Genomic DNA, 103,923 nt, shown 5'->3' with positions numbered 1-103,923 from the left:
AGCCACAGGGGTGCAGCGCAGCAGTGGGACTGCAGCAGTGACCAACAGTTGGGGGAGGGTGGGAGGTGCGAATAGCGCAAAGGCAGGCCCTTTAGTTCCTGGCAGGTGGGCGCACCAGGGCTCTCCTGCTCACCAAGTGGTGCTCAGCATCGGGAAGGATCCAGACCCTTCCTGTGCTCGGGACACCAGAGGCCAGACTTGAGCCAAGAGGGCAAAATGTGGCCTCTGAGACGGCATCTTTCCTTCCGCTGTCCAGGTCAGGAGGCAGCTCCATGATAGGCTCTGTTCGCCCCCCTCCCCACTGTGGTTCCCGGCAACAGTGGCCTGGGAGCTCCGAGTCGCCACCCGCGTCCTGGCCCCATCTTACAAATCGGACAAAAACCGCGGGAGATGAACCACCTCACGGATTGAGTCAACCACCTCTATGGGACATGGGTCCGCGTGGCCAGTTCCGCCGACCCCAGGTGTGTGAGGTCCATCCAGGCGGAGCGGGCGCCCCAGCCGCCACCACCGACGGCCGCGTGTCCCGGGAAGCCGGACCTCAGCGCCTGCCCACCCGGCCCGCACTCCGCGGGCGGGGCGGAAGCCCTCTGGCTGGGAGGGCCCGAGGGTCTCCCATTTCACCACCAGACAGCGCTCTGCACCCGCGCCTGGTGGCGACTTTCGGAGACCCCGACGGACCACGCTCGCCCTGCTGGGCTCCCGGCGGCCCAGCCCGGGTCTGGGGAGTGAGCGGCGCGCCCACCCGGAGGATGCAAGGGGCCGCCGGTGCAGGGAGCGACCCGGCCTTTACCTGCCTCTGGCCCTCGGCTACAGCTGCGTTCCGGTCTCAGCAGGCAGGTCCCGCAAACTCCACCTCAGCCGCGCCGCACTGGGCGGTCGCAGCCTCGGGCTCTTATCTGGTCGCGGGGGTCTGCCTCGCCCCGCCCGCCGTCGGGGCCCCCGCCCTGGCTCCGCCTCCTCACCCGCCCGCCCCGGGTGGGCGGGGGACAAGCCAGGGCCGCGCCCCCGCCCCTCCAGGGCACTGATAGCCGCGAGGAGCCGGCAGCCACCGCTCTTGGGCTGCGGATCGAACCGCCTGTATCCTGCGTGTCCTGAAGCCTCGGACGCGTGGGCGAGGGGTGCACCTTTGGGTCCGATGAGTCTCTGGGAGACCAGCGGCTGCCAGGCAGGAGTTGCCTGACTCTACCTTCCCCCGGCCCCTGCTCCCGCAGCGCTGCCCCACACACCGGTGCCTGCCCCGGGGGCTTCCTGGGCTAACTTGTCCTGCCAGGTCCGGGAGAAGCAGGAGACCCAAGGGAGGGAGCCGCGGGTGCCCAAGGAAATCCACCGAGCGGCTTAGGGTCAGCCCCACCACGCCGACCCCGAGCGGACCTTCCGCTTCTCCGGATCCCCACCCTGATTCTGCGCGACTCCCACCCCAACCTTCTGCCTGCCCCTCCTGTCCTCCCGCGCTGACATCTCCAACTCCCTCTCTGGGAGGTGGTACCGCCTGCGGTCGGGTTGCTGGGTCTGGCGATGGTATTCTGCCTGCCCGTCCTGTCCTCCCGCGCTGACATCTCCAACTCCGTCTCTGGGAGGTGGTGCCGCCTGCGGTCGAGTTGCTGGGTCTGGCGGTGGTATTCTGCCCGCTTCTCCAGCCTCAGGGGCGACCCCTGGGCCCTGCCTGTCGGGGTCAGGACCCTGCCGCAGGGCTCTTTTGGGGCCACGTGCCCTGGCCTAGGTCGCGAGGTCCGGATCCTCCACCCACAGACTGCGGTTCATCCTCTGTGGCCCCAGCCAGGCCCCAGTGTAAGGCCAGGTTTTCAGACCAGGCAGGAGCTCAGCCTCCTTGCCCTTGGCCCGAAGCAGGGGCGCAGGGATGGGCACCAGGGGCCTCCAACCAGTCTCCTGCTAAACATTTCCCAGGACAGGTTGCGAGAGCCTGGATCTGGAGGTCCAGCTCCCGGCTCCAGGAACCAAAGGACTCTGAGAGAGTGCCACCAAGCAAGACCCAGGACCACCAGGCATGGAGAAGGTGCCAGGGTGAGTGGCTGGGCCCCACTTCTGCACCTGCACCCTGTAGGTGGCCAAAGCTCAGGCCTTCCTCCCAGGTGCACCTTTATTTTCCCCAATCTGAGTCACTGAAAGAGGGTTGCCCAGGGCTCCCCCCACCTCAGCCTGCACACTCCCGCTGAGCTGCTGAGCTGCAGAGAGCAGTGTCCCTTTGTGCCTGGACTCCAGAGTGCTCTTGCTCCTCACCTCCCCTTTGTGCCCCAAATCCTGAGGCCCCACTGTCTCCCCACAGCCTTCTAACGACAGGGCAGGGGCCAGGCGAGAAGATCCCCCAAGCAGCTCCTCCAGGCTGCGTTAAAACCAGGAGGAAGGGGCTCTGTCTCAGTTCCTCCAGGGCTGCTGGAACAGGCAGGGGGCGGGGGGGGGGGCGGGACAACCTCTGTTCCTCACAGCACTAGAGCAGGGGGTCCTGAGCCACGGGCTGCACTGCAGATCTGCCACCTGCCAAGGGCTGCCTGGGGCTCCAGGGTGTTCTCTGGAGTCTCCTCAGGCAAGCGGGGACCAAGCTTCCCAGGTCCTGTTTTATTGGGGCACAAATCCTGTCCCTGAGGGTGGAGCCCAGGAGACCCTCACCCTGAAGATCCCCCCTCCTAGTACCATCACAAAGGGGATAGGATTTCCACCCCTGCATTTGGGAGGGCACATTTCAGTCCCTGAAACGTGGAGAAGTGATGTGCCACCGTCACCAGGGGAGGGGCCCCTCTGCTTGTGCATGGTCAATAACAGCATGGGCTTCCAGAGGAGGGGCGAGCCCAGGATGGGCCCAACCATCAGGCTCAGAAGACAAATGCTCACCAGGGAGGAGGTTCTGCATATAATCAAGGGAGGTCATTTAAGTAAGGAACATGGGGTAGATGTCATGTGCAGCTGCCACACAGCCAAGCCACACGTGGGAAGGGATCATAGCCCTGCAGAAGGGCAAGACCATGACCCAGACCTCCCAGGGCATTTGGAGGAGGGAGCATATGGGAAGGGGGCAGCCTCTTCTACTGATGCGTCACATGCAGACAGAATATGCCAGTCACGCTGGTGCAGCTCAGGGTGGCAAGAAGGGGGCCCGTGTCACCTGCACCCAGATTGAGAGAGAGCACCCACCCCCAGAGCCCTCCACTCGCGCTGCACCTGGCTTCCAATCGCTTGAAGCAAGACACAGGAGCTTCGGATGTTCTTGGAGCACAGTAACCCTGGGGGCTGGGCCCTCAGCCAGGCCACAGAAGACAAAGAGCAAGAGCCTGCGCGTCTCCATCCTCTGCAACAGGAGGGCTCCCTGGGCTTGCACAGGTAGACCAGTGGGGTTGGTTATGAGTTGATTAAACCTGATTAAGTGGCCGACCTTTGCATGTCTGGAACTTTGCCCTAAATGTCAAGCTGGCTTTGTTATGGCTGCCGTGGCTGCTGTCAGCTCAGGGCACTGGACGGGAGCAGGCAGAGCTGCAGAGCAGAGTTGCTTCCTGCTGGCTCTAAGAGCAACCTCCCCTTGCTGGGGACCAGCCACCATCCCCAGGGGAGCCCATGTTACTGAATGGAACTTCCAACACAGCCTTGCCCATGGCTGCCCCCAGCCTTGGGTACTGTCCACTCTGGGGAGCTTCATGCTGTTGCCCTGCAACCTGACCCAAAGCTGACTCCACGCCTGACCCAGAAGGCTGCCTGGGCATAGGCTGGTGCTGATGTCAGGGTGACAGCCTCGGGATTCCCGGGAGGCTGAAACGATAGACTCGGCTCTGTCAGAGCTTCAGGAAAGGATCAGGGTTCTGCTGAGCAAGTGGAGGGGTGAGCCTCTCCTGGCTTTACTGCAGTTCAAGTGGAGACAGATGAACAGAAAGAGCCAGGTGCAGGATCAGCCAATCACAAGAGCCAGGCTGTCGGGAGCCCCCAGGAGGGCTCTCCTTCACCTCCAGAGAACCGGGGGCCCACCTGTCACAAACCATGTTGGTGACGAGTTGGTCTCTGGAGAGACTCTACCAGTGTGTAAGTGAGGCAGGTCACTAGGACAAAGGACCACCCCTGGGGGGGGGGGCTTGGACAGCACTCATCCTCTCAGTCCTGGAGGCCAGCAGGTGTGGGCAGGACTGGGTCCTGGGAGGATGATTGAGGAAGGACTTGCTCCAGGTGTGTCCCCAGAGCTGCCATCTTTGGGTCCTTGGAGGGCAGACGCACCACCGGATCTTCGGATCTCTGCTCCACCTTCACAGGGTGCTGCCCCTGCACGTGTTCGCCTCCCATTTCCCCCATGGCATGGGGACACCTGAATGTCGGGGGAAGGACTCCTAGTGACCTTATTGTAGCCTGGTTTCTTCTGTAAAATCTCCATCTCCAACAAGGCCCTGCTCTGAGGGACAGGATCAGGGCTTCAAATGTGAACTGGGGGAAGGCATGTCCATCCAAGGAGGAGTGAGCCTAACGAGCTGGTGTGGGGAAGGGCGGTTTTGAGGGTGGCAGTGCCTTGAACCAGGCATCCGACACAGGAGCAGAGCCATCTGAGGCATTTAACCTGGACCTACAAGACGTGGAGGGGACAGAGTGGGACAAAGGGGCTGGCTCCAGGCGTCCGGAAAGGTTCAAGGGAAGAGGACACTCTCAGCAGCGACACTGCAGGGACAGAGAGGACCTCACATGAGCCCAGGATGGGGCCCCATCACAACCCCCTGTGACTCACCAGCCAAGGACCCACCTTTTCCTTAGAAATAAGGGGACAGTGCCCATGGCCCCAACCCTCCCAGCCTGGCTCCCCCGGGTCTGGGATCAACAGTGTGGCTGGAAGGTCGATGGTGGCGCTGGACTGCTGAAAACCAGGCTCTGCTTGCCCTGGAGCACCCCGTGTCCTCAGGAGGCCTCCAGGAGTCCAGCTCAGGTGCTGGACACTGATGTCTCACCGGAGCCCGGAAGGCTCTGGAAAGCTGGGGGGCTGGCAGGGCTGTGAAAGGGACGTGGCTTGGCCATATGAGGGGATACTAGAGCTGCCCAGTCCAGGCTTACGTGGGAGTGGCTTTCTGTCCAGGTTGTAGGGACTGCCAAGGTGGGAGGGGGCACAGATCCAGGGTCCCTGAGGTAGAGCAGGCCCTGTGTGCCAGGGCCCTGAGATGGAGCTGGCCTGGAGGCCACGTGGGTCCAAGAGCTCACTGCTGCCCTTGTGTCTCCCCATGCCCACCCAGGAGGCCTTAGCCCTCCCTGTGGACTCCAGCAAAGGCAGGAGCCTCCTACGCTCTTCCCCAGGAGTCCTCGTGTGCCAGATGACCAGCAGACCGAGGCTTTGAGAGGTGTCCTTCCTGCCGAGAGGGCCTCTGCCCCTTGCCGCAGGGTGCAGAGAGGCTGAGGGCAAACCAAGAACACTGTGGCCCTGGTCCCGCACTGTAAGCAGTGGGTCCTCTGTCACCTAACTGCTCTTCTCTGTTCTATTTTATGTCACTGAGGCTGTCCCAGAAGGCTGCTGGCCTGGCTGCACTTCTCAACTGCCCTTGTCCACATGAAACAGCATGTCCAGGGAAGCCCCACCTGGCCCAAAGAGTGCAGCAGGTGGGAGATTCTTTGTGGTCACTCAGCTGTGGGTCTCCCTGCTCAGGGGCTTTGGCCTCCCAGGCAGCAGGAGCAGGCTCCTGTGTGCAGTTGGGTGGTGCCTGTGCTCCTCAGCTCTGGGCAAAGCCGCCCTCCCACCTTAAACCCCCTCAGAGCCCGACTGAGTCCTCTGCCTCCAGGCCCTCCTGGGTGTCCGTGTGCTGGCCGAGCTCTGGATGAGGTGCGTGTTTTATTTAAACTGAGCTACACTGTCTCGGACTTCATTTCCCTTCTTGGGAGTTTTTGTTTTCCCTTGAGATAATAATTGCATATTTTTCATGGATTAATTTTCCTTTTTTCATTAATTCATTTCCAAAATCACCACCAGATACCTTAAAACACAGGAACTACTAGGTCAGTTTGTATCGTTGTAATCATTTCATTGCTCTTTGCTGCTTATTTAATCATGGTGTCTACTTAATCTGTAGGAATGAGAATCCCTGATGGATATCTAACTTGTCACTGCAGCAGAGACACCGCCCTCGTGCAGCCCATGGGTCTGACCCAGTTCACAAACCCAGACCCTGAAAAGGAGGGCTGGGTGCACCCGGGAAAGACCCCGCTGCACACAGACATCGCAAATGCCAAGTCTGTCTCCATCGGCCACCAGAGAGCTGCAGCTGTCTACTGGGTGTCTGAACTTCAGAAAGCAACCTGGGGACCTACGAGGACGGACTCCAGCTCTGAAATGGCACTAATCCCGGGGCTCCGATGTGCCATGTGACCCCTTCGGAGCTGGGCCGTGTTCAGTCTGCAGATAAACGGGGTTTGGCGGGTTGGTTGCTCATTGTTTTCCCAGTCTGGAATTCATGGTCTAGTGACATGTGCTGGGGGCTGCAGGACCCACAGTGGTAGGTGGGGTGGAGGCAAGCCCTTAGGGTGGAAGCTGCGACTGGACACCTGTGGGGACTGCCAGGATGGGAGCTGGGCCGGGAGGCTCATCTTGGAGGCTGGTAGGTGAGCACAAGCCTCGTCGGGAGAGTCCAACTCCCGGCTCCCTCCTGAGCTGGAGAGCACCGTTCCCCTTCCTGACTCTGGGGACAACCCTAAGGTGCAGGCCCCTGCTGGAGCCAGGACAGTGGTGGCTGCGTCTACTCAGGCGATGGCACGTCCGAGGGGTTGTGTCTCCCAGAGACCTTGGCGGGCAGCCTCCCCATGGCATTGGTGCGGAGGCCACCCTGACTGACGTGCTGAGTCAAGCTGTGAGCAATGAGTGAACGGAAAGCTCCAAATGCCTTGAGCTTGCTAGAGTGGGAAGACAGAGAGGGGCAGCGCTGGGGAAGTCTCCCTGGGTCCTCTGGCCTGGGGCTGGCCGAGATGACCAGGAGGGAGAGGCAGCCTGCAGCATGTGGCCACTGCATGTGCAGGAGGGAGTGCCATGCCCCCTGGGCCACTCAGGCCATGTGCATCACACCTGGGAGTGCCGCTGGGCCATGTCCTGTGGCTTCCTGAGGGCATCCTGGGGAGTCACCCAGCATGGCAGGTCCAGGACACACGCTGCTGCCCAGGAGGCTTCAGGCCCAGGTGACTCTCAGACTTCAGCATGGCCGGGCCCTCATGGATAAGCGGTCACTTGCACATCAACACGGATTGCTGGGCCTCCCCAGAGACCCAGACTTGGCAGGTCTGGGTGGGTCCAAGCGTTTCGAGTCTGTCATGTGCCCAGGTGACCAGATGCCACCAGCTCAGGAGCCTCCCTAGCAGAACCCCTGGGCTTGCTGCTCTCTGGCGGCACAATGTCATCGGCAGCGCAGGGCACACTCAGACTTGGCTAAGAGTGAAGGTTCTTCTGAAGCTGCATTCTCCCTCCCACAGAAACTGTCTCCAAGGCCCCGTGTTCCCGGGCAGCCCGCGGCTGGCCGTTCTTCAGCCTGCAAACCCGTTAGTTCTGGTGCAGATGTGGACTCCCTAGGGTGGGGGAGCATGGGCAGCGTGGGCTCAGCAGGTCCCAAAGACCCTGGAAGTGGCAAGTCCCCTACAGCAAGGGAACTCCCCTGAGCACCCTGGTCTTGACTGGAAAACGGGGCTCGGTGGAGCCCGTATCTCGTGTGTTTGTGCAAAATATGCTGACCCACTGCGAAGTGGGCCCCACTGTGATGACCATGCTCAAAACACACGCAGGAAGTCCCCTAGCATAGCTGCTCAGCCAGGAAGCCACTCTCCACCGCCCGGGAAAGGAGGACGGAGGCGCAGGTCCCACTGCGTTGGCTGGTGGTCCTGCTACAGAGAGACACCAAAGAAAGCCGGAGGGTAACAAGATGCTCCTGGCAGGATTTCACGGTCGCTTCTGTAGAAAATCTTAAGGAATCTTCAAAATAACTATAGAACTAATGAACAGGTTTAGGTAGGTCAGGTGGTAAGAAAAGAACCAGTGCATTTCTAGATACTAGCAGCTATCAATTGTAAATAAAATGGGAAGTGATTTCATTTACAACGGCGTTCAAAATAAAGTTAGGCATGAAGTATGTGTGAGGCTGTGCACTAGAAAACTAGAATCTATTCCTGAACTTTAAAAAGTCCCGAATAAAGAGATGCACATCATGTTCATGATTAAAAGCTTGATCCTATTAAGGTGTCAATTCTACCTCAAATAATATAGATGCAACTCAATCCCAACCAAAATTCTAACTTGCTTTTGTGAAGAAACTGACTGGTGGTTTGGTAAAATGTATCTGGGAAGGTGAGGGACCTAGAGTGGCCAAAGGATCTTAGAAAAGAACGACATCAGTGGGGGTGGAAGGTGCCACTCTCGATCCCACCATCCTGACCAACCAAGCCGCTGTCCCCTGGGCTTGGGTGGCCTTCTGTGTCCTCTTTATGGGAAACAGCGTCCGTGGGTGTAAGCGACATACAATACTCTGAGTACACTTTGTTAAGTTGCTCATGTCCGGCGGCGGAAACCCAACGCAGTGGAGATGACCAAATGGCTGCTCTGATGACCCAGAGCCTTCGTGGTCTCTTGACCAGGTCCACCCCGGGTCCCCGTGGACTTGCAACCAATGAGTGACTTGTTCCCTGGCTTTCCACAGACGTGGAGGTCAGGCCTGCTTTTGCCTGTTTCCTCACATTGAGTCCTTGCTGCATGCTTCAGTCTCCCTGCTGAGTAGTGTCCACTGTACGGACACTGTCCACCTGTGGACGGACACTGGCTATTGCCATAGACCTCCTGTGAGCACTTGGTTTGTGAGGGTGCAGGCTTGAGGCGAGGCTGATCACTTGGCCGGTGTGTGTGTCACTGTTGTTTAAGGGCACAGGGGATTGTGCATGAGAAGCGCAGCTGTTCCGCAGCCTCGCTGACACGGGGCACGGCCAGCTGTTTATCCCGGAGCATTCCGACTCACTGGTCTTCACAGTGCTCTTCTCTGAGGTTCGGCTGCCGTCAGTGAGACTCGTCAGGTACCTGCCGGTGTGATTGCTGTCAAGGGTTCGGAGAGTCCTTGCACACTCTGGGTACCAGCTCTTTTTCAGAGGGACGCTTTGCAAATGTCTTCCCCACTCTTAGATGGTCCTTTTAGTCTCTTACTGGAATCTTTCAAAAAGCAGAAGTCATTAATTTTGATGAAGTTCGATTTATCAACTTTTTTCTTGTATGGATCCTGTTTTTAGTGTTATATTTAAGAAATATTCACCAAACTGAAGATCACAAAGCTTTTCTCCTAAGTTTTCCTCTGAAATTTTAAAATCATGGATCTTACATTTATGCTGTGATTTACTCTCGATCAATGGGCTGTCCCAGAAGGCCTGAGCTCCTTGTCTCATTGTCTGGCACCCCGCTGAAAAGTCCTTTCTCCACTGGGTTGCTTTTGCATTTTCGTTAAAAAGTCAACGAAGCGTACAAAGGGGTTTATTTCTGGACTAGATTTCACCTCTTCTGAGGCCAGTTCCCACAACAGTGTCCCTCCTGGATCCACAAGGAAGCCTGCCCAGTGCACCCTGCCTGCCTTCCTTTTGGTCCCAAAGTATGCTTCTCACACCGCCACCCGGGGCTGCCTGCAATTCCAACCTGACAGTTGCTACCTTGTAGCTGGGGTGCGCAGGCCATGACATTTACTGTGGCGTCGTCACGGCTGGGCCTGCGTGGATCCTCCACTTTGAGTCTTCTCCTCTCCCTCCGTACTCTCCTTTGTCTCTTCCTACCTTCTTTGACTGGGTGTTCTGTTTTATTCCCCCTTGGTTGGGTTCCATTGTTCCTGTGCTGTGCTCTTCTGCTGGCTTTGGGCTCACAGTGTGTGCTAACTTGCTGTGTCCACCTTCCAGGGACACCATGCTCTTCCCACAGGGGAGAGTCGTGCACAGGGTCCTTGCTGCACGGCCTGCTCTGTGAGCCCCTGCTGCGTAGTTCCCCTCTACGCATGCCACGAATCCCGGGTGTACGTCGATTTTGCTTTAGGTAGCCAACCATCTATCTCTCCCTTCCCTTCCTTCACCCGACAACCATCTTTTAAAGGGATTTCAATAATGAGAAAAATGTGCTTCTATTACCCACAGAACTTCTGGTTTCTGGGTTCCTGTTTCCACCAGGCAGGCCGGATTTTGACACGCATCGCTTTCCTCCTCCTTGAAGGCCTCGGGTCGACATGGCTGGCATGGAGAGCGTGATGCTGCTGAATTCCCTCAGCTGTTCTATGTTGGAAGAGGCTTTATTTCTCTGGAGACACTTTTGCTGGGTATAGAATTCCAAGTGACTATCGTCTCCTCTTTCCTGCTTATTATTGCTTCTACTGAAATCTGTTCTTAGGCGTTTCTCTTACCTTTTGTATGAAATATGTCTTTTTTATTCCTGGCTAATTTTTGAGGATTTTTCTCTTTATCATTGGTTGGGGTAGCTCCCACCATGAAACTTGGAACACTTCTTGTCCTCCTCCTCCACGGAGGACTCAGGTGGCCTGTGTTTGGGGCTTCAGGTCCCACAGCTCCGACACTGCACCTCACTTTTGCCTCTGTTCTCCTTTGAACGTGTGCCCTGCCTGTTCTCCCGCCCATTCACCTTCTCTTTGGAGATGCTAGATCCACCTCAGTCCCAAACATACACTTTTAATCTTGGACATTGGAGTTTTTTTTTTTTTTTATATTTCTTAGTGTTGATGGACCTTTATTTTATTCGTTTATTTATATCGGTGCTGAGAATCAAACCCAGTACCTCATGTGAGGCAAGCACTCGACCACCGAGCCACAGCCCCAGCCCCGACATTGGAGTGTTTACCTCCAGATTCAGATTTGTGTATTTGAACAATCTTTCATGTCTCTTCCAAACACATTCACCTTGCTTGCTCTCTGAAGGTGTAAGAGTCATAGTGATTGTCATTTTGGGTGTGTTCCCTTTGATTACAGGTCATGTTTCCTACCTTTTTGCATCCTGGTGACTTCTGAGTGGGTACATTGTTGAGTTTTACCCTGGTGGTGGGTAATACTGTGCTCCTGTGAATATCTGGAACTTTGTTGATGGCTGCAGATGAGCTGCTTATCAACAGTTTGGACGTTCCTTCAGGTCTTGTGTGAAGCTTTGTTGGACGGAGTAGAGTCGAGTTTCTTCCAGGGCTAACACTTTCTCACTGCTGAGGCAAACATTGGAGCTACTTCAGTCTCTGCTCCTCCGTGGTGACGGGGAGCAGAACTGTCACTCCAGAGCTGCATTGGTGCCACCAGCTCTCCACAGCACTGTGGTGGGGCTGGCCCTGCTGGCCTTCCCTGTGGAAGGACACCTTGTGACTAACTGCTACCTGGCTATGCAGCTTAGTGCTGTCCATGGCCAGGCTGGACTTCACACCACTTGGTGTCATCTAGACGAGGGACACACTACAGGATGGGAGTGCTTCCGAGTCCTCAGAGATCACCTCAGGGGCCAGCACAGGGTCTCGGGTCAAAAGCTTCCCATGCACTCAGAATGGCAGGAGGTGAGTCGCGTGGTTGGTAAATAGAGTTTGAATTTTGTACGTAATTACATTTCTCCTCCAAATGGTCCATTATTTACTGAAGAATCGTGTTAAAAATCTCCGACTCTGTTTGCTATTTTTCCTCCTTTGGGCCCTGTTGACGTTGCTCCTGCAGCCTCAGCTGTGCCCCAGGAGCCCAGGCTGGTGAGGTTTCCTGTCTTGGGGCCTCAGGAAGTGTCTGTCGTGACCTTGAGCAGGACGTCCATCTCACCAGATCAGCGACTTGGGGTCACGTTTCACACGTGATAGACACTCCCTTCTTTACTTCCATCTATGTCCACGTAGCACAGTTAGGTATTTTATTTTTTGTTAGTCTAACAACTGTCACTTAGGAGTTTTTAATGTAATTTCTAACATAGTTGGATTCAAATTTACCATTTTGCTATTTGTATTTGTATCATCTATCCCTTGCTGCTTTCTTCCTACTTTTCATCTCGAGTTTGGATGAAATCATTTGAATTAATTAAGCCTCCTTGGCACTGTTCTCTCTGGAGAGCTATCTTCAAATGAGATCCACCTGTGTGCAAAGCCGAGTTCCACATGATGCTGCTTTCTCCCGGCCTGCGTCACTTTCAGTGCTGCTGCTGCTGAGGAATCATCAACAAATGTCTTCGTTTTACCTTGAATTTTAAAAAATACATGTATTTTTGCTGTCACTGGACACAATACCTTTATTTTGTTTACTTTTATGTGGTGCTGAGGATCGGACCCGGGGCCTCGCACGTGCTAGGCAAGCGCTCCACCGCTGAGCCCCAGCCCCAGCCCTTGCCTTGACTTTGGGAGATTTTCCTTAGCAGGGTTTCAGCTTGGCGGTCAGCGGTCTGGCCCGGGCCTGGAGGATGCGCAGCCTATGTGTCCAGCCTATGTCCTGCTGAGGGGTCGGCGCCAGCTCACCTGTTCCTCCACACTGCTCTTGTTCTCTGGCTGCCTTTGAGGCCTTGTCTGGGACAATGTGCCCGGCTGCATGTGTCATTTATTCTGCTTAGTGCTTGTCATTTGGGAAGATTCTGGCCATTGTTTTGTTAAGGAATCCCCGCCCCCGCCCCAGCCACTTTCTGGGCTCCAGTTACGTGTGCTAGACCCTTGAATTGTCCCCTGGGCTCGGCTTGGTTTTCTTCCATCTTCATTGGGTTGGCACTTCACGCAGTGCCAGGCTCACCACCTCCCCTGGTGTGGAAGTGGCACCCCCTTTCTCTACAGAAAAGCCCTCTCCACCAGGGCTGATTTTAGGACTGTCAGCAAGAGTCCAATGTAGATAAACTTCCTATTTTCGTGTCGCCCTGTTTACTTGGCCACTGGCCGGGAAGACACCAGCACTCCAGGTGCTGGACACCCCCTTACTAGTTTTCACCAACATGTATCTAGTATAGCACTTTGTATAAATGTGCAAACAAGGCCTCTGGCCTAGAGCTGGCCTCACAGAGATGTCTACATTTCTAAGACAAGTTACAATCGGGCTCCATGGTAACAGCTGGCAGGGGGAGGAAAGAGCGGGAGGAGAAGCTCCCCCCTTCCCAGTCGCTGTCCTTGAAGGGTTAACGTGCCCAGAACAGTGCGAGAACAAGCTGCTTTTATGTGAACTGCTGCAGACTGTGAGCTTCTGCGCCCCTCCCCTTCCACGCTGGGTCTAAAACTCTGAAGCTCCCTGAACTCGGGTGCAGGGGATTGACTGATCACAGCAAGAGCTGTGACCTCTGAGCCTGGCTGCAGCCAAATAAAACTGTTTCCTGCTGTCTTGGGTGCCCTGCCTCGATAGTCCCTACACCAGTGTCTCACCCACTGGTCTCACCTGGTATGAGGGGGTGGGTGCCTCTTGCCCAACCCTGAGTCCACTTGGCAGAATCCTGCCCCAGTGGCGTGAGAGGGACGGGGGTCCAGGGTGGCTCAGTGACACAGGGTCGACAGCCCACAGCTGGCCTGGTAGGTCACCACTGAGTTCAGCTGGTCAGGGGCAGGCGCGGGATGGGCTGGCATGGCTCTGAGAGGGACCTGTCACCCCTGGAGGCGGGCGGATCCCACGGCTCCGTCCTTGCGTGGAAGTGCGCCCTGGCTCGGCTCACACCTGCTTCCTCTTCGCCCCTCGGTCTCCCTGCCTGTGCCCTGTGCCCTGTGCCCCCTCCCCCATGGAGGCTGTGACTTGAAGCAGGGCAGCCTGGCTGCAGCCTCCTGGAGTCCCTGTGAGGTGAGGACGCAGGGCCAGGCTCAGGGTGCTGCCGGCTGAGGGGCCACCTACACCCATCGCCGTCCGAGCAGGAGGTGTCCTCTCGCGTCCAGTGAGTCGTGCTGGGAGGAGCTAGGCATGGCTCCTCCCCCTGGCACGTCCTGTGATCACTGTGGCTGGCTGCCACCATCAAGTGTCCCTTTCCCCTTCCCCGCAGGATCACACCCCGTCTGTGGCCTCAGGTGTGACCACGTGAAGCAGGAGTGGCACCAACCTGCTCCTCCACAGGGGAGAGCCAACATCTAGGCGTGCTCTGACCCCTCTTCCTTCTGCCATCTGGCTGCAGGACCTGGGAAGGGCACTCTGCTGGCCCAGGACAGACACGTGAAGGGCGGTGTTGCTGCAGCCGGCCTGCCCTGGACGGCACGAGCCAGCAGTGAAGCTACTGCTGACCCCAATCCCAGTGGCCACACTTGTTACGCAGCACACCCCCTGTGCCCCGGGGGTTATGGGCCCTCCACACAGGCTTCTCTGCTTGAAGGTCGGTTCCCAGGGTGGGACGCCTCCACTCGGACCACAGCTGATCTACTGCAGTGTAGGTGGCCATCAGCAATGGGGGCTGCCCCCTCCTGAACTAGGGGCAAGACAGGTGCTGCGCGATCAGGCGGCGGCTGGTGAGGGGGAGATGGGGCTGCTGCAGTTTGGGCCCCGAGGCCCTCGGGTCCTCCTTGGTCTCTCATGACCGAGGCTGTGACAATGGGTAGGAGGGCAAAGACCCTGGCCGCCTGCTCAGGGCTAAGAGGAAGAGAGTGGGCGTGAGGAGGGGGCTGTGCACACCAGTCAGATCTTGTGACTACCAGGATGGTGGTGGCCGCGGCTCGCCCTCGCGTGGCCAGGTGAGTGCCCAAGCTGCGGTCAGCATGTGCGTCAGTGGGCAGCACGCTGTCATTTCACACAGCAACAGGCGTGGGACGGTGACCTTGTGACTCAGTTTCCCCATGGAAGGTCCACAGATGGGTTTGTGCCTGCACAGAATCCACTTCACCCAGAAGTGGACCGGCCTTCTGGGAGAAGTCACGTGCAGGTGTGACTCAAGCTGGGGGAGAGGGCACTGGAGCCAACTTGGCGGCCAGCGGGGGCTGTGCTGGGCTCGCTCTGCCCCCTCCCCACAAGCCAAGCTCAGCTGCACGAACCTGGGGGTGGTCTGGCTTCCAGCCAGGACAGCAAATGACAAGCGCTGGGTGGGGCTCAGTGTCGCGCCCGCCTGGTTCTGTGCCCGCCACGGTCTAGCCGGAGCACCCCTTCGCTCCAAGAAAGCCTTTTCTACATCATTCAATCACGGCGCTTTCCAGACCTGCCAGCGACGGAGAGGAACTGCATCTTGGCTGGTTCTAGGAAATGTCTACTGTCACCCTTCCAAAGAACAGGGCACACGACACCACACGCCTTCAAGTCTCTACGTACGGCTTTATTCCACAGAAAACCACGTCCTTCATGTGGTGGCTCCGCGGGGTGAAGGCCGCAGACCCCAGGTCGCCACGCAAGGGAAGAGAATCGGGAGGAACAAACATCCATTCCGAGTCTGTCTCAGAGATTTTCTCCTGAAAACCCTTCATCTTCAGACGGCAGGGCAGGGCGCGGCCCTCCCTTGGAATATCTTAGTTTATCACCTCCTTCATGAGCCATTTCTAGGCTTTTCTCTTCTAAAAATGAGCCTTTGCCTGTCACTGTGAGTGGCCGGCTGGGCACCAAGGCCGCCTCCAAATCCCCTCCAAGGAGCCAGGAGCCTGGGTGGGCCTTCTGACGGCACTGCCCACTCAGCGCTGCCCGAGCCACCCCGTGACTCTGGCCTGGTGGTCACTCCCTGTGCAGTGCCCCAGATGGGAAACCCAATTCATCTCAGGAAAAAAGCACAAATTCCAAACAGACCCAGAGCCGGCTCAGAGAGACCCGTGGCCACCGTGTGCTCCGAGGAAGGGCATCTGCCTGGGCCTGACCAGGACGGAGGAGACTTTGGAGCCTACAGCCCTGCCACGGCCGGTCAGCCATACTCGGGGGCTCTGCGGTGCCCCAAGTCACCACAGAAACCAAGCAACGGGGGAGAGGCCAGGGACAGGGGGCCTCCCTGCCAGGCCTGGAGTGTCAGCTGCTGGAGGAGGAGGGGGGACCCGAGATGAACTGACCGCTCCGGCTCCCCTTCTGCCTGGTTCATTCACCAGTGAGCGTGGCCGTGACTGGAGGTTGAGCTCTGATGAAATGGATCTCACTATATTCAAACAGAAACACCAAACTGGTAACGTTTATAAAAAAAGGGGATTTTAAAAGGATTAAGGAAAGCAGAAGAGGTGTCCTGGGGCCGGACGCCGGTGGCCAAGCCTCCCCACAGGCCTGAGGGGCTTTCCTGGGAGAGGTTGCTAGAAATGTCATCGAGGTGCGAGTTGGCCTCCGTCTATCAAAAAAGGGCTGGTAAACAAATATGCTCTGACCCAACAAGAAAAATGAAGTAGAAAAACAATTTTCTCTTTTTTAAAAAAATGCTGAATGTGTTCCAAAGTACCTAAATGAAGTTTATAAAAGACCAGGAGCTCCCACACAGTGGACCGTGTGTCGGTGACAGCACTGCCAGCTGCAGCCCGCGAGGCGGGCAGAGGTCTGGGACCACGCGTGGGCCACTCCATCAGCGTGAGCAGAGCGGCTGTCCCGAATGTGCCACGTGCAGAGAAGGGGACACGCAGAGGACCTGGTGCTCTAGGTGAGGCCACCTGCCGCCCCCAGCTCGCCCCACGCAGCTCCCTCCAAGGCTGGACTCCCGACACAGGCTGCTCACAAGGGGACAGAGCAACAACCCCAAGTCCCCGGGGCCTGGGCGTGCAGCGCGAACGCTCAGGGTACGAGAGGAGAGTGCACCCAGGTGTCCCGGGCCACGGGAGGCAAGGGTGGCAGGGAGCCACGGCCTCCGGGTCCTCTGTCCTAGTCCAGTTTCTTACAACAAGGCTCCCTCCCGAAGCCCGAGCTGTCAGGGCTGAAGTCGGCACAGAAGCCGTTGGGGGTTGGCCCGGGCGGGGTCTGTGTGCAGTGCGTGTGTCGCGTCTGGTCGGGGTACAGATACTCCTCTGCGAAGTCGGGGTGCGAGTCCACAAACCCGGTGAAGTCAGCTGCAAGAAGCAGAGGCACCTCGGTTACCGGACTTTGGGCAGCAGACACCTGGCCCCTGGCTCTCCCCTGTGCTCACGTGGCATCCCCTGTCCCCTGGGGAGGGCAGCAGGGAAGCAGATGCTGGGGGAGGGGACCTGCGCCTCAGTCTCTGCTGCACGCTGAGGGACGAGGGGGGACAGCGGCTGGTCCTCTCAGCTAACCTGTCCTGGGGACCCTCTAGGGAAAACTGGTGACTTTGAGCCCAATAGAAATGCCCTGTCCTCAGCGCCTGCGAAGTGGACTCTGGGCTGAGGCTGTGTCTGGGCAGCACCTGGAGGTGGTGCCGCCAACTGCACACGCTTTGGCACTGGGACCTGGCGAGAGCGAGGGCCCTCCTCGCGGACCCTGGCATTGTGCCCCAGCGGGAGAGCACCCTGTTCCCACAGACACAGGCCGGCACACAGACACACACTGGCACCTACTTTCACGCTCACACACTTGGGGTCTGACTTTGGACATAATTTTTAAAGCATCCCCAAAGAAGACACGATCGTTGGCCGTTTGGAGATCTCCACGGCCTCCCGCAGCGAATGTCTGTCCTGCTTCTTCAGTAAAACACACGCTGACTTGGAGGTGACCAGGGTGCTCTGTGTGCCCCTGCCCTGTGGACCTGTCCGTGGGGATCCCTGCCGTCACCTAGTTCTGGGCCGCCTGAGGCCGTGGCTCCTCCTGTCCCCACCACGCTCCGTCCTGGACCCTCAGAGGTGGGTGCGGTGTCCTGGAGCATGGGATTTCTCATTTGCTTTAAGGCAATTCTTTGAGGACAGACTGCTGCACCCACTTTAGAAGTCGAGGGAGTGAAGATTCAGAAGACCATGGTGAGGACCTTGGCACCGCAGGGTCACAGGCAGGAGCCCCAAACCCACGAGTGTCCCCAAAGGATGCGATGTATGTCACTCCCTCCACAAGGGAGGAGGCACCTCGGGGTTGGTTTGCTGATTCCACACTGCGATGTAAATATCAGCCTGGCCATTTCTCAGTGTTTGGCCTGCCAGTGGAGCCGTGCTGGACCCAGGACACCGCTCAGATGTCCTAAAGGTGTCCTCTAGGGGAGAACCGCTGTGTCCAGCACACCGGCAACAGTTCTGCGCCCAACCCCAGGCTCCATCTTTCCTGACAGACTGCTCCTGGGCCAGGTGGACTGAGATCCAGGGTTGTGGCTGCTGGGGACACAGCTACAGTGTCCCCAGGAGGGGAGACCTTGCAATCTCTGTGGATTCCGAAATTTCGAAGCAGGCAGAGCTTGGCTCTGTGTTTTGTGCCTCTGAGGCGCCACGGGGCCACATGAGAGGACAGGCCAGGCTGGTGAGTGGAAGGGACAGGGGCTCTGGTCCTGTCCCCAGGTCTCCTGGGCTCACCCTCCCAGCACTCTTGGGCCAGAGCCTTTGCCATGTGATTGCTGCTGGGGCAGGTGACCCCTCCTCCACTCACCAAATGTGACTGTCCCCTTCCCCTTCTCGTCGATGGCCTGGAATAGGTCGGTGACAGGAAGCTCTGCCACACCCAGGGCAGTCTTCAGGATGCAGGACAGGTCACCCTCAGTTACACCGCCGTCCTCAGGTGACCCGTACATCTACAGGGAACAGCGGGGCGTCACTGAGGCTCCCTCTCCTGGCTAGGCCTGGTGCACCCGTCCTTAGATGTCCCAGCCCTCAGCAGCCATGGCCCCACCTTCTCAGAAATGCTGGGCCCCAGGCAGGGCTGTGCCCAGGCCCCTGACTTCTACCTTCCAGGACCTGGTGCCCCTTGGCCTGAGACAAGGAGGCTGCCAATGCCTGGCTACAACTGACCAGCAGACCGACCAGCAGAGCCGGGCCCAGAACTCCCCCCAGCACCACTGGCCCTGAGAATCTAGGCTTGGGGTGGAGCGCCATGCTGAGTCCACAGAAGGCCAGAGCAGAGGAGCGCAGGCCGGGCCCTGGCAGAGCAGCGTGCCTCTGGCCCCACCTACTGGCCAGAGTGTGAACTGCGGCACAGCGGAGGCCCATGGGCCTGGACGGGCTGTCTGGAGTGCCCAGGCTGAAACTTGGACTGAGTGCTGGTGATCTACAGGCTGGGCAGCAGGGCAGGGCGGCGGCAGGGCAGGGCGGCGGCAGGGCAGGGCGGCAGCAGGGCAGGGCGGCAGCCGGGCCGGCGGACTGCTGGGCTTCCCTCTCCTCCTCCGGAGGTTCCGGGGGCTTCCGCAGGCGTCAGGGCTCTCTCGGGTACGGAGCAGACTGGGGGCCCAGGGTGCCCGCATCGCCCGAAAGCCCCACTTCTGGGACGCTCTCGTGTGTGTGCCCTGCGTCCTCAGAGCTGCTGGCAGCCCTGAGCCATGACGTGGGGAACCAGTCAAGGTGCCACAGCTGTGTCACCCGGTCCTTCACAGAGCATCCGTGTAGGCCCGCGTCACCAGGCTGCCTGCATGTGACCAGGGCTGGGAGATGTCGGGGCCAGCAGGAGGGACGGGGCGAGCCACTAGGAGGTGGTGGCCTGTGCGGGCGCAGAGAGCAGGGACACGAGGGCCCGACTGGCGCCAGCAGCAGTCGGGGTGAGGAGGCGTGGCAGCGGGTGAGCCGGGCAGGCGTGGCAGTGGCCTCGGCACTCTGCCAGGCGGCACGTGAGAGGTGACTTCCCAGCGCCAGGCGGCCAAGGCAGGGTGCTGCCACCCAGAGGCGAGGCCCGGGGAGACTTGTGGAGACACGTCCTCTCCAGGACAGTTACCTGCCCACCCACGGTGGGGCCTCCACAGTGCCACCCGAGGATGAGCTCAGGCCCTGCAGAGTGCCACCTCCCACGAGCCCGAGATGGGCCAGGCTGTCAGAACAGAGGCCTCAGAAGTGGCCTGCCCAGGCCTGCTGGGGCCAGATGTTGACATCACCCTGTCAGTCCCCCAGTGTGACCCACATAGGCCACCCTGGCACGTGAAGGCATTTCCCAGCCTGGCTGTGGAGGGTGTGCGGTCAGAGGGACCAGGGGGGTTCTCTAGTCGGGCCAAGCTGGCCCAGCTCCACCCCAGGTACCAGGGCTGGCGAGGTAAGCCCTGAGGGGCCCAGGCCTGCGGGTGGGGGGAGGAGGTCCAGGCCCAGCAGAAACTGGCCTGGCTGGGGGACTCAGTGACTGGGCTGAGCTGGGCTGGGCAGCTCTTTACTCTTGAGCCCTGCTCTGTTGGTCAAAAGGCCGATGGGGGCTGGGTGCAGAGCTGCCACTGGCGAGGGGCGGTGAGACTGTGTCTCAGGTCTGATGTGACGGCACCTGACTGTCCCCATGAATTGTTGACGTGGGACCCCACTTGCCTTAAATGCCAGCTGGAGGGTGTCCAGAGTCTGGGATGGCCGGCACACCACTGACAGGGCGACCACGTACTCCCGCAGGTCCATCTGGCCGTCTCCGCTCTGTAAAAGAGACACGCCCTCAGGGGCTTGCTCTCCCCAGTGGGCAGCCAGTCAGCAGGCAGGTGGACCAGGCGCCCTGCAGGCCGGTGTGCTCGCAGAGGGTTTCTGGTAGGACCTGCTGGCCAGCTGGCTCTGTGTGGGAGCTGCTGTGCGTGCCTGTACGCATGGTCGACTCTCAGGGCTGCAGGCCACGGGCACAGCTTCTCCAGGAAGGAGAGCAGGTGAGAAAGGCCTGCTGCCTGCCAAGACGGGTCAGAAAACCAAGCAGCCACGCTTGCTGGGCTCTGCGCACCTGCCTGCTGTGGAGAGACCTCAGCATTTGGAACACAGGGTCCAGGTCCAACCAAGCGGAGTTGACCACCCAGACCCTCAGCCACCTGCTCCAAGTCTCGGTGGGACACATCCCTACTTGGAAGGCAGGGACGAGCAGGGACCACAGGTGAGCGGGACACAGCGGAGGACACATGCAGCAGGACGCCCATCAGCTCAGGAAGCAGAGTGCTGGGTGCACAGGACTGTCACTCTTGCTACCCCTGCCCCTTGTCCACTGCAGCCGTTAGGCCCAGGGTCAGGCAGGCGAAGGTCCTGAGCACCCTCTGAGGGAATGTGGTGGCCATCTTGCAGTGGCCTTGGTCCAGCTCTCAAGGCCTGGGGTACAGGGTGCTGGTCTCTGGAAGCAGCTCGGGCACCAGGCAGGTGTAGCCACACTAGACCCAATGGCTACATGTGTCCAGCTCTGGGACAGCTGGGCCTCTGGGTCTGAGGCCCTGCAGGTGAAATGGGGCATGCTCTGACCTCAAATGACCACCATGCATTTGAAAGAGCAGAAAATAAAAATCAACACCCCACACATCGCTGTGGGTTACTTGGGGACATGAGAGCTGACCAAGAGTCCCTGTCACAAGCTGGGAACCCACCCCGGGAGGCCTGAGCAGGAACAGCCAAGGCCCAGCGGCGCAGGCAGTAGGACTGGCCCATGCTCCGTCAGCACTGCCTCTGGCTGGGGAGGATGTGAACCCAGGGTCACGGTGACATCCATGACCCAGGGACCGAAGTGTCCCAGGCACTCACAGGCTCCCCTATCCTGCCACAGCCACACTGAGGCCGCCGGTCATGTACACGAACTCGCCAGACTAGCTCACAGGAGGTGCCGTGCCACACGGGACACAGCACAATTGGCAACCCTGTGATGATGAGCAGGCGTAGCCGGCTTCTGCCTGCCCGCCACTCTGAACCTCGCAAGGCACCTTTCAGAGCCACGGTGACGTGACCGCGGACCCTCATTTGGCCAGTGTGTGACCGAGGAGGGCACGGGACTTGGGAGGGGCTGGGCTGGCTGTGTGGTGTGGGCCTCTCAGACACCCATCGAGACCCCACAGCACCAGCACGTCTTGGGAGGGAAGGCTCGGATGCTCTGCTTCTGCACACACCGAGGAGCACAGCAGGACCGGCTGGTGCTGGCCTCGGGCAAGGGGCATGCTGGACACTGGCCCTGGGCAGCAGGGCTCCTCCTCTGCTCTCAAACTTGGGTAAGGTGTGTTCCAGCCACAGCAAAGGCCTCTCGTATTCTAAAAAGCCCGGTGTCGCACCAAGACCCCTCTCTAGCGGCCCCACCTCGTCAAAGAGCGAGAAGAGTTCCTCCAGTGTGTCCGAGACGGGGACCCCCAGGAACGTGGCGAACGCTGGCAGGCCCAGCCTCTCCCGGCTCTGCACCTGGGCACTTTCCAAATATTTATCCAGATCCTTCTCAAGCTTTTCAGGCTTCAGCCTAAAAAAAAATAAGGAGGGGTTTCTTTCAAGAAGCCCACCAGGGGCCTTGCCACCCCTCCGGAGGCTCCTCAGGACCCTCAGCTACCCATACAGCAGGACCGGCCTCGGCTGCCGGGCTGAGGCAGAGCCTGGGCCAGCAGGTGCAGGGCTGCCTGGCTTCAGGGCAACAGGGACGTGCTGGCCACTCTGCCCGTTCTCTGGACACCCATGGAATCGGGGGACAGCTGATGCCCACCACAGAGGGCTTCTAAGGCCCTTCTATGTGGACTGAGGCTGATATTTAAGTCACCTTGGAGCAGGCACAAACGTCACTTCCTGGGCCATCGGCCCTGTGCCTCAGCTGCACCGGGTCCTGACCCTCGCTTGGGGGGTCCCAGGACACTCACCCGAGGCCCCGCACCAGCCTGGCGAACTCCAACAGGCAGGTGTCAGCGGGCAGGCGGAGCTGTCCCTTGGCCAGGGCCAGCTGGCAGTCCTCGAATGTGTAGTCGGTCACGGAGATGCCCAAGGCCCTGCAAGGAGGGGACCGTCAGCCTCCCCACACTGGCCAGTCCCCCTCAGCAGCTGGGCAAGGGGGCTGGGGCGTCTGAGGGCACCAGGGTGGACGGCCGCAGGGGAGCACCTATAGGCTGCGCCTGGCCGTGTGTGTCCACAGCGCAGAAGCACAGCCCCAGCCTGTGGGAGAGTGCGGGGTTGGCCGGGCGCCTGGGGGCAGCGGGGCACCCCCTTCTCAGGGCCATGCCCTGAGGGGGCCTCTCCCAAGCCAGCTCCAATCAGACGCCCATGCAGTGGTGCCCACTGACCACACGCCCACCCCCTGGTGCCCCCAGGACGGGAGCTGCTCTGTAGAGCACGCACTCCCCGGTGAGGCCCACGGAGGCCACCACTTCTGATCTGTACTCACACAAATGTCCTTAAGCCAAAGGCTGAGTGAGAACGTGACGTTGATCACGGTGGGGGCCGAAATGAGGGTGAGCACCCCAACAGGCAGGTCCCGCACGGGTACTGACCAGCGGCCAGAGCACACGCCCTAGGTCTGGACAGACCCGCCTGTCCTTGGGGCCTTGACCCTCGGGGAGCCCAGGGGTCAGAGAACACTGACAAGAAGAACCCAAAGGAGGGCCCGAAGCACAAGGTGCCCAGGCAGGGTGCTGGCACGACCCCTTCAGCGCCAGCTTTCAGGGTTCGGTATCCGGCTGCAAACCCCATCGACTCCAGAGGCAGCGTCCAGGGCCAGAAAGCCATGGCACGGCGGGCTCCTGTCACCTGTGTCCCTTGCAGGGGCCCAGGAACTGGGAAGGGCTGGGAGCTGTGTGGCCAGCAGGGGACTAAAGGGAAAGGCACCTCCCCTGTGGGGAGCAGAGGACGGCCTTGCAGCCAGCCCTGCCAGGTCTGGGGGTGGGAACCTGCAGCAAGGTGGGCGAGACCACAGGAGGCTCTGGGCAGGAGAGGCAGCACCTGGTCCCTGCCTCCTCCCAGAGCCAGCAGGACCCTCACCAAGCCCACAAGAGGCACTGCCCCCGACCAGAAGATGTGCCTGGAGCTCCACCCAGACCTGTGGGTCAGGAACCGAGCAGGGCTGGTGCCTGAGGAAGGGAGAGGGGGTGCCACGGGCATCATCACTGGCCTGCGATGAGGGGACGAGGGGGAGGACAGGCCAGGCCCTGCTTCAAAGAGGCACAGAACCGTGTGAGAGCAGGTGGGGACAGGCCCGCCCTGCCCACCTCGTGCCCCTGGGGGACTGTGGTCTTACGAGGCTAGCGGGAAGTACCATGCTTGGCCTGTGGGGGACACAACACTGGCAGCCTATGTGGGGGTGAACTCAGAGGCCTGGGTGCAAGGCTCCGACCCTGAGCTGCCAGGGCTAGTGCTCCTGTGGGCTGGGATGGGCTGCAGCAGAAACATGGGGACAGGTGCCAATGGGAGCTTTGAACTTGCAAACGAAGCAAGGGTTAACCACCTTCTACATGGTGAACAGGCAGAAACACCTGCAGCACGAGGCAGAGGACCAGCGCTCCCCGCCAGGGCCCAGCACCTGCTCTCCTGGTGTGACAGGGTGACAGTTGCCTGCCGGGGACGGGGCGCTCACTCACTCGGCCATGACGCGCCGCACGTTGCTGGCGTACAGTGCAGGGTTCCTTTTCTCCTCCTCAGAAGGGTTGTACACGGGGAGGAACTGGGCACAGAGAAGGCAGGTCAGCTGCAGGGGCAGCGCAAGAGGCCAACAGCACAGAGCCCGATCGCATGGAGCCACCATTGACAGAACTGCAGGCCGGCAGGCGAGGTCTGCCCAGGCAGGTTAGCAGTGCCCCACTCACACCCACCTGTGTACACCGCACACCCACACCCGTGCACACTGCACATGCACACACTGCACACACCCACATGTGCACACTGCACACCCGTGCACACTGCACATGCACACACTGCACACACCCACATGTGCACACTGCACACCCACAACGTGAGCACTACACACAATGTGAGCACTGCACACACCTACGTACACCTTAATAACACACACGCCCGCCACCCAGCTCCTCTATATGCTCACCTCTGACCTCACGAGAGGTGGGTCTTGGGGCACTGCATTTCCACCTCCCAAGGTCACAGTTTTCTCTGACAAACTACACTTGTCTACACATTTGGAAGAAACTCTTGGCAGCCTTCTGTCACTTGCTATTTTGAAATTAAGATAAATCGTGCTGTGGACACATGGTGCCTGAGACCCGAGATTTAGATGACTGAGGTCATGTCGACAACCCCATCCTGCACACAGAGGCAAAGACCCTCCCTGGCGCCTTGAACCTGTTTCACGCAGGAGCACCCAGAGCCCGTCGGCGCTCCCTGTGGAACTCCACACTGCCACTCCTGCTTTATCTAAAAGTCCCGTCAACTGCCATGGTCTTAGCCCCTTACACAAGCCACGCATGTACACACAGGCATCTCCGGGGCCACTCGGGTCTCTTCTCGCGAAATGAGCCACCAGCTCTGAGAGAGCTGGGAGCACCGGGCCTTTGGACCTGGCCCGGCTCCAGGGCCACATACGCACCCACCCCAGCTGCCAGGCTGGCTCAGGGCTTTGCAGTCACAGGGGCTGACCTCCCTGGGAAGTGGGCAGCCTGGCTGGGTCAGCTGTCCAGCTAGCACTGCCCTGTGATGTCTGTGGAAGGTGCGGGGGGTGCATCCTTGACTCTGTGCACCGTGTTGCCTCAGGTCCCTTTCAAGCTATTCTTCACTCATGAAAAATCCTACAGTGCACGGACCCGGCCAGGTGGGTTAGCCAGCACACGGGCGGAGGACCTGGCAGACATGCCCTAACCAAATGCCATCAGGACGACGGCCAGACGTATTTAGCAGGATGAACTCAGCGGTATTAGTGCCAGTAAAACTGAAAGCAAAGTTATAGCATAGGTGCTAGCTTTCTACACACTTAAGCTACACTAACCACAATAAAAGATTGATAGGATTAGCTTCCTCATTGATTAAAAAAGTCCTGTCTGAATGGTCCCAGATCATTCAAGACATGAGGTTATTGGTGCAGAGTAACCAGGAAGCCCCTCTAAGGGAACCCGAGAAAGGGGTGAGATCCAGAGACACTGTTTCAGCCCAGAATGTGACACTATGGCACTGGCGCTCCACAGCGGGTCAAAGCTGGCAGACTCCTAGCCATTTTGTAACATTATATGAAGGGCCCTCAGTTTAACAGTTTCAACATTGTGTCTACACAGCTCTAAGCTGAAGGCTGTTCTGACACTCTGTGCCTCTGGACGGACCCGGGAAAGCACGGATACCACTGGGCAGACCTGAACATGACCTTGGGTAACACCGTGACCACACATACCTCAATTTCCACTTGGTTGTGAAACTGGCACAGGGTGAGCCACAGGATTTTCAACCTTTAAAACATTGAACAGATCGGTGACACTGGTTAACAAGGCTCTCGGCTCCTCCCGCGAACGACTGCAGGGCTGGAGTCTGCAGCCGTGCCTCCCGGTTCACCCCTCCAGAGGGCGCTGCTGGGCAGGGAGCAGCCTTCAGGAGGACGCAGAGCCTCGGGGCCCAGTCCAAGCTCCAGCATGCCGTGGTCTTCAGTGTCCCAGAGCTGTCCTGCCTTGGGTTTGTTCACCTGCTGTCCTCTCCAGCTGCCCTCCTGCTCAGGGAACCTCATCTATGGACACCTGACCCAGCCCCAGGCCACGTCTTCCAGAGCCCAGTGCTGCCACTGCCCCTGCAGCCTGGCTCCGAGACCTCTGTGTACAGCTGGCATCGTGGCTCTGGAAGGGGGAGCCCCAGAGTGCCAGGCCCACCCTGGAGCCTGCTTCCTAGCTCTCTGCATGGGCCTGTTTCTGCTCCATTACAGGCCCCCACAGGAGCCCTTCCTGACCCTTCATCCCGAGAAGGGCGGACACCTGACCTGTCACCTGCCTAGGCCCAGTCCTGCTTCCCCCTGAAGTCCCTGGGCTGCCCTGTTCTCTCATGGACCTCGTCACCCACCTCTCCTCTCTCCAAACACCAGCTCACACACCAGGGTCCTGGAGGCCCAGAGGAGCTGGGCGTCCTGGGCTCCCCCTGCGGCTCTTCTTACTCTGTGGGGCTACTAACCATTGTGTGGCTGTCCCAGGGGTCAGGGATGCCAACCCGAAAGCCTCCGCCATCCAGCACTGCCCAGCCCCATGTCTGAGCAGAAGCCCCCACCCTGAACACCTGGCCACCAGGTGACGGTGGTAGCTACCGAGCTGATGATAGGGATGGAACAGAAGAGCTCGGTGACCTCCTGAGGGTGTTGAAGCCGAAGAACTCTAAGTCCCCAAATCCAGAGTGCTAGGGTGGGGCCCCACAGGGCCATTGGCTTTCACGGTGGGCTGGACCTGACTACTACCAAACGGCAACTTTCACATTTGCAAAAGTGACGCAGGCACAGGGAACCCCAGAGGGCCCACGTTTCCACAGAACAACAGGACAAACAAGAGGACGTGGGGACGACTTACGCTCCGGGTCCTCGCCAGGTCCATGTGATGGTGTCCTGAGGGCAGGAGAGGAGCAGAACCATCAGGCCTTGAGCTAGGTGTCGTGGGCTGCCAGCCCCCTGACCTGCAGAGGCCCAGGGTCTCTTCCTCCCAGGTGGACTTGGGTCCCAATGTCCCAGGTCCTGCAAACACCCGTCTCTCTCTTCTTGGCAGCAAGACTGCGGTTCCAGGTCTGCCTCAGTCCCAGCCGACCCCTTCCCTGCCTCTCCACCTCCAGTGAATATAGGGACCTTCGTCCACAGAATGGAGCTGCTGTGTTGCTGCCCTCCAGCACGTTCACAGGCTCCAGGCTGCCCTTGCTCCAGCACGGGTCCTGCCCATACCTGGCCCCGCCTGAAACAGGTCCTGCCCACACCTGGTCCTGCCTACACTGGCCCTGCCTGTACCAGGTCCTGTCTATATTGGGCCTGACTGTACCTGGCTCCATCTGTACCAGGTCTTGCCTGCACTGGTCCTGTCTGTACCAGGTCCTGGTTCTGCCTACACTGGTCCTGCCTGTACCAGGTCCTGTCTACATTGGTCCTGCCTGTACCAGGTCCTGTCTACATTGGTCCTGACTGTACCAGGTCCTGTCTATATTGGCCCTGCCTGTACCAGGTCCTGTCTACATTGGTCCTGACTGTACCAGGTCCTGTCTACATTGGTCCTGCCTGTACCAGGTCCTGTATATATTAGTCCTGCCTGTACCAGGTCCTGTCTACATTGGTCCTGCCTGTACCAGGTCCTGTCTACATTGGTCCTGCCTGTACCAGTCCTGTCTACATTGGTCCTGCCTGTACCAGGTCCTGTCTACATTGGTCCTGCCTGTACTAGGTCCTGTCTACATTGGTCCTGACTGTACCAGGTCCTGTATATATTAGTCCTGCCTGTACCAGGTCCTGTCTACATTGGTCCTGACTGTACCAGGTCCTGTCTACATTGGTCCTGACTGTACCAGTTCCTGTCTACATTGGTCCTGACTGTACCAGGTCCTGTATATATTAGTCCTGCCTGTACCAGGTTCTGTCTACATTGGTCCTGCCTGTACCAGGTCCTGTCTACATTGGTCCTGACTGTACCAGGTCCTGTATATATTAGTCCTGCCTGTACCAGGTCCTGTCTACATTGGTCCTGCCTGTACCAGGTCCTGTCTACATTGGCCCTGCCTGTACCAGGTCCTGTCTACATTGGTCCTGACTGTACCAGGTCCTGTCTACATTGGTCCTGCCTGTACCAGGTCCTGTCTACATTGGTCCTGACTGTACCAGGTCCTGCCTGTACCAGGTCCTGTCTACATTGGTCCTGCCTGTACCAGGTCCTGTCTACATTGGTCCTGCCTGTACCAGGTCCTGTATATATTAGTCCTGACTGTACCAGGTCCTGTCTACATTGGCCCTGTCTGTACCAGGTCCTGTCTACATTGGCCCTGACTGTACCAGGTCCTGTCTACATTGGTCCTTCCTGTACCAGGTCCTGTCTACATTGGTCCTGACTATACCAGTTCCTGTATATATTAGTCCTGCCTGTACCAGGTCCTGTCTACATTGGTCCTGACTGTACCAGGTCCTGTCTACATTGGTCCTGACTGTACCAGGTCCTGTATATATTAGTCCTGCCTGTACCAGGTCCTGTCTATATTGGTCCTGACTGTACCAGGTCCTGTATATATTAGTCCTGCCTGTACCAGGTCCTGTCTACATTGGTCCTGACTGTACCAGGTCCTGTCTACATTGGTCCTGCCTGTACCAGGTCCTGTCTACATTGGTCCTGACTGTACCAGGTCCTGTATATATTAGTCCTGCCTGTACCAGGTCCTGTCTACATTGGCCCTGACTGTACCAGGTCCTGTCTACATTGGTCCTGCATGTACCAGGTCCTGTCTACATTGGTCCTGACTGTACCAGGTCCTGTCTACATTGGTCCTGCCTGTACCAGGTCCTGTCTACATTGGTCCTGCCTGTACCAGGTCCTGTCTACATTGGTCCTGCCTGTACCAGGTCCTGTCTACATTGGTCCTGCCTGTACCAGGTCCTGTATATATTAGTCCTGACTGTACCAGGTCCTGTCTACATTGGTCCTGACTGTACCAGGTCCTGTCTACATTGGCCCTGCCTGTACCAGGTCCTGTCTACATTGGTCCTGACTGTACCAGGTCCTGTCTACATTGGTCCTGACTGTACCAGGTCCTGTCTACATTGGTTCTGACTGTACCAGGTCCTGTCTACATTGGTCCTGCATGTACCAGGTCCTGTCTACATTGGTCCTGACTGTACCAGGTCCTGTCTACATTGGCCCTGCCTGAACCAGGTCCTGTCTACATTGGTCCTGCCTGTACCAGGTCCTGTCTACATTGGTCCTGCCTGTACCAGGTCCTGTCTACATTGGTCCTGACTGTACCAGGTCCTGTCTACATTGGTCCTGCCTGTACCAGGTCCTGTCTACATTGGCCCTGACTGTACCAGGTCCTGTCTACATTGGCCCTGACTGTACCAGGTCCTGTCTACATTGGCCCTGTCTGTACCAGGTCCTGTCTATATTGGCCCTGCCTGAACCAGGTCCTGTCTACATTGGTCCTGACTGTACCAGGTCCTGTCTACATTGGTCCTGCCTGTACCAGGTCCTGTCTATATTGGTCCTGCCTGTACCAGGTCCTGTCTACATTGGTCCTGACTGTACCAGGTCCTGTCTACATTGGTCCTGACTGTACCAGGTCCTGTCTATATTGGTCCTGACTGTACCAGGTCCTGTCTACATTGGTCCTGACTGTACCAGGTCCTGTCTACATTGGTCCTGACTGTACCAGGTCCTGTCTATATTGGTCCTGCCTGTACCAGGTCCTGTCTACATTGGCCCTGACTGTACCAGGTCCTGTCTACATTGGTCCTGACTGTACCAGGTCCTGTCTATATTGGCCCTGTCTGTACCAGGTCCTGTCTATATTGGCCCTGCCTGAACCAGGTCCTGTCTACATTGGTCCTGACTGTACCAGGTCCTGTCTACATTGGTCCTGCCTGTACCAGGTCCTGTCTATATTGGTCCTGCCTGTATCAGGTCCTGTTCGTACTGGTCCTGCCTAAACTGACCCTGCCTGCACTGGTCCTGTCTGTACCCGGTCCTGGTTCTTCCTACACTGGTCCTGCCTGTATCTGGACCTGCCTGTATCTGGTCCTGTCCGCACTGGTCCTGCCTACACTCATCCTGCCACACCTGGTCCTGCCTGTACCTGGTCTTGTCCGCACTGGTCCTGGTCCTGCCTGCACTGGTTCTGCCCGCACCTGGCTGTGGGAAGCAGTCAGTAGTCTATTCCCATGTGGCACCCACCTGCACCCTCGGGGTCCACACCATGACTCCAGCACAGACGTGCTCCCTGGGTCAGCCCCTTGCTGGGGAGGGACAGCACCAACCTCTGTTCTGACTGTGGCCAACTTGAGACCTGGCTGCCCCGTCAGCATGTGCCAGTCACCTGCCTGGGGAGCTCCAGGAATGACTCCGGCTTCTACTCACCCCTCCCCCTCCCCCAATCCTCCACGCAGGTCTGAGCATGGATGTGTCGTCACGGGGTCTTCCTGCAGCTGAGCAGCTGCGGGAACAGGGCACAGATGCGAGTGAGAGCCGTGTGCAGCCACACCAAGGCAGGCTCACCCGGGAGACCTGGGTCTGCACACTAGGGTGTATCACTAGCAGAGCTGCGGGTAGAGACACCCGTGAGGAAGGACCAGAGTCAGCTTCGTGGCTTCTGGGTCTGCACTGGCCCTGTCCGCGGCTGCACCCCTGTGCCCACAGGTGGCCTGCATTGCTGCTGCACTGGGGCCGTGGGCCACAGCCTTTTCTTTCTATGAGCACTGCTCTGCTGTCATAGAATATCTGCAGGAAGAGCCCCTGCAGGCTGCAAGCCCACCTCGAGGGAGGTTTCTCCATCCAGAGACACCAGGTGTCCCCCACTGAGCCCAGGCCTGGGGCTCCAACCATGAGGGAGGCGGAAGGACACTTGCCCTGAGGCAGAAGGTGCAGCTGGCCCCGGGGGAGCATCTGCAGGACTCAGGAGCTGGGGGAGGGTGCAGCTGGGCTGGAACTGGTCCACCTGGGCTCTCTGCCCCAGTGCCGTCCCCAAGGCACTCCAGAAGTCTGGAGTGTTTTCTTTTTTGTGTGTGGACACTGGGAATTGAACTCGGGGGCACTCAACCACTGAGCCACATCCCCAGCTCTATTTTGCATTTTATTTAGAGACAGGGTCTCACTTTTGCTGAGGCTGGCTTTGAACTCATGAGCCCCCTGCCTCAGCCTTCTGAGATACTGGGATTATAGGCGTGCGCCACCACGCCTGGCCTCTTGTGTTTTCTTAAACAAGGGATACTTCCGCAGGGAACAGAGGCACGGCAAAGCTGTGCCTCTGTAAAGCCACCCAGTCCCTTTCCCCGAGCCCCTAGCCTTCCAGAATTGAGATGTTCCTAATTTAAAAACTGCCTGAGTGTGAGACAAGCATAGAGAGCCTCTCACCAAAGTGTCAGGGTGGGCCGTGGCGGGAAGAGGCCTGCTTCATGACCTGCGAGAGCAGGACTTGATGCTCCAACACCAGGGACATTTCAGAACTCAGGTTTATCTGCCGTGCACCTGCAGACAGGCTCCTATCCAGAAATCCTATGTGAGCCTGTCCTGCCCTCTGGGCTGTGACCATGCGGTGGCGTTTGCTGAACTCCGTCCACCAGGTTGGGTGGACAGAAGGTGCAGAGAGAGGGAAAGGCAGGTACACCTGGACACTGCAGCCTTGTCCTGCACAGTGTGCAACACCAGCTCCAGGAAACACAACTTACCAGTTTGTTCGGGTATCGCAGCACCACAGGCTGAACAGGGACACCAGGGATGAATGCACCTGCCGAAGAGAGGACAACCATCTCACTGCCAGGCCGCGGGCGTGGCCTGAAAGCAGCCTTCCACCAGGTCTTCCAGTGGACTCCAGAATGGGACCACTTCCACAGGTGGGCGCTGCCCCAAAGACCCAGGGGTCTGGACACGGAGGAGCACAAGAGGCAGACCCGCGACGCATGTCTGGCCATCACTCCCAGCCCCTGGCCAGTCCCTTCCTGGAAGTGTGCAGACTGGAAGTGTCCTGGAGGCCAGCGTTCCGTCCTGCAGGGCAGGGCCTTGGCACTGCCTGGTTGTGTGGGCAGGTCAGCCCGAGGGCCTGGAGGAGGGCAGCGGGGCCTAGGAAGGCCAGTGGACATCAGTCACCTGCCCTGCTCAGTTCCCACACACACTGTGCAGTGTCTTCCAGTGGACAGCACAGCTCCACAAATGGCCTTGTGAGGCTCTATTTCTGTCTTAATTTCTGTTTAAAGTTTTATAAGAAAACAAAAAAACAATATCAACAACAAATACCCAGCTGCCAGGAAAGCCCAGATAAAAGGCACAGATGGACCTCGCAGGAGGACACTGTGGAAGTGCCTCCTGCCTCCAAGGGCCCTCCCATTCATCAGTAAAGGGATTTGGGGCTGCTCTTGGCTCAGGCTTCTGCACAGCTGTCTACAAACGGGGTTGCGGCAACACTGTCTCTAAGGCCAGTTCTCTGTCCCTAGTGGCCGACCAGAGTCAGGGCTGTGTCCGAGCTGATGGCCCAGGCTGCTAAGATTCTGCCTTGTGCAGGACATCCACCCGCAGTCGGTGTCTGGCCTTCGCCTCCGTCCCTGGCCTGACCACTGGGGCTCACCTTGGTGTCTGGCATGGCAGGCGCCTCTTCTCCTGTGGGCTCAGCAGCAGACAGAAACAGCTCCTCTGCCATTTCTGTGTGTCTGATGGAGGGGCGGCCCTGCACCAGGGGAGAGCCAGATGGACCTGGGCTCCAACCCAGCATTGGCACCTGGCAGAGGAGGCCAGATCCTCGAAAGCGCTCGCTGGTGAAAGCAGTCCTACCTCTTGGGACTGAGCATGGGGCGTGGCATTTGCTGTCCTGGCCCAGCTGACCCTCATGACCATGTGTAATGTTACCACCAATACAACTCAGTAATAATCAAAGGGAAAAAACTTTGCTTCAAATTTCACATGTCCATTTTGGAACTCAGGCAAAACATGTGCATTTGAACATGCGTGTCAGGTGAAGGTGGGAGTTGTGTGGAGAAACAGACCCCGGGGCTGGCACAGCTTGCAGAGCAACGCTGCTGCTGCCCGTCCTGAGCCCCTGAGGCGGACTCCAGCACGGGCGGCGGCTCCTCCCAGGTTTCAGGGCCTGCAGGTCACCGGGGTCCCACCAGCGCTCACACTGGCTGGAGGCCCCGTGTCTGCCTGGCTGAGCCCTGGCAGGTCAGAGAAACCACATGGCTGCTCCCACAAGGAGGACAGACCCTCCCGTGGTGACCCACCACCTGGAGAAGCTAGGACCAGTCTCCAGCCACCTTCATCCTGAGGCTCCGGGGGCCAGCAGCTGGATGCCCAGGGGCGGTGACAGCAGGTCCTGACCCGGGCTCCTCATGGAGCTGCAGTCCAGATGATGACCCGCCCTGGCTGCTCAGGCACTGTCCTGGGCTGTGAGCCCTGGGGACACACCGGAGCCTGCCTGACCCAGACTCTGCCCACCATGTTATCTTCACGGAGACCCTCACAAGTGCTCAGCTGAGGCCCACTGCACGGCTTGCGGCACCCGACCCTCCTTGATCTTCTCTGATGCTGTCCACCTGCTCAGGGGCTTGGCTCTCCCTGGGCCTACAGTCCTCCTTTTTTGGCACATGAAGGCCAGCTGCCCTTGAAGAGAAGCCGGTGGCTGCTCTGAGGAGGGAGATTCCTCTCAGACAGTGTTCCCCTGGCCATGGTGCCCCGAGGAAGGGGTGGCAGTGGGGCTGCCCCTTGCACACGCCCTGTGTGGATGCAGACCCCAAACTCACTTCCAGGTCCGTCTGTGGTGGCTTTGGGGATGCACCCCAGTCTCAGATTACCAAGGTTCCCATTAGATGGCCCTGGGGATGCCCAGCCGGGGTCACAGGCCACACCTAGGGCCAGGGGTTCTGAGTGTGGGGTCTCACAGACCCCTGCGTGGGCTGGGGCCCTCCTGTTCCTGGTCACTAGAGAGCACAGGCTTTCCACTGCCTACCCCGCCGCTGCCCAGGGAAGCTGTCCTCTGTCCTCTGCGCTCAGAGTCGGGCACGAGGCCACGTGCGTCTGCAGAGGAGCTGCAGCCAGGCGGGGACCACGGGCAGCAGCGGCAGATGGAGGACTCCAGGAGCCCAGAGGGAGCCAAGCTGCTGAGCCTCAGGCAGGGCAGCCCCCGCAAGGCCCAGAGCAGCCTGGGACCTGTCCGCCCACCAGGGTCAATGCAGGCCACAAGAACCACCCGTCTCCAAATGCACCCACTAACGAGCACACGGGGCTGTGCAGAGCTCCACACAAGTTCGCCAGCATCACCGAGGACTCTGCCCACCCTCTGCTGCCACAAGGCCACAGCCAGGGCAGCGCCACAGGAGGCCCGGGTGCCTGTGCATCTGGTGCCCCCCTCTGGTGAGAAGGGAGCAGTCCAGCTGGGCTTCGAGGGCAGCGCAGGTCTCTGCCCCTGGGTTCCCATGAAGAGCAAACGGCAGATGGGAAGGCATCACTGGTACAAGTGGAGGCTGAGCCAGCCTGGGAGGCGAGGAGGCCCACAGACCCCGGTCCCTGCTCACCTGGACCTGAGCAAAGCCAACCCCCGCACCTCAGCCAGAGTCCAGACTTCTACAGCCTCCTCACACCTGAGTTAATGGCCCGAGTTCTAGGATTCTGTGATTTTTAAAAATTCTTCTTCATTTGATTATATTTTCTTTTTTAAAAAAATATCTATTTTTTAGTTGTAGCTGGACACAATACCTTTATTTCACTTATTTATTTTTATGTGGTGCCGAGGATCGAACCCAGGGTCCCGCACACGCGAGGTGAGCGCTCTACCGCTGAGCCAACGCCAGCCCCTATATTTTCTCTTTTTTAAAAATGGTGCATTAAAATTATCTTGTGACTCAGGAATATTTCTGAGAACCCCAGCATATATGAGAATAGCAGAGATTTTTATTATCAACATATGACATTACTTAAAAATATCACTTTAATGTTTCCCCCTCCCAGAGGAGAAAAGTAAATAAATGAGGAAACAACATACCAGGTTTGAAGGTAATTAGGCAGGTTCTATTTGTACACGTTCCTTCTGGAAAAATCATTATCTTGAAATAGGAAAAAAAAAAAGTCAGCATTAGACCACACATGATCATTCAGAGAACACAGGTGCCAATTTTCCCGGCACCTTGTCTCTGCTACTGACGGTTTAGACTCTTTCACCTCATTCGGGTGGAAGCTCGGGGCACGGGGCGTGCCCAGGACTCCAGCCTCCTGGTTTTAAAGACGTAAGTAGGCAGGAGCCTGCGTCTTCTCACACACTCCTGGAGCTGGGGTCACTGAGGGGCCACCCCAGGAGCAGTTAATACAACACCCCACGGAAGGCTGCGGTGGTACCCGTGCCGATGGGAACAGAGGCAGACAGCGGGGGAGTACCGCGGCTGGAGGGCCAGTGGGAGAGGCCCACAGAACCAACAGTGACGGCGGTGGATGCTGCATGTGACTCACTCCGACTGACTCAAGGAAACTCCCCACCTGTTGGAAAGCACGGCCTTGGCTCCCTCAGGCCTGGCCCCCAGCAAGCGCAGGAGGGCAGCAGGAAGCTCGTGGGGAGGGGGAGAGGCCCATACACGGGGGGGGGGGGGGGGGTACCCTGGAAGTCTTGAGACCCCAGCGGGCCACCCTGGGCCAGCAACCAGAAGCTGGGGGCCTGTGAAGTCCCAGCCCCTAACAATGAAAAGCCAAAATCAGAGCATGGGCAGACCCAAAGCCTCTCAGTGAACAGGCCACGCTGCTGCCCACAGGGACACGCAGGAGGGACAGCTCAGGCCAGGGGTGGAAGTCAGTGGCCACACTCGGGCTGGGAAGGCAGAGGGCCTGCGCGGTTCCATCTGAGGTGCGATGCAGAACCGTTTTTGCATTTCCTCTGATTTTAAACCCCAGGCACCAAAACCAACAGCACCCCGAGCAACGCTGAGCACATTCCTGGGTTCACACACTCACCAAGACAAACGGAGCAAAGCCCCGCACCCAGGAAGAGTGCCCCTGCTCACATGCGCTGGAAGACCATCAAGGCCCAGGCGGTGGCATTACCTGTGGCCACTTGCCCGCCGACTGTGCCCGCCTCCTGATCTCTTCCACCGTCTTCCTGCGAGAGTCCTGGTCTGACCGAGACACGAACACGGGCCGGATGTACCTGATCAGAGCTGGAAGAGCCGGCCACGGCCTCAGTGAGTGGTGTGGACAGAGGGACTGGGCAGGCCTGTGGCACCCTGACACCCACAGGCTGTCCAGGGCCTGGCAGTGAGCCATCAGGAGACACCAAGCCTCCCCCAAACTTACCCAATGGCTGGAAGCCACAACCTATGGGGCTGCAAACACAAGGGTTCCTGAGACCCAGGACGGGGAGCAGGGACGAGAGCGGGAGTTCCTGGGACAGTGACCCAGGACGGGGAGCAGGGACGAGAGCAGGACGGGGAGCAGGGATGAGAGCGGGAGTTCTGGGGACAGTGACCCAGGACGGGGAGCAGGGACGAGAGCGGGAGTTCCCGGGACAGTGACCCAGGACGGGGAGCAGGGACGAGAGCGGGAGTTCCCGGGACAGTGACCCAGGACGGGGAGCAGGGACGAGAGCGGGAGTTCCCGGGACAGTGACCCAGGACAGGGAGTAGGGACGAGAGTGGGACGGGGAGCAGGGATGAGAGTGGGAGTTCCCGGGACTGTGACAGAGGAGCAGGGACGAGAGCGGGAGTTCTGGGGACAGTGACCCAGGACGGGGAGCAGGGACGAGAGCGGGAGTTCTGGGGACAGTGACCCAGGACGGGGAGCAGGGACGAGAGCGGGACGGGGAGCAGGGACGAGAGCGGGAGTTCCCGGGACAGTGACCCAGGACAGGGAGTAGGGACGAGAGTGGGACGGGGAGCAGGGATGAGAGTGGGAGTTCCCGGGACTGTGACAGAGGAGCAGGGACGAGAGCGGGAGTTCTGGGGACAGTGACCCAGGACGGGGAGCAGGGACGAGAGCGGGACGGGGAGCAGGGACGAGAGCGGGAGTTCTGGGGACAGTGACCCAGGACGGGGAGCAGGGATGAGAGGGAGTACCCGGGACGGGCAGCGAGGAACAGAAGTCTGGCCACCCTATTAGCAGAGGAGGAGGCTCCAGGGCTCCCGCACACATGGCTTGGACCCCAGCCCCCGTTGTATGCTGAACTCTGTCCCCTAGAAGACCAGCTGAACCCTAACTCAAAATACCTGTGAGAGTGACCCTGCATGACAGGGTTACCACGAGATCACCCTGGGCTATGAGGTCCTAATGCAAGGACTGGTGTCCTCATAGGAAAATAGGGACGGGGAGGAGCCACTGGAGGGGGGGCAGTGTTGGGCGATGTAGCTGCAGGCCAAGGCGTCTGGGACTGCGGCAGCCCCCAGGAGAAGAGCCGGGCAGCCCCAGCAGGTCTGCGGCTGCTAGCACCGTGGGCATCTGGCTTCCAGAGTGGTGAGGGGACGAATTCCTACTGTGGCACGCTGCCATGGCAGCCCCAGAAACGCACACAGCCCTGGTCTGACCACTGCACCACGGGGCCTGCACCACGTGTGGCAGGTCAGGGCATGAGACCTGCTGCGGGCAGAACCGTGCTCAGCTGAAGGTGGCAGGGCCACACGAGCACCACTCTCCTGCCAGAGCTGTTAGAGGGGCACAGAAATGGCCGCCCCCAGGTGGGTCTGCTGGCTGAGAAGGCGAGTGTGCCAGCCTGGCTGCTTCCTGCCCTGCAGGCTCATGGGCCACCTCGTCCCCAGGCCTGCGGGCTGCTTCCTGCCCTGCAGGCTCATGGGCCACCTCATCCCCAGGCCTGCGGGCTGCTTCACTTCCTGCTCCCGTGGGCCACCTCGTCCCCAGCCTGCGGGCTGCTTCACTTCCTGCTCCCGTGGGCCACCTCGTCCCTTGGCCCCGTGGGCACGAGTGGCCTCAGCCCAGCTGGGCCCAGGTGTGGCCTCAGGCCCCTGGCTCAGCACTCTCGGGACTTATAAGGCTCAGTATTGTGTGACTTATTCTTTCTTGGAGGTCTTCCAAGAGCAAGGAAAAAGTTTACTGAAGAAGAAATTCCACGGTGCTCACAGTTACCAGCTGGGCCCCTGGACGCTCACAAAGCCCAAGACACACGTGGCCTCAGTGGTTGTGTTTTTCCGCATCTTGAGTCACTGGCTAAGCTGACGTCCTGGAACCACTCATTCTGAGCACCCACGGGAATGAAGGGGAGTGACCCTGCCCAGGGCGATGTGAGGCTAAAGAGGGAGTCGGCTTTGTCCCCCGACTCCCAAGGAACCCTGTGATGGCCCCAAGGCAGGCCAGGGCTCTGGACACAGTATCTCCCTAGCCCTGAGGGTGCAGCTGAGGTTCTGGAATTTTCCTTTCTGTCTCCAGTGCCAAGGAAAGCCACCCCCAGGGGAATCCCCAGCTCTCAGCCCAGTGCCAGGAGGCGCAGGGAGGAGCGGCGCTCTCTATGGGAGGAAAGGGATGGTGAACCACACCTGGGGCTGTGCTCAGAGCGGTCACTGGGCGGACGTCCCCCACCACGCTCCCAAGGGCAGGAGGAATGATCACAGCTAGAGGGGCTGTGCCTGCCTGAGCAAGGCCCTCTCCTGCCCATGCCCAGACAGGGTCATGACGGCGGCTCGACTGGATGGCCCCTCGGTTGTGCAGGGGACACTGAGGAAACAGCTAGGACCCTGGTTGGTGGCTCTCCCTGGGACTGGGGGGTCCAAAGTGCCAGCTCAGAATACTCAGCTCTTTAACAGTCCAGGGCTGCCCAGGGTCCAGGAGGAACCAGAGCCACGCTGGCTCCCTGGGAGGTGCCCTGAGTTCCTGCACTGTAGGAAGAGCCCTCAGCTGCGTCTAGGGACAGTGCCCTCCTGCCACCTCTACCCTCTGAGCCAGCAGGGGGCGGAGTGTGGCTGGGCTACATTTCAATTCTAATTAACATCTCTGTTTGCTTTGGACACAGTCTGGCGGTGCTACCTAGGCTGGCCTTGAACTCCTGGCTGAGAGATCCTCCTGCCTAAGCCTCCTGAGTAGTGGGCTACCAGGCCTGGGTCCTCAACATTTTTAATAGTCATCTGTCACTATCTTTCACTCTTGGGTCTCTGCATTGTCCACGAAATGACGGATAAAGGCACAGGCTAGAGGAGGGACCTGCACACAGTGGACACAGAGAAGATGGCTCCTCCTGACTGTGGCAGGGGCGCGTGGAGCCGGGACTGACCACACAGCACCAGCAGCTCAGCTGACGTGCACTCTCCATAGCCTGCACCTGGGGTGTGGAGGGCAGGCCCCCCGCCATGTGCTCAAAGCCCAGGTGTGCGTGAACACTGGCGTGATGATGTCCCCTGGACCCATCCTCCCCTTGGAAATGCTACCTTCCAGGCCTGAAGCCTGACAGGAAGAGACAGAGCAAACCCACCCTGGCAGACCCGACAGAGCCTGCAGGTTCCCTGCCACACACCACCTGCCCACACCCTGAGGGCCCGCGGAGACCCTTCAAGTTGAGTGACCAGCACGTTAGCAAGGAGCCACACTCTCCACCTGGCCTCTGGAAACTCCAGGACCTCAGCGGACTGCCAGGTACTCGGTGTCGTCCTTTACTGCCGAGCCAGGCTCAGGGCTGGTCTAACTGCAGGGCCCACGGCCTCAGGCCTCTCGAACAGCCCTCCCGGGCTCACCGGGCAGCTGCCCCCGCTGGCTGGGTGCCCTCCTGGTTTTGCTTTGTGATCCAAGTCCTTGGGTTCGCCGGCCTTTTCTGTATGACCTGTGACTCTACGGGGGCACGGCCTTGCGCAGTCCACCTCCCTGCTGGCCCCTCTGCTAGCCCAGCTGTCTGAACAGCGAGGTGAGGCCAAGATGAGGGGCAGGTGGAAGCCTCCTGTCCTGCTCAGGACGCACTGCAGACGGACCCCACAGCAGCCGGCCCCTGGGCTCTGGAGACAGACTGAGTCGCAGCTCATGGTGGAGGGGTTTGTCCTCGGTCCCCCCAGCCTCCACACAAGCACAGAAAACGCCTTTTCCCTGGAGGAGCCGGGGTCTGGCTGGCCCTTTCAGGTGGGAGCAGGGGTGCAGGCCAAGACACCCGGAGAGCTGAGAGTCTGGAGAGCGACCAGGGCTTTGCATCTGGATGCGTGGGGCCTTGCTGTCGCCGGCCTGGACTTCCTCTGGAGGGGAAGAGCGCCTGCCTCTCAGCAAAGGCGGCTGACGGAGGCCAGCAGTGGTGGCGCCCACAAGCACTGGCGCATCCCCCTGGGGCCTGCCCAGCTGCTCAGCAGCACCTCCAGGGGCAGATGAAGAGCACCCACCCCGACAGTGACGACCAACAGAACAGCGAGGGCTGGGCTGGAGGTGACATCCAGGTCCTGCCTCCCGCCCTGTCCCACTCTGCCGGAGCAGAGTCCTTGTGGTCCAGGTCCAGGGAGGGGGCCTGGCTCCAAGCACAGCTCAGAAACATGGGTGCAGGACTCACATCTCTGCCTCCCTGCCACCAGATGCCCTGGGAACCCACCACACTGGAGTCACAGCGACTCAGGCCACCCAACTGCCCCATGAGAAGCCACTGGTGACGGTGACACAGCACTCCCAGCCCAGGAGACCAGCTGGGCTGGCTGCAGAGGAAGACGCTCCCCTGCACTGTCCTCTGCCTGGCGCTGTGCACTCAAGGGTCCATTCACCCTGACGTGGGTCCTCCCAGAGGTGAGCTACCACCCTGGCCAGCACCCTGCCCCAAACTCTTCCCCTCAAGCCTGGAAACCTCTGGCACCTGCTCTGAGGCACCCAGGGGCAGAAGGGAACCCCCACTGGGCACGAGCAGCTGCCCTGGGAGCCCAGTGCCCTCCTGCCTGCTGGGTCCTCAGTCCTCCTTCCCTCCTGCAGGGTCAGCACCCCGCCTGTGGCCTTCTGTGGTCTCTGATGGCCATTCAGGCCCATTCCACTTCAGAAGCATCATCCCCCAGTCGGTGAAGCATCAAGGAGCTTCCCAATGATGGGGCACAGATGTGGCCTCCCTGGGGCAGGAGAGAAGCCATGGGACCTCAGGCACCCAGGCTCAAGTAACGTGGCCACAAGCCCAGGAGGCTGGAAGAACAGGAGGGCCTCCCCTGGAGCCTCGGAGGGAGCACGGCCGGCCACATGGAGCAAGCAGGCCACAGGGAGCACGGCCGGCCACATGGAGCACGGCCTGCCACATGGAGCACAGCAGGCCACATGGAGCACGGCAGGCCACATGGAGCAAGCAGGCCACATGGAGCACGGCAGGCCACATGGAGCAAGCAGGCCACATGGAGCACGGCAGGCCACATGGAGCAAGCAGGCCACATGGAGCACGCAGGCCACATGGAGCACAGCAGGCCACATGGAGCAAGCAGGCCACATGGAGCACGCAGGCCACATGGAGCACGGCAGGCCACATGGAGCATGGCCTGCCACATGCAATGGGACTCCCAGTCCCCAGAAGGTGACAGAAAGGACTTTGTTGTGTCAAGCCACCTGGCTTTGGAGGTTGGCTCAGTAGCCCGAGGACACTGGAGCTCAGGGTGCCACAGGGCTCAGACGCCTATTGCTTACTTGAGACCCTGACTTCTACCTACTGAAGGATGCCGGTAGGTGTGCACTCGGGCCCTATCACATGGAACCTCACAGCCCCGGAGGGATCCACAGCAAGGGGAGAGGTGAAGGGAGGACCTGCGGGGGGATGCAGGGCAGGAGTGGGCACTCCCCAGGCCCAGGGAGGGGCTCCTGCACTCCTGAGGCCCCACACACTCTGCTGGGGACTCACACACGAGGGGACTCACTCGATAGGAGGAAGGGCCACCCCCAGGCCGGGGCTGACTCACACAGGAGGCCTCACTCCTGGGCAGGGCTCTCTCCTGCCCGCCCCCAGCAGGGGTGCACTCACTTCCCCAGATTGGGATGTCTCTGCTCTCCGCCTTCATCACGATGGAGGACATGGTCATGGTGACAGGGATGGCATCGAAGTAGGACGAATGCGGTGCCAGCGTCAGGATGGCGGCCTCGGTGGGCAGCGCGCGCTGCCCCTTCACAACCACGTGGTGGAAGCCGCCAGCAAACCACATGGTGCGCATGATGGCCTTGAGCAGCAGGTCCACGGCCCTGCAAGAGAGGCGTCGCGTCACACGAGGCTCGGGGGTCACAGGAAAGGCACTGTGCCTGGGCTGAGGCCGCCGGGCCAGCACAGCTTCCTGAGGGGGTGTGTGCCGGTCCCCAGCCTGAGGGACTTCCTCCCACCCCCTCACTCATTCACGACAACCAATGGCTCCATCCCGTCCACCACGCGCGTTGGGATGAAAGACCTTATGTCCCACGCTCAGCGACCCATCTGATGGCCTCTGTCATGCCCAGGGGGAGAACCACGAGGACACCTAGCACACGGGAACATGGCCACCTTTCTGGTCCTGCCGCTGGACCTGGTGCTGTCCATGTGAGCTGCTTCTGCTAGCAGCTAATGACGGGAAGCGGCCTGGACCAGTGAGCTCATCCCTGTTGCTGTGTGCGGAGGAGCCATCGCCCGTTCACCACCAGCCACCCTGCTGAGCCCAACAGGGAGGCACCCGGAGAGCGGCGGCCTGTGCACCGTGGGTCCCGGGCTCCCTCAGTGCCGGCCAGAGGGGGTGAGATTGCTGCACAGAAAATGAGAGCCTGAAACCTTCCTGGTGACTTCCCCGAGGGGCCAGAACCCTGCGGAGCATTCCTAGGTGAGCCCCAGCACACCTGCGCGGTGGCCAATGGCTGAAGGGCACAAGCCCCTAGGGCAGCCACCTGGAAGACCTCTGCCGACCTGCGGGTAAACAACACTGAGGCTACACACAGAGACTCTGGGGACCCAACCTGGATGCTCTACTTCTAGGGCTGGGTATATTCACACAGGTCCCTTCTCAACTTCAGCGGAGTGTCTCCAAGGACCTTTCTGTAGGCGCTAATTTCCCAATAACCACACACAATCCCTGGGGCACCCACTGATGCTCAGGAGGAGAATGCGGGCGCAGGAGGCTGCAGGGGACCAGGGGACCAGGAGCCAGTCCTGGGGGAGGAGGGGCGGGGAGCTGGGCGAGCAGTATCCAATGTGGGTCCTGCCGTTAGGGACACTGGCCACGCCTCAGGTCCTGGGGTAGGCAACAGTGCGCCCAGTGCCGGGGGTGGGGTGGGGAAGAGAGCCAAGGTTGGCAGCTCTTCCTCGGGGACCTGGCCAAAGACGCGCCTGGGAAGCCGACTTCTGGTGTGGGTGGTGGTCTCAGCAGAGCTCTGCTCCGGCTGGGGAGCTGGCCAGCACCCCACCCCACGGTGGGCAGCCATCGAGTTTCCCAGGCCGTCCACTAAGGCTCACACTCCTCACAGGGACATCTGAGAATCCGGAGCTACCATGTGCAGAAGCCCTGGAGGCAGACCCCGACCCCCAGGCCTCAGAAGAGTGCAGGGACACCCCACCCCTGGGGTCAGAGGTGTCCCAGAGGCGGGGACGGGAGCTCTGGGCCGGGGAGAGAGTGCTCAGGGAGGAGACGGTTCCCTAGCAGGGCTGGAACGGGGAAGAAAATCTCCCAGAACGTGCAGGGAGCAGGAAGAGGCTGGAATGGAGCTCCGTGACGGGAATGGCACCTCGGAGCTGCAGTCCCCTACTCTGAGGTTCCCTCGAGCCCCCAGTCACCCAGGACGGACGCTCCCTCCCAGAGAGGGAACACCTTCCGGCCACGGGCATGTGTGGGAGGGCAGGAGAACTACGCCCCACAGCGGAGTCTGTTCTGGGACAACAAGGGCAGGGGTGAGGTGGGTCCAAGTCCCTCCTGCAGGTCCCCGAGGGGACCTTCCACAAAACACAGGGGCAGAGACAAGGTGCGGCTGGGGGGAGAGCAGGATGATGGCCGTCCAGGGCCTGTGGCTCTACTCTGGGAAAGCAGCACCTGCCAGGTGGAGTGACCAGGGCTGGACTCCCCAGACTCCCGAGGCCTCAGTCCTCCTCCTGCGACAGGCAGATGAAAGGAGACTGGAGAAGACAAGGCAGGTGCCCAGCTGGGAGAGGGGCTCGCAGCGCAGCCCAGCCGCAGGACCAGGGACAGTGTGACCCTGAGGGGCCTCAGGGTGAGAGGGGGCACGCCCAGCTGGGAAAGGGTCCCTCCACTTCTCCACCCCTACACAGGATGGGAGCAGAGCAGAGCACGAGGCCTCTGGACATGCAGCCCGCTGCCCCGCTGCTGGACCAGCCAGTGCACCCCAGAGCAGACACCCTGGAAGGGACACTCAGACTCCCGGGGCACCAGGCCCGGGCAAGAGCAGGGGCCAGGACCTTCAGGGTGATGCGCAGTCCCTGCAAGGTCCTGGGGGAGATGCGCGTTTGGGTGAAGGGAGGGAATGGGAGAGGCTCCGCGGGTGCGGGGAGGCCCCTCACTCTGGGCAACAGGCCCTGGGCGGCGGCTGCAGGCTGGGAACAGAGGAGCAGTGTGCTCAGGCTCGCCCGGTTCTGGGTCCCTGGAGCGGCTGGAGGTACTGCAGGCCCAGGTGTCTCACAGGCGAGGAGTCAGGGCGTACCCTGGGGGTGGGTGCAGGAGTACGGGGAGGGTACTGTGACCCTGGCCACCCAGTGCTGGGGCCTCCACTGACTGAAATGGGAGGCGGAGGCCAGAACAGTCTGGGGGCCTGGAAGCTCCTTTCTGGACACAGGGAGAGCAAGGTCATCTACAGTAATCAACAGGCCTAGGGCCCAGGGCTGGACAGAAGCCGAGGCTGGGAGTCATCAGTCATCCGTGGTCACCAAAAGCAGAATGGCTGAGATCACCAGGAGAGCAACAAGGACACCAGAACCAGGGAAGGGTCCCCTCAGAGCACTCGGCACAGGCTGCTCTGAACTGTCAGACCGCCAGGGGTCAGCAGCGGGAGGACACAGCCGTGGGCACCACCGGTCTGCTCAGGGCTCTCCTGGGGCTGTCGGGAGTCAGTCCCCGATGGCGAGTCTCACCTAAAGGAGCCCAGCTTTTACACCACTGTGGGTTTAAAGTGACCTGAAACAGCAGCTTTTGCCACACTGTCATTCTTTTGCTGAAAAACTGACCCCTTTACTTTGGGAGGGTCTGAGTGACACAAAGCTCATTCAGCCACGTCCTCTGCCACAGCATCGGCCTGCTCAGGACTGTGTGGCGGGGAACAGCGCGAGTACTCCCCGCCCTCCTAGTGGTACTTCAGCAGTGATGCCCATCTGCCGCTGTGGTTCAGTCCGGCTCTCCCCGATCCCACCAGTGCCCCGTGAAGGCGCTTTGGCCAGGGCTGCCTCTCTGTCCCCTCCTCGTTTCCAGGAGCACCCCGCTGAGCCCAGCACACCCAGTGCTTCCACAGGTGCTGGGCACAGAGGCCCAGGGCTGCAGGGCAGGAGGTCCCTGTGGCACAGTGTGGCACATGCAGGTGCAGGACACACAAGCATGCCCCCCCGACACACTTGACACTAGCACACGACCGGAATCCACACTCACACAGAATGAGCCTCAGCCTCCAGGTGCCAAACCTCTTAGGAAACCGTCACCACAGGAGTCTCATGCGCCTGCCGTGGAGCACTCTGCACACCCGTGTCTTGTGTGGAAGAGAGCACCCTGGAGCAAGGCTGGCGGAGAGCAGAGAGCTGCACAGGGTAAGAAGCGCCAGCAGCGCACCCAGGACCAGAAGACAGCCTGGTGTCACGCAGTGGCGCCTGGTCCCGCAGAGCAGAGGGCCGGGGGGGCGCGGCCAGCGTGGGTGGAGATGGCCTCCGGCCTCCTGCCAGGAGCCCAGGACTTTCACCACCAGGCGGGGCTCTGCGGGCAGCGGGGCTTCTCCACCAAGCAAGCAGATGCCAAGCTCCCTGCACAGTCAGAGCTTGGAGGGTGGCAAGATAGAGGTGGCCCCGGAGGGGATTCAGAAACCCAGGGGGGCAGGGAGGGATGCCAAGCCGGTGCCATCAGCACCAGCTGCATGGCATCACACCCACCTGCCCACAGTGGCCCAGGGAGGACCCCCAGCACCTGGCCATCAAGTATGACTCTGCCGGCCAGTGGCAGCGTGGCAGACCTGGGCACCACAGTGGGCATCTTTCCCATATTGTGCTGTGCATTTGACCATGACCAGGGGCACCTGAGCTCTGAGGAGGACCCTGGTTCCCTGTGCCTCCCCTTGGGGCCAACGCTCCTGGTCAAAGTGCAGGCCCTGGAGAGCAGGCATGAGGGTGGGTACCCAACCTGAGAGGCAAGGGCCACAGTGCACATGAGCCGTGTGGCTGCTTCCAGACCTGAGGCCCAGGGCAGATGGTGGCCCTCCTGCCAACACCTGCATGCACCACCATGTCCCGCCTTCCAGGACCCCGACCCTGCCATGCCGGTCCCAGCAGAGGGGTTGGTGTGGGGCTGGGATGCGGAAGAGCAGCCTGGGGCCTCAGGGCAGGTCCAGTTAAGGGCAGTGGCAGGGATTCAGGTGAGACCAGGGGCATGTTCTCCACAGTCCACGCCGGGCCTCTGTGGGAGGGACCACAATCTGTGCACGAGGCTGAGCCCTGTTTCAGTGTGTAAAGGATGGGGCCAGCTTGGGTCAGCACAGCCGGGCGAGGACTCCGCCACAGAGCTGGTGCCTGATGTGCAACTCGGAACCCGGGCAAGACTGGGGTCCTGCGCCCCCGCGGGGCTGTGCTGGCTCAGCCCGCAGTCAGCCAGAGCCTCGGGCGTTTCACTGGACTCCCAGGATGTGGTGACCCGTACCTCTGCCCCTCCGGTGAGCCCAGGTCACAGGCCGTGGCTGGCCCTGTCTGCCCCCACGCCTGTGTACTCAGACCTGCAAGGGCCCTCCCAGTCCACTGCACGATGGCAAGTCCAGGCAGGAGGCCCACCTGAGCAGGAGCCTGGTCACTGTGTCACAGGGTGGTCTGTTCAGGCCGAGGGTCCAGGGACAGCTCGAGGACCCACCACAGTGGCAGAGGGTCTCTGTGCTCAGGGGTGTGGGACAGTGGCCTCGTGGCCGCAGAACCCTGAAGCAACGGCCTCAGAGCAGGACCAGGCAGGGGTGCAGGGAGCAGCTAGTCTCAGAGGAAGTAGAGGGAGCTTGGTGTGACCTGGAGGGCAGCCTCGGGGACACGGGCTCAGGGGGGAGCGACGCTTCCCCACGAGGCGGATGAGCCGCTGTGACCGTTGGCACAGATGTCCGCGGAGCCTCCCCACGCGGAGCTCTGCTCAGAGCCACTTACCTCCTCCACAAGGCCAAGGGCTGCTCGGGCTCCTTGTCAGCAGGCCCCAGGGAGGCCACCAGCGCGAAGGGCCAGGCCAGCAGCATCATGAAGGCAGCAAACAGGAGCCGGAGGGGGAAGAGTGTCAGCGTCATGAAGGCCACCTGGGAGGGGAGAGACACGTCATTCCAGAAACACCTCCACGCGGGGACACTGCCTGCCTGGAGCCCCACTGCCCCTCCTGAGCACAGCCCTGAGGGCCCAGGTGGGGACGGGCCCTCCCTGCACATGGCACCCCAGCAGGAGGCCCCACTAGTGACAGAGCTGCTCCCCAGGGCCTTGGGGGGCACAGCCTCTTGCTCCCTGGAATCCCTGGGGACCCAGCCAGCCAGCCTCGTGGGCCAACAGGAGCAGCAAGGGTGCCGGCGGGGGATCAGCGAAGCCACGCAGGAGGAAGGGCTGGCCAAAGGCTCGGGAGGTGGGAGCCAGCCTGGGGCCCGGGCAGTGGAGGCCACGGGGGTGCAGCTGAGGGCCCAGGTGGCAGGCTGGGCCCCGTGGTGGACTCTCTGTTCTCACGATGCTTGGGCACCTGGGGCGCACTGCACGCCCAGCGCCCCTCTATCCAGTCGGCATCTAGGGCTCCTGCGTGCACGTGGCCGGGGCTGCCTGTTGGGCAGTGCTGCAGCACCAGCCTCCTTCCCCCGGACGGTGGCAGCCCACCTCCCCAGAGGCAGGCATCATCCACCACCCCAGGACGCGGGTCACCGTCCTCTGCACCCTGTGGACGCTGGTGGCAGGCTGGTGATGGCCCTAACCAGAAGGAACTTTCCAGCCCCGGATCCTGAGTGGGACTGGATCTAGCAGCCCTGCCCACTGTGTCCAGGGCCTATATGCTTGAGGGCACTGACTCTGCTACTGCAACCCTGGGTCACAGTGCCCTGAGCGGACAGCCTGGGGCTGCCTGTCCACTGTTCCCAGGCGGAGCAGGCCTGTGACCTCCCGTCATCACCTCCTCTCCTGGTAAGGTCGCCCCACGAATGGCCCGTTCCCTGTCCCCCTGGGGTCTCCACCACTCCGTGGTTCCAGGATGGTGTTGGTCTGGACTTTGCTTTCCGTGGGTGGACTTTGGTGTTATGGCTGTGAGGAGACCCGTCCCCAGGCCTCTGCAGGTCTCCTGGTCCCACCGAAGTTCCCCTCCTCTGAGGGTCTGCTCTACCCTGCAGCCAACTGTGGCCCAAAAACAGATTCCAGAAGTAACAATGGTGACCTCGTGCTGTCCTGCTGTCCCCTCAGGGTGGGAGCCAGCCGCAAAAGTGCCACTGGCCTGAAGTCTGAGCACCACTGGTGATCAGACGATGAGATGGACCACCGTGGAACCTCAGAGCTGGGGCTCAGTCCTCGGTACACAGTGTACCCTCCTCCCACAGCACACCACGTGGCAGCTCACAGGGCGAGGACAGTGGGAGGCGTCCTGAGGGTCTGCATTCACACTAGCTGATCCGCTGATCTCACCCAGGAAGGCAGAGCGGAGTCACAGCCCCTGTAGGGCTCGGTCAGACCTGCGACCAGAGTGAGCCAGAGTCCACGGCACCCACAGCCAGGCGGTAGAGGGACCCAGGGTGAACCAGAGTCCACGGCACCCACAGCCAGGCGGCGGGAGGGACCCGGGGTGAACCAGAGTCCACGGCACCCACAGCCAGCAGCGGGAGGGACCCAGGGTGAACCAGAGTCCACGGCACCCACAGTCACGCAGTAGAGGGACCCAGGGTGAACCAGAGTCCACAGAACCCACAGCCAGGTGGTAGAGGGACCCAGGGTGAACCAGAGTCCACGGCACCCACAGCCAGGTGGTAGAGGGGCCCAGGGTGAACCAGAGTCCACGGCACCCACAGTCACGCAGTAGAGGGACCCAGGGTGAACCAGAGTCCACGGCACCCATAGTCACGCAGTAGAGGGACCCAGGGTGAACCAGAGTCCACAGAACCCACAGTCAGGCAGTAGAGGGACCCGGGGTGAACCAGAGTCCACAGAACACACACCCACAGTGACACACACCCATTGATGCACACACCCACTGACACACTCAGTGACAACACCCACTGACACACCCACTGACACCCACACAGTGACACACACCCATTGACACACCCACATAGTGATACACACCCACTGACACCTAGTGACACACACCCATTGACACACAGTGACATATACCCACTGACACACCCACTGACACCCACACAGTGACACACACCCACTGACACACAGTGACACACACCCATTGACACACAGTGACATACACCCACTGACACCCACACAGTGACACACACCCACTGACATAGTGATACACACCCACTGACACACCCACACAAAGACACACACCCACTGACACACAGTGACACACACCCATTGACACATAGTGACATACACCCACTGACACCCACACAGTGACACACACCCACTGACACACCCACAGTGACATCCATGCATTGACACACCCACTGACACCCACAGAGTGATACACACCCATTTACACACCCACACACTGACACACAACCACTGACACACAGTGACACACACCCACTGACACACCTACACAGTGACATCCACACACTGAAACACCCACAGTAACACACACCCATTGACATATCCACAGTGACACACACCCACTGACATACTCATTGACACACCTACACAGTGACACACCCACAGTGACATTTATACACTCACTGACGTCAATCATGGACACACTGACCTGCACTCCCAGTGTGACACAAATACACACATAGTTATACAATATACATCCACTGACACACACAGAAACATTCAAACACACCACTGAGACACACTGATACACAGGGGCACACACGACCCTGCCGTCTCTGACAGACACTAGGACACTGGCCTTGCGTGTGAAGCTGGTCCAGGCACGGGCGACAAAGCCCAAGCCCTCATGAGCCCGTCCCTCAGGGCAGCCCCCATGGACCTGGGCCTGGCCGGACAGAAGAGCAGGCGTGGGGGCCAGGTGGGGCCAGGTGGGACACGCGGCCAGCAGAGCCCTGGGTGGAGCGGGTGCCCTGCCACATAGAGTCCAGCAAGCCCCACTGCTGCCCCGGGGAGGGCACTGCCACAGGAGCACCGTGAGCCAGGAGGCTGCCCTCTGGGCTGTGGGCCACGAGAATGACGTTCAGCACAGGGGGCAAACAAGACAGGGTGGAAGAGGGGGCCTGGACATGCCCAGACCACCACGCGCTGGTGGCGGCTGAGACCATGGGCTCAGGCCTTTTCCACCTGTCCTCATCCCAGGACCTCACTAGGACACCTTCTCCCCTGTCCTCAGCCCAGGACTCACTAGGACACCTTCTCCTCCTGTCATCACCCAGGACCTCACTAGGACACCTTCTCCCCTGTCCTCACCCAGGACCTCACTAGGACACCTTCTCCCCTGTCCTCACCCAGGACCTCACTAGGACACCTTCTCCTCCTGTCCTCACCCAGGACCTCACTAGGACACCTTCTCCTCCTGTCCTCAGCCAGGACCTCACTAGGACACCTTCTCCCCTGTCCTCACCCAGGACCTCACTAGGACACCTTCTCCCCTGTCCTCACCCAGGACCTCACTAGGAGGCCTTCTCCTCCTGTCCTCACCCAGGACCTCACTAGGACACCTTCTCCCCTGTCCTCACCCAGGACCTCACTAGGACACCTTCTCCCCTGTCCTCACCCAGGACCTCACTAGGAGGCCTTCTCCTCCTGTCCTCACCCAGGACCTCACTAGGACACCTTCTCCCCTGTCCTCACCCAGGACCTCACTAGGACACCTTCTCCCCTGTCCTCACACAGGACCTCACTAGGACACCTTCTCCTCCTGTCCTCACCCAGGACCTCACTAGGACACCTTCTCCACCTGTCCTCACCCAGGACCTCACTAGGACACCTTCTCCTCCTGTCCTCAGCCCAGGACCTCACTAGGACACCTTCTCCTCTGTCCTCACCCAGGACCTCACTAGGACACCTTCTCCCCTGTCCTCACCCAGGACCTCACTAGGACACCTTCTCCCCTGTCCTCACCCAGGACCTCACTAGGACACCTTCTCCCCTGTCCTCACCCAGGACCTCACTAGGACACCTTCTCCTCTGTCCTCACCCAGGACCTCACTAGGACACCTTCTCCCCTGTCCTCACCCAGGACCTCACTAGGACACCTTCTCCCCTGTCCTCACCCAGGACCTCACTAGGAGGCCTTCTCCTCCTGTCCTCACCCAGGACCTCACTAGGACACCTTCTCCCCTGTCCTCACCCAGGACCTCACTAGGACACCTTCTCCTCTGTCCTCACCCAGGACCTCACTAGGACACCTTCTCCCCTGTCCTCACCCAGGACCTCACTAGGACACCTTCTCCCCTGTCCTCACCCAGGACCTCACTAGGAACCTTCTCCTCTGTCCTCACCCAGGACCTCACTAGGACACCTTCTCCTCCTGTCCTCACCCAGGACCTCACTAGGACACCTTCTCCTCTGTCCTCACCCAGGACCTCACTAGGACACCTTCTCCTCCTGTCCTCACCCAGGACCTCACTAGGACACCTTCTCCCCTGTCCTCACCCAGGACCTCACTAGGACACCTTCTCCCCTGTCCTCACCCAGGACCTCACTAGGACACCTTCTCCTCTGTCCTCACCCAGGACCTCACTAGAACACCTTCTCCCCTGTCCTCACCCAGGACCTCACTAGGACGCCTTGTCCCCTGTCCTCACCCAGGACCTCACTAGGACACCTTCTCCTCTGTCCTCACCCAGGACCTCACTAGGACACCTTCTCCTCCTGTCCTCACCCAGGACCTCACTAGGACACCTTCTCCTCCTGTCCTCACCCAGGACCTCACTAGGACACCTTCTCCCCTGTCCTCACCCAGGACCTCACTAGGACGCCTTCTCCCCTGTCCTCACCCAGGACCTCACTAGGACGCCTTCTCCTCCTGTCCTCACCCAGGACCTCACTAGGACACCTTCTCCTCCTGTCCTCACCCAGGACCTCACTAGGACACCTTCTCCTCCTGTCCTCACCCAGGACCTCACTAGGACACCTTCTCCCCTGTCCTCACCCAGGACCTCACTAGGACGCCTTCTCCCCTGTCCTCACCCAGGACCTCACTAGGACACCTTCTCCTCCTGTCCTCACCCAGGACCTCACTAGGACACCTTCTCCTCCTGTCCTCACCCAGGACCTCACTAGGACGCCTTCTCCTCCTGTCCTCACCCAGGACCTCACTAGGACACCTTCTCCTCCTGTCCTCACCCAGGACCTCACTAGGACACCTTCTCCTCCTGTCCTCACCCAGGACCTCACTAGGACACCTTCTCCCCTGTCCTCACCCAGGACCTCACTAGGACGCCTTCTCCCCTGTCCTCACCCAGGACCTCACTAGGACGCCTTCTCCTCCTGTCCTCACCCAGGACCTCACTAGGACACCTTCTCCTCCTGTCCTCACCCAGGACCTCACTAGGACACCTTCTCCTCCTGTCCTCACCCAGGACCTCACTAGGACACCTTCTCCTCTGTCCTCACCCAGGACCTCACTAGGACACCTTCTCCTCCTGTCCTCACACAGGACCTCACTAGGACACCTTCTCCTCTGTCCTCACCCAGGACCTCACTAGGACACCTTCTCCCCTGTCCTCACCCAGGACCTCACTAGGACACCTTCTCCCCTGTCCTCACCCAGGACCTCACTAGGACACCTTCTCCCCTGTCCTCACCCAGGACCTCACTAGGACACCTTCTCCTCTGTCCTCACCCAGGACCTCACTAGGACACCTTCTCCTCCTGTCCTCACACAGGACCTCACTAGGACACCTTCTCCTCTGTCCTCACCCAGGACCTCACTAGGACACCTTCTCCTCCTGTCCTCACCCAGGACCTCACTAGGACACCTTCTCCTCTGTCCTCACCCAGGACCTCACTAGGACACCTTCTCCCCTGTCCTCACCCAGGACCTCACTAGGACACGTTCTCCTCTGTCCTCACCCAGGACCTCACTAGGACACCTTCTCCTCCTGTCCTCACCCAGGACCTCACTAGGACACGTTCTCCTCTGTCCTCACCCAGGACCTCACTAGGACACCTTCTCCTCCTGTCCTCACCCAGGACCTCACTAGGACACCTTCTCCTCCTGTCCTCACCCAGGACCTCACTAGGACACCTTCTCCCCTGTCCTCACCCAGGACCTCACTAGGACACCTTCTCCCCTGTCCTCACCCAGGACCTCACTAGGACACGTTCTCCTCTGTCCTCACCCAGGACCTCACTAGGACACCTTCTCCCCTGTCCTCACCCAGGACCTCACTAGGACACCTTCTCCTCCTGTCCTCACCCAGGACCTCACTAGGACACCTTCTCCTCCTGTCCTCACCCAGGACCTCACTAGGACACCTTCTCCTCCTGTCCTCACCCAGGACCTCACTAGGACACCTTCTCCTCCTGTCCTCACCCAGGACCTCACTAGGACACCTTCTCCCCTGTCCTCACCCAGGACCTCACTAGGACACCTTCTCCTCCTGTCCTCACCCAGGACCTCACTAGGACACCTTCTCCCCTGTCCTCACCCAGGACCTCACTAGGACACCTTCTCCTCCTGTCCTCACACAGGACCTCACTAGGACACCTTCTCCCCTGTCCTCACCCAGGACCTCACTAGGACACCTTCTCCCCTGTCCTCACCCAGGACCTCACTAGGACACCTTCTCCCCTGTCCTCACCCAGGACCTCACTAGGACACCTTCTCCTCTGTCCTCACCCAGGACCTCACTAGGACACCTTCTCCCCTGTCCTCACACAGGACCTCACTAGGACACCTTCTCCTCCTGTCCTCACCCAGGACCTCACTAGGACACCTTCTCCTCTGTCCTCACCCAGGACCTCACTAGGACGCCTTCTCCCCTGTCCTCACCCAGGACCTCACTAGGACGCCTTCTCCCCTGTCCTCACCCAGGACCTCACTAGGACACCTTCTCCTCTGTCCTCACACAGGACCTCACTAGGACACCTTCTCCTCTGTCCTCACCCAGGACCTCACTAGGACACCTTCTCCTCTGTCCTCACCCAGGACCTCACTAGAACACCTTCTCTCCTGTCCTCACCCAGGACCTCACTAGGACACCTTCTCCTCTGTCCTCACACAGGACCTCACTAGGACACCTTCTCCTCCTGTCCTCACCTAGGACCTCTCTAGGACACCTTCTCCTCCTGTCCTCACCCAGGACCTCACTAGGACACCTTCTCCTCCTGTCCTCACCCAGGACCTCACTAGGACACCTTCTCCTCCTGTCCTCACACAGGACCTCACTAGGACACCTTCTCCTCTGTCCTCACACAGGACCTCACTAGGACGCCTTCTCCTCTGTCCTCACCCAGGACCTCACTAGGACACCTTCTCCTCTGTCCTCACACAGGACCTCACTAGGACGCCTTCTCCTCTGTCCTCATCCAGGACCTCACTAGGACACCTTCTCCTCCTGTCCTCACCCAGGACCTCACTAGGACGCCTTCTCCTCTGTCCTCATCCAGGACCTCACTAGGACACCTTCTCCTCTGTCCTCATCCAGGACCTCACTAGGACGCCTTCTCCTCCTGTCCTCACCCAGGACCTCACTAGGACACCTTCTCCCCTGTCCTCACCCAGGACCTCACTAGGACACCTTCTCCTCTGTCCTCACCCAGGACCTCACTAGGACACCTTCTCCCCTGTCCTCACCCAGGACCTCACTAGGACACCTTCTCCTCCTGTCCTCACCCAGGACCTCACTAGGACACCTTCTCCTCTGTCCTCACACAGGACCTCACTAGGACACCTTCTCCTCTGTCCTCACCCAGGACCTCACTAGGACACCTTCTCCTCTGTCCTCACCCAGGACCTCACTAGGACACCTTCTCCTCCTGTCCTCACCCAGGACCTCACTAGGACACCTTCTCCTCTGTCCTCACACAGGACCTCACTAGGACGCCTTCTCCTCTGTCCTCACCCAGGACCTCACTAGGACACCTTCTCCTCTGTCCTCACCCAGGACCTCACTAGGACACCTTCTCCTCCTGTCCTCACCCAGGACCTCACTAGGACACCTTCTCCTCTGTCCTCACACAGGACCTCACTAGGACACCTTCTCCTCTGTCCTCACCCAGGACCTCACTAGGACACCTTCTCCTCTGTCCTCACCCAGGACCTCACTAGGACACCTTCTCCTCTGTCCTCACCCAGGACCTCACTAGGACACCTTCTCCTCTGTCCTCACCCAGGACCTCACTAGGACACCTTCTCCCCTGTCCTCACCCAGGACCTCACTAGGACACCTTCTCCTCCTGTCCTCACCCAGGACCTCACTAGGACACCTTCTCCCCTGTCCTCACCCAGGACCTCACTAGGACACCTTCTCCTCTGTCCTCACCCAGGACCTCACTAGGACACCTTCTCCTCTGTCCTCACCCAGGACCTCACTAGGACACCTTCTCCTCTGTCCTCACCCAGGACCTCACTAGGACACCTTCTCCTCCTGTCCTCACCCAGGACCTCACTAGGACACCTTCTCCCCTGTCCTCACCCAGGACCTCACTAGGACACCTTCTCCTCCTGTCCTCACCCAGGACCTCACTAGGACACCTTCTCCCCTGTCCTCACCCAGGACCTCACTAGGACACCTTCTCTCCTGTCCTCACCCAGGACCTCACTAGGACACCTTCTCCACCTGTCCTCACCCAGGACCTCACTAGGACACCTTCTCCTCCTGTCCTCACCCAGGACCTCACTAGGACACCTTCTCCCCTGTCCTCACCCAGGACCTCACTAGGACACCTTCTCCTCCTGTCCTCACCCAGGACCTCACTAGGACACCTTCTCCTCCTGTCCTCACCCAGGACCTCACTAGGACACCTTCTCCTCTGTCCTCACCCAGGACCTCACTAGGACACCTTCTCCCCTGTCCTCACCCAGGACCTCACTAGGACACCTTCTCCTCTGTCCTCACCCAGGACCTCACTAGGACACCTTCTCCTCTGTCCTCACCCAGGACCTCACTAGGACACCTTCTCCCCTGTCCTCACGCAGGACCTCACTAGGACACCTTCTCCTCTGTCCTCACCCAGGACCTCACTAGGACACCTTCTCCTCCTGTCCTCAGTCCAGGACCTCACTAGGACACCTTCTCCTCCTGTCCTCACCCAGGACCTCACTAGGACACCTTCTCCCCTGTCCTCACGCAGGACCTCACTAGGACACCTTCTCCTCCTGTCCTCAGTCCAGGACCTCACTAGGACACCTTCTCCCCTGTCCTCACCCAGGACCTCACTAGGACACCTTCTCCTCCTGTCCTCACCCAGGACCTCACTAGGACACCTTCTCCCCTGTCCTCACGCAGGACCTCACTAGGACACCTTCTCCTCCTGTCCTCAGTCCAGGACCTCACTAGGACACCTTCTCCTCTGTCCTCACCCAGGACCTCACTAGGACACCTTCTCCTCCTGTCCTCAGCCCAGGACCTCACTAGGACACCTTCTCCCCTGTCCTCACCCAGGACCTCACTAGGACACCTTCTCCCCTGTCCTCACCCAGGACCTCACTAGGACACCTTCTCCTCCTGTCCTCACCCAGGACCTCACTAGGACACCTTCTCCTCCTGTCCTCACCCAGGACCTCACTAGGACACCTTCTCCTCTGTCCTCACCCAGGACCTCACTAGGACACCTTCTCCCCTGTCCTCACCCAGGACCTCACTAGGACACCTTCTCCTCCTGTCCTCACCCAGGACCTCACTAGGACACCTTCTCCCGTGTCCTCACCCAGGACCTCACTAGGACACCATCTCCTCTGTCCTCACCCAGGACCTCACTAGGACACCTTCTCCTCTGTCCTCACCCAGGACCTCACTAGGACACCTTCTCTCCTGTCCTCACCCAGGACCTCACTAGGACACCTTCTCCCCTGTCCTCACCCAGGACCTCACTAGGACACCTTCTCCTCTGTCCTCACCCAGGACCTCACTAGGACACCTTCTCCCCTGTCCTCAGCCCTGGACCTCACTAGGACACCTTCTCCCCTGTCCTCACCCAGGACCTCACTAGGACGCCTTCTCCCCTGTCCTCACCCAGGACCTCACTAGGACACCTTCTCCTCTGTCCTCACCCAGGACCTCACTAGGACACCTTCTCCTCCTGTCCTCACCCAGGACCTCACTAGGACACCTTCTCCCCTGTCCTCACCCAGGACCTCACTAGGACACCTTCTCCTCTGTCCTCACCCAGGACCTCACTAGGACACCTTCTCCCCTGTCCTCACCCAGGACCTCACTAGGACACCTTGTCCCCTGTCCTCACCCAGGACCTCACTAGGACACCTTCTCCTCTGTCCTCACCCAGGACCTCACTAGGACACCTTCTCCCCTGTCCTCACCCAGGACCTCACTAGGACACCTTCTCCTCTGTCCTCATCCAGGACCTCACTAGGACACCTTCTCCCCTGTCCTCACCCAGGACCTCACTAGGACACCTTCTCCCCTGTCCTCACCCAGGACCTCACTAGGACACCTTCTCCCCTGTCCTCACCCAGGACCTCACTAGGACACCTTCTCCCCTGTCCTCACCCAGGACCTCACTAGGACGCCTTCTCCCCTGTCCTCACCCAGGACCTCACTAGGACACCTTCTCCTCTGTCCTCACCCAGGACCTCACTAGGACACCTTCTCCTCTGTCCTCACCCAGGACCTCACTAGGACACCTTCTCCCCTGTCCTCACCCAGGACCTCACTAGGACACCTTCTCCTCTGTCCTCACCCAGGACCTCACTAGGAGGCCTTCTCCCCTGTCCTCACCCAGGACCTCACTAGGACACCTTCTCCCCTGTCCTCACCCAGGACCTCACTAGGACACCTTCTCCTCTGTCCTCAGCCCAGGACCTCACTAGGACACCTTCTCCTCCTGTCCTCACCCAGGACCTCACTAGGACACCTTCTCCCCTGTCCTCACCCAGGACCTCACTAGGACACCTTCTCCCCTGTCCTCACCCAGGACCTCACTAGGACACCTTCTCCCCTGTCCTCAGCCCTGGACCTCACTAGGACACCTTCTCCCCTGTCCTCACCCAGGACCTCACTAGGACACCTTCTCCCCTGTCCTCAGCCCAGGACCTCACTAGGACACCTTCTCCCCTGTCCTCACCCAGGACCTCACTAGGACACCTTCTCCTCCTGTCCTCACCCAGGACCTAACTAGGACACCTTCTCCTCTGTCCTCACCCAGGACCTCACTAGGACACCTTCTCCTCCTGTCCTCACCCAGGACCTCACTAGGACACCTTCTCCCCTGTCCTCAGCCCTGGACCTCACTAGGACACCTTCTCCCCTGTCCTCACCCAGGACCTCACTAGGACACCTTCTCCCCTGTCCTCAGCCCAGGACCTCACTAGGACACCTTCTCCCCTGTCCTCAGCCAGGACCTCACTAGGACACCTTCTCCCCTGTCCTCACCCAGGACCTCACTAGGACACCTTCTCCCCTGTCCTCACCCAGGACCTCACTAGGACACCTTCTCCCCTGTCCTCACCCAGGACCTCACTAGGACACCTTCTCCTCTGTCCTCACCCAGGACCTCACTAGGACACCTTCTCCTCTGTCCTCACCCAGGACCTCACTAGGACACCTTCTCCCCTGTCCTCACCCAGGACCTCACTAGAACACCTTCTCCTCTGTCCTCACCCAGGACCTCACTAGGACACCTTCTCCCCTGTCCTCACCCAGGACCTCACTAGGACACCTTCTCCCCTGTCCTCACCCAGGACCTCACTAGGACACCTTCTCCTCCTGTCCTCACCCAGGACCTAACTAGGACACCTTCTCCTCTGTCCTCACCCAGGAACTCACTAGGACACCTTCTCCCCTGTCCTCACCCAGGACCTAACTAGGACACCATCTCCTCTGTCCTCACCCAGGACCTCACTAGGACACCTTCTCCCCTGTCCTCACCCAGGACCTCACTAGGACACCTTCTCCCCTGTCCTCATCCAGGACCTCACTAGGACACCTTCTCCTCTGTCCTAACACAGGAACTCACTAGGACGCCTTCTCCCCTGTCCTCACCCAGGACCTCACTAGGACACCTTCTCCCCTGTCCTCACCCAGGACCTCACTAGGACACCTTCTCCCCTGTCCTCACCCAGGACCTCACTAGGACACCTTCTCCTCCTGTCCTCACCCAGGACCTCACTAGGACACCTTCTCCCCTGTCCTCACCCAGGATCTCACTAGGACACCTTCTCCTCTGTCCTCATCCAGGACCTCACTAGGACACCTTCTCCTCCTGTCCTCACCCAGGACCTCACTAGGACACCTTCTCCTCTGTCCTCACCCAGGACCTCACTAGGACACCTTCTCCCCTGTCCTCACACAGGACCTCACTAGGACACCTTCTCCTCCTGTCCTCACCCAGGACCTCACTAGGACACCTTCTCCACCTGTCCTCACCCAGGACCTCACTAGGACACCTTCTCCCCTGTCCTCAGCCAGGACCTCACTAGGACACCTTCTCCTCTGTCCTCACCCAGGACCTCACTAGGACGCCTTCTCCTCTGTCCTCACCCAGGACCTCACTAGGACACCTTCTCCTCTGTCCTCACCCAGGACCTCACTAGGACACCTTCTCCCCTGTCCTCACCCAGGACCTCACTAGGACGCCTTCTCCCCTGTCCTCACCCAGGACCTCACTAGGACACCTTCTCCCCTGTCCTCACCCAGGACCTCACTAGGACACCTTCTCCTCCTGTCCTCACCCAGGACCTCACTAGGACACCTTCTCCACCTGTCCTCACCCAGGACCTCACTAGGACACCTTCTCCCCTGTCCTCAGCCAGGACCTCACTAGGACACCTTCTCCTCTGTCCTCACACAGGACCTCACTAGGACGCCTTCTCCTCTGTCCTCACCCAGGACCTCACTAGGACACCTTCTCCTCTGTCCTCACCCAGGACCTCACTAGGACACCTTCTCCCCTGTCCTCACCCAGGACCTCACTAGGACGCCTTCTCCCCTGTCCTCACCCAGGACCTCACTAGGACACCTTCTCCCCTGTCCTCACCCAGGACCTCACTAGGACACCTTCTCCTCCTGTCCTCACCCAGGACCTCACTAGGACACCTTCTCCTCCTGTCCTCACCCAGGACCTCACTAGAACACCTTCTCCTCCTGTCCTCACCCAGGACCTCACTAGAACACCTTCTCCCCTGTCCTCACCCAGGACCTCACTAGGACACCTTCTCCTCTGTCCTCAGCCCAGGACCTCACTAGGACACCTTCTCCTCCTGTCCTCACCTAGGACCTCACTAGGACACCTTCTCCTCCTGTCCTCACCCAGGACCTCACTAGGACACCTTCTCCCCTGTCCTCACCCAGGACCTCACTAGGACACCTTCTCCTCCTGTCCTCACCCAGGACCTCACTAGAACACCTTCTCCCCTGTCCTCACCCAGGACCTCACTAGGACACCTTCTCCTCTGTCCTCAGCCCAGGACCTCACTAGGACACCTTCTCCTCCTGTCCTCACCTAGGACCTCACTAGGACACCTTCTCCTCCTGTCCTCACCCAGGACCTCACTAGGACACCTTCTCCCCTGTCCTCACCCAGGACCTCACTAGGACACCTTCTCCTCTGTCCTCAGCCCAGGACCTCACTAGGACACCTTCTCCTCCTGTCCTCACCTAGGACCTCACTAGGACACCTTCTCCTCCTGTCCTCAGCCCAGGACCTCACTAGGACACCTTCTCCTCCTGTCCTCACCCAGGACCTCACTAGGACACCTTCTCCTCTGTCCTCACCCAGGACCTCACTAGGACACCTTCTCCTCCTGTCCTCACCCAGGACCTCACTAGGACACCTTCTCCTCTGTCCTCACCCAGGACCTCACTAGGACACCTTCTCCTCTGTCCTCACCCAGGACCTCACTAGGACACCTTCTCCTCTGTCCTCACCCAGGACCTCACTAGGACACCTTCTCCCCTGTCCTCACCCAGGACCTCACTAGGACACCTTCTCCTCTGTCCTCAGCCCAGGACCTCACTAGGACACCTTCTCCCCTGTCCTCACCCAGGACCTCACTAGGACACCTTCTCCCCTGTCCTCACCCAGGACCTCACTAGGACACCTTCTCCTCCTGTCCTCAGCCCAGGACCTCACTAGGACACCTTCTCCTCTGTCCTCACCCAGGACCTCACTAGGACACCTTCTCCTCTGTCCTCACCCAGGACCTCACTAGGACACCTTCTCCCCTGTCCTCACCCAGGACCTCACTAGAACACCTTCTCCACCTGTCCTCACCCAGGACCTCACTAGGACACCTTCTCCCCTGTCCTCACCCAGGACCTCACTAGGACACCTTCTCCCCTGTCCTCACCCAGGACCTCACTAGGACACCTTCTCCTCTGTCCTCAGCCCAGGACCTCACTAGGACACCTTTTCCTCTGTCCTCAGCCCAGGACCTCACTAGGACACCTTCTCCCCTGTCCTCACCCAGGACCTCACTAGGACACCTTCTCCCCTGTCCTCATCCAGGACCTCACTAGGACACCTTCTCCTCTGTCCTCACACAGGACCTCACTAGGACGCCTTCTCCCCTGTCCTCACCCAGGACCTCACTAGGACACCTTCTCCTCTGTCCTCATCCAGGACCTCACTAGGACGCCTTCTCCTCTGTCCTCACCCAGGACCTCACTAGGACGCCTTCTCCTCTGTCCTCACCCAGGACCTCACTAGGACACCTTCTCCTCTGTCCTCACCCAGGACCTCACTAGGACACCTTCTCCTCCTGTCCTCACCCAGGACCTCACTAGGACACCTTCTCCTCTGTCCTCATCCAGGACCTCACTAGGACGCCTTCTCCTCTGTCCTCACCCAGGACCTCACTAGGACGCCTTCTCCCCTGTCCTCACCCAGGACCTCACTAGGACACCTTCTCCTCCTGTCCTCACCCAGGACCTCACTAGGACACCTTCTCCCCTGTCCTCACCCAGGACCTCACTAGGACACCTTCTCCTCCTGTCCTCACCCAGGACCTCACTAGGACACCTTCTCCTCCTGTCCTCAGCCCAGGACCTCACTAGGACACCTTCTCCTCTGTCCTCACCCAGGACCTCACTAGGACACCTTCTCCCCTGTCCTCACCCAGGACCTCACTAGGACACCTTCTCCTCCTGTCCTCACCCAGGACCTCACTAGGACACCTTCTCCTCCTGTCCTCACCCAGGACCTCACTAGGACACCTTCTCCTCCTGTCCTCAGCCCAGGACCTCACTAGGACACCTTCTCCCCTGTCCTCACCCAGGACCTCACTAGGACACCTTCTCCCCTGTCCTCACCCAGGACCTCACTAGGACACCTTCTCCCCTGTCCTCACCCAGGACCTCACTAGGACACCTTCTCCACCTGTCCTCACCCAGGACCTCACTAGGACACCTTCTCCACCTGTCCTCACCCAGGACCTCACTAGGACACCTTCTCCTCCTGTCCTCACCCAGGACCTCACTAGGACACCTTCTCCCCTGTCCTCACCCAGGACCTCACTAGGACACCTTCTCTCCTGTCCTCACCCAGGACCTCACTAGGACACCTTCTCCACCTGTCCTCACCCAGGACCTCACTAGGACACCTTCTCCCCTGTCCTCACCCAGGACCTCACTAGGACACCTTCTCCCCTGTCCTCACCCAGGACCTCACTAGGACACCTTCTCTCCTGTCCTCACCCAGGACCTCACTAGGACACCTTCTCCACCTGTCCTCACCCAGGACCTCACTAGGACACCTTCTCCCCTGTCCTCACCCAGGACCTCACTAGGACACCTTCTCCACCTGTCCTCACCCAGGACCTCACTAGGACACCTTCTCCACCTGTCCTCACCCAGGACCTCACTAGGACACCTTCTCCTCCTGTCCTCAGCCCAGGACCTCACTAGGACACCTTCTCCCCTGTCCTCACCCAGGACCTCACTAGGACACCTTCTCCTCCTGTCCTCACCCAGGACCTCACTAGGACACCTTCTCCCCTGTCCTCACCCAGGACCTCACTAGGACACCTTCTCCTCTGTCCTCACCCAGGACCTCACTAGGACACCTTCTCCTCCTGTCCTCACCCAGGACCTCACTAGGACACCTTCTCCCCTGTCCTCACCCAGGACCTCACTAGGACACCTTCTCCCCTGTCCTCACCCAGGACCTCACTAGGACACCTTCTCCTCTGTCCTCACCCAGGACCTCACTAGGACACCTTCTCCTCTGTCCTCACCCAGGACCTCACTAGGACACCTTCTCCTCCTGTCCTCACCCAGGACCTCACTAGGACACCTTCTCCTCTGTCCTCACCCAGGACCTCACTAGGACACCTTCTCCTCCTGTCCTCACCCAGGACCTCACTAGGACACCTTCTCCTCCTGTCCTCACCCAGGACCTCACTAGGACACCTTCTCCCCTGTCCTCACCCAGGACCTCACTAGGACACCTTCTCCCCTGTCCTCACCCAGGACCTCACTAGGACACCTTCTCCCCTGTCCTCACCCAGGACCTCACTAGGACACCTTCTCCCCTGTCCTCACCCAGGACCTCACTAGGACACCTTCTCCTCCTGTCCTCACCCAGGACCTCACTAGGACACCTTCTCCTCTGTCCTCACCCAGGACCTCACTAGGACACCTTCTCCTCCTGTCCTCACCCAGGACCTCACTAGGACACCTTCTCCTCCTGTCCTCAGCCCAGGACCTCACTAGGACACCTTCTCCCCTGTCCTCACCCAGGACCTCACTAGGACACCTTCTCCTCCTGTCCTCACCCAGGACCTCACTAGGACACCTTCTCCCCTGTCCTCACCCAGGACCTCACTAGGACACCTTCTCCTCCTGTCCTCACCCAGGACCTCACTAGGACACCTTCTCCTCTGTCCTCACCCAGGACCTCACTAGGACACCTTCTCCCCTGTCCTCACCCAGGACCTCACTAGGACACCTTCTCCTCCTGTCCTCACCCAGGACCTCACTAGGACACCTTCTCCTCCTGTCCTCACCCAGGACCTCACTAGGACACCTTCTCCTCTGTCCTCACCCAGGACCTCACTAGGACACCTTCTCCTCCTGTCCTCACCCAGGACCTCACTAGGACACCTTCTCCCCTGTCCTCACCCAGGACCTCACTAGGACACCTTCTCCCCTGTCCTCACCCAGGACCTCACTAGGACACCTTCTCCTCCTGTCCTCACCCAGGACCTCACTAGGACACCTTCTCCCCTGTCCTCACCCAGGACCTCACTAGGACACCTTCTCCTCCTGTCCTCACCCAGGACCTCACTAGGACACCTTCTCCCCTGTCCTCACCCAGGACCTCACTAGGACACCTTCTCCCCTGTCCTCACCCAGGACCTCACTAGGACACCTTCTCCTCCTGTCCTCACCCAGGACCTCACTAGGACACCTTCTCCTCCTGTCCTCACCCAGGACCTCACTAGGACACCTTCTCCCCTGTCCTCACCCAGGACCTCACTAGGACACCTTCTCCCCTGTCCTCACCCAGGACCTCACTAGGACACCTTCTCCCCTGTCCTCACCCAGGACCTCACTAGGACACCTTCTCCTCCTGTCCTCACCCAGGACCTCACTAGGACACCTTCTCCTCCTGTCCTCACCCAGGACCTCACTAGGACACCTTCTCCCCTGTCCTCACCCAGGACCTCACTAGGACACCTTCTCCCCTGTCCTCACCCAGGACCTCACTAGGACACCTTCTCCCCTGTCCTCACCCAGGACCTCACTAGGACACCTTCTCCCCTGTCCTCACCCAGGACCTCACTAGGACACCTTCTCCTCCTGTCCTCACCCAGGACCTCACTAGGACACCTTCTCCCCTGTCCTCACCCAGGACCTCACTAGGACACCTTCTCCTCCTGTCCTCACCCAGGACCTCACTAGGACACCTTCTCCCCTGTCCTCACCCAGGACCTCACTAGGACACCTTCTCCTCCTGTCCTCACCCAGGACCTCACTAGGACACCTTCTCCCCTGTCCTCACCCAGGACCTCACTAGGACACCTTCTCCCCTGTCCTCACCCAGGACCTCACTAGGACACCTTCTCCTCCTGTCCTCACCCAGGACCTCACTAGGACACCTTCTCCTCCTGTCCTCACCCAGGACCTCACTAGGACACCTTCTCCTCCTGTCCTCACCCAGGACCTCACTAGGACACCTTCTCCCCTGTCCTCACCCAGGACCTCACTAGGACACCTTCTCCTCCTGTCCTCACCCAGGACCTCACTAGGACACCTTCTCCTCCTGTCCTCACCCAGGACCTCACTAGGACACCTTCTCCCCTGTCCTCACCCAGGACCTCACTAGGACACCTTCTCCCCTGTCCTCACCCAGGACCTCACTAGGACACCTTCTCCCCTGTCCTCACCCAGGACCTCACTAGGACACCTTCTCCCCTGTCCTCACCCAGGACCTCACTAGGACACCTTCTCCCCTGTCCTCACCCAGGACCTCACTAGGACACCTTCTCCTCTGTCCTCACCCAGGACCTCACTAGGACACCTTCTCCTCCTGTCCTCACCCAGGACCTCACTAGGACACCTTCTCCCCTGTCCTCACCCAGGACCTCACTAGGACACCTTCTCCTCCTGTCCTCACCCAGGACCTCACTAGGACACCTTCTCCTCCTGTCCTCACCCAGGACCTCACTAGGACACCTTCTCCCCTGTCCTCACCCAGGACCTCACTAGGACACCTTCTCCTCTGTCCTCACCCAGGACCTCACTTAGGACACCTTCTCCTCCTGTCCTCACCCAGGACCTCACTAGGACACCTTCTCCCCTGTCCTCACCCAGGACCTCACTAGGACACCTTCTCCTCCTGTCCTCACCCAGGACCTCACTAGGACACCTTCTCCCCTGTCCTCACCCAGGACCTCACTAGGACACCTTCTCCCCTGTCCTCAGCCCAGGACCTCACTAGGACACCTTCTCCCCTGTCCTCACCCAGGACCTCACTAGGACACCTTCTCCCCTGTCCTCACCCAGGACCTCACTAGGACACCTTCTCCCCTGTCCTCACCCAGGACCTCACTAGGACACCTTCTCCCCTGTCCTCACCCAGGACCTCACTAGGACACCTTCTCCTCTGTCCTCACCCAGGACCTCACTAGGACACCTTCTCCCCTGTCCTCACCCAGGACCTCACTAGGACACCTTCTCCCCTGTCCTCACCCAGGACCTCACTAGGACACCTTCTCCTCTGTCCTCAGCCCAGGACCTCACTAGGACACCTTCTCCCCTGTCCTCACCCAGGACCTCACTAGGACACCTTCTCCCCTGTCCTCACCCAGGACCTCACTAGGACACCTTCTCCTCTGTCCTCACCCAGGACCTCATTAGGACACCTTCTCCTCCTGTCCTCACCCAGGACCTCACTAGGACACCTTCTCCCCTGTCCTCACCCAGGACCTCACTAGGACACCTTCTCCTCTGTCCTCACCCAGGACCTCACTAGGACACCTTCTCCTCTGTCCTCACCCAGGACCTCACTAGGACACCTTCTCCTCTGTCCTCACCCAGGACCTCACTAGGACACCTTCTCCTCTGTCCTCACCCAGGACCTCACTAGGACACCTTCTCCTCTGTCCTCACCCAGGACCTCACTAGGACACCTTCTCCTCCTGTCCTCACCCAGGACCTCACTAGGACACCTTCTCCTCTGTCCTCACCCAGGACCTCACTAGGACACCTTCTCCCCTGTCCTCACCCAGGACCTCACTAGGACACCTTCTCCCCTGTCCTCACCCAGGACCTCACTAGGACACCTTCTCCCCTGTCCTCACCCAGGACCTCACTAGGACACCTTCTCCCCTGTCCTCACCCAGGACCTCACTAGGACACCTTCTCCCCTGTCCTCACCCAGGACCTCACTAGGACACCTTCTCCCCTGTCCTCACCCAGGACCTCACTAGGACACCTTCTCCCCTGTCCTCACCCAGGACCTCACTAGGACACCTTCTCCCCTGTCCTCACCCAGGACCTCACTAGGACACCTTCTCCTCCTGTCCTCACCCAGGACCTCACTAGGACACCTTCTCCCCTGTCCTCACCCAGGACCTCACTAGGACACCTTCTCCTCCTGTCCTCACCCAGGACCTCACTAGGACGCCTTCTCCCCTGTCCTCACCCAGGACCTCACTAGGACACCTTCTCCCCTGTCCTCACCCAGGACCTCACTAGGACACCTTCTCCTCCTGTCCTCACCCAGGACCTCACTAGGACACCTTCTCCTCCTGTCCTCACCCAGGACCTCACTAGGACACCTTCTCCTCCTGTCCTCACCCAGGACCTCACTAGGACACCTTCTCCTCCTGTCCTCACCCAGGACCTCACTAGGACACCTTCTCCTCCTGTCCTCACCCAGGACCTCACTAGGACACCTTCTCCTCTGTCCTCACCCAGGACCTCACTAGGACACCTTCTCCTCCTGTCCTCACCCAGGACCTCACTAGGACACCTTCTCCTCTGTCCTCACCCAGGACCTCACTAGGACACCTTCTCCTCCTGTCCTCACACAGGACCTCACTAGGACACCTTCTCCCCTGTCCTCACCCAGGACCTCACTAGGACACCTTCTCCCTGTCCTCACCCAGGACCTCACTAGGACACCTTCTCCCCTGTCCTCACCCAGGACCTCACTAGGACACCTTCTCCTCTGTCCTCACCCAGGACCTCACTAGGACACCTTCTCCTCCTGTCCTCACCCAGGACCTCACTAGGACACCTTCTCCCCTGTCCTCACCCAGGACCTCACTAGGACACCTTCTCCTCCTGTCCTCACCCAGGACCTCACTAGGACACCTTCTCCCCTGTCCTCACCCAGGACCTCACTAGGACACCTTCTCCCCTGTCCTCACCCAGGACCTCACTAGGACACCTTCTCCTCCTGTCCTCACCCAGGACCTCACTAGGACACCTTCTCCTCTGTCCTCACCCAGGACCTCACTAGGACACCTTCTCCTCTGTCCTCACCCAGGACCTCACTAGGACACCTTCTCCCCTGTCCTCACCCAGGACCTCACTAGGACACCTTCTCCTCCTGTCCTCACCCAGGACCTCACTAGGACACCTTCTCCTCTGTCCTCACCCAGGACCTCACTAGGACACCTTCTCCCCTGTCCTCACCCAGGACCTCACTAGGACACCTTCTCCCCTGTCCTCACCCAGGACCTCACTAGGACACCTTCTCCTCCTGTCCTCACCCAGGACCTCACTAGGACACCTTCTCCTCTGTCCTCACCCAGGACCTCACTAGGACACCTTCTCCTCCTGTCCTCACCCAGGACCTCACTAGGACACCTTCTCCTCCTGTCCTCACCCAGGACCTCACTAGGACACCTTCTCCTCCTGTCCTCACCCAGGACCTCACTAGGACACCTTCTCCCCTGTCCTCACCCAGGACCTCACTAGGACACCTTCTCCACTGTCCTCACCCAGGACCTCACTAGGACACCTTCTCCTCCTGTCCTCACCCAGGACCTCACTAGGACACCTTCTCCTCCTGTCCTCACCCAGGACCTCACTAGGACACCTTCTCCCTGTCCTCACCCAGGACCTCACTAGGACACCTTCTCCTCTGTCCTCACCCAGGACCTCACTAGGACACCTTCTCCTCCTGTCCTCACCCAGGACCTCACTAGGACACCTTCTCCCCTGTCCTCACCCAGGACCTCACTAGGACACCTTCTCCTCTGTCCTCACCCAGGACCTCACTAGGACACCTTCTCCTCCTGTCCTCACCCAGGACCTCACTAGGACACCTTCTCCTCCTGTCCTCACCCAGGACCTCACTAGGACACCTTCTCCTCTGTCCTCTCCCAGGACCTCACTAGGACACCTTCTCCCCTGTCCTCACCCAGGACCTCACTAGGACACCTTCTCCCTGTCCTCACCCAGGACCTCACTAGGACACCTTCTCCCCTGTCCTCACACAGGACCTCACTAGGACACTTCTCTCCTGTCCTCCCCAAGATAGGACACCTTCTCCCCTGTTCCTCACCCAGGACTCACTAGGACCTTAAGGGGAATCTCTCTCCCCTGTCCTCACCCAGGACCTCACTAGGACACCTTCTCCTCCTGTCCTCACCCAGGACCTCACTAGGACACCTTCTCCCCTGTCCTCACCCAGGACCTCACTAGGACACCTTCTCCTCTGTCCTCACCCAGGACCTCACTAGGACACCTTCTCCTCTGTCCTCACCCAGGACCTCACTAGGACACCTTCTCCTCTGTCCTCACCCAGGACCTCACTAGGACACCTTCTCCACCTGTCCTCAGCCCAGGACCTCACTAGGACACCTTCTCCTCTGTCCTCACCCAGGACCTCACTAGGACACCTTCTCCTCCTGTCCTCACCCAGGACCTCACTAGGACACCTTCTCCTCCTGTCCTCACCCAGGACCTCACTAGGACACCTTCTCCCCTGTCCTCACCCAGGACCTCACTAGGACACCTTCTCCTCTGTCCTCACCCAGGACCTCACTAGGACACCTTCTCCCCTGTCCTCACCCAGGACCTCACTAGGACACCTTCTCCTCTGTCCTCACCCAGGACCTCACTAGGACACCTTCTCCTCTGTCCTCACCCAGGACCTCACTAGGACACCTTCTCCCCTGTCCTCACCCAGGACCTCACTAGGACACCTTCTCCTCCTGTCCTCACCCAGGTCCTCACTAGGACACCTTCTCCTCTGTCCTCACCCAGGACCTCACTAGGACACCTTCTCCTCTGTCCTCACCCAGGACCTCACTAGGACACCTTCTCCTCTGTCCTCACCCAGGACCTCACTAGGACACCTTCTCCCCTGTCCTCACCCAGGACCTCACTAGGACACCTTCTGCCCTGTCCTCACCCAGGACCTCACTAGGACACCTTCTCCTCCTGTCCTCACCCAGGACCTCACTAGGACACCTTCTGCCCTGTCCTCACCCAGGACCTCACTAGGACACCTTCTCCCCTGTCCTCACCCAGGACCTCACTAGGACACCTTCTGCCCTGTCCTCACCCAGGACCTCACTAGGACACCTTCTCCCCTGTCCTCACCCAGGACCTCACTAGGACACCTTCTCCTCCTGTCCTCACCCAGGACCTCACTAGGACACCTTCTCCCCTGTCCTCACCCAGGACCTCACTAGGACACCTTCTCCTCTGTCCTCACCCAGGACCTCACTAGGACACCTTCTCCTCTGTCCTCACCCAGGACCTCACTAGGACACCTTCTCCTCTGTCCTCACCCAGGACCTCACTAGGACACCTTCTCCTCTGTCCTCACCCAGGACCTCACTAGGACACCTTCTCCCCTGTCCTCACCCAGGACCTCACTAGGACACCTTCTCCCCTGTCCTCACCCAGGACCTCACTAGGACACCTTCTCCCCTGTCCTCACCCAGGACCTCACTAGGACACCTTCTCCTCTGTCCTCACCCAGGACCTCACTAGGACACCTTCTCCCCTGTCCTCACCCAGGACCTCACTAGGACACCTTCTCCTCTGTCCTCACCCAGGACCTCACTAGGACACCTTCTCCCCTGTCCTCACCCAGGACCTCACTAGGACACCTTCTCCTCTGTCCTCACCCAGGACCTCACTAGGACACCTTCTCCCCTGTCCTCACCCAGGACCTCACTAGGACACCTTCTCCTCCTGTCCTCACCCAGGACCTCACTAGGACACCTTCTCCTCCTGTCCTCACCCAGGACCTCACTAGGACACCTTCTCCTCCTGTCCTCACACAGGACCTCACTAGGACACCTTCTCCTCTGTCCTCACCCAGGACCTCACTAGGACACCTTCTCCCCTGTCCTCACCCAGGACCTCACTAGGACACCTTCTCCTCTGTCCTCACCCAGGACCTCACTAGGACACCTTCTCCTCCTGTCCTCACCCAGGACCTCACTAGGACACCTTCTCCCCTGTCCTCACCCAGGACCTCACTAGGACACCTTCTCCTCTGTCCTCACCCAGGACCTCACTAGGACACCTTCTCCTCTGTCCTCACCCAGGACCTCACTAGGACACCTTCTCCTCTGTCCTCACCCAGGACCTCACTAGGACACCTTCTCCTCTGTCCTCACCCAGGACCTCACTAGGACACCTTCTCCTCCTGTCCTCACCCAGGACCTCACTAGGACACCTTCTCCCCTGTCCTCACCCAGGACCTCACTAGGACACCTTCTCCTCTGTCCTCACCCAGGACCTCACTAGGACACCTTCTCCCCTGTCCTCACCCAGGACCTCACTAGGACACCTTCTCCTCCTGTCCTCACCCAGGACCTCACTAGGACACCTTCTCCTCCTGTCCTCACCCAGGACCTCACTAGGACACCTTCTCCTCCTGTCCTCACACAGGACCTCACTAGGACACCTTCTCCTCTGTCCTCACCCAGGACCTCACTAGGACACCTTCTCCTCTGTCCTCACCCAGGACCTCACTAGGACACCTTCTCCTCTGTCCTCACCCAGGACCTCACTAGGACACCTTCTCTCCTGTCCTCACCCAGGACCTCACTAGGACGCCTTCTCCCCTGTCCTCACCCAGGACCTCACTAGGACACCTTCTCCTCCTGTCCTCACCCAGGACCTCACTAGGACACCTTCTCCTCCTGTCCTCACCCAGGACCTCACTAGAACACCTTCTCCCCTGTCCTCACCCAGGACCTCACTAGGACGCCTTCTCCCCTGTCCTCACCCAGGACCTCACTAGGACACCTTCTCTCCTGTCCTCACCCAGGACCTCACTAGGACGCCTTCTCCCCTGTCCTCACCCAGGACCTCACTAGGACACCTTCTCCTCTGTCCTCACCCAGGACCTCACTAGGACGCCTTCTCCCCTGTCCTCACCCAGGACCTCACTAGGACACCTTCTCCTCCTGTCCTCACCCAGGACCTCACTAGGACACCTTCTCCTCTGTCCTCACCCAGGACCTCACTAGGACACCTTCTCCTCTGTCCTCACCCAGGACCTCACTAGGACACCTTCTCCTCTGTCCTCACCCAGGACCTCACTAGGACACCTTCTCCCCTGTCCTCACCCAGGACCTCACTAGGACACCTTCTCCCCTGTCCTCACCCAGGACCTCACTAGGACACCTTCTCCTCCTGTCCTCAGCCCAGGACCTCACTAGGACACCTTCTCCCCTGTCCTCACCCAGGACCTCACTAGGACACCTTCTCCCCTGTCCTCACCCAGGACCTCACTAGGACACCTTCTCCCTGTCCTCACCCAGGACCTCACTAGGACACCTTCTCCCCTGTCCTCACCCAGGACCTCACTAGGACACCTTCTCCTCCTGTCCTCACCCAGGACCTCACTAGGACACCTTCTCCCCTGTCCTCACCCAGGACCTCACTAGGACACCTTCTCCTCTGTCCTCACCCAGGACCTCACTAGGACACCTTCTCCCCTGTCCTCACCCAGGACCTCACTAGGACACCTTCTCCTCCTGTCCTCACCCAGGACCTCACTAGGACACCTTCTCCTCTGTCCTCACCCAGGACCTCACTAGGACACCTTCTCCTCTGTCCTCACCCAGGACCTCACTAGGACACCTTCTCCTCCTGTCCTCACCCAGGACCTCACTAGGACACCTTCTCCTCTGTCCTCACCCAGGACCTCACTAGGACACCTTCTCCCCTGTCCTCACCCAGGACCTCACTAGGACACCTTCTCCTCTGTCCTCACCCAGGACCTCACTAGGACACCTTCTCCTCCTGTCCTCACCCAGGACCTCACTAGGACACCTTCTCCCCTGTCCTCACCCAGGACCTCACTAGGACACCTTCTCCTCTGTCCTCACCCAGGACCTCACTAGGACACCTTCTCCTCCTGTCCTCACCCAGGACCTCACTAGGACACCTTCTCCTCTGTCCTCACCCAGGACCTCACTAGGACACCTTCTCCTCTGTCCTCACCCAGGACCTCACTAGGACACCTTCTCCCCTGTCCTCACCCAGGACCTCACTAGGACACCTTCTCCTCTGTCCTCACCCAGGACCTCACTAGGACACCTTCTCCTCCTGTCCTCACCCAGGACCTCACTAGGACACCTTCTCCCCTGTCCTCACCCAGGACCTCACTAGGACACCTTCTCCCCTGTCCTCACCCAGGACCTCACTAGGACACCTTCTCCTCTGTCCTCACCCAGGACCTCACTAGGACACCTTCTCCTCTGTCCTCAGCCAGGACCTCACTAGGACACCTTCTCCTCCTGTCCTCACCCAGGACCTCACTAGGACACCTTCTCCCCTGTCCTCACCCAGGACCTCACTAGGACACCTTCTCCATCTGTCCTCACCCAGGACCTCACTAGGACACCTTCTCCTCCTGTCCTCACCCAGGACCTCACTAGGACACCTTCTCCCCTGTCCTCACCCAGGACCTCACTAGGACACCTTCTCCATCTGTCCTCACCCAGGACCTCACTAGGACACCTTCTCCTCCTGTCCTCACCCAGGACCTCACTAGGACACCTTCTCCTCCTGTCCTCACCCAGGACCTCACTAGGACACCTTCTCCCCTGTCCTCACCCAGGACCTCACTAGGACACCTTCTCCTCTGTCCTCACCCAGGACCTCACTAGGACACCTTCTCCTCTGTCCTCACCCAGGACCTCACTAGGACACCTTCTCCTCTGTCCTCACCCAGGACCTCACTAGGACACCTTCTCCTCTGTCCTCACCCAGGACCTCACTAGGACACCTTCTCCCCTGTCCTCACCCAGGACCTCACTAGGACACCTTCTGCCCTGTCCTCACCCAGGACCTCACTAGGACACCTTCTCCTCCTGTCCTCACCCAGGACCTCACTAGGACACCTTCTGCCCTGTCCTCACCCAGGACCTCACTAGGACACCTTCTCCCCTGTCCTCACCCAGGACCTCACTAGGACACCTTCTGCCCTGTCCTCACCCAGGACCTCACTAGGACACCTTCTCCCCTGTCCTCACCCAGGACCTCACTAGGACACCTTCTCCTCCTGTCCTCACCCAGGACCTCACTAGGACACCTTCTCCCCTGTCCTCACCCAGGACCTCACTAGGACACCTTCTCCTCTGTCCTCACCCAGGACCTCACTAGGACACCTTCTCCTCTGTCCTCACCCAGGACCTCACTAGGACACCTTCTCCTCTGTCCTCACCCAGGACCTCACTAGGACACCTTCTCCTCTGTCCTCACCCAGGACCTCACTAGGACACCTTCTCCTCTGTCCTCACCCAGGACCTCACTAGGACACCTTCTCCTCTGTCCTCACCCAGGACCTCACTAGGACACCTTCTCCCCTGTCCTCACCCAGGACCTCACTAGGACACCTTCTCCCCTGTCCTCACCCAGGACCTCACTAGGACACCTTCTCCCCTGTCCTCACCCAGGACCTCACTAGGACACCTTCTCCTCTGTCCTCACCCAGGACCTCACTAGGACACCTTCTCCCCTGTCCTCACCCAGGACCTCACTAGGACACCTTCTCCTCTGTCCTCACCCAGGACCTCACTAGGACACCTTCTCCCCTGTCCTCACCCAGGACCTCACTAGGACACCTTCTCCTCTGTCCTCACCCAGGACCTCACTAGGACACCTTCTCCCCTGTCCTCACCCAGGACCTCACTAGGACACCTTCTCCTCCTGTCCTCACCCAGGACCTCACTAGGACACCTTCTCCTCCTGTCCTCACCCAGGACCTCACTAGGACACCTTCTCCTCCTGTCCTCACACAGGACCTCACTAGGACACCTTCTCCTCTGTCCTCACCCAGGACCTCACTAGGACACCTTCTCCCCTGTCCTCACCCAGGACCTCACTAGGACACCTTCTCCTCTGTCCTCACCCAGGACCTCACTAGGACACCTTCTCCTCCTGTCCTCACCCAGGACCTCACTAGGACACCTTCTCCCCTGTCCTCACCCAGGACCTCACTAGGACACCTTCTCCTCTGTCCTCACCCAGGACCTCACTAGGACACCTTCTCCTCTGTCCTCACCCAGGACCTCACTAGGACACCTTCTCCTCTGTCCTCACCCAGGACCTCACTAGGACACCTTCTCCTCTGTCCTCACCCAGGACCTCACTAGGACACCTTCTCCTCCTGTCCTCACCCAGGACCTCACTAGGACACCTTCTCCCCTGTCCTCACCCAGGACCTCACTAGGACACCTTCTCCTCTGTCCTCACCCAGGACCTCACTAGGACACCTTCTCCCCTGTCCTCACCCAGGACCTCACTAGGACACCTTCTCCTCCTGTCCTCACCCAGGACCTCACTAGGACACCTTCTCCTCCTGTCCTCACCCAGGACCTCACTAGGACACCTTCTCCTCCTGTCCTCACACAGGACCTCACTAGGACACCTTCTCCTCTGTCCTCACCCAGGACCTCACTAGGACACCTTCTCCTCTGTCCTCACCCAGGACCTCACTAGGACACCTTCTCCTCTGTCCTCACCCAGGACCTCACTAGGACACCTTCTCTCCTGTCCTCACCCAGGACCTCACTAGGACGCCTTCTCCCCTGTCCTCACCCAGGACCTCACTAGGACACCTTCTCCTCCTGTCCTCACCCAGGACCTCACTAGGACACCTTCTCCTCCTGTCCTCACCCAGGACCTCACTAGAACACCTTCTCCCCTGTCCTCACCCAGGACCTCACTAGGACGCCTTCTCCCCTGTCCTCACCCAGGACCTCACTAGGACACCTTCTCCCCTGTCCTCACCCAGGACCTCACTAGGACACCTTCTCCCCTGTCCTCACCTAGGACCTCACTAGGACACCTTCTCCTCCTGTCCTCACCCAGGACCTCACTAGGACACCTTCTCCTCTGTCCTCACCCAGGACCTCACTAGGACGCCTTCTCCCCTGTCCTCACCCAGGACCTCACTAGGACACCTTCTCCTCCTGTCCTCACCCAGGACCTCACTAGGACACCTTCTCCTCTGTCCTCACCCAGGACCTCACTAGGACACCTTCTCCTCTGTCCTCACCCAGGACCTCACTAGGACACCTTCTCCTCTGTCCTCACCCAGGACCTCACTAGGACACCTTCTCCCCTGTCCTCACCCAGGACCTCACTAGGACACCTTCTCCCCTGTCCTCACCCAGGACCTCACTAGGACACCTTCTCCTCCTGTCCTCAGCCCAGGACCTCACTAGGACACCTTCTCCCCTGTCCTCACCCAGGACCTCACTAGGACACCTTCTCCCCTGTCCTCACCCAGGACCTCACTAGGACACCTTCTCCCCTGTCCTCACCCAGGACCTCACTAGGACACCTTCTCCCCTGTCCTCACCCAGGACCTCACTAGGACACCTTCTCCTCCTGTCCTCACCCAGGACCTCACTAGGACACCTTCTCCCCTGTCCTCACCCAGGACCTCACTAGGACACCTTCTCCTCTGTCCTCACCCAGGACCTCACTAGGACACCTTCTCCCCTGTCCTCACCCAGGACCTCACTAGGACACCTTCTCCTCCTGTCCTCAGCCCAGGACCTCACTAGGACACCTTCTCCCCTGTCCTCACCCAGGACCTCACTAGGACACCTTCTCCTCCTGTCCTCACCCAGGACCTCACTAGGACACCTTCTCCCCTGTCCTCACCCAGGACCTCACTAGGACACCTTCTCCTCTGTCCTCACCCAGGACCTCACTAGGACACCTTCTCCTCCTGTCCTCACCCAGGACCTCACTAGGACACCTTCTCCCCTGTCCTCACCCAGGACCTCACTAGGACACCTTCTCCCCTGTCCTCACCCAGGACCTCACTAGAACACCTTCTCCTCCTGTCCTCACCCAGGACCTCACTAGGACACCTTCTCCTCTGTCCTCACCCAGGACCTCACTAGGACACCTTCTCCCCTGTCCTCACCCAGGACCTCACTAGGACACCTTCTCCCCTGTCCTCACCCAGGACCTCACTAGGACACCTTCTCCTCTGTCCTCAGCCCTGGACCTCACTAGGACACCTTCTCCCCTGTCCTCACCCAGGACCTCACTAGGACACCTTCTCCTCCTGTCCTCACCCAGGACCTCACTAGGACACCTTCTCCTCTGTCCTCACCCAGGACCTCACTAGGACACCTTCTCCCCTGTCCTCACCCAGGACCTCACTAGAACACCTTCTCCTCTGTCCTCAGCCCAGGACCTCACTAGGACACCTTCTCCTCCTGTCCTCACCCAGGACCTCACTAGGACACCTTCTCCCCTGTCCTCACCCAGGACCTCACTAGGACACCTTCTCCCCTGTCCTCACCCAGGACCTCACTAGGACACCTTCTCCCCTGTCCTCACCCAGGACCTCACTAGGACACCTTCTCCTCCTGTCCTCACCCAGGACCTCACTAGGACACCTTCTCCTCTGTCCTCACCCAGGACCTCACTAGGACACCTTCTCCTCTGTCCTCACCCAGGACCTCACTAGGACACCTTCTCCTCTGTCCTCACCCAGGACCTCACTAGGACACCTTCTCCCCTGTCCTCACCCAGGACCTCACTAGGACACCTTCTCCTCTGTCCTCACCCAGGACCTCACTAGGACACCTTCTCCCCTGTCCTCACCCAGGACCTCACTAGGACACCTTCTCCTCTGTCCTCAGCCCTGGACCTCACTAGGACACCTTCTCCCCTGTCCTCACCCAGGACCTCACTAGAACACCTTCTCCCCTGTCCTCACCCAGGACCTCACTAGGACACCTTCTCCTCCTGTCCTCACCCAGGACCTCACTAGGACACCTTCTCCTCTGTCCTCACCCAGGACCTCACTAGGACACCTTCTCCTCTGTCCTCACCCAGGACCTCACTAGGAAGCCTTCTCCTCCTGTCCTCACCCAGGACTCACTAGGACACCTTCTCCCCTGTTCTCAGCCCAGGACCTCACTAGGACACCTTCTCCTCCTGTCCTCACCCAGGACCTCACTAGGACACCTTCTCCTCCTGTCCTCACCCAGGACTCACTAGGACACCTTCTCCCCTGTTCTCAGCCCAGGACCTCACTAGGACACCTTCTCCTCCTGTCCTCACCCAGGACCTCACTAGGACACCTTCTCCTCCTGTCCTCACCCAGGACTCACTAGGACACCTTCTCCCCTGTTCTCAGCCCAGGACCTCACTAGGACACCTTCTCCTCCTGTCCTCACCCAGGACCTCACTAGGACACCTTCTCCCCTGTCCTCACCCAGGACCTCACTAGGACACCTTCTCCTCTGTCCTCACCCAGGACCTCACTAGGAAGCCTTCTCCTCTGTCCTCACCCAGGACCTCACTAGGACACCTTCTCCTCCTGTCCTCACCTAGGACCTCACTAGGACACCTTCTCCCCTGTCCTCACCCAGGATCTCACTAGGACACCTTCTCCCCTGTCCTCACCCAGGACCTCACTAGGACACCTTCTCCCCTGTCCTCACCCAGGACCTCACTAGGACACCTTCTCCTCTGTCCTCACCCAGGACCTCACTAGGACACCTTCTCCCCTGTCCTCACCCAGGACCTCACTAGGACACCTTCTCCCCTGTCCTCACCCAGGACCTCACTAGGACACCTTCTCCCCTGTCCTCACCCAGGACCTCACTAGGACACCTTCTCCTCTGTCCTCACCCAGGACCTCACTAGGACACCTTCTCCTCTGTCCTCACCCAGGACCTCACTAGGAGGCCTTCTCCCCTGTCCTCACCCAGGACCTCACTAGGACACCTTCTCCTCTGTCCTCACCCAGGACCTCACTAGGACACCTTCTCCCCTGTCCTCACCTAGGACCTCACTAGGACACCTTCTCCTCCTGTCCTCACCCAGGACCTCACTAGGACACCTTCTCCCCTGTCCTCACCTAGGACCTCACTAGGACACCTTCTCCCCTGTCCTCACCCAGGACCTCACTAGGACACCTTCTCCCCTGTCCTCACCCAGGACCTCACTAGGACACCTTCTCCTCTGTCCTCACCCAGGACCTCACTAGGACACCTTCTCCTCTGTCCTCACCCAGGACCTCACTAGGAGGCCTTCTCCCCTGTCCTCACCCAGGACCTCACTAGGACACCTTCTCCTCTGTCCTCACCCAGGACCTCACTAGGACACCTTCTCCCCTGTCCTCACCTAGGACCTCACTAGGACACCTTCTCCCCTGTCCTCAGCCCAGGACCTCACTAGGACACCTTCTCCCCTGTCCTCACCTAGGACCTCACTAGGACACCTTCTCCTCCTGTCCTCACCCAGGACCTCACTAGGACACCTTCTCCCCTGTCCTCACCCAGGACCTCACTAGGACACCTTCTCCCCTGTCCTCACCCAGGACCTCACTAGGACACCTTCTCCCCTGTCCTCACACAGGACCTCACTAGGACACCTTCTCCCCTGTCCTCACCCAGGACCTCACTAGGACGCCTTCTCCTCTGTCCTCACCCAGGACCTCACTAGGACGCCTTCTCCTCCTGTCCTCACCCAGGACCTCACTAGGACACCTTCTCCTCTGTCCTCACCCAGGACCTCACTAGGACACCTTCTCCTCCTGTCCTCACCCAGGACCTCACTAGGACACCTTCTCCCCTGTCCTCACCCAGGACCTCACTAGGACACCTTCTCCTCCTGTCCTCACCCAGGACCTCACTAGGACACCTTCTCCTCTGTCCTCACCCAGGACCTCACTAGGACACCTTCTCCTCCTGTCCTCACCCAGGACCTCACTAGGACACCTTCTCCCCTGTCCTCACCCAGGACCTCACTAGGACACCTTCTCCTCTGTCCTCAGCCCAGGACCTCACTAGGACACGTTCTCCTCCTGTCCTCACCCAGGACCTCACTAGGACACCTTCTCCCCTGTCCTCACCCAGGACCTCACTAGGACACCTTCTCCCCTGTCCTCAGCCCAGGACCTCACTAGGACACCTTCTCCCCTGTCCTCACCCAGGACCTCACTAGGACACCTTCTCCCCTGTCCTCACCCAGGACCTCACTAGGACGCCTTGTCCCCTGTCCTCAGCCACAGCCCAGGCCTCACGAGGAGACTGTTTGGAGATGGGTCTTTGAAGAGGCGATTAGCTAGAATGAGGTCATTAGGAGGGCCCTAATCCACTCTGAGTCCTTATGAGATCAGGACACACAGGGACAGCCATGTGAGGATATGGAGGAGACTATGTCCAGGGAGAGGCCCTGGGGGAGCCAGCCCACTGCCTGGACCTGCCAGGACTGCAGACAATGGGTGTCTGTTGTCTGGGCCCCAGGCAGTGGTCTCACCAGCGGGGTAAGGCTTATTAGCACATTCCACAGGTGTCTGAAGTATTCCCAGGACAAAAGCCGTGGGTGGGATGGCTCCTCTTCTGAGTGTAGGTGGACTGTCCAATGCAGCAGAACACAGAGGGACCCTGGACCTAGCAGACGCACCTGGCTCTCCTCCCCCTGCTGAGGCCATCAGCCCCCACGTGCAAGGCGAGCGTGTAAGCAGTACCAAGCCACCCACACACCACCAAAGGGCAAGGCCTCTGCAGAACGTGGAGCTGCATGGGGCCTGCAGGGACGCGGTGGCTGGCCACCTCCCTGGACAGAGAGCCCCAAGGTGCCGAGGAACAGAGGCCCCTCCATTTACATGCTGTGCTGCTGTGGCACAGCCAACGAGGGGACCTTCAGAGCGACTGCAAGGATGGCCAGGAGCAGGGAAGAGCAAGACAGGGCTCACAGCCAAGGGGGTGACCTGTGGCTCCCCTCTCAGGTGCAGAGGTGCGGGCCAGTGCCGGGCTGAGACTGTGAGCCAGAAGCTGCACCACTGTCCATGCTCCTCAGTCCAGAAACCAGGGCCGGGCGGCACAGGAGGTGGGAGGACGGCACAGGACACCACAAGGACAGAGGGCGGGTGAGGCCACAGAAGGGGCTCTGGAGCAGGACAGCAGGCTGGACCTGCCTGAACCACGTAGGCCATCCTGAAGGGTCGTGGAGGAAGGAGCAGAGGGGTGAGGCTGGGCTGCGACCCCCCGTGCCCACAGAGCGGGGGCAGAAGGTCCCACTGGGAGGGCGCGGCATGCCCAGGCAGAGAGAGAAACACTGTAGACTCATACGGGGCCCCCTGGCCAGAGAGGGCAGGGGTGGCCTCCAAGGGGGTAGGTGGCCAGAGCCCCGGCCAGGCCTCCAGGGGTGGCAGGCAGAGGGCCACCTGGGCTGCAGTAGCCTGCAGGGGAGCCTCAGGCCTGGAGAACCCCTCTGCACCCTTGCGTCCTGGACAGGTGCAGGACCTGAAGACAACGCCTCCCAGTGGCGCCCTGGGTGGGCTCCCGACAGCCCTCAGCAGCCTCACTGGCAGCTGACCCCCAGTGAGGCCCACCCTCCAGCACGGCCGTCCTTCAGGTCCCCTCCCCAGGGACAGTCGCTGCCACCTTTCTCCTCAGCTCCTGCTGGATGCACCTCCAAGACACATCCACACCAAGTCCAAGGCAGGCCTCTGGCTCTTCCTTCCTGGGACCACTAGGGATGGGCATGGGGGGCTGGGAGGGCCCCAAACCTCCAGGACCCCAGAGGGCAAGAAGTAACAGGGATGTACTAGGAGCGTCGGCGGGGAGGGGCCAGGGTGCTCCCGTCCATCTAGGTCTGTAAGTGGAGGGAGTGGCAGGGGAGCCCGTCCTGCACTGCCCTGGAAGGCCACCTGCAAACCCTGAGGCCCCAAGAACAGGGCGGGGCTCCCCAGGTGCATCAGAGAGACAAGAGACCCAGGGCCGACAGAGGAGACGGGGAAAACCAGCTGGGATCAACCTGTCCCCTTCCGCTGTCCCCATGAGTGAACATGGAGTGAGCGCCTTCTGAGAAGCCGGGGAGAGAGGTCCTCCGCTGGCGCGGCTCAGGCAGAGGGCTCTGGGAGTTACAGCAGTTCCCGCAGGTGCCCCTCGGCTGGAGCAAGGAAGCTGGTCCCTAGGAGACACCTGCCCTCCGGGCAGCCTTGCCCTGACCACCCCAGAGCCCAGGATGGCTGACTCTGGACCTGGCGTCAGAGCCTGTGCTGTGCCCAGCACCAGACGCCCTGCTAGACAAAGTGCGTCTGGTCCCTTCAGACACTACTCTCAAGTGGGGGTCGAGAGTTGTTTTCAGAATTAATTCTAAGAGTCGACTCACCGGAAGCAAAAGAGGAACCGAGAGCGCTGGCCCTTTCCTGGTGTTGTGTTCAACGCCATCTTTGTTTCTGAATGTGGAAGTATGAATTTCACATGATTTTCACACCGCAGGATATCCTCTTTCTGAAATCACTTAAGAACGTAATAGCTCGTGGCCACACAGAGGTGACTGGCCACACGTGGCTCCTGGGTAGGCCTTGGTGGAAGAGCCCGTGTTTCCTCAGGCTCACTCCGGAGAAGGCAGAGTCCAGCAGGGAGGGCCACCTCTGGCAAAGGTCATCCAGAGGGCGTCACATGGTAGGAGAAAGGAGCGCCCGACACTGGCACTCTAAGGTCTGTTGGCTTCATCTTCTCAGCAGCCATCTTAAACGGGCTCTGGCCCCAGCCGCTCCACAAAGACAAACCCCAGAGCACAGACTGCGGGTGCAGCCACACCAGGACAGCGGCGGGCACTGGGGCACAGGCAGGCAGAACGTTTTGTATTTTGGGAAGTTGGTGCTTCTTGTTGCGTGAGCTGCTCTTTACATAAACGCCTGGCGGACATCACATTGAGTTCACCTGTTCCACTAACTGGTGAGCGTCCACCACTCCTTGGCCTCAGATCTCAACAGCATCGCGGCTGCGCCTCCTCAGGGACTTTGCTGAGTCCGAGCTGGCTGCTCTCGAAGTCACTTCTTAGTGCTCCCACTCAGATCTAAAATTAAATATAGCTCCCTAACACCGAGCTATTTCTTCTCTCAAACCTTAGCCAGTCCCACTCCCCAGTCCCTGCCATCTACCAGAGAGCCCTTGACAATAGTCTGAGCAGCGACCCGGAGGCTTCTCTCCTGCAGATTGGGGCTTGGTGACATGCTCTGAATGTGCAACCTACCTACAGCTTGTGTAGGGAACTGCATCCGAGCACCTTCCTGGAGGGCAGCCTTTGCCACTTCAACACCCTAGAGGTGGTGTGGCTGCTGCACAGGGCTCTGTGGGGCCAAAACCACTCCGGCCTAAGGCAAGCCTAAACCAGGAACCCTGCCACCACCGAACCCAGGGAATGCTCCACGCCAGACACAGGTTCCTCCCCAACCCGCTTCCAACCAGTTTCTGGGGCGCGATGGGGAAAAGTGTGACATCCGCAGTCGGGGGGAGAAATCAAGAATGTCCACGCTCTTCTGCCCTTTTTCAGAACTTTATTCACTCAAATCACTCAATACAACTTCACTCTATAAGTTCTTAATCAAAAAAATGAGAATCCTTAGTGCTGGGCACTGCAATAGACACCATCAGTCCAAAGCAAACCAATCGAAGTTCACCCTAAGCACTGCAGACACTTAGTCATGACAGGCTCCTGACAGGCATTCCCTCTGCGTGCCAAGCTCAAGGGGCAGGGTGGTCTTGACTCTCAGGTCTTCAGTCCAGCAGATGCCCTCCCACTCGGACGGCAGTGAGCAGGTCAGGCACCGATGGAGGCTGCTCCTGGGGTGGAGCTGACCACCGGTTGAGGAGAGGGTCATAAGGAGAAGTCTCTGTTCTCCAGGGTCAAGATGTGGCTGTAGAGTTTGAGAGTGGTGAGGACGATGCAGGCATCAGGCAGGTGATGAGAAGAGGCGGGTGTCAGTCCGGGTCCTCCTCAGCTCTCCAGTATGCGGGCATCAGTGTGGGCTGGCTGAATGTTCATTTGCTCCCTCATTTTTGCTGAATCTTGGGGCTTCTGCGTGCTCCTTCAACCCCTATCAGCCGTCACAGGGTTTCTCAGTGCCGCCTTTCATTCTAGGGTCGGGACATCTGGTCGGGTGGTTTCCGCCCTCATCTCACACCTCTGACTCTTATCAGGGTGAAGGCAGATGACGGTGACTTGTGGAAAGTGACTTATTTACCAGGCTCTGCCTGATTCGTGTTGGAGGGCTCCGTAGGCTGTGCCTGGTGGAACCGCTGGTTTATTTTAAAATGGAGTTACTGAGGCTCAGGCCCTCCTTACATGGGGTGCCAGAGACCGTCTGCAACAGCTGGACCCGCAGCTCAGGTCTGGGTCCCATGCCTCAGTGCTGAGACATGACAGCCTCACTGGGACAGCACCCTCGGGGGATGCAGCACAGCCTGGGCACCGCCGTGGATCCGGGGGCGCTGGCAAGTGACCACAGAGGTAGGAGAGGGCCCTGGGCCAGGTGAGCCACAGAAGGGCACGCAGCATGTGTGGGTGGAGGGCTGGTCTCCTCCACACCGGCTCCCCACACTGCTGCTGGCATCCTCTGGACATGCGAAGATGTCTCTCTCCCAGGTGTCCCCCACCAGCTTCTGAAGGGCTGACCTGAGACTACCCAGCCCAGGGTGGCTCTGAAGCCCCAGAACAGATGTGAGCAGGGACCTGTGACAGTCACCATGGCTACACACGGGCCAGCATACACCTTTCCCTGGGTGCCCACATGCCGTGCTGTGACCACCATGCAGCTGGACACCTGCTGGGCAGCAGTTCACAGTGCTGCTTACCAGGTCCAGCAGCACTGGGAGACCACATGGCCACACCCCCCCCCCCCCCAGGAGATGATGGCTGAGCCAGCCCTGGGAAGCTGGGTGTGACTGGGCACCACTCCCTGGACAGGCCCACCGGCTGCAGGGAGGACATGCGCCTGACCCTGCGTGTTGCGCGATCCCTTGCAGGAGGAGCTACACAGTGATGCGGTCTCGGCCTTCAGTGGGGAAGTGAGGTCAACGCTGAACCCATGGAAGGTCAGTCGCAGGCCCGGGACACCTAGAACATGCTCACAAAGCCAGTGAGGTTGAACTCGGGGACTTCAGTCACCAACTCAGAGCACATTAGCTGCAAACATGCTGTCAGCACCTTGAGAGCCCCAGAGTCTGGCCATCACTCTTCAGGACCTGGGAACTCCCATCCTACCCCACGACACCGGGAACTCCCGCGGGGACGGGAAGGCAGGACAGGCCCTTGCCCTGAGGCAGGGGAGGTGGCCCGATGACCTGGGCAGACGCAGCCTCACAGTCTTCCCCTGAGGCCAGAAGGACAAGAGGACCGGAGCTAAACGAGGGCATGGGGAGCCTGGTGGGACAGGGGACGCACCCGGGCTGCAGGGGACGCACCTGTGGCAGCCACACCTCGCCCTCCGATGGCTTAACCAGGAAGATGAAGAGTGGACAGCAGCCACCTGCCTGCAGGCTGTCAGGGTCCAGTAGGGGCCCCCAGGGCTGCCCAGCACATGGCCCTGAGCGTGCAAGTCAAGGCCCTGGGAGAGACCTTGCTTACTGCCTGCCACCCGAGACCCCTGGGGCTTCACATATGGGGCAAGACATCCCCCATGAAGAGGACTGACCTACTCAGGGAGGCCTGACCTCTAACCCAGGGACACACCATGTGGCCCGAGGCTGTCCCCTGCAGTGCCAAGTGGGCCTGTGTGCTCACCTAGGGTCCCCCACAGAGGCCTGTGCTGTCTGGACGTGGCCCTCTGAAACGCTGGCAACGAGTGTGGTACCTGGCAGCCCCATGCGCACCTCCTGGTGCTGGCGAGTAACTGAATGTGAGAGGGAAAGAAGGCAGCCTGCTCAGCTGACCTTAAGGGCACCTGTGAGGTGCCCTGCTGCTCTGGATGCAGGGACATGGCCAAGGCACAGATGTCTCAGACAGCAGCCCCAGCATGGCCCTGACCACGTGCAGAGGGCACTCTTGGGTGTGCAGATGTGGGGCCTGCAGGAAGAGGGCAAGGGGGCTGGGTGGGTTGAGTTTCAGTAAAGACTGAGGGGATACAGTGTGGGGGAGGGCTGGGGAAGGACCAGGCAGGGGGAGGGTTCCAGAACCCAAGAGCATCCTGTACCCAAGTGCAAAGGCCCCGGGCTGGGCAGTCATGTGGGCACCTAAAGCTGGTGTCCAGTGTCTTCCTTGGGACAATTCAGGTGGACACAGGCTGGGACTGCCTCCTCCTGTTCTGACCCCGAACCTCTGGACACTACCAAACTCCTGCCTGGGCTCTCCTCAGTCCTCCTAAACCACTCCATTCTATACAAATCTCTCCTGGGCTTTTGGGGTCCCTGTCCAGGGACCAAAGCCCTGTACCTGTGACTCCCGCGATTCCGACCCACAGCCCCAGATGTGAAATCCCTCACTGGCCAAACTGTAGCCAGAGGCCCCACCAGGGCCCCCCTGCATCCCCTGGGACGCGGGCCTGGAGAAGGCCCCGGCAGGGCCCCTGGGGGCTCTGGACCTGGCTCACACGGGTTCCGCAGAAACAGGTTGCAGAGGAAGCAGCAGAAGTCCCTAGAAGGTGTGTTGGGGGCCAGACACACTCTGGAACCAGGCTGGGCTCCCGTGCAGACACTAGCCAGATCCCGACGCAGAGCTGCAGGGCTGAGTTACAGCTGACCTACTTCCAGGCGTCTCACCTGGGGCAGGACACCCTGTAATTACATCCTGGGAAAGCCAGAGAGCCCACATGTGGGAACACCCAGGAGGCCCGGGAGCAGGTGGAGCCTGGATGGGAGGGTGGCCAATGGTCAGCCTCCCCAGCAGCACCACAGGAGGGCCACACCCTAGGAGGCCCTGCCTCAGGGCACAGGAGACCCAAGGACACCACCAGGTGAGGGGCCTGCATGGCTTGCACTGCCAGAGTGGCCACAGGCCACCTACGCTACAGGGGTCATCTCTGAAGAAGGGCTGTCCCGGGCAACAGCTAGCAGAAGTGACCTGCTTACTAACTGCTGTTCGCTGTTCGCGCAGAGCTCCAGGCTGGTCCCAGCAGGATGCCTGCCTCAGGCCACCTTGTGATCCCAAGGAGCACTTCAGTCTCCTTTGACTCTAAAGAGTCACACCTCCAGGAGGAGGGACAAGGCAGGCAGTGGCACTCAGCTCTGCCCCAGCAAAACACGGGAGGGGACAGACAGCATGGCAGGCGAGGGGCCTCAGGGAGAAGTGGGACACTGTGGCACACACACAGACAGGAGTCAGCAGGGACCGGCCACCTCCCAGCAGTGGGGTCACCTCAGGGACCCGCTGCCTGCTCTGAGTAAAAGAATCCCGAAACTCAAGCCCGGCGGCCTTTCTGGCTGTTTTATTTGCTCAGTAAACATCTGCAGAGAGCCGCAGGCACTGAGAGGAGGACAGCCCACGCCCGCCCGCCAGGGGCACCCAGCCCCGGCCTGCCCGAGCTCCGGAGCGACTGCAGGGAGCCCACAGGGCCTGGCCCAGGCCACTCGCAGACACAGGCGCAACCAGGCATCCTGGCTCCACTCCCCAGCTGGTGAGAGGCACAGCAGGAATGGACAGTGCTGTGATCCTGGTGGAGTGGTCACTTCTCAGTGTGGGGAAGGAAGACAGCTAAAGATGGAGGGAGGGCCGGGGGGGTGGCAGGAGACTGCCGTATCAGGGAGGGGCAGGATGACAGTGACCAATCATTCTGGGCTGGGGATGGCTTCTACCCCCACCTTGCCATGGGCACTCTCAAGGCCACTGACCAGCAAAATGAAGAGACCCTGTGTGGAGGGTGGGAGGGCCCAGTTGGGGAGAGGCTGAGCCTGACCCGTGGGCTGCAAGGATGTCCCCAAAGCCATTCACAAGCCACGGTGGCTGTGACCCCTCTTGTGGGTGAGGAAGACAGATCGACCAGTATGTGGCCTGCTCTGTCCCAGGGGCCTGGGGAGCAAACTGACCTAAATAAGATACCCCAAAGGGACAGTCGATGCCTGATGCAAACCTCCCCAGCCACCAGCACTCCCCTGCTTAGGGCCGCGGGGTCACCACTGTGCTTAGGCCAGGAAAAGTCCTGGGCTCTACCATGAGGCTGGACACAACGCGGACAGCAGAGCCTTGCTTCATGGCCAATGTCTGTCCCCACTCTTGCAGGCCTCAGGGATGCTGCTGAGGCTCAGGTCAACCCTGCTCCACGGCCACCCTGAGAACTTGAAATACTTAGAACTGTGGTTTTTCTTTTTAAAGAGCTACATATATACAGCAAATAACTCTTGGGGAAAAATAAATCACCACTCCACTCTAAGGTGGACATGTGACCCTTAACAGACTCAGAAGGTGGCATCCCCACCTTCTGAGTCCACTCCAGAGGCATGGGGCTGGGTCACCGGCGCTGGTACCCCGGATGGTCCAGGCAGCATCCTGGGGGTCACCAAACACAGAGGCAGTGGCTACACCATGCCCAAGGGAGGCGAGGGTGGACTGGTGTGAGCCTGAGAGCAGCGCAGTGGCGAGCCCATGTCACCCAGGCCCAGCACAGCCACAGGGAGCCGGGACGTGCTGGTGGGCTTTAAGCCTGCAGAAGGAGCAGGGAGGGGTTGATGGCCATAGGCCACCGAAGGCCACTGTGGGCACAGTAAAACATCATGTACCGACACACACATACCCAGCACTGTGCCCTTCCCTCTGGGCTCATTTCAAAATAACCCACAGCTAGAGCAAAGGTCTCGAGGGAGGCTGGGGTGGTAGGGTCGCTCTAACACAGCACCATAGACCCGCAGGACCTGGGTGAGGAGCCGCTGCTGCCCGGCCGTGGGGTGGGGGCGCTTTATCCTGGGCTGTTTGGTGAAGGGTCCAGGAACAGAAGCTGGAGGAGCATGGATGGCAGAGAGGGTCCTCCTGGAGTCTCTGGGTCAGGTGGGCAGGGGCGTGCCTTACTCACACATGCCCAGGCAGGAAGGGCCACAGGGCTCGAGGCCACTCTGCTGCATGTGGGGACAGGTGCAGGGCCACTGGGTACCCAGCAAGCAGAGCAGGCAGGCCCTGATGGCCGGTTTGTACAGCAGGGCTCTGGGTAACCACTGTTCCAGGCCCCAAACCCTGATCCCTTGAAAGTGAGAAAGAGATCACTCAATTGTGGAAACGCGTCGTCCACCATGTGGGCAGAGGACGTCTCAATGAAAAGGAAGCCAGCTCTCCTGGGACGACAGCTCCGCGTCTGCAGACCACTGGCTGGTCGGGGCACGCGCTGCTGGGGAGAGCTGGCCAGGGTGAGCACCCTGAGGACGCAGAGTGGAGCTGAGCTTCCCGCTGAGGTGTCGGGGGCTTCTGGGCGAAGGTGGCTGGGGCGGGGCCTGAGCCTGCGGGGCGGCTCCATCGCAAAAGCAAAGGCGCAGCTTGCAAGGAACTGCTGTCCCCAGAACATAGTCCGAGTCCACACACTGACCACACGCCTCAGGGGGTAAGTACAGCACAGGCCACTGCCCCTAGGTGAAAGGCCAAGTGCTTGGGCCAGATGACTCTGGGTGCCCCGCAGAGAGTCAAGGTGACATTCCCTGTAAACCAAAGGCCCAAGCTGGGAAGGACCATGAAAAATACAGGTAAAAATGTGAGACGCCAGCTGGTGGCTCTTCTCCTGGCACATCAGTGCCATCAAGACTGACAGAACTCATCAGGCCAGCAGCAGGATGGATCCCTGGACACTGAGCGGAGCTGGGATGGTGTGGCCGAGCTCCCGTGAGGACAGCGTGTCCTAAAGAGCCAGCAGCCTGGGGGCCAGCCAGGCAGAGGCCAGAGTCAGGCTTGATCGGTAAAAATGTGACCTCGGTCAGAATTCCAGAACCCAGACCAGAGCCCAGGATGGGGCGTTCCCGGCTGGCTCCCTCCAGGAAGGCGCTGCCCGGCTCGGGTCTGCTCGGGGCCCAGGCTGTGCATGCAGAGCAGTCACGGGTGGGACAGGAGCCAGCTCCTGCTGCTAATATCAGTGGCCAGAGAGGAAAATGAGCCTGGGGCCTGGGACTGAGACCTGCAGCAATCTGCAGGGAACAGTTCAGAAATCAGCACGTGACTGTCATGGAGACACCAAGTAACCTGCCCCGCCGGACAGCGTGAGCACAGGGCATTCGGAACGTACCACAAAAGTTCTAAGATTTGATGTTAGTCTAACATGTGATGAGTGCACAAGACCGGGGTTTGCTTGCAGCTATAGAATACCTCTGTGTGCACAACGTACGCACACCCTTGAGGTCAGCTCTGAAGGCCACAAACCAACCAACAATCTTTCACAGCCTCAATCCTGATCCTGCTGTTCCACCTCAACGGCAAGCAAGCCTTTCCAGAAAGGCAGAGGGGTTACAGAGGCCTCAGGTGTGTGGGAAGGAGCCAGCTCCCCGAGGGCAGGGCTATGAGGCCAGGCCAGCGTCCACACCAAGCCAGACCACACGCTCAGAGGCAGGAACCACAGCACTGGCCCCCGCAGCCTCGTCTGCAACACTGTCACACTACCCCTGCCTCCCACCGCCTCCCAGGGCCACAGCTGACAGTGAACACAGGCAAGGATGCCGGGAAGTGGCCCTTAGCCTCTCCTGGGCCACAGGCACAAGCAGAGATGGCCCACCAGATGCCAGGCCATCCTCAGTGTCCTCTGCAGGTCAGACTGGGCAGGGGGCAGCTGGCCAGAGCCTCCAGCTCTGGGCCCAACACTGACCTGGCACACAGTTCCAAGGTTAGAGGGAGTGGCTCTGCTTTCCAGGAAGTGACCTCTCAGAGGCTGGTTATGGGCAGGGACTTCAGAAAAGGGAAAACCCATCAGAGCTGGGGACGAGGACATGCTCACAACACAGAATCTATGAGAAGTACCCCAAAACCCCGGGTGATAGAAATCACCTCATGACTCCAGAAGTAGCCAATGAGAAGGCAACTGTGAGAACGCGGCTGAGGGCTGGAGAGCAGCGCCACGCCACCCTCCCTGTCCCTGAGCTTGACCTGTGCCCTGGCTTCGGCTGCAGTACACGCAGGTTTCACAGACTCACCAGCCCTGGGCCCTCTTCAGACCCCTGTGTGTGGCTTTCTGTCCAGAGAGAGGCTTAAGCTCCTCACTAAGTCTGTAAATGCCAGATGGACCCCACGGCAGCCAAGGTGGCCGACTGGCACCAGGCCAGACACAGCAGCATCCCAGGCATGGACTTGCGGGCTGCCTACACCTTGGCTCCACTGGGGCGTCCCGAGCACCTCGGTGTGGGGTACGAGGCCTTATCCCGGGAAGCAGGCTTTCTGTGCTTGGGAGACAGGCCACTCACCTGTAGAGGGCATTTGGCCACGGCTAGCCCAGAGGTAACTTCACAGGGTAGTACCCGGTACAAGCCAGCGTTTCCACAGAGCACTCTACGGGCATTTACAAAGTGACCCTCAGCCGCACCAGAGCAGGTACAACTGCGTCCCAAGTACACCTGGTGACTCTGGGGGGCTCCATGACCCTGCCGAGAGCAGCTGGGATGGAGGTAATGAGGTGCGGGGGCAGAAAGGAGGGTGGGGGGCACTCCAACCCAATCCTGCCTTCTCCCCACCCCAGGGGGCCTCGGCTCTGCTTCCTGCGGGGCAGTGCACCTGGCCGTCTTTCCCTCCTAAAGGGAGCGACAGGAAGGACGCAGAGGGAGGGAGGCACTAGCTGCCTGGAAGAGGGACACCGTGAGGCTGAGAGGGGCAGGGCAGGAGGAAGCAGGCCACCGGGATGACCAGGGTGCGGGCAGCATGATCAGGATGGGTAGGGGAGGGTGCAGGGGGTGAGCAGGGAAGGCCCTAGAAAAGCACAAGACAGGATCAGGGCTCCATTCCAGGGTGTCTGTCCAGAGAGGGCTTCTAAGGCCAGAGTGGCAGGAGGAGGAGAGAGAAAGGACCCCCAGGAGTGGCTGGTGAGGGCTGGGGAGACGGGCAATGAGGGGAAGGGTAGAGGGGACTGTGTCTTCTTCCTGCAGGCTCAGCCACTGGCAGGCGAGGGTCTGAGATGAAGGCTGCAGAGGGAGGTTCCAGGCAGAGCCCTGACCCTGACCTGTGCAGGGACAGGGCCCGGGGCCAGCTGGGGACACCCTGGTCTCAATCACACCATTTTCTTCCACCCAGGGCTTGAAGAAAGCAGGGTCCTGGGAAAGCCCCCCCTGGGACGAAGACTCCAAGCCTCTCACTTCATGTGACATCAGATGAGCTACTTGACACACTAAAACAACTCCCCTGCCCACGGAAGAAGTTTCCTCACCACGGAAATGCACTTCCTAAGAGCCGGCAGCATGAAGCCCTAAGCTGCTAGTGCCTGCAGCTACTGTGGAGTAAGTCAGGCCTGGGAGTGTCTCAGAACTCTGAAGGACTGGCCCAGAGTAGGTCACCAGGGGTGCCAGCTTGTCAAGGGACATGCTCCCATGGGAAGGCCACAAGAACAAAAGCGGCAAACGTCCCTCCCTGCCTGGACCAGGTCCCCACTCACTATCCTCCCGGCCCTCAAAGCCAGTCTTTAGGGAAGCTGTCACACACTCTTCCCTCCCACGTGGGAACCAGGTCGCACAAGCTGACTGGGGTCAGATGCCCTGGGGAGCCTCGCTTACTGCGAAGCCCAGGAAACTATCCTCGCAAACACCGAGGTGGACATCCTCCTGCCACTTGTCCCGCCTGCCCCACGCGCCCACTCTCTCAGGCACTGACTCAAACGACCAGGCAAAGCCCCGCACGTGAGGCCACGGAGACACAAAGTCAGCCTCCCGCGCTGAGCTCGGACGCGTGGCGGGGATGCCCGCTCTGCATCCAGGCGCGGGGCCTGCATCCGGCGGGAACAGCGCCTGGGCCTGGGAGGAGCGGCGGGGACAGGGATGCGGAGCGGAGATCAGGCTGCAGGAACCAGGCAAAAGGGGTGCGGAGCAGCATCAGGGTGCGGGATGCGGGAGACCGGCGCCAGGGACCTGGGGATCTGATCTGGGTAAGGGCGGCGGGAAGCCGGATGCCGGGGATCCAGCGTCGGGGATCGAGCGTCGCGTCGCGAAGTGTAGGGACCACGGGACGGGGGTCGGCGAGGGAGGGCCCGAGTCCCAGGACCCTCCCCAGCCCCATCGGAGGCCGCGCCTCCCGGGGCCGCATCCCGCCAGGTCCGTGGCGGAGCGTTCGGGGACACCCACCTGGGCCTTCTGCAGGGCGCTCAGCCGCAGCTCGTGCACGAAGGGGTTCTGCCCCGGGGGCGCCAGTCGCCGCGCACCGCCCGACGCCACGCCGGAGGCGGGGATGGCCCGCGTCCCGCGTCCCCGCAGCCTCATGGCCGCCGGCCGGCCGCGAGGGAACCGGCGCGGAGCTGGGCGCCGAGCGGGCGGAGAGCGGCGGGAGCGGCCGAGGATGCGCGGCGGCTGAGGATGCGCGGCGGGCGGGCGGCGCAGGCGCGAGAGGGGCGGCGGTGTGACGTGGGCGGCGGGCGGGCCCCGGGCGGGGCGTCCCGGGCCCGCCTCCGCCTCCTTCCGCGCCCGCCCTGCGCCCAGGCCAGCCCGCCGGTGCGCGGGCCCCGGCGGCGGTCGGCGCTGACCGCGGGGACGAGGAAGGGGCGGGGCGCGCGCTCCCGGGGCGCTGGGTGCGGAGCCCTGGGGTTGCGGGCGGGTGAGTCCCAGGAGCAGGGAGCAGGACCTCGCGGCGGCGCGGCTGGTGTCCAGCTCCGCGAGGTCCGCGCAGCCTTCTTTCCTCCTGGGTCCGTTCTGACCCGGCTCCTGGAAGGCGGTTCTCCCCGCCCTGCACCCCGGCCAAGGCACTGTCCAAGGCGGATCTCCAGTGGGCTCCCGGGGTGGGAGAGGGCTGTGGGAGGCGAGAGTTTTCCCCGGCTCCTCTAATTCCTGGCAGTTACCGCCGAAGATCCAGGGGACATTTGGGGATCCCTAATTTGTGACTCATTATTGACTAGAACAAAAGCTTTCAGAAATAGCTTTCTGGTCAAAATTTATAAATTTGAAAAATCCACTGCACATCTTTTGCAACGTGATCAGCTGAATTTCCCTGTGCACCTCAGTGTGCTGCTCACAGGGGGCTCTGCGTGAGGAGGGGCTCAGACACCTCCACCTCCATGCCCACCGCCCATCCTACACTGACACCAGAAAGCAGAGAGCCGGAGGAAGAACCAGAGCTCTCCCTGCAATGCAGCCCCCAAAGGGGCCCCAAAGTCCTGAGGCCCCTGGACATGAGTGCTCTGAGAATCCCAGCCACGTCTCTCCCAGGCAGCTGGTCAGGGAATGGCCTGAGCCCTCTGCTAACAGGCGGATATCCTGGCTGAACAGAACAGACCTGTGGCCATGTGGTGGGCCCTTCTGTGGCCCTACTGTGTTTCCAGGCCTGGAGGGGAGAGAGACAGGACTGATGCTGAAGGTCTGTGCCACCCCACAGTGTCCAGAGGGAAAGGTGCTGGGTGGTCCAGACACTTTAAAACCTCACTCTGGACCTCAGCAAGTGACCTCGCCTTGGGATGTCCATCTGTGAAATGAAACCCAAGAGGCATTGCCCTCCTGCACACCAAGAGAGGCTGGGGAGCCCTTGCAGACTGAGATGAATCTTGCTGCCCATGGACTGTGTTTCAGTTGTGCTGTGGCCTGGCCATCGGCATCCCACTGACCTCTGGGCTTTTAGTGGCCACTTGTTCCACTCTCCAACACAAGATCCCAGCACCCAAGGATCAGATCCTCATCCAAACTGAGAGTCAGAAAAGCTCCAGGGCACAAAAGCCTTTCTCCCCTGCAGGGCTGCCTCTCTGCGCAGACAAAATGGGCTGGCCTGAGGTGCCGCCAGAGTCCTGGGCAGAGAGCCCCGAGGGCAGCCCCGTGCAGAGGTGCTGTTGCCTGAGAATTGGGTCTTGGCAAGCAGAGAATGAGGTGCCGGCATCAGGGTCCTCCTAGCAATAGAGGCCAGGATGGCACTGAGTTGGCCTGGCCATGGGTGATAGCTCTCCCGGACCACGCAGGATCCTGTTGGAGACGGGCAGGGTCCTGCGTGGCCTGAGAGCTCAGTGTGTGCCAGGCTGGCCTGCGACCCCCAGGGAGGCTGAAGTGCTAAGCCCCAGGACCTGTGGGTGTGAATTTATTTGGAAGTCGGGTCTTTGCAGATGATAAAGCAGGTGAAATCAGTAGGCCCTGTGCAGTGTGACGGGGAAATGTGGATAGGGACGCACACTCCCAGGATGAATGCCGTGGTAAGACTGACCAGTTATTGGAAACCGGAGAGATCTGGAGAGCTGCTGCCCTGGGAACTTCAGAGGACGCCCCTCTGAGGCACCTTGATCTCGGACTTCTGGCCTCAGCTGGGTGAGACGGCAAAGCTTGCTGTTTTACCCCAGTGTGTGGCCATCTGTAGGGAGCCCCTGTAGTCTCTAAGAGTTTATGTGAGCGGCCCCGTCCTGCCCTGCAGGCTGAGCTGGCTCAGTAGGCCAGGGGGTCCTCTAGGAGTGTCTTCCAGCCGCATTCAGGGGTGTCCACTCCCAGGAAAGGGCCTCTTCCCTCGGCCTGCCCAGTTCAGCCTTGGTTGGAGCCACCGTGGGAATCAAGGCTGGATGACCCACAGTGGGTCCTTGGGTCAGGAGGACCCTGTTGTATGAGGAGTCACAGGCAGGAAGTGACTGAGGAAGACGTGTGTTCTAGAGATCCCCAAGACAGGTGTGCCGCGGGCGACACGGGGCAAGTCCTCGGTCCCGGTCTGCTTGTGCTGCGGCAGCAGAACACCTGAGATGCGTGATGGCTAGGACCAGAGCCTGGGAAGTCCAAGACCAAAGGGCTGGCAAGCTTGGGGTCAGATGAGTGACCGGCATGTTCTTCCAGGATGGCCCAGGAGCCCCACGTCCTCACGGGGCAGAGAGCGGGGAGAGCAAGCTCACCCCCGCGGGCCCTCTTGACCTCAGACCTGTTCTTTCCTGTTCTTTCCTTCTCCTGGTTCAGGTCACTCTGAGTTCATCCTCTCTTGCGGTGGGAGGGACTTCAGACACCTCTTATTTCTTGCTGGACATTTCCTGCTCAGCAAGGCTCCGCCTGAATCCCACAAACGTCTTTCACTCCCGGAGTCTTTATTGGCCCTTTCCCCAGTGTTTTTCTCTCTGCCCCAGGTGTGTGGTTGTGCATTAACTTCCAAACATTTGGAGATGTTCCGGACACATCTGTTGTTGACGCGAATGCAGTTCCTTGTGGTCACAGCACTTTGTCCTGGGAGTCCAGTCCCTTTATGGCCTGTAGTTAGGCATCAGTTAAAAATGTGGGCTCTGTCTGGGTGGAGGGTTCCGGGATGCCACCCAGATCCAGCTGGCCGGCTTCTCTTTGAGTCTCTGTGTCTTCGTTACTTGTGGTGCCTCGTTCTGTTGTGAGGCGGTCACTGTGGCTGGAGCCCTGTCGGGGTCTCGTGTGTTCTGAGGCTGTGGTGCTGGGTGAGCATGGATCTAGAGCTCTGCCTTCTCTCCATGAGCCCACTTCTAGCATGATGCCTCTCAGACTTTAGTGGCACATCCCATCCTGAAGTCCACTCTTCTGATGCTGGCGTGGTCACCTCAGCCCCTGAGTGTAGAGCATCTGCGGTGTGACTTCCTGTCCTCTGTGTTTCATCCTTCTGTGGCTGTGCCTTTCAGGGGGGTCTCTCACAGGCAGAGTGGAGACACATCCTGCTTCACCAGCCCAACTTTAGGAAGCGCTCTGACAGCACCAGCAGATGGTGCATGCCCGGCCATCTCGCGTGCAGGTCTCAGCCTTCCATCCTGCCTGTCTGTCTTTTCTGGTGGCCGTAGGTGTCTTTCTCTGTGGCTTTCTGTGGACCCCCATCTGTTTTCACTGTCTCCACCCGGGGCCCATCAGCACTCCTCCATTTGGTTTGTTAGTGTGCTGCAGGGCTCAGCCAGTGTTGCCTGGGACCTTCGGATCCTCGCACCCCTTCATGTGGAGCTGAGGCCTCACGCCGGGTGCGTCCACGGCCTCGCACCCTCTGCGCTTGGGCTTTCTTTTCTTTTCACTGCCTGCTGGGGGTGGAGCCAGGGCCTTGGGCATGCCAGGCAAGTGCTCTGCCACGGAGCCACACCTCCAGCCCTTTCTAAGTTCCATTTTGAGTCAGGGTCTTGCTGAGTTGCCCAGGCTGGCCACACTGGGGATCCTCCTGCCTCAGCCTCCCAGGTCACTGGGATTTCCGAGCCTGGCTGCGCTGCTGTTCTGTATGTTGAACAGTGGTATTTATCATTTTCCCTTTGGCTTTCACTTATCTTTTCAGGAGGTCAGAAAGATCCCTCCGGGAAGACTTTTGTATTCACTGTATATCTGCCATTTCCAGCATGTTCTTTGTTCAGGCCTGAGGTCTCTTCTTCGGTTCTCTTCTTTCCTCCTAGAGAAGTTTCACTGACATTTTTGAGTGCAGAGCTGCTTGCCATAATCTTTTGGATGCATGGCCTGACTGTTTTAATTCTGCCTTCACGTTTGTAGCACTTTCCTGATGAACACAGAATCCTAGAACAAGTTTGTACTCTGTCAGTGGTTTGTTTGCTTCAGTGGGTCTTTCACATTCCTGCCGATCCTTGGTATGTTTGCACTTTTCCATTTCAGACAGTCCAGTAAGTGTAGAGGTATTTCATTGTGACATGAACTTGCGTTCCCAAATGAGTAATGCTCTAGAGCCTCTTCTCATGTTCCCATTTGCCATCCATAAATCTTCAAGGATCTGTCCAATTACTTTCTCAGTAAACTGCTTATTCATTCTGGGGAGTGGTTCACACCTGTAATCCCAGTGACTGGGGAGGCAGAGGCAGGAGGATCACAAGTCCGAGGCTCCCCTCAGCAATTTAGTGAGGCCGTAACCAATTTAGCAAGACCTTGTCTCAAAGTAAAATGTAAAAGGGGTGGGGATGTGGCTCAGTCGCTAAGCACACTGGTACAAAAAGTGTTGATTCATTGTTATTCTGAATCTAGTTCTGTTGGACACAGATGATCATCCCAGGTCTGTCTTATCGCTGCTGTAACCAGATTTTCCTTTCTCTTCTCTTCACCCTTCCCCACTCCCTTCCTTTGTCTCTGTTTTGAGATGGGGTCTCTCTTTGTCGCCCAGGCTGACCTTGGACTCCAGGGTTCCAGTGACCCTCCTGCCTGGGCCTCTGGAGCGGTGGGGACTTCGGGCTCAGGCCGACGTGCTCAGCTAGCAGTGGTCTCCCAGGAGGGCGGTGCACAGTCACAAAGTTCAGCTGATCTTTCTAAAGGGAGCTGCTGCGGGGACACAGCCAGGGGCTTCCTGGCTCCTCCAGGGTCACAGCTCTCTTCTGCATCCTCCAGGGCATCTGCAGCGCACCCTGGGCTATTTTTTAGGGTGAGGGTGCAGACGGGAGCTTTGGGTTTTGCCAGTGGACACACGGTGGTCCCTTCCATTGTCACGAGGTCACGTCTTCCTCCACGGAGCCCCCTTCTCTCGCCTGCGTGCTCCCGTTCCATCTGCGGGCACTCGGCCCTGTGCTGTAAGTTCTGCGCCACTGTGATGGCGGGTTCTCCCAGCGTGTTCTGAGAGCAGACGTGTGGGTCACCAAACTTGGTTTCCCTTTCTGGAAGTCGGCAGAGTGACGCTGGGTGTCTCCCCTCTCCGCATGAACTGCAGCCCGGCCTGCCGGTTCCTGCTGGAGAAGCTTGTCATCTCGGCTCGGAGACTTGACTTGGCTCCATGCAGAAATGTTGGAAGAAGCAGCATTCACAACGCTGAGTCTTTCAACTCCTTACCCTGCGCGTCTCCCAGGCCACCTGCGATTTCTTTCTCTCCTCTTGAGGAGGCTTGGCAGTGTTCAGTGTGCAAAGCCTGCTCCTCCTTTGCCACATTTATCACTGATACTTAACATCTTGGCCTGATGTAGACACTACTTTAAAATTTTCAGTTTTGTTTATTGCTAGACAGAAAGGCAGCTTGCTTCAGTGTTGACTGCACCTCGAAGCCTTGCTGGGAGGCCACCGTAGCTCCCCCTGTGTCCTGACCACTGGACAGCACCCGGTGTTCTGCCCAGGACGAGTTTTCCCTGTCTTCTCCACCAGGGAGCCTCTCCTCCTCCCGCTGTCCTGGCGGGCTCCCCGGGGCCTGGCAGGCGGTGAGGCCCAGGGCCGTGCCCCACACTCGGCCGAGAGCCTGCACTTCTGCACTTGGGAGGGACAGAGCGGCTCTTTCCTTCTCCTGACGTCTCTGTACCCTGTTTTGTTGAGGAATCAGGGTGACGTTTGCCTTGCAGGACTCGGGGCGGGAGCGGGGGGCGGGGGACAGTGTTCCTTCCTCTTTGAGCTTCCTGAATGCTCTGTGTGGAATTGGAATTGTTTCCTTCACAGATTTTTGTAGAATCTCCAGGGAAGTCATGTGGGCATGCATTTCCTTTGTGGGAAGGCTTTTAACTTAAAGTTCAAGTTATCCAATAGACAGGGTTCTTCTGATTATCCGTCTCGTCCTGAGTTTGTCTGTCTGCTGTAAGTGTCCAGCGTGCTGGAGTGTCAGCACAGACGTGCTCACAATTCCCGTTGTCAGCCTTGTGAGCTGGTGTCTCCACCCTGACCCCGGCCCTGGCCGCCTCCTCTCTCCCTGACCGCTGCTGTGGTCCCCGAGACCTGCCTGGTTCTGGAGCTGCACTCCTCCGCTGCCTGGTCCTAGCCGCCTCTCATCTTTGCCGTTTCCTCTCCTTGGCCCCTCGGTTCCCTGAGCCGAGCACTAGCGTCATTCACTTGAGGACACTCTCCTTTCTGTGCTGTGGATCTGGTGCTGCAGACGTCCCTGTGCTCACAGACCGGGACAGGTATCACCATTTTAATTTTGTTCAGTGTGCATTCTGGTTCTGTTTCGACTCACTTTTTGGCCCATAGTTTATTTAGAGTCTGCGTATCGGGTTTCCCAGAGGTCTGCTCCTGGCTGTGGCTGATCCCACGCTGGTCAGAGCCCCTGTTCCCTTTGACTCCCATCTTGCAGGTGATGGAGACTGTTTGTGCCCCTGCACGCGGTCTGTCTTGGGAAAGGTGTTTGTGAACAGTTCAGAATGTGTGCTGCCCTTCTTGGGCATACCAGCCGGTGAATATTAATAAGCACAAGTGGGAGCTGGCCTCTGGGCCAGGGGTCTGTCTAGGCCTGTGTCCTGCTCCTGGGGGTGCCCAGTCCTCTGTTCCTCAGCTTGCAGACACATTGTGCCGCTCTCTGCCTCCCTGTCCGTGGCCACCTCTCTCGCGTCAGTGTCTAATTACCCTCTTTTCTCTTGGGGGACATAGAATTGGATCTAAGGCCACTATGAACCAATGTGGTCTATCTGAGATCCTTGCCTTGCTCACAGCCGCAGGAACTCAGTTCTGGGTAAGGTCACGTTCCCAGGGACCAGAGCCTGGAACAGGGACACATCTTTTTAGAGGGCAAGTTCAATCCACCATCAACTGTTGGACGATTTGGGCAGATTGACGAGTAGATGAGAAGGGTCAGTGCAGTCCCTGTTGGCTTCATGTGGCCCTTTGGCTGCCCCCATGCCATTGAGGCCAGCTCCAAGGCTCCCTCCCTCCCATGGCTGGGTTGTCGTGGAAACAGCTCTCGACTGTGAGAGGGAGAAGCAGAGCCGAGAGCCCCTTCTATACCCCAGTAAACGACATGACTCCGCAGGTGGCTTGAGAAGCCTTGGCCACCTGGGCATGCACGGAGGGGCCGGCAGGCGCCCTGCCCAGGCCCCGCGGTCTTAACACAGGGCACCTCCCTTTCCCGACTCCTGCTTCAGCCCCTGCACCTGTTGTTGCATGAGGAAGGCGAGTGTCCTGTTTTAAATGCACATCGTCTCGTGTTTTCTAAAAGCCAGATGCGGTTGATCAGGAGGAATTCAGTGTGGAAGAGACTCCTCGAAGTTCCGGAGACAGCCTGTCCTGCTGGGAGTGGGTCAGCTTCTGAAGGGGGAAGTTCTGAGGGCCCGTGAGGGAGGGCCAGCGATGCGGCCATACTGTCTCCTGTCACCATCCTCTCCGCCTTCCTGTGATATAACCTGCACATTTTAGTGCAATGGCCACCCAGAATGGACTGCATTTCCCAGTCTGTCTGCCATCTGATTGTGGTTACGTAACCAAGTTCTGGTGACAAATGAGATATGAGCCCAAGTTTTGTGGACCTTCTAGGAAATGCCTTTAAAAGGAGAGTGTCTTCCTGCTAGCTGGAAGGAAGATGTGAAGGCTAGAGCTATAGCATCCATCTTGGGTCACAAGACACATTTAGGAATGAAAAGCTTTCAAGCCAGTGGAGCAACCACATAGGTGACAGGGTCCTGACCCCAGGGAGGGACCTCTCAGCCCTGGACCAACTGCCTCTGTCCCTTCTGAGTGAAGGAGAAGCGAAATTCTATCCTGTTTAGATTGTTACTGTTTCAGATTTTTCTGCTACTTTCAAGTGAACTTAATCTTAGGAATATTTAGGCCACCGCAGGTACAGGGACTGGAAGGCAGAGCCCGCGGCCATATGGCACTTGTCTTTGCATATTGAATAGATTTAGAAAATCCTCCAATCCCTCTGAGCGCTCTTATTTGCAGCTTCCCTTCAACCCCTGTCACTTCTGACCCCACTTTCTGTGGCCCTCTGGGCCCCTTGCCCTCCCTAGGGGCTGCCGCTGAGCATCCCGTTTCCCAGGAGCCTGCGGTCCTGGCCCCTGCCCTCCCTGTTAGCCCCCAACCCTGCCGTCGGGACCCCTGGAGCCCGTCCTCCAGGAGGCCTGCCGCCCCAGCTCTGGTGCCCCAGCTCTGGTGCCCCAGTCCCCCGGGCAGCACAGCAGAGCTCCCAGGGACCCCTGAGGATTCCCAGCGGGCAGCCTTGGCTCTGCCTTCCCAGGACACGTCGGCTGCCCAGCGCTCACTGAGGAAAGAGAGGAGACAGACGCACTTGGAGAGCCAGACATTTCTTCCCAGAGGATGTGCATGGTCCTTGTTTTCATTAATGTCTAACTGACCTTCGGGCTGGGCATCTTGGGGCTTGGGCCTCAGGCTGGTGCTCCATTGTTCAGGCAGCTCCGGGAAGAGAGAAGTCGCCACCAGGAAAGTCAGGAGGTCCCGGGGACAGTGAAGGGCTGGGCAGGGCCCAGGAGAGCAGGGCAGGGGCGAGAGCCCACCTGCTCAGGCAGAGGCTGGCTGGGACGCGCAGGGCGGCCCACTCCTCCCTTCTCCTCTCTTGGGGACACAGTGGGACGTGGCTGTGGCTGCCACCTCCTTGGTAGACCTTTCCCACAGACGGGGGTGCCTCATAGCCACAAGTGACCCCGGGAAGTGAGCGGGTGAGGCAGGGCCGAATGTGTTGGGCAGTGGCACTCTGAGCACAGACCACACTCTGAGCACAGATCCTCCCTGTGCACACACCTGCACACACACCTGTCCCTGCACCTGCACAGGGACACACACCTGCACCTCACACCCTCCTCCCTGTGCACACACCTGCACACCCACCTGTCCCTGCACCTGCACACACGTGTACCTGCACACACACCTGTGCCTGTAGGCTCCTCTCTGTGCACACACCTGCACACACACCTGTGCCTGCACCTGCACACACGTGTACCTACACACACACACCTGCACCTGCAGGCTCCTCTCTGTGCACACACCTACACACACACCTGCACACACACCTGCACACACACCTGTCCCTGCACCTGCACAGGGACACACACCTGCACCTCACACCCTCCTCCCTGTGCACATACCTGCACACACACCTGTGCCTGCACCTGCACACACGTGTACCTGCACACACACCTGTGCCTGTAGGCTCCTCTCTGTGCACACACCTGCACACACACCTGTGCCTGCACCTGCACACACGTGTACCTACACACACACACCTGCACCTGCAGGCTCCTCTCTGTGCACACACCTACACACACACCTGTGCCTGCACCTGCACACACGTGTACCTGCACACACACACCTGCACCTGCAGGCTCCGCTCTGTGCACACACCTGCACGCACACCTGTGCCTGCACCTGCACACACGTGTACCTGCACACACACACCTGCACCTGCAGGCTCCGCTCTGTGCACACACCTGCACGCACACCTGTGCCTGCACCTGCACACACGTGTACCTACACACACACACCTGCACCTGCAGGCTCCTCTCTGTGCACACACCTACACACACACCTGTGCCTGCACCTGCACACACGTGTACCTGCACACACACACCTGCACCTGCAGGCTCCGCTCTGTGCACACACCTGCACGCACACCTGTGCCTGCACCTGCACACACGTGTACCTACACACACACACCTGCACCTGCAGGCTCCTCTCTGTGCACACACCTACACACACACCTGTGCCTGTACCTGCACAAACGTGTACCTGCACACACACCTGTGCCTGCAGGCTCCTCTGTGCACACACCTGCACACACACCTCTCTTGTTCTTGAAATCCTGTGCATTGGCACCCAAGCTGTGGTGACCCAGGGTCAGCTCCACACAGGAGCTCATGCTTCACAAGTGCAGGTCGACTGGGTGGAGACGCTTGGTCTGAGAGCAGATGCCCAGGTGCCCTGGTCTGGGCCCTGGGTATCGAGGCATTTGTCCTAGCTGACCGTGGTGCACATTTTCTGTGTGAGCTGATGAAGCCCAGAACTCCTCTTGGGCTGGAGGCTTTTCCTTCTGTGTCCACAGAGAGGGCCTCTCTGCCAAGAGTCCTGGAGGGACCTTGTCTGTGTCTGGGAAGGGCCGGAGTTCCCAGCACTGGGAACACCTGCGTCCGTCAGAACCCGAGTGCACAT

General features: G+C 59.6%; 1 protein-coding gene across 1 annotated transcript; it reads right to left on the bottom strand.

Moving 5' to 3' along the window:
- Positions 1-15,151: 15,151 nt before the first annotated feature.
- Lpcat1 (lysophosphatidylcholine acyltransferase 1) lies at positions 15,152-93,548 on the bottom strand. The gene is made up of 14 exons (XM_077109405.1): positions 93,337-93,548; positions 47,361-47,503; positions 42,051-42,265; positions 36,209-36,321; positions 35,163-35,223; positions 31,864-31,922; positions 27,035-27,069; positions 25,888-25,942; positions 24,137-24,219; positions 22,430-22,555; positions 21,888-22,041; positions 20,175-20,273; positions 18,331-18,472; positions 15,152-16,859 (listed from the first exon to the last, which is right to left on the bottom strand). The coding sequence occupies exons 1-14, from the start codon at positions 93,469-93,471 to the stop codon at positions 16,675-16,677; spliced, it is 1,605 nt and encodes a 534-aa protein (XP_076965520.1). The 5' UTR covers positions 93,472-93,548; the 3' UTR covers positions 15,152-16,674.
- Between the last annotated feature and the right edge of the window lie 10,375 nt (positions 93,549-103,923).

This window comes from Callospermophilus lateralis, chromosome 5 (assembly GCF_048772815.1).
Source record: "Callospermophilus lateralis isolate mCalLat2 chromosome 5, mCalLat2.hap1, whole genome shotgun sequence".
NCBI classification, from domain to species: Eukaryota; Metazoa; Chordata; class Mammalia; order Rodentia; family Sciuridae; genus Callospermophilus; species Callospermophilus lateralis.
The sequence above is the reverse complement of the archived record's forward strand: the minus strand, read 5'-3'. Positions and strand labels throughout refer to the sequence as shown.

What these genes read in the sequence shown, in the direction of transcription:
- Lpcat1 (XM_077109405.1), bottom strand. Translation starts at nt 93,471, where the DNA reads ATGAGGCTGCGGGGACGCGGGACGCGGGCCATCCCCGCCTCCGGCGTG. An exon ending in GTGCGGCGCGTCATGGCCGA is followed by an intron (nt 22,556 to 24,136) that starts GTGAGTGAGCGC and finishes CCCTCCTTGCAG; the next exon opens with GGCCTTGGGCATCTCCGTGA. An exon ending in CCCTCCAGCTGGCATTTAAG is followed by an intron (nt 18,473 to 20,174) that starts GCAAGTGGGGTC and finishes TGTTCCCTGTAG; the next exon opens with ATGTACGGGTCACCTGAGGA.